Source organism: Podarcis muralis, chromosome 3 (assembly GCF_964188315.1).
Source record: "Podarcis muralis chromosome 3, rPodMur119.hap1.1, whole genome shotgun sequence".
Lineage (NCBI taxonomy): Eukaryota > Metazoa > Chordata > Lepidosauria > Squamata > Lacertidae > Podarcis > Podarcis muralis.
Window position 1 is genome coordinate 59,324,097 of NC_135657.1, and position 137,772 is coordinate 59,461,868.

Consider the following 137,772-nt stretch of genomic DNA (forward strand, 5'->3'; position numbering starts at 1 on the left):
GGAAAATCTGTAGTTCCATCTTCAAATCTAAATGCTAATGAAACTGTGCATGCTCAGAGTATTACATTTTCCAGCTCTGATTTTTTTAAAAAGAAACAAATGCTTGTTTCATAGATCTTATGTCATTATGCATTGTGCTTTTCTCCATCTCACTGTTACACGAATGCTAATAAAGAAATAAACGTCCATTACTCAAGATTAATAGGTAAAATAGGTTATTCCCCAGAGTTTTATGGAACAATTTCTCTGCTCAGTTGCAAAGAAACAAAGCCACTCACAGCTTTAAAAATTTTTTAATTATTTGGAGTACTAACAAATGGAATGCTTTAAAAAGTATTTCTGCTTTTGGCCAGACTTTAAATCCACCTCACTAGTGCTTAATGACTAGTATTTGAAGTTACACCACTGCTTCCCTCAAACTGCTAGCAATATCATACACAATATACTTTTCATGTAGAAAATATAATACATATATATGCATATTTGAGATGATTTTTTTCCTCCCTCTCTTGTGAAAAGATGCATTTAACAGTTGCATATAATCACAGACAAAGCCAGTATGCAGCTAACACTATGCTGACATATTTTAAAACCTCAAAAATAAATAATTATATACAAGAGAGGTGGTGCTTTGTCAACAAGATAAACAAAGATTTACAATGGAAAAAAACAACAGTATTTGAAAATGTATAAGTGAAATAAGACAGTTTAAGATTACTACATGGTAGTAAAAGCAAAGGATATGCTTAATTTAGTGAAAATATAGGCAAACCATACATTAATCTGTTGGTCAGACAATACCTAGGACTCAGGAAAATTCTACTTTTTCATCTTATTGAACTAGGGTATTTTATTAATTTTAATTCACAAGCATTGCTATTCTCTTATTTTTCCCTTTAAAAACAATTATCTAAAAGAAATCTCACACTAAAGCTACTTTCTGGAAGCCATTAAGAAAGGGAGATAATCATATACAAATTTGGCCAATGCTCAGATACAAATTGTTCTTCTCTATGGAGAAGCCATTCAACACTATTAGATTATTGTCATCAGGAATTATTTCGTTCACATTTTGAGGTGAAACACTTGTCTTAGCTGTTTAATTCTAAATAGGACCTAAGCAGTTTCCAATTCAAGTGACTTCCGTGTAACAAAATTCTAATTCTTAAATATATGTGATGCAGTAGAAAAGTGTTGTAATTAACCATACAATATTTGAAATGATATTAAGGGTAAGCACTCAAATTGCTGTTGTACTCCATACCTAGGAATAATAGCAGCATATAATATGAGGGGAAATCTATGATTGGCCACTTGGAGGAACTGCGATCCTATACAAACTTACCTGAAGTGAGTCAAACTGTACTGGTGCTGAACAGTGATAACATTGGGGTTTGGGGGGTTTCCCTCTAATTTTTGTTGCATTTGGCTAGTTCCTTTTTTTAACCCCAAATTTTATCGAAATGATAAATGTAATGTATATATTTACAGTGAATATTACTAGATAATTTCCAAGAATTAAGCATACTGATTCCAGTGGATCTAAGCATGATTGTTACAGCCATGAGTTGTAATTCAAAGCACTTTATAAAAACGTGGGGAAGTAAAAATGTGAATGGTAGTGTTGATCAGGAAGATGGTTTGAGTGCTTTGGTGGAAGGAAATAATGAAATAAAAAACATGAATGAGATCACCTCAACTGTGTTGGTGGATTGATACACCTTAGTGCACACAAAGTATGCTCATGTGCAATCCATCTTTTACATTCCATGTGAATATGAGTAAAATGTGTAAATGTGAACAGATTAACAACTGTATGTTCCAATACTCTGCTGTGCACAGAGAGTTGCCCTATCTCTACAGCTCTATTACTTCAGTAGGCCATGGGATAGCGCTGAGGTTCTCTTAATGTTGGAATCATTTGGGAAAGTGTCCATTCATTTTCCAACCAGGAGTTCTCATGTATATAAGGAGCTCGTAGATTAAGGCAAACTATGTGAAAATGTTACATTTTCATCCACTGTAGTAACAATAAAAATTTACATTTAGTGTTCTGCATGGTATGCAAACCTTCTCATTTGATAATAGATTAGGAAAGGTCATCTATTGTTGGACCAAATTCCTTTTGGTCCAGGACTATGCAAACTTTCAAGTTAGCAAAATTCTTCATTAAGCACCTCTAAAGGCAAAGAAGCACTTCCCCACTTTTGCCATTCACAAAGCTATAAATATGGCCCAGACTTTGCAAGCAAGATTCAGGGTATCTTATCTGAATAGTTTGGCCTTGTGCCTTTAGGCACAAGCATTCATTAATTCACCAATAACAGGCTTTCTCGTAGGGAAAAGATCTCTAGAACACGATGCACTGAACACCCGAGAAGGAATTAAAAATATATATCTATATTCCGTTTAAATAAAGGCAAATTTTAAAAGTCACGAATTTGGGGGTTTTAGGGTGGTCTTAATTTTTGCAAAGATACAGATGGAGTAACATATAACTAATACGCCACTGGGGAAAGACAGAAGTTTGACAAATGTCCTGATGCAGAAGTGTCAGCGTGACTATTGTGTAAGTGAAGATATTATTCAGATGATGTCTTTCCTAAATGAGGACAACTGTTTTTTCCGCTGAAGTTGGTAGACAAACAATAACTGGTTAAAGACTTTGGTATTTTTTCCTCGTTCTGTAATCAAGTCCTTATTCATTCTTAAGCTTCATGCTTTTTGTTGAATTTTGTTGTTCCAGAAATTCAGAACTTTGTGCTGTGGCTCAAGGAGTCTGACATGATGATGTTTTTGTAGAAGTTGTCTGAGTGAGTACTGTAGTATCCCTTCACTTTGTCAATAACCTGATGAACCGGGATGATTGATGTCTGCTCTGTGTCCACTTGGACATATTTTGGCGAATGCTTGTCAAGAAAAACATTGTCTAACAAAAAGGAAGAGAATCCATTAGTCAGTAATGTTATTTTCTAACTGCATAGTTATCCACCCACAGGCAATCCCTTAGTATGAACAGTCATAGATACATTTAACTTCTATATTTTTATTTCCTAAGAAATGTTCTGAATAATATGCCTTTGTGTAATTTATATTGTAGTATGAATTCACTTCTGTTGTTCATTTTCCACAGCTGGAAAACTAGCTTGAATTTTCAGTTGAACCTAGTTCTTTATTATTTCTGTGCTGATTTATACATGATCTCAGCTTTAATATGAGTGTTGCACTAAATATCCTCCAGTGAACATTTAAGGTACAAAAATGAGGGTAAGGGGAGGATTCAGGGACCAATACGCTTTTCCTTCTTTTTCACACCTGCTAACTAGCATTTGCTTCTAGGTGCTTCCACACTCGACATTTAGTGTGGAATTACCATGCTTCAATCACTCACTTTTTACAGAGCATCTACACAAAGCAGCCATCCAGTCACTATCATCCTGCGATTTTTTGTCTTTTCTCAGACCTCAGAAAATCTCAACATTTTTCAAAATAATTGCAAAGTAGCTTCATCTCCATAGGAGCAGATGCACTTGGTGCTACTCTTTTTTCCGGTGTAGGGTTTTGACATGCACAGCGATGTATCAGATACTGTAGATGAACCTCTCACAATTCAACTCGTATTTACTATAACCTTTGCAGTGTGTGGCATTTTATCACTCTGTTTGCTATAACACTATCATGCATACTAATCATGGTGGTGACTGGAAGGTTTTGTTGTTGTTTTGAGTATTTTAACACTCTTGAAGTAATGTTTTCAAAATTATACCCAGGAAATTTTTTTTAGCAATAATTTAAAACTAGATTAAGCAAAATAAGAGCTAAAAAGGTACCTACTACAAAGGCTGCAGTGAATGTGCACTGAACTTCAAATGGCATCTGAGGTAATCTGCACCTCCTGTTTCTCCACCTACAGCAGCCATGTCATGCGCACTGGTGTGTTCGGAACAGTAGGATGTTCACATACAAGAAGTGCAACATTCCTGGGAGTGTGGCAAGTCAATTGCAATTCCAAGTGTAGCTTACTACAGAAGTGATTGGGTAGTGCCAGGAGTGACTCACATGGACACAGCTACCCTCTCAGCTTCTACTTCAGCCCAATTCCCCCCTCTTCTTGCTCCTGGAATTGTGATCCCAGCCAGCTGGGGCTTACGTTGTTAATGCAGTGATGCCACATAATTTAAATTGGAACGGAGGGATAATCCTTGTTTTCTGTTCCTTTGTGAATGCAGACTGCGCATCGCCACTGAAATGAATTCCAGCCTCTTCAGCTGCTCTGTGGACATGTACTGCCTGCAGGTTTACAGGTGAGGATGCATCTGCCACTGAAAATTGTAGCCCAGTGTGAAAGTTCACTGCTGCAATTTGCAGCATCGTATATCTTGTGTTGTTACATTGTGATTATGTGTGTTATTGTAATCTATGCATTAGTAGGTGTCAGTGAAAAGCACACATCATGACTCAGAGACACCAACATCTAAAAAAGAGGTGCTTATGTCATAACATCATCACTAGGGATTCTTACGGAATTTGATACAGGTACTTGCAGATTCTGACAGGAATCAAACTGATCCTGCACCATCCAGAATAAAGAGTGGATCAGAACTTAGTTTTCCACTGGCCTCTGTGCTTCCTGAATGTTCTGACACAGTCGTCAATTAAAAAATGCATCAAAATGCTTTTAACATGTTTGAGGGAATTTAAATGCACATTTTTACATCTATTTCATTTAAATTGAAGATTAAAGCGACAGAATAAAATTATGGGTGAAAAGATGCAGAACTGATTCAGACCAGGAACAGACTGATTTATCCACCCTAAGTCGTGACAATCATGATAAATGATATTGTGTGTTATTGAGAGGAAGGGAGAATATTGGATGCCATTTTTAGGCAGCAAGCACAGTGTCTCCCTTTCTATGGCTTTAACAGGCAAACTGCTTTGAGGATTTAATACAACCAAGCAGTATATAAATGCTGCAAATAAACTAAATAAACATTTTAAATAAATAAATAAATGGTTGTTAATCTTGTTATTCCATCATAATCAGTATCATCCTGAGTTTGTACTGAATAAATCACTTCCAACCACTTAAGCTTGTACATACTCTAGAACAATATTTTTATGATTCAGACATTAACAGCAGGCTAAAAATTATGCTGGTAAAGCTTTGCTGGGCTGAATTTGACCATTAGGTGGAGCTCAAGCAATGAGCAATCATTTCCATAGTTTGGAGCATATTATATTTATGAACAATTAGCAAATAAGACCAAACTGTAATTACTTTATATGACCTAGCATAAGGCTTTTGAAACAGTTGCTATTTTTTTTTTTTTACTATTAACAGCTCTTGAAACAATTTCTTCATGAAAAATGTTATCAGACCGTATATTGACAAGAAAACACTTTCAGTTATGCTTGCTATGACAAGCAATACTGTAGATGAGGCAAACCAGTCACTAGATATAAAACGAAAGGTAAAAGCAGTTCTCAAAAGAATGTATGATGATCCCGAATTATAATGAAGGGAGTTTAAGACAGGAATTACTTTGATCTGGAAGTGAAGAAAAATAGGTTGCAAAGATTTTTTTTTAATCTCATAGAAAGAAGAACAAGCATGCCACAGCATATCAGAGTGAATTTTTTTTTTAAAGCAGGCAAGTATGTTCAGTGATGCATAGCAGACAAACCTTTCCCCTCTGCAAACATTCAAATAGTGCTAGGTCTCCTAGCTTATGATTTGATCTGAGTTTCTCTCTATTGCTTTTGAAAAGGCTTGAGGATGACATTTCATTTCACATTATTTGTGTTTGTTATATACCACACATGTATGTTTAATAAACAAACATATTTAACTATGTGAGCATAAAGACACTCTATTTGTACCTAGAGCATCTCTTAATATTTAACTGCTGAACCATGATCCATATGGAACTTTTAAAATCATTTTATTATTATGTATCCTAATCAATACCTGTTGAACCTACTAAAACACAACAATTTAACCAAGTAAATTATAAACAAAAATTGGTTCAGTTAACTGAAAACTTGAAAATGGATAGAAAAAAACTCAGTACTAGATAATACAATAGAGTAATTTCTTTTTCAATTACATGTATGTGTTTAATAGTACCTTTTTCTCTTGGCTTCCATAACCTACTAAAATATGTATTTTGAGTTTTAAAAAACCTGTAGCAGAACTTTCTGAGAAAAGAATCTGTGTAGTGTGACGTACCATTTTGGCACAAATATAAAAGTCATCAGCTGTGTTGTTTCTTACAGAAAACATATGGAATATAAAACAGTATTGCACCTGATTTCAGCCACCTGGTAAGTATATTTACATTTACAAGCAGATTTACATTTGATAGCTAACCAGTATGTGAAGAGTTCTTGTGTTGTGAATCACTGGCAATCAGAATTAATGACAGAAGAAGGTGCATAATTTAAAATGAAGCAGTATGTATGATTAGCAAGTCTTTTGTGCCATGAGTTGGAACTTCATGCAAGTGTCCTCACACCAGCTTTTGAAAATCATGCATTCAGCCAAAGTGATGCACACTGTACCTTGAATATTCCACCTCTGATGGAGAAATGTTCTTAGAAGACATTATCTATACCATAAACATATGAGTTTCGGAGTCAATTCCAGGGAACAATAACCAATATAAATAACTGCTGTGGAAATATACATCTACTATAACATTCATCAGAAATCAAAGATGAGCTTAAAGCGCTAAACTGGACTGCTGCACAAAGAGGCAATAACTAGGTTCAGATGGGATGAATAAATATAAGAACAAACAGCAAATTACAAAAGCAACACATAAAATGAAACATAATACATTAAGCGTTAATGGGACCCCTGACTGTTAAGTCCAGTCGCGGATGACTCTGGGGTTGCGGCGCTCATCTCGCTTTACTGGCCGAGGGAGCTTCCGGGTACAGCTTCCGGGTCCTGTGGCCAGCATGACTAAGCCGCTTCTGGCGAACCAGAGCAGCGCACGGAAACGCCGTTTACCTTCCCGCCGGAGCGGTACCTACCGTATTTTTCGCACCATAGGACGCACTTTTTCCCTCCTAAAAAGAAAGGGAAAATGTGTGTGCGTCCTATGGAGTGAATGCAGGCTTTCGCTGAAGCCTGGAGAGTGAGAGGGGTCGGTGCGCACCGACCCCTCTCGCTCTCCAGGCTTCAGGAAGCTATCCGCTAGCCGTGGGAGACCCAGCTCTCCCACAGCTAGCGGAGCGCTGCATTAATCCCGAAGCTTGGGGCGTGCGGAGCACAGCGCGCCCCAAGCTTCTGGGTGCCGGCAAGGTCTCGCTAGCCCTGGGAGAGCCCCGCGACGTTGCGGGGCTCTCCCAGGGCTAGCGAAGCGCCGCGCTAATCCCGAAGCTTGGGGCGTGCGGAGCTCAGCGCGCCCCAAGCTTCTGGGTGCCGGCAAGGTCTCGCTAGCCCTGGGAGAGCCCCGCGACGTCGCGGGGCTCTCCCAGGGCTAGTGAAGCGCCGTGCTAATCCCGAAGCTTGGGGCGTGCGGAGCTCAGCGCGCCCCAAGCTTCTGGGCGCCAGCAAGGGCTAGCGGAGACCTTGCCGGCGCCCAGAAGCTTGGGGCGCGCTGAGCTCCGCACGCCCCAAGCTTCGGGATTAGCGCTCCGCTAGCCGTGTCTAGGCTGCGGATAGCAGCCTGCTTCCCGGAGCGCCGGGCGCCCTGAAAGCAGAGCTCCAGGCGCTTCGGGGACACATCCGCAGCGTGGGGAGCCTTGCAGGAGTTCCCCACAGGGCTCCCCACGCTGCGGATAGCAGCCTGCCGCCCGGCGGGTGGGGCGCCCTGAAGCAGAGCGCCCCGCGCGCCAGGCAGACATCAGCCAGCCCCACAAGCTCGGGGGACAGCAGGGAGGCGCAGCGCCACTATCCCGCTGTTCCTCGACCTGGTTCGGTTTCCCTGACCTGCTTTTGGGGGGGAAATAAAGGGGAAATTTTTTTCCTTTATTTCCCCCCAAAAAAACTAGGTGCGTCCTATGGTCCGGTGCGTCCAATCGTGCGAAAAATACGGTATTTATCTACTTGCACTTTGACATGCTTTCGAACTGCTAGGTTGGCAGGAGCAGGGACCGAGCAACTGGAGCTCACCCCGTCGTGGGGATTTGAACCACCAACCTTCTGATCGGCAAGCCCTAGGCTCTGTGGTTTAGACCACAGCGCCACTGCGTTGCCCACAGAAAGTGTGACTAACTTGTGTAGCTCCAACTCCCATCAGTCACAGTCAACATGGTTAATGGTCAGGAATGATGGGAGTTGGGAGTCCAGCAACATCAGGAAGGCCAAAGGTTAGACACTCTGGCCTACTGCCTAGTCAAAGAAAAATCCAACACATGATTTAGTATATTGTGCCTAGGAGCTTTAGATTCATGATAATCCATAGATAAGACAGATATGGTGATTCTTAAATGATAAACATGGTTTTAAACAAACCACCACTATGTGGTAATATGTCAATGATTGTGGCTTTTGCACTCTGGCAGAGAAAGCTCTAATGAGCTCTGTAACAAAATAACATCTCATATATTAAACACAAAGTGATAAGCAAGAAAGTAAAAGGAGCAATTAGTAATGCTCCACTGAAGAAACCATTGACACCACATCTTGTTTTGTTTTAGTTAAGCCTCAGTTCTTGGAAACCTTAAAGGTAAATAACATAATTAGTACCAAAAAGGCCTGGGTGGTCTCATCTTTGCACACTTCAATTGAGCTAGACTGCATCAGAGGTACTTTAGTTACAAAGGAAGAGACCAGCAGTGTGAAGAACACCGGCTAAAATTTAATGGAAGGCAAGAGGATACTCGTAGGTTTCCCACATTACTTTCAGAAATCAATTCCTCTTCAGCGGGGTGTCACTCCCAGCCCTGGCACTTAATTTTCTGCTTTAGGCAGAATTTAGCTGCAAAAAAACTATATTGCAATATGCTATCTTACAAATAATACCTAGAATATTTAACATACTTGTATCCAAGTACCCTGTAAATACTATCTAGCATTCTACTTCTATGCGGCTTACTATTCATGCTATTCAACTTGCCAGGAAAGTGCTTGTTACGGGGAGTCAGAGCTGATGCATATACAAATGCCAGACTGCCTTTATGCCATTACCCTGATGTGAAAATAGGTGGAAAGACCTTTGTGTGGAAAGCCTTGACATACTGGCACATTATGATTTTTTAAACCAACTTTTTGTATAGGGAGCATGAAATCAAATTGTTCCAGGAGAAAGGGACTTTTCTGCAATGGCTCCCTGCTTGTGGCTCCCAGGGAGGCTCACCTGGTGCCTTTGTTACACATCTTTAGGCAGCAGGCACAAAAACATTCCCCTTTTGGCTAATTACAAAAATCTATGGCCCATTAAACTGTAGGAGGGGTAATTTCTTTTGTCTGTTACCGTGTTGTGTTTTTTATGTTGTAAACTGGCCTGCGATCCTTGGATGAAGGAAGACACAGAAATGTAATAAAGAATAATAAAAAATGATAAAAAGAGGACTTTGCAGAGGCCCGTACAGCAAAAAGAGGCCTGTGCAGCATCTGTGGCCCCAGAGTTCTTGAAAGATATGGTCCATGGACTGCTTATACAGATAGTTCTCGGAAAGATTTAGGTGGATGCCTGCAATTTCTGACACATGTGAGTAAATGAACAATGTGGGCTGGCAAAGGCTACCACTGGGGTGGGAACTGTCCCAATCTGAGGCAATTTTTTCTTTCCTTTGCAGCCCCAGCCGACATCCTACATTGTTCAAGAGGGCTATCTTATCTAAGGCTCCATGCCAAATTAAATCAAATGATCATAGGATCTCAGGATGAATTGCTGCAGTTTAAAGACTTACATTTCTTTTTACATGACTCACCAGAATGGCTGCTCCTTTGAAGGTACGTATTGGATGTAGATTTTGATTTAGAAGTCAGGTAAGTTGAGTTAGAACCAATGGAACTGGAAGATAAGGACTTCCCCAGATTGTCGGAGCTCTTCTTAATTATATTAGTTGCTGTTTTACTCCAGTCTGAAATGAAATGAGGAAATGTAAGCTGTCTGTAACAGTATTTCAACTTAAAATAATTCAGGCCCTATAGATAAAGAAAGCACCAGTCACTTTCACTTCTTCCTTGTGTGCTTATTTTTAGCATGCAAAGTAGGAACTCATGCATCTCCCATGGGATGAGATGTAGAACTTCCACCTGTGTGGGGATATGCCCAAGACCTAGCCTTGCACATTACACTGGACGCATGAGTGGCCTCTACTTACCCTATCATCACTTGTATAATGCCACTAATACAACATACCATAATACAACACCCTGCGAAACTTACATACTGTTGCACATCACCCCAACCTCAGAGTGGTGCAAGACTCAAGGGGTTCCAAGCACTTGCTAGGGTTTGTGCTTCAGCACAGCACAGACTGTGGTGTCTTTATGATATTTGGTTTATGTGTATATATGTGTAAATAACATATATACAACCTCAGTCTATGATGTAGGGCTTCACAGCATCCCAAGAGGGTTTTACTTCTCCCATAGATGCAGCCTTGGATTTCAGCAGACATCCAACATTGTGCCCTGCCTGCTGTTTTACTGCTCCGGTCACATTACTCCTACCTCTAACCTCTCTAAACTCTGGCTTTATCTGTTGAGGGAGAAAGGCCTCACCTATTTGCCGTCTCACACCGAGCCCCTTTTGATCCTTTGTTTTCTTAATGACTCATCAACCACGCTATCATCTCAACACAGAATCTTGACCTAGCTTAATTAGCTTTCACACTCACTGATTCCAGGGGACTAGAAGTGTCTAGCACACAGCTTTATACACATGGGTCTGGCACCAAGAAACTAACACTAACTGTGTCCAGAAATTTAGGATGCCTGACTTCCAGAAACTCATAACATTACTAATATAATACACTGGCAAAGTTTACTCTACTGCAGGATAATAAAATCAGAGCTTTATGAAAAATAATGGAGGGAAAGGGAGCAATGCCAAAAGATCAAAGGAAGCAAAGAATAGTTATGGAACAACCTGTCCAGGCTATCTCCCCTGGCACCATCACTATGGTCTTTTTCAGCATCAGGTCAATGCCTTGTTATTTACCCAGACCTTTAAAAAAATTGTGCTTCAATCTGAGACTCTCAAACTTATGATTCATGGTTTATTGTATACCTGCCAGAGAAACCAATTTAAATGCTGCTTTTATTAATATAGTACTTTATTCTTTTAATTTTTGTGAGTGTGTGTTACTGGGCAGCTAAGTAAGTGAACAAGTAAAGAAATAAATGTGGCAAAGCCTCAAAAAGGTGCTGAAAGATAAATCTTGGTGAACAGTAATAATCTTAATGGGAGAAAAATGTCCAACAAGTTTTAGCTGATAGGAAAACCTTAAATGGGAAAAGGCTGTTGTTCTCAGTACAACATCTTTCTGCCTCTTCTATTCTTATTTTTATGAAAAAGAAGCCAAAGGCAAACACAAAGTCTCATAGTGAACTTAATAGTTGGGCGTATTTTACTGTTTATGATGAATATTTGTAGACTTCAACCAGATATGCGCATTCACTTTATAAGGACACTTTGTAGCCAATTTACATTTTCAACTCTTATTACACAAGGCCATACTAAAGGATATGGGGGATTTTTGTAAAAAAACAAAGAACTATTCCAAGATCCTTTATGTGTATCTGATTCATCAGCCACACTCTTTGTTTTGCCAGCATTCAAACATGCAAAAGAAGCTATTTAACTACACAAAAGCAAGTCCGAGAAAAATCTCCATCTGTCCCAAGATTCAATCAGGATATAAAGCATGAATGTTTCTCATTTTGGGCACAGTGGGCAGACTCAGGGTATTTAAACATTTCCAGTCTTGGGAACATAGCCACTGACTTCCCTGAATTGTATGAGGACACAAACAGCATATTCTAAGCCATGTGGTCAGTTTTTTGGAAGTCCAGGCCATATAGAAGAAGTGGCACAGATTCATGCAGAGCCTCCTGGTACTACTATTACAGTGGATCATTTTAACTTTTCTTATTCTTTAAAAAAATATAACCCATTCCAGGAATTATTTACGACGTAGTTCTAGTAGAACTGGGCTTAATTAAATCGCAAGCAGTGAAAGGATGACTACTGGACAAAAGGAGGAATTTCTGCATTTTCCATGCAATCACCCAATGAGAATATTGTTACAGGCTTAAAAGATAGACTCAGATTTAACCCAGTGACAATGAAGACAACATCAGCAAAGTGTCTGACCCTTTCAGCTTTCACTCTCTAACAATACCCAGAAAGATTACAATAAAAAAAAAAAAATCAGACTTATACGTTGTTTTAAGCTGTTTTCAGCATTGTGTTTTATGGTAGTAACCTGCCCTGGGATGTTATGGTGAAAGGCTGGTAATAAACAAACAAACAACCCATCATATACAGTGGTACCTCGGGTTACAGATGTAATGCTTCACGTTACAGACTCCGCTAACCCAGAAATAGTACCTCGGGTTAAGAACTTTGCTTCAGGATGAGAACAGAAATGGCGCGGTGGCAGCAGCAGGAGGCCCCATTAACTAAAGTGGTACTTCAGGTTAAGAACAGTTTCAGGTTAAGAATGGACCTCCAGAACGAATTAAGTTCTTAACCCAAGGTACCACTGTATACTGGGTAATTAGTCAATTGCCTCCACTCATGCTTCATGGAGTGAGGGTAACACAAATGCCTTGCTAGAGTTGAGTATCTCTATGTCTGGTCATTGCCAGCACGGGAGACCTCATGAAAAACCATTGTAAGCAGCTTATTTACCTGAGTTGTCTGCAAGCCTGAATCTACCGCAACAGAGATGCCGTCTCCACTGTTTCTGGACGTTTTCTTTCATGGCACAATGGAATATAAATATAAATAACCCTGAAATCAGAGTGAAAAGAATGAAATAATTTAATGCTCATAACAATTGTCAGATAGAGAAAGCAATTTACAGAGAATGATTTTCTGTTGTTGTTGTTTTGTTTTTTTGCTGTTGCAGGACACTACAAATAATTTCCCAATGCTTTACTGTATTTCTAAGAAATATGGCAGCATGAAGCTCTAGTTCTTATATATAGATGTTTGCTTCCTTTAGGTTCCTCCAACACATGGGCTAGGGTTTCAGAGTGAGCAGATTGGCTAATTAGGTCAAATGATGGGTACATTTCACAACAGCACATAATTAAAAAAATTAGCATCTTATTTTGTTCAGGATAACTTTATTCAGGATACCAACAGAGATAATGTCCTTTCTTATCTGAATTTCAAGTTTTAAACACTTGCATATTCTTTCTGTTATTTGTATATTATTGCTCGAGATAGTGGAAAATTTCAATAAATTATTGATTTTAAAAAATCTGCCACGTACTGCTGCAAAGGCATAGGTGGGCAACAACAAAGGTCCAAATGTAAGGTGTTTGCATACACAAGTCCTCATTTGGAGAAGCAGCAGAACTTGGAGACGTTGCAGACATCTTTGACGCCACTACAGATCTGAATTGAGAGCAACGGATCCAGTGGCTCTCACAGGGACTACAGCTTTTAACCTGTTGCATGAAGTGACTTTTTAAAGCTCTGGATGCTCACTTGGCTCACAAATGCCACCAGAGGAGAGATAATCTGTATACTCTTATGAAAAGCCTCTGCAAGAGACACATTTTGTAAAGAAATCCCTTCACCCTTATTAATTGCCAGGCTGTATCCCGCTGAGTCCTCTGGCTGGGAAGAAGCAGTATCTTGAGCTTCGCAGATTAGGTAGAAGCTGCTTGGCTGTAAATTATCAGCGGAGCCTGTTTCTGTCTCTTCTGCCATGGCAAATACCAGGCGTGGCTTAACCAGCTTTGTTTTGGTCAAAAGGAAAACTGCAATTTAGTGGCAAAAAGGCTCCTAATTTCTCTACGGGGCAGTGGAAGTAAAATTATCAGAATATATGTTTTATAAAGGGAAGATTAATATAATTTGATTTATCTTTGCATGCTAGCACTGAAAACAGAATATGGGAAGAAAAAACTGCATAATAAAAATAGGAAATGAAAAAGGATCGTATTGCTTACTTAATTTGAGGATGCCATGCCCCAACCTTACAAAACCCTAGAGTAAGATTTGTACAGTATTCAGACTGTTATGCAAGCATATTAATGAGTGTTTTCTAACAGGTATCTTACCTGTGCATTTATGAGAGAAACAGCCAAGATAACTCTTCTAAGCTAGTACCTAGTTAGGTTTGGACATACTAGCAAATACATTAGTACAATGTTAAAGACATACGGTGGTGTGCTAGCCTATTAGATATGCGTAGCAGCATAATTGTTTAAGAGTTGCATACCTATGATATAGTGGCATCTTTTAACAATATCACAGTATAAATGTCACTACTAAAAAAATATCAAGAATGAATAATTCCAGTTCTTGTTTACTTTAAGTCAGAGGTGTCCAAACTTTTTTCAAAGAGGGCCAGGTGTGATGAAGTGAAGGGACGTGAGGGCCGACCAAAGTTGTTAACATTTTTTAGGATTGAAGTTGTTGAGCTGTTTTCATGATTTTACCCTTACCCCAAAGTTGTTAAACTTTTTTTTTTAGGATTGAAGTTGTTGAGGTTTTTTTAGGATTGAAGTTGAAGGCTTTTTTTATAGGATTTTACCCCAGGATATAAACTGCTACAGGGGCTGGATTAAACTGACCGGTGGGCCGGATTAGGCCCCCGAAACGGACTTGGGGCATGCCTGCTTTAAGTCATTCTAACCAGCTGAATAACTAACTATTACACACTGCTAGGATGATCTGTTAAACTGGAAACATATTTCTCCCTAAGAGCATTGGATTCTTTGGGAAGGCTGTAAATGTTGAATTTGTTTTGGAGCTACCATTGGATTTCCAGTGTACATCCTCTAATAATTCTGTTGAGCTTTGGATTGGAACCCAGATTCCGTCACCCTTCTCCATAAACACTCCATGAGCACCTCCATTAAAGTCAAGCCTCTGGGTAGCTCTGATGAATAATTTTTGGCCTGTGGCTTTCTTTGAATGCAATATGTTTTGCAGATCAGTCTTTTTAGGAGGAAAAACTGCCTGATGCATAATAAAATGATGCATAATGTATGTAAACTCTTGTCTCAGATATCAGAATTGTTTCTGTGTGACAATAACGTTGATACTAAATATGGTACATATTCAAAACTGAATAAAAAGAAAAGAAACGACGTAGTGAAATCAGTTTCTTGGTTACACATGTTAGGGAACAAGCACAAGAAAGGCGAGCTCATACAATGGGGAGAGAACAGGAGAAAACAGTTGAAATATGGGATTTTGAAAATTATTTGCTTGAATAAATAACCTCCTCAGGAAGCTTAGTATTGGTTTCATGAGTAGACTAGAGATTGTGGTACCCCCTCAATCTCTCCCCTCCATCTAGGCAAGCAAGAGGAATTATCATATATACACATTCCAACTGGGCAAAGGCATTCAATAAGGGGATGTAGCAAGGCCAGTGGGGGACAGGGTCAGGGGAGCAGTGGTATGTGACCTAAGCAGTCAAACAGAGAGGGCTTTTTATATTTACCATCTCTAGGTTGCTCTTAATTTCATTTTGTTTTTGCCAAATAGAGCTCCACTTACCTTGCAAGGAGTTGAAAATACAGAAGAGGTACACGAAGGGCAGATATAATGGCCCCCAGGCAAAGAAAGCGAAGCCCCAGGTCATGCCTAGTAGGAAAGTCAAGCTAACCACACTACGGAGGTTCCTCAGAATCTCTTCCCGCATAGTCCGATTGCTTCGCTTTCCATTTCTCCCGCAGATTTGCATCATCACCACAACAAACATGGCAATGTTCATGAGAAACATGATTCCAAAGTAGCCAACGCAGGTCACATAAAACACACTAGTGTTCTTTATCCAGCAGCTGTAAAGAAATAAACTGTTGTTACGATACTGCTGTTACAAAACCAGTTGTCTATTTTACTTTTGTCACTATGGGCTGATCCATGCATTACTCATGTGGTGTGGTCACTGCTTCCTCATGGCTGGGTCCTCAGGTTGGTGGAGCTTTCAGAAGTAATCTCTTTATTCTGTATAAAGAATAAAGTGGTTTCTGTATGCAGATATGACTGCTACAGCATGAGACCCAACCACCTAGAAGCAGTGAGCACACTGCAGTGGCAACATGAATTGGACATGAGATGAAAAACAGCCTGTTCTGGACAGTTACACTGGAATGGTCAATCAAATTGTAAATAAAGGATCACACATTTTCTGATGGCTTGAAATTAGCCCAGTGAAATTCAGCATTACAGCTAAAATCACCTCCAGCTTCATTACAACATACATGGGAAATGTTAAGTGCTTCTCATGTGTTCAGTCTGTGCACATGAGAGCAAAAAGGTGCTGGGGGGAGTGTGTGTGTGTGCGTGCGCAACATTCCCATCCCCTCCACCTCTGACATTCACCAGAGTAGTACAGAAGCCTGAAGGGAACTTCTAAGCATCTGTTGATCTATAGGAGTTGTGTGTGTGTGTGTGTGCACGCACACTAAATTCAAGGTGGTCATATTAGTGTCTAAAGCCCTAAATGACTTAGGCCCCAAACATCATCTCTTGGGTGTTAAAATTGGCAGAGGAAGCCCTACTGGCAGTTCCACTGTCCTCAGAATTCAGGTTGGGGGCAAGTGGTGGCCTGAGAGAGGAAAACCTTTGTGGTAGCCACTAAGCTGCAGAGTTCCCTCCCCACAAAGGTATGTCTGGCACCTTCATTTTCGTTTTCTGCTGAAGACATAACCTTTTACCCTGGTCTTTATCACCTGCTATATAGAATATCTAAATATAGATATATTGTTCCACACTACTCTCTTGACTGTTATTTGTTTTAACTGATTTGAATATTGTATTTTTAAACTGTAAAGCACCATGGGACTCATGGTAAAGGGCAGATAAGAAATCTAATTAAATGCTGCTGCTGCATTGTTCTTTCATACTCCTAGAAGACAGCAGGGTAGTACATACATGGAGGTCTAAGCATGTATTGGATTCCTACATTGTACCAACTTTATGTAAAATGCTTACAAGTCATATACAAAATACTTACAAGTCATCTCCACCTTGCCCCTTACTATTTTTGCCATACAGATCTTTGTTGTAAATACTATTTGCATTTGTGTTTGTGACTGCTAGAACAATTATTATAACCACCGCAGGTAAGCCTGTAACAAAAGGAAACATAACAGTATAACTTTAAAGAATACAAGAACTGCCATACTAGGCCATAATACCAATTAAATTATATTTGTAATGATGTTTTATATCTCTGTTTATGCCCATTTAGAGCACTGTCAGCATTCAATGACGTATCTCAAAATTCAGGCAATCATCCAATTTCATACATTTATCATAACAGCAATGTTTTACTATAACAGCTTAATATGAACTCTAATTCACTAGCGGTAAGCAAAAGTCTACTAAAAGGTAATGCATCACTTAGCGATCATTGTAGTGTAGTACAAATCAATCTTAGTTAATTGTTTCTGTCCAACTTAGTACAATTGAATATGAGAGAATGAGCTAAATGAAATAATACTAAGGACCTAATTTTTATGCCATGCAGGTCCAATAGGTAGCTTCAGTGTGTTACTCTAATTACATGAGATACGGTGACTACTGTATGCAATTCACTAGAGAAAGACAAGTGCCTACCTAGGCAAATCTTTAAAATGTAGTACATTGGGAAACAGCCTTTACCCAAAGATGTCATGGACTTTGAAGAAGCACGAACTCAGGAAACGAGCTAAGAGGAAAGCACGTTTGGCAAATCCTCACCATGATCAACTTCCACCTGGAAACCTATGTCCCCACTGTGGAAGGACGTGTGGCTCAAGAATTGGCCTCCACAGTCACTTACAGACACACCATTAAGTCCGTGTTTATGGAAGACAATCTTATTCGGCTACGAGCGATCACCAAAGAAAGACAAGTGTTAACCAAAAGGTAACTGTAGTAAAGTCGGGAAAGTTGTCAGCTGTATGTAAAATATTCAGGATATTAATATCAAAGGAATACTGAATATGCAGAAATCACTCACTACTTTGTCTGTGGGTGGCCCTGGACCCATTTCTATGGTACGCTGACAGATACCAGACCACCCAGGTTCAATATTAGAAGGAATTATAAGACCTCAGGGCTGGTTTAACCACTACATGTTATAGAAAATTATATTCAAGTGAACCTTGAGTCTCAAGTATGCAGAGTCAATGAACTGATCGCAAATGTTCCAGATGATAGCTGGATCTTTTTGGAAAGCATCTTAGTAATGGGGACAAATGACGGGGCCAATTTCAATTATGTGAAATTTGCTTTCAAATTACTGCTGTACTCATTGGCTTTATGGCCTTGTGTTGTTTTGCATTATTTTGCCCACAATGGTTGCATTCAGGCCTTTGCCACTTTTTTCAGAACCCAAAAGTTCTAGATGCAGAAAAAAGTGAACAGGCACCTTGTGTTATGAACTCCAGAGTAAGTTATCAGAATTGTCCTTTGCTAGATGGTTTAATACCCCTTCGTGGATCACTGCCTTGTCGTGGCAAAGGGGCTTGAATAACTCCAAGAAGCTGTGAGCTATGCCGTGCAGGGCCACCCAAGACGGACAGGTCATAGCCGAGAGTTTAGACTAAATGTGATCTACCTGGAGAAGGAACTGGCAAGCCACTCCAGTATTTTGCCAAGAAAACTCCATGGACATAAAAAAGGGAGAAGCTTTGAGAAGAAAGTGAGTTTCCAAGGCATGCTCTGGTTCATGGGGTCACAGAGAGTCGAAAACGACTAAGACTACTAAACAACAACAGATGGTTTAATAATGAAAATTGTATCCCCCTTGCAGTGTTTTCACAAACCTTTTTGAAATTCAGGAACAGTTTTTAAGAAGAGGCATACAAAAGCTATGTAAAATAGTTCAAATAATATGGTGTTTTTTAACATGCATAGCTAATATTTTTCAGATCTAAAGAATGTTGTCATATTTGTAGTTTATTCCTTCATGATATTGAAAGAATTTATTTTTATGGCTGCATGGGTAATTTTTCTTTATCTTCAATGATGAAAGAATTAGCACTGACCATGTTACAGATATATGGATCTTAGGTTTTGTGCTCCTTATGCCCCTAGGTTGTCAATTACAGGATACAAAAATTACTGCTTTGCACTTGGTTCATGCATAGCCCTTGCTCTCTGGGGACGACAGTCAGCTCAGAATGCCTACCTCCTTCTCCGAGTTACCGTATCAGCTTTAGATAATTCCTTCTTTTAAAGTGTTATGTTTTAATTCATTTGTTAAATACAAGAAAATGGTGGTTCACATACACACAACATTAAATACATATTAAAACAAAAGCCTATGGCGTGAATCCAAAAATCCTGCTGCGGGGGGCGGGAGCTTGGTAGCCTCCATTTCAAACCTTCCATGTCAGGCTTCTGAGACCTGTGGACTCTTTGTGGGGAACTTCAGATGTCTATGTATGTATGAATGAATGCATGTGTGTGAAATCGGTGACCTCCTTTCCATGCCTGGAAGTGGCTTCTACCTATGTAGCAGGATATTTGGATCTGGGCTTATAAGCTTTCCCCCAATAATTGCTTATATCTATTTGTGAGTACATTACTTTCTCTTTAAGCCTGAAAGAACAAGCTATTCCAACAAGCATTAAATATCCGGAACTAAGTGAAACTTCCAATGCCTTAGAATTGTATGTTGTGCAAATTAGAAAACTTCTGTGCAACCACCCCTGCTGGCCCTTAGTCAAATTCCATGTATTGGGAAAATAAATCGGAATTACATGAATAAATGTAAAAAGAACAAACGTCATCTAAAGTCAAACTGTTGTGTTTATCTGTCCTGCCCAAAGGAATTGGAGCAAACCCAAAAGTTGTGAATAATTGCATTCCCTGGAGAATGACAGGACCAATATGTATTTTATGCAATCATATTTATTCTAGCTGAACCAACAAGAATCCAATATGATCTTTAATTTTTTTGTTGTTGGTTTAATCTCAGCTGTATATCAAATGTAACTTGCCTTGAAAAGGATGAATAGAGATTCCCACTTTTATCAATGTAAAAATGTCCTACAGAATTCATCTATGGAGCTTGGAATAGGATTCCAATAAATTGAAAAAATCAGGAACTATATACATTTTTGATGTGTCAAATAGTTATATACAATCTTGATGTGCCAAAATGTACAATTCCTAGTACAGCGACAATTCATAAAGCTCTTATGCTTATTGAAATCCTAGAAATCCTACTAATTTTCACTCTAGGCTCAAAATGAGTCAGGTGAACTAGTCAGTTTTGATGTGTATCCCCCTATGATTTGACACATCACCATTCATACAATTTAGGTAGATTCTTGACATTGTGCAAATTAAAATGGTAATGGGTGACAAACTGCACATGATTAATTCACCAGCTTTTAAGCCTGGACTGAAAACAAGCAGTTTCACCGCAAAACACAAGAACTTGTGTGAATCTGCCATCAGTCACTATGTGGCATGAATGAAATATATGGTTGCTCCTGCTAAATGAAGATAAGAAGGGAGAGGCCTCATGCTTTTACTTTTACGCAAAGGTGTCACTTGGTGGCAGTGGAGACGATGGTTGAATGGAGCAGTACTGTGCAGGAGTTGCCTGCACTATTGTAGAGGAGTTCATTCATTCATTTATAACTTATCTTTCTATGTGACTACAGGACTCCAAGGCATCTGACAATAAATGAAAAGTGAATGTGTAATAATAATAAAAATACTCTTTTAAAAAGGAGGTATGGTGACTTAAAGATCTGAAGGGGAAATGAAGGGAAATGTTCCGTCCCCCCCCCCCGACCTTAGACATGCTAGCCCCTAAAGAATGCAGCATCACCTCACACAGGCAGCTGTAGGGAATCTTGATCAAAGGCCTGGGAGGAAGATGGAACGTGGTCGCCTTCCAGGCCTTAACCATTGCTGCTGCTAGTGTGGCTTGTATCCACACTAGATACTGATGGTATTGAACAGCTGCATTTTCACTGCTTCTTCCACCAAGCAACACCTCCAGCAAAGGAATGGTTACCCCATCGCTTCTGTCACTGCTCAGCATAAGCAAGCCATATTTCCACAAGAGCTGCCACTACATGGGACACGGATGGCGCTGTGGGTTAAACCACAGAGCCTAGGACTTGCCGATCAGAAGGTCGGCAGTTTGAATCCCTGTGATGGGGTGAGCTCCCATTGCTCGGTCCCTGCTCCTGCCAACCTAGCAGTTCGAAATAGGTACCGCTCCAGCGGGAAGGTAAACGGTGTTTCCGTGCGCTGCTCTGGTTCGCCAGAAGCGTCTTAGTCATGCTGGCCACCATGACCCGGAAGCTGTACGCTGGCTCCCTCGGCCAATAAAGCAAGATGAGCACCGCAACCCCAGAGTCGGCCACGACTGGACCTAATGGTCAGGCGTCCCTTCACCTTTTTACCAATAGTGGGTAAATGGAAGCAGATTCAGAGGACACCTAGAAGCAATGGATATGCCATCCTTTCACGAGAAAAACTTCTGCTTGGGATTTGGGGATTGAGGGAATAATGTACAGAGTGACAGTTACACAAAAGGAGAGAGAGGGGAATTAAGAATCTTTTAAATGCCATAACATTGTAAGCTGCATGTTGCAGCAAAAAGAAAGGAAAGAAAAAGAAAAGTGTGCATGTGTGTGTGAGAGGGGAAGGGTGGAAAGAAAAGGAAAGAAAAAACATAAGATTAGTTTTTCTGTAGACTCCTAGTAGTTCCAGTCTTGACTTGAATAGGAGCTGTAGGCAATAGAGAAATGTAATCAAACCAGATTACTTTTAAAAAAGGATGTAAAAGTATTACTTACCCCACCCAATGATGCAAAATTTGAGTATGTATCGGCGAATGTAGGTATTGAATACTTTTACTAGAGCTATATACATATGAACAGCTTCCAAGCCCATCCACGTAAAGGTCGCCAGAAGGAAATAATGCAACAGGGCAGCAATAGCGATGCAAAGGGCTTCTACATCAAATGATGCAATCCAGCCATCGAGGAGGAAGACCAGGTTGAGACAAAGCAAGGCTGTGCTTAAATTCATTAAGATTTTGGAGGGATAATCTCTTCGCAATTTTCTGGTGGTAAATAGACAGCAAATAGTAATAGAACAAAGTGTAGGTTCCAATTTATTAAGGTTAACTTTTGGTCTTCTTTGGACTTCTGAACTGCTGAGTCCATGAATGAACACACAGGTAGGTGCTCACCTGCTCATTGAATAGGCTTAAGTCAATGTTGGACTGGGTGTGGCATTGTATCATGGGGTTTGTGTTTGAGGAACCAAAAAACCTTCTGGCATAACAGAATCACAGAAGGGCACCCACAAGAGTGGTCAGTAATAAAAAATACTTTTATTTTTATTTAATATTGACTTATTTGGGCCTTGGGGAGCTGCAAAAAACCTTATGACACCACAGCAGGGAGCCCATAGCATCCAGTCAAAAACAGAATTAAACAAATTTAAATGACAAATGCTGGGACAAAAAAAATATCTCTAAGGGTCATATGTGGTCTGTGGACTGGCCACCCCTGCTAAAGCTGTTCATTACATCTACCATTTATTCTGCTGTTTTAAAGTTATTAGTGAACTGCAACTGCCATATGAAAACAACATCTCTAATTATTTATTTGTAATTAATCATGCTGGTTTCTTAGCGGCTAGCTTTTTCTTTTGTTGTTTGACTTGGATCTTATTTATCCGGGGGCGGGGGGGCGGAAACAAGATTTATGTCTGAGTGCCAAAAGTGCCTATTGTGTTACAGAAACCTGTGTTTTCATATGGTGTATACATACATTTAAGTGTTCTTAAATTCCTAACTGATTTAAAGTCTTTTCACCATCCTGCTTCTAGGCATTTATTCTGCTTTGTTTCCCTACACTGGCATAATGCCACATATATGTCTGTGTCCTGTCGTAACTTCTAATTGCTAGCACAGCAGATTTTAAGATAAGGTTAGACACCTTTTAAATTTATGGTGCATAAAGCGGCTCCAATTTATCATGTTCGCTGATCACAATCTGAATTTTAAAACTGCTCCTGACACTGAGACTACCAATTGAATTAAAAACAATTATTTGACCTGTTATGACAAAATACTTACTCAAAAGCAATGTACGTCAGAAGAGTTGCAGCTGAAAATATGGCAGAAATTCCACAACCAATGTACGTTATAAAAGTGAGGACTTTGGTGTTTTCAGTATCTATTTGTAGAGCAGTTCCTGGCAGGTCCTACACATAAGGCAAAAAGAGATATAAACTGTTGGAAATAAGTTTTTTTTTTGAGAAGCACAACTATTTTTCTCTTGCGACAAAAATGTAGGTAAATTCCAGAGAATGTTGGCTACACTGCACTTGATATATTTAGTGCATAACTGTCACACCTCTGCTTCCTTCCTACAACTCCTGAGAAGAAGAAAAAATTCAGGGGGTAAGTAGTGTAACAGCTGGAAACAACATCAATATACAAACCTCTATTGTTCATATTATGTCATTATGCAGATCTCAAGAACTATATTGTGGGAAATCCTTCCACATGCAATAACCCATTTCCTTAGAACTCCTTACATTTAGGAGCCAGGGTTTCCTCCCTTGTGAATAGTGTGAGCAGGATCACGTTTGTTTCAATGTTCAGAAAATCTGTCAAATGGCCCCTTCACACATGACAATTTCCTACATGAAGATTATCTCCACATTAATAGAGCAGGTGAGAATTATGTCACATCTATACAGATTGAGAAACCAATGTTTCCTACATATAAATAATCCTTGTACAGGAAAAATGTCATGTGTGTAAGACTGGGAATGATGCAGGTTTGCAGAAACACAGGTGAAAGATGGGGTGGAATTCATACAAAGGGAGGCTGGCTAAATGGTATGAATTGTTGTGATGTGTTCTTTTAGACTATAGCAGTTATGTGGTTGGGTCATTTGTTTGAGCATCTGTGACCATCTTGGAACAATAACTATTTCTAGATCAGGAGAGCTTGGCCATAGCAGTTCATGCACTGGCTACTTCAGGATTGGATTAGCACAATTTGCTCTATCCAGAACTTCATCCAGAAGCTGCAGTTAGCGCAGAATGCTGCAGCAAGACTGACAGTAGGAGCGAGACCGTCAGCAACACCTCTGCTTAGAGACATGCACTGGTTGCAGAGCTGCTACCAGGCCAAGTTCAAGGTGTTACTATTAGCATATAAAACCCTTAACAGCTTGGGACCAGTTTACTTGCAAGATCACCTTCCCCCATGTAAGTTCACTCTAGTGCTTTGATATGTGGATCAGGCAGTTACAGGTGCCACATAATACTTGTTCCCCATTTTTAAGAAATCATTCTTCCAGTGAGGTAACATCCATACTTTGGAACTTCCTGCCTACTGACATCAGTTCTGTGAAGGAATCTTCTTTGACTCTGATCATTAATCACACTGGTGTCCTCTGGGCCTTTCTGGCATCTTTTCTAATCTGCGGTATACACTCAAGTTTTTTAACACCTCCCAACCAATTTGGAGATATTTGGCCCTCTTGGCTTTGCCTTTCAACTTCCCTTTTACTAGTCTTCTTCTTTTGGGGAAGATTCCTCTTTTGAAATCAAATGTGACAAGTTCTACCAGGATGAAGCCAACAAAGACCAAGCATTTCATCTTCTCCCCTTAAGATTTCAGAGACATTGTGGCTTCCTGCCAGAGTTCCTTCAAGATTCTATTATCTAACTGTGTGATCCTCACCATTCTCACCTTCTGCCACAGAGGAAATGTTCCCCTTTGGCAACAGTCCTGTTTTCCTTTATTGTCTGTTTATGTTCTCAGAACGTAAATATGCCTTGTAACTTTACAATTTACCTTAACCCACAATCTAGTAACTACAATGTCACAAAGTGTTAAAACTGAAAAAGGGGCCATCTCTCTGCTTTCCTTTTCAGCAGTCCCTACTTCTCATTTCAGTAACTGTATATTAGCTCTAAAAAGCAAGAGAATAGCAGAGATTCACAGAATGTTGGAGGGGATCTTAAAAACCATGTAGTTGAACCCATTGTTTAATTGTTTTAGAGTAAGTGTTGATGACCTCTGACATTTCATGCTCCCTGCACATCCAACAAGCAGATGCAAGTGAATGTGCATCATCACTTACTGATGAAGTGTTATTTTAATCCAGAGCCTAACCAAAGGCAGTGGACTTTGTGCACAGTAATGAATGACACATATACTTGTATGTCAAAAGGTCTTTCCCATTGCCTGCCATTCTAACATCCTGTTGAAGGAGAGAGAAGGTGAATGGATTCATGTGGTGCGATGGTATATATCATTGCATCATAACTTCCATAACTTAATCATATGTGGGTGTAGACAGAGAAGCTGCATATGTTTCTGCACACAATGATCCTTGCTAAGCTGGTGCTATTATATGTAAATCCAAACGAGATCTCTGGGAGAAAAAGAACTGGCAATTTAAAATGCCAGAAAAATATTATAATTCTCCAACTGGAATACTGCCAGGATTATGACGACTTTCTCCTCACTTCGGACTCTCCCACAAAAGCACTCACAGCCGGAGAAAGGACACATTGAAATTAAGAATGCCCCCTTTCCCCACAAATATGCAAAAGTAGAACAGAAGAAGCCTGAAAAGGGAACAGAAAGGCTTGTGATATTTTTCATATTTAAATTCATGAAAGATGTGAAAAGAGCTAATATATTACTAGGCCTGCGGAAGCCCAATATTGAACCTTGTGGCTCTAATGCACCATAAATCATGTGCAGGGAAGAAAAAGACAATTCTTACACTTTGTCTCTTGGTGTTTCAAATATTTATAGCTCTTTAAAAAACCTATTTAAATCAGCTAAATCAAATCAGATGTACCTTCCTAATTTTCTTCCTAGGTAGAAGAATAACTGCGGGAAGCATGGAATATTAATATCAGCTAAAGTGAAATAATTATTGAGAAGAGGGTTTAAGAACCCTAAGAAATCTTGTTCAGTTTATGAAAATAGCCAGACTTTTTTTTAAAAAAAGAAAAGTTTAATATTTAACATGATCCCCACCCCGTTTATTTACCTCAGTTAAAGGTAGTTTGATGGGGCAAGATTTTAAAAAAAAAAAAAGTCATGAAGGGAAGCTGGACAACTTTGGCAGTAATTTAAACTTGTGACAGTCCTTGCCACAGACACCTTGATTACTTCATCCTCTATCCTTCAACACTATGTGCAACTCCCAGGATTGGCTGCTCACAACCATCTGTGAATCAGATCCTACCTGGGTCAAGAGCCCTTAAAAACTGGCTGTTGCAAGCATTCCTTTCTCTCTCAAAATTCCTCCTTATCCATTTGATCTAGATGCTATGTTACTTGTGAGGAGAACATATGTCCAAATGTAAGCAGCCACACAGGGCAGATTAGGAGTAGTCAACTTTGTTGGGCCAACGGCCAGGCGTGACAGGTGTCGTAGTTGAAAACAATGGGCTATCTCTGGATCTGTTGAACCTGAAACGTTGCTTTGTTTTTTCAACACACAGCTTTGTCTTTTCCCTTTTATTTCTCTTAAACCTTGTTCTTAATAAACTGTCTGAAAATTGCAAGATGAGTCTGTTGCATCAAGCCAATGTCCCATCTAGTCCTGCATCCTGTTCTCACAGTGGCCAAGACCTCTTTGATCCATGTTCCTCATTCAAGTCTAGGGAGAATTTGAAGAAAACAACCTTCCCTGCTTTGTGGAGGGGAAGAGGTAATGTGCTGGATGCTCTCTCATCTTCATAACTTATACTAATCACTCATAGCTTTGAGAATTTGCTCCTATCTCCAGGTCAGAGGAGGCGGCAGCAGTGGAACATGAGATACTCCTTTCCCCAGGCATTCAGTATCAACCAACCAATCCCTTGATTACAGTCAATGACCAATAAGACATTCAGAATTTCGAGTACTGCGTTCCGTATTTTGGGGAGTGAAGGTGGGGAATGTTACATAAAAATGCTCACAGGATTCAGTCTTTTTTCAAAAGCAGCTCAGTCCCCTTTCAGGACCATTATTTTTCCTCACTTTCTTAATCTCCAGTGGATATCCTGGGGAAGCATATTTCATAATTGTGGTGCCACTACGGGGAAAGAAAACACTTTGCCTCAAGTGCCTGCCTGTCTCTCAAGACCATGAGCCCAGTCTCTGGTGCTGACCTTAAAAGTCAGGGGTGGGGCAAGATCATGTTCAGGCTGGCAGCAACTGCTTCCCCCTGCAGCAGTGAACAAGCAGGAGTGGTAAACAATCACTTACCATCAGCACCCCGAAGTGTGTGAGATGATTGCATAAGCAGACAGTCTCGTTTTCATTTGATTCTGCTTGCGCAAGGCAGCCTGTAGGATTCCACCCACCTTGGCCCTCTAGATAAATCGGGAAAGACAAACAATTATATTATTTGTTATTACCAGAATAATTCCAGTTTCAATCACAACATGCACAGCATCTTACAAGGGTTGTTAAAAATACAAATAATATAAAATCGACAATAAAAGCAGATTTTTTTAAAAAAACTCACACAACAATAGTGTGTAGAACAGCAAATTAGTGCTACCACAGCAGCAAGAATTCTTCTGGCAAAGTATTGGAAGATGCAAGAACTACCTACTCTGGAAGAATGGCAGACAAAGGTGACTGACTTTATGGGACTGGCAGAGATGACTGGCAGAATCCGCGACCAGGGGAAAGAGACAGTGGAAGAGGATTGGAAGAAATTTAAAATGTATCTTAAAAACTGTTGTAAAATTGAGGAGTGTTAAGATGTCAAGGGGTAAGAAGCAGAGAAATACAGCTGTAACTAACAAATTAAAGGAAACTTAATGAAAGGGAATTAAACAGATAAATTGACTAAAGGGTTGCTAAAAAATTGTAAAATAAGGATGCAGCGAAAGGGAGGTATGGGGAAGTCGGGCGAAAGAAGGTGCATGAAATTAAGAGTATGAAATTATACATGTTTAAATGTTTTGTATGTTTTTGTTTTGTGTTGTGTTTGTTTTTTTATTATGTGTTTGGAAAATGAATAAAAATTATTATTAAAAAAAATAGAACAGCAAATTAGGAGACTCAACTTGAATAAGAAATTAATAATTAATTTACTATATAAAACCTACTAAAAGAAAAAAAGGGATTAGCAACTGCTTGACTAAAAGAGAGGTGGGCTCAGTGGATTTCCAGTGGAAGGAAACTTCATAATCGTGATACCAACGCTGAAAAATCAGTGGGATCTGCTCAAATCTGCTTATGATTGGTCCAAAAAGAAGGGCGTGATGAGTAGTTTGGCTTATCCTCTCTTCCACAAATGGCACAATTATGTGTCTATTAACTCTGTTAAAGCATAGTTTTCATTTTCTATTTTTCAACACAAAGCTTGTCATGTTTTATTTATTGATTTTTTTAGGGTCGTATAAGGACACAGATAACAACAGTATATAGTGAGCACCTGAATTTAAGGTTTTGAAAGTTTCCTCTAGGTATTATTATACCGTGGTTTTGAAGAAAAGAATGTTGCTGGAACATTGCTAATTGTATTAGAGAAATTGCAAACAGCAGGAAAAAAAATTAATTGCATTATTCTTCCAATATAATAAATGAACATTTTCCAAAATAAAAAACTTACTGTTTCTGTTCATATCCCAAAAGACACAGGTGGGTTTAGGAGCCTTCTAGATATTTACACATGTAAAATAAAAATAAAAATAGCATTAACAAACAGATGAGAACCGCAGGTTCTCCTTGAGAGTTTTTGAAATATTTGTGCAAAATGTGCAAAGCTCTTCCCCCTTTAGGGGCAAACTTAGGGATGCTTGTGCATCCATAACACAGTTGCTTAAGGACATGTACTCATTTGCTCAAACTTTACAAGTTTCCTGAAATAAATGCTAGTGTTGCCACAGCAAACACAATAGCTGTACAGAGTTGCTCTTAAAAAAGTTAAGAGAATGTTAACAGATTTAATAGACTTTATTATGGCTACCACAGCTTTGCCAGAAGAACATGTGTTTGTGAAATCCACATTTCTACTGTCCTCTAATTTCATTTGGCTATGGGTGATATTACTGATTTTTAAAAGCAAACAAATGATACAGTTCTCTCACCTGGATTTTATCCTGCTTAACTGTGTGCTTAATTGTAATCTTCACAGAATCCTGAAGATCACGGATGGTACTATTGCCAATACTGCATGCCACCACATAACTAGTTAAGTTGGTGTGAGCTTCTGCATCCTTTGGAAAATCAATTTAAATGTTTACAGCAAAAATAAAAATAAAAATTATTAGCTTGGTAATTGAGTTTGCTTTACTTTGCCAAAATACTTAAATTACCAGCATGTTAACACTTAATGTAGCTCATTATAAGAACATCCTGTTTGCAATATTAAATTTTTGCTTTTCCTCACAAAATTGTTGCTATTTCCCTTATTATTGCAACATATAGTGTAATAAGGACAGCTTGTACCATAATTTCCATAAAAAATTCTCTCTCAGTCACTTTGTTCTGAGGCTAAGCAGAGTTAATCCTCAAACAATGCTGATTATATCCAATTCTGACATAGTTAGATCACTTCCCAAACCAAGAACGCAATCGTTTTCTTATCTTATTAAAACAGTCTCCAGGGGAAAGAGGTAATCTTTATTTTTTGGCAGTAAAGATGCTTGTAACATAAAGCATTTATTCCTTCTATTAGTACATGCTACTATGCAATGAATGTCCTAGATAACAGAGATATGATTTCCCAGAAGCCCAAACCAGGTCGGGGAACAGCGGGAAGGCGCGCTGCGCCTCCCCGCTGTCCCCTGACATGGTTTGAAGGCTGGTGGCGGGGAGAAGCGCGCTATCTCATCTACATAGATGAGAGATGATGTCTAGCATAATAAAGAGAAAAGTTGCACCGTTGCCACACACAAGAACACTTTTTAAACTCAAATGTCAACTTTGGAAGTATTTTTCTCAAATGTTTGAAATCCCTCTAGAAATTTTGAGACTTCTATACAAATATTTGAAAAGCACTGTTCACATTTTCCTGTTGTTGTTCTCCTTCTTCCCTGAAGGTCCTCCTACCTTCACCAAGTAAAATAATAGCAAATATTTACCTTGCACAAATAGAATGATGACCTACTGTCCTATTCCACATGCATTACTAAGTCATAATTTAGCACCATCCAGCAGAAAGCTGGATCCCCTTTCTTGACTTCTGATGTAGCCAAAGGGAGTTAGCAACTATCCACTTCTACTATTAAACTAACTTGGGTCTCCCATTATGTCCATTAGTTTAAACTATGGTTTGTTAACAGGTCATAAACCAAGGATCAGTCCGCAATAGTTTGGGCAATCCATATGCAAAATTAGCCAGAGTTCTTTCAAGTGAGGACTAAACAGGGAACACTAGGTGGATTAAAAGTGGAAGGGGATGCATGGATCTGCTTCAGGAAGAAAGGAAAGTGTATATGATCTTGAGGCTGCTGCTGCTCATGCATGTAGTGCTAAACTATAGTTAGAGAAGGAATACCCAACCGTTTTTTGGTCTTAGGGACACATTTGAAAATCAAAGAAACTGTTGTGAGCACCAGGGGGGAAAAACCTCCAGAAAAACTGGTAATGGTCAGAACCAGCCCCAAACACACAAACCCCTCATAAAACACAAAGAAAGCAGGCTACCATACAAAACACTTCCAACCCACCACAATATGGGAAAATTAGGAGGGCAAGGAACCGTAATATGCTCAAAGGGCTGTGTCTGAGCCCAAAGACCCTAGGTATAGAGTTACTATGGTCCCTAGGAGGGCATCCAAGGGGCCATAGAAAGCATCAGATATCACTCTCTGAGGGTGAGGAGAGAAATCAGAGATTTTCTGTCAAATGTTTCCTCCCCCCCCCCCCACAACCCTGAGAGTGTGCTGGCAGAAAGCATAGATACAAAGGATACATAGCTTTCTCAGTCTCCCGACATGCCCCCAAATCAAAGAGAAAAATATACTATCCCTGAAGCGGTCATAGTTTATTTCCCTATTGTAAAATAAAGAAGAATGTAAAAGGGAGGAGGGAAGATTGCACCTGAAATTAATTATATGTTACCATGACATAACAACATTTCCCTCAACAGTTATAGGACCCTGATTTTCCTGTTCACCATAACTTTCTTTGTTGTCATTACATTATTTTTAAAATGCAGAGACTCTATAGATATTGTTGGGAATATTTAGGAAGGCATAGTGGGTCATAGTGATTTGCCAGGCTAGATTATGCTTAATATCTAGCCTCAGTGCCAATAAAAAGCACAATAAAATATTCCAACACAATGCTGCAGAGTTCTGCTGCGGATGCACTGGAGGCAAAGGTCATTTGAAATGATTTATAGGAAACAAGCTGCTCATTGAAAAACAAAGCTTCTTTCTTGAGCAGAGCTTCATTGCAATGTAAAAGACGTTTTTGCTGAGACTTTACTAAAACTCAGCAATTCTTATCTGCATTTTTAAGGCAAGAGAACCTTCCAAATAACTTATTTTAAGAACACTCTATCCCTCAAATTGCCATAGTTAAACTGAATTTAGTGGCATCAGAGGTATATTGAAAACCATATCATTATAATCCAGGACCAGTTATTATTATTTTTATTCCCAGTGGATACGTAGGGCTGGATGCAACCATATCATACTCTGAACAGACTCACTAGAATCAATAGGCATGGCCAACTTAACTCCATTCATTTCAGTGGGTCTATGTTGGATGCTCTATTTAGACATTATATCACTATATGGCATAAAGCAGATCATATCTGCTCAACTTCACATTCATTATATGGTCTCAGGCACAAAATACATGTGATCCTAATTGCATAGATAAATGCAATTTAAACATACGTGTTTTTTTTAAAGCATTTCATTTTTAGAAGTCATGCTTACAGTAGGGTTCCTGTATCTCAAAAGGTTGTTGAGCATTTTTGACAAAATTTCCAAAACAAACAAACAAAAAGCCACACAAAAAACCCTTCAAGTTTTTGAGCTTTTTTAAAGGAATCTTGCCAAAATCTAAGCTTCCGACATTGGTTACTATACGTCCGGATTTTCCTGGACATTTCAGCCATTTCCTCCAAGACACTGCAGTATTCTGGCTATGTCTGGGAAATTTCAGACGTTTGGCAACCCTAACTTTCAGTAGACATATATAAACCAATGGGATTTAAGTTACTAAACAGAGGCTGCAGGGCATTTTTTGTTTGGACCTCTGCTGGAGGGAGAGAGAAGGGGGAGGGGGACCTCCTGCAGTTGCCCAGAACCAGCTGCAGATGCAATTTACATTATTGAGAACTTACATATAACTGCAGTCACACAATTAAGATGACATTTAGTTTGTCCCGGAAAGAATCCTTGTGCTTAACAACTGTAAGCTTGGAGGGCTCTGTTCACACAACTGTGATCCCTGTTTTGTGTTTTTCAAAGTTCCCAGTCTCATAGAGTCTCCATGAATGTCAAATGAAAGCCATCCCACTTTCCATGTGTTCATATTATGCCTGATATCATCAATAATATCTCACTGGCATCACACAAAATAAACGGCAACGTGTTTCATGGTATTCTTAAATGGCTCTTTTGATTTTATGTAAATGAAGTCATTATTGTTCATGATTACCTGGAAGAGTCCATTTTTATTGAAAAAAGTAAACTGAGCTCTGGATACAGCTTCAAGTTCTTCTGGACTTAACTGGGTTAGTAAGCTTGGAGGTAAAGCAACCGAAGCCAGGGAATTATCTTGACTTTTGTCAAAACCAATCTGGAAAACAAAATTAGAGCATCTTTTCAACACTGAACAAGGTCAAGCCTGACAAGGAGACTTATCCATAACAGACCCCAAATTATAGATATATGCACGTGCTTGAATATGTGTCCTGTACCTGAAAGTCTGAAGCATTGTTTTGGGGGCCAACACTGAAAGAGGAGCCATTGAATGAAGTTGAATTCAAAGACGAAACACCAAGTGCCAAGTTCCGTGTTGAGATGCTCATGGAAGGCCCTGCAAACTGAATCTTCAGTGCTAAGGCATCAATTGTCTTTATAGCTCTAAAATCAAGCAGAACATCATCATCATTTTTAATCATTACAACAATTAGAATAAAAACACCATGACTGCCTCAAGGAAAGATTTTTGTCTTTGCAGTTCAAGCAGTTCCACTAGGAAGTAAATATTGTCCTGCCATTCATTTTTCAAAATGCCAATAAAACCCTGAAACATAGGCTATCCCAATAGCCACAACCCAGGTTCACCCTAGGGAAGTCACCTTGGGCCAGTCTCTCAACACCTGCATTTCAGATGTGGAGTGAAGAGGGTTCAAAGCTACACAGCTCCAGATTTGTACTGTTCCTTCAATGTCAGGCAAAGAAGCAATGCTGTCTCCTTATCAGCAACTTCCCTCCTTTTTAAAAACCTGGGGTGAAAGGTTTATGTGCATTCTTTAGTTTCTTGTCTTTAATTTGAGTACAATTTTATTACAAATGTTTTAATCATTTGTAATGATGCTGGAATTTATTAATAATCTAACTAGTTACACAATAAAGACTGATCAACCCCTGTGAGACATTTGGGCCCCTATGTACTACTGTTGCCCAAGTAACCTGATCATGACTGCTCTTGAAAGCAATCACCTCTCTACCTGCATTATGATTCCCATTGGGCTCCTAATTATTATTATTTATTACTTATACCCCAGCCACTCTGGGTGGCTTCCAACAGGAGATTAAAAATACATTAAGACATCAGTCATTAAAAACTTCCCTAAACAGGGATTTAGCTTTAGCTAATGAGTTATAGCAATTTAAATCAGTTTAAATGGAGCACCTTTGTGTTTGTATCTATGATCTGAGAATTTATCAATGTTAGTACAATGTCACATCACATTGTCTTTGTTATTACTTCTGTTTCTTTTAACTGCTACATTTCCAGCAAATGCTTTTTTAACATCGGAATAATGGATTTACTGTCAAGCCCATGAATTCCAATACTAGTATGTCTGAAATTTGGTTTTAGTTCTTTATTCACTTCACTTGGGAAAGTCATTTTTAAAAATCGAAATAAATGAGTACACTGAATACAGTATGTGTCCCTTGTGCACTATGAATTTATGAAAGACAAATATCCTTTGGTGGGGGGTATCTTGCAAATAAATGTTCTTATAAGCCACTCTTTTTCTGTTGTCTTTCAAGGAACACTTACTCAGAAGACGATGCTGCCAAAACACTATCAGAACTGGTCAGGATATTAGAAAATATTGTGACCACAGTAGAACCCAGGGATTCATTGATTTCTTCATCATTCACAATTTTTTTTAGCTTCTGGATGACATCATTGACTTTGTCTGAAGTCAGCTGCTGCCCTTCTCCTGTCAGATTCAGAAGCTGATTGGCTATATCAGCTGCATTATCTGAAAAGCACACACAAAACAAAATCTTAATAAAAAACAGTCCCGGGGGGGGGGGGGGGGCTCAACTGAAATGTAAAGCATTCTGTACCAGACTACAAGAGAATATAACATAAAGAAAGTGATTTGCATTGTGTATTGATCCAGATCTAGGTTGTGAATCTGGAGCTGTAGGTGATTATGTTGAAATTAAGTGTGACTAAAACCACGGGAAACATTTAACTTAAGCCACATAACTCTGTGCTGAATTATGGACCAGGCATGGGCAAACTTGGCCCTCCAGCTGTTTTGGGACTACAGTTCCCATCATCCCTGACCACTGGTCCTGTAAGCTAGAGATGTTGGGAATTGTAGTCCCAAAACAGCTGGAGGGCCAAGTTTGCCCATGCCTGACTTAGACCATGGGTGGGGAATTGGTGGCTCATGGACTGATTCAGGCCTGCAGTACCCCCATCCTCATCTCCCCTCCATGCAGGTTTTAGGGCTTGAAAATTTGTCTCAAGCCTTCTCCCACGCTTAATTGCAACATGGGGGTGGTATTGTTTTTTTGGGAGGTGGGAATTAGAGCACCTTCTGCATGAACTGTGATCACCCACTGAAAACACCTCCCCCTCACACACATAACTGATCTTGAAAGCAGACTTCCATTTATGGGGGGGAACCCACAAAACCCCCCCACAAAAAAGCCTATTTCCTGGCACAGGGGAGTATCTGTATATGTGCTAAATGTGTGTATGCATGCGTATGTCAGTGCTGTACATCTAGGTGTGCGTGTGAGTTTGTTTATGCTGTATGTGTGTGAGACAATGTGGAGTGGCCCCACCCACCACTGGCAAGCACCTCCCAGAGGTTGATCAAGAGGGAATTTGACCCTTGTTCAAGAAAGGTTCTCCCACCCCTGCCTTAGACTTTAGGAAAGCACTCATACTTCTTCAGCAAAGTACTTCAAAAAGCCAGAGAGTCTAGTAACCAAGGTCTATAATAATGCTTCAAAATTAAATTCATTATATAACGAAAACCAAAAAACTTGCCTGTGCAGTTTCTAAGGTCAGGAGCACCCCAATATGATGTGTAATTGCCTAGATTTAGAAAGCTAAAAATAAAAATAAAACAAGCATGATCATAGTAACAACATTGTTTGGAACAACAGGGTACAGAAGTTGTATTTTCTAAACTTCCAAACTTTTCATGTTGGTGACACACTTTTTAGACTTGCATCATTTTGTGACACAGTAATTCAGTTTTACTAGCGAACCGGAGGTTAAACTAACCCCTTTCCAGCCCTGGGAGGAGCGTGGGGAGCGTTTGCGTGACACACCTACACACTGCAGCCGATACACTAACGTGTCGCGACACACAGTTTGGAAAGCTCTATTCTAGCATCTTATAGTTCTGCTATTCAAAAACTGGATGTGCCCAGATCCTGTGCATCCTCACTTCGTTGCTCCTGTTTTGTATCACTTCACATACTACTTTGTGCTTCAAGGAAACGGCAATCAAGGAACATTAGCTCAATCCTTTATCTTCTGTGATTCTTTTCAGCACTTTGGGAAAACTTCAAGCAAATGATGTTCAATATGTTGCTGTTCAAAATGTTGGGCCCAGTATGGGGAATAAACCTGATGCTGATGATATTATTATTATTATTACTAAGGATTACTCTGAAACATTAGATTGGTATGAACTCAGCTCATGAAAATTAAAGGCATATTTCTGGAGCTGGGAATTGTTATATTAGCCAAGAATATAAGCTCTAATGAAATGGGTTTGTTATGCATTAATTTTAACTCCAACAGAATGGCTTTATTTATTCTACCATAGGGTAGGGAATGGTTTTCAAGATGAAGGACATACTCCCTGGTGGCAAGACTTTCAGGGGCTGCATGCCAATGGGGGTGGCGGCAAAATGGATGGGTCAGAGCTGGTACGCATACAAGCGCAGTCCAAACATATTTGCAGAACTAGGTACATGCATAAAGCACACACAAAGTTCACACGTGGACAGTACATACATATTTAAATCCATCCATACATGCTCATATATAGACGCCTCCTCACAACTGGGCTTGATATAAACAGTTCAACTTTTTTAAGCCTAAATGCTGGGGGTGGGAATATTCATGTAGACTACTGTTGGGAAGGGAACAAGTAACCCTCCCTACCCCCAGTCACACTCTTCACAAAGACCAACCCCTCTTTCCTTCCCTCCCCCCAACAGCCTTAGATTAGACCCAACAGGAGCTGTTTTAAAGTCCAATTGCCATGCAGGGAGATTATCAAAGTGTGTGTGTGTGTGTGTGTGTGTGTGTGTGTGTGTGTTAGCACATGGAAAGGAGAAATTTAACTCTTCTCTCCCCACCTGTAGTCTACATGAGTATGAATTAAGCTTGAAAATAGTCTATTATTGACTTCAAAGTATGTATTTTCAAACCTCAAACATGCATGGGGGATTTCCATTGTGGGTGGCAGGTTACAGCGCATGGGGAAGATTAATCTTCCCTCTCTGAAAATGCCTACCCGTGCTGTTTAGCCTAATTATGGAGGAGGTGAGACTGTGGGCCAGATTGGGATGCCTAGAGGCTGCATCCAGCCCAGGGAACAGCAATTCTCGACCAGTGTACAATCTAATAAACTGTAAGTCATGTATTTTAGAAACTCTGTTCATAAGCATTACATAAAATCAATGGTGCAGAAATGTACAGTACTGGATCATATACAGGATGCAGGTAAAATATATATCTATGATAGACCTTAAAAGTACTACCTATGTTTTGTCCCTGCTTTCTTCCATGGTAATGTTTATGCAGTCCATCATTTATAGCTAACTGTATTCTAAATCACTACAGCTTTCTTTCACCACTACTCATTGTGCAATTTTTGAGCTCTTACCATGTTCTTGATGCATTCTGAGTAGAGCTGCCTTGGCAGGGTGTGAAGTCAGTCACTGTTGGTCTGGTTTCTGTCCACAAATAATTTAGTGGGTATTCTTCCCTCTCGCATTTTTCTACAAAATAGAATGAAAACAATGATGCAGAACAACAAAATCGCTCACTCTCTCTGTCTTAAATTAGGCTCATTCTGATTCTTTTATACTGCCATTTTTTAACCTATAAAAAGCTACCTGAATCAGCAATTGTGACAGACACCTGTGTTTACAGATATTGCAGAATATAAGCTCCACACTTTTCCCATTGGTGAGTGATATAAAACAAAGAGCTTGAAAAATAAGTAACTGTACAACAGAATTCTCCCATTTAAAGCTAATTTATAATCTGATAAATCATTCATCTGGATTTTCTAAATCAATATTGAAGTTCTTCAAATAATTTTCAGTTTCCTTATTCCTGAATTGGTACTTTGCAATATTCAAAATGTAATGCTTGGACTGCATGAATTTAGAGGTAAATAACTGGTGACTGACAGACTGTATAACTCAGTTGTGCACAGCTATTCATGAATTAACAAAGGCCCTATTCAGAAGGATGGCAAACTGTATCAACTGAATATACAGTGAAGTCCTGAGATTGCTCATTCTAATCCTTCTCAAGTTCACTGTTACCATCCCATGATGTATGCCCATGATGTACACATGCACATGCTTATCTGTGATACACATAAGCCTAAAATCCTGCAATATTTACCCTTCAAAATCAAGGGAGAAATGCCTAGACACACATATGTGACCAACTTTGGAACTGGATTCACCCATAATCCAAAATTCATAAATATCTACATCAAGGTTACACAAATTGTGGTCTGTAGGCTTCTAATGGTCATGAACTTCATTCAGGTGGCCTGTGGCATGTCCACATTAAATATTCACATTGATCTTTACTTTTATTTTTATTGCTGCATTTATTTCTTATATTGTATTACAATCTGAATTATATGGAATGCCAACTGTAATACAATAAAACACAACATGTTAAAGTCTGAAGTATTTGTTCATTTTCTCTCTCTTAAGAAAGTATATATGGTTAAAAACATCTTAGCAATGCAAAACAATTTTTTTTTGGTCTTTCCTCAGACTAAAGAAGAGTTTTTTTAATGAATCAGCAGTTTTGGTTCAATGGTGCTATTAATACTATGACCTAATTTGTTTGATCACAGTTCACTACTTTAAACACATTTTTTATAAGAGCATAATCTGAAACAGCACTTTCAATAGGTTTTTCATGTTTTAAAAAGCAAACTTTTCTTACACAGTGAATAGAAACATGTTGGAAGAATAGTAATTTTTATTAGGCAACCAAAACACAGAGAACCGCAAAGGTGAAGCTTTTTTACTTACCAATTGGATTAACATCCACTTTATCAAGTTTCAAGCCATTTCCCATAGTCTCATTGCTGCTTTTGAGTTTCTTCTCTATCATATGCTTTTCTAAACTTACATTGCTGGAAGAATTGTAAACCAGAAGAGCCCGGACATCAAAACTGTAAAGAAAATTGTCCAGTTGCTGAATCAGAATAAAACTGGCAACAGGTCATCTTAAATATGGAAGAAGAGCTTAATCATAGTATCTGCATTCTATCATTCACCGAAAATAATGAAGAAACTCCTCCATGGACTTAACAACATTACAGTTTGTCATGTTAGAAATGCTGCCGTTTTTGCAATTCCTACCTTCATTCCTAGGATTTTACCTACTTTCCTGGAAAACAGGGATTAAGTGTCTTGCCAAAAAAACAAAACAAAAAAACCCCAACAACAACAACTTACCTCAGGGAAGAAAATGAAATGCCGAAAAGTTATATAGGATTATTTGTAGGAAGGGGATAAATGGTAGGAGTCAAATTTCTAGCCAACATTTCTAAAAAAGTGTACATAAGGTGGCATTCAAAATAACACAAACTTCAAAAACCAGCATATCCCAAATTAACTGTATGCAATCAAACTAAAAACACAGTAAGATTCACAACAAACATAACAGTCAACATCCAAAGAACAGCATTAAAAAAAAACCTTAAACAGACTGCTGAAAGCAGCAAATTTCCATTGTGTGCCAAAAAGAAAACAGCAGTGGAACCAGTAAACTTCCTTGGGAATTTTGTTCAGTTGAGCTGCTCAGACATAATACTAAAGCACAGTTTAGCCTTTGGAGAATGATCCTAGGCAGGAATTGGGACAGCACATTCCCCCTGGTGTGGTTGCAAGGAAGAGTATGGAAGCATTTATTTCTGTTTTAGGTTTAACCACATCTTACCAAGTCATTTGAAGTGGACAAACTGATGAAACTTAACTATGGTTAGCACAAACAAGTCAACTTCACACCTCAGCTTTATATGTTTTGCATTGTACTGAGTTCTTTTTTAATTGAAGCAAAGATAGGGAATGCCTGGTACTCAGACTGATACTTTCTCACCTAAAAAAGAAATGCTCAACTGCAGGTCACACAAAATACCAAGGCTTGAATCCTACATTTCTGTATACAGATATCTGCTGATCATTTGTCCCTGATGAGAGAAGAGTAGAGGGGCAATTTTTCTATTTAGTTTCATTGTGCTTCCATTGAAATCAACGTGATAAATTAGTCATGACTTAATAGAAGTAGCACTGATTGCACAGTGGGAATGAGGGGCTCATCCAGACTTTTTTTGAGCCATGTCCGAGAGGGTTCTGTTTTGTCCTTTTCCCAATAAAACTTGTGTTTTACCTCTGAACCGGAGCAAATGGCAATCCGCAGAAAACCCGCTTGGACATGGAGCTTTAAAGCCTGGACCTGTGCCTTGAAACACAGCACAAAAGGAAGCCTGGATGAGTTGTAAGTGAAACTAAGGAAGAACTTCAATGTAGCACTAAATATATTGTTCTGTTAGCACAAGCATTTCTGGTTGCTTGATTGAAGGCTATCACCTCTGCTTCCCCTGGGCAATATTTCATGTGTTCTCCCAAGTGCCCCCCCCCCCAGTCAATCTGAGGGGGTGGTGGAGGAGGAGGGAAAGCCCATCTGCACTAGCAGAATCCCTTGTATGGGCTTCCACTGGCAGATCTTATCAGGAGGTTCACAGGAGGTTCACAGATTCCTAATCTCTTCCAATACTCTTAGTTGAATACTTTGACATTCATTGTTGTTATCAACATCATATCTATGATTCAAGGATACCTACTCCTAGGCATGAAGTTTATTTATTTATGAATGTATTTCCTTATTACAGATATTTATACCCCACTCTATTAATCCAGACTTTTAGAGCAGCTCACAGTTAAAACAATTCTTAAAAGTATTTTCTTGTAAAATATGCAGTTTTAGGAAATTGTTCTTCAACAGTTTGTTAAATATGATTGGTGCTTTTAGATGAGTGGCTTGCTGGTTAATCAGTAGTAAGAACATCTATTCACTGTAGTAAGATTAAACATAGACCATGGGCCTAAAATATTATAATCAAGTAGGGTAATTGAAGCAAGCACATGTTTATTGAGCTGATAAGTAACAACCAAGTCGAAAGACTGCAAAGCTGTTTGCAAAATAAAATGGGGAATCTACACAGGGAAACAGAGGAGCCCTTAGGAAGATGTATTTCTTACCCATGTGACCCAATCTTGGTCATATGGCTACACCTAGGATCTGTAGGATCTTTCAGGGAAAAGCAGCAGCAGCAGGAACAGAAATGTGTGGCATTACTGCGATGTCAAAAAGGGCATGGCATCAATGAATTAAACCAATACACATGCAAATGATACTTGTGTGTGAAAGTGTGGAGTCAAAGGAACTACAGTGGTACTTCGGGTTACAAACACCTCAGGTTACAAACACTTTGGGTTACAGACTCCACTAACCCAGAAGTAGTACCTCGGGTTAAGAACTTTACCTCAGGATGAGAACAGAAATCGCGCTCCGGTGGCACAGCGGCAGTTTAGGAGGCCCCATTAGCTAAAGAACGGACCTCCAGAACGAATTAAGTTTGTAACCAAAGGTACCACTGTACCAGAAACAAATGCCCTCATCATCATATTAATCTTCATCTCAACTCTGCTCTCTAGCTGGACCCTCGAATTGGGAAACAGATAAATACTGAAACAGGAAAATTAAACATTACACATTACAATAAAAACCAGCTAAATGTCACCATCTTGTTCAGTTAATAATTAACTAAAATTTGTGTTGTCACACTCCTGCTGTCCAGATATATTTTTAGGCTGCACCAGGTGCTGATAAAGACATGCACTTTGGGCAAACATGCATCTGTCATTGGCTCATACACAGTGAGCAGTATGTACTTTGGATCACTTTGATGCAGATTACTAAGTGATGTAAGATGACCAAGTATTTCTATATTGCATTTTCCTTTACTCTTCCTGAGGATGTAATTTTGCATGTCACTTCTTTCACTATCCCTGGGTTTGAAGAGTTCAGTTTCTAATTATATAGGTTTTCTTACTGAGAAGATGAATGAATAGGGCTTTTTTTTTTTTGAAGGTAGCTGTGAAGTGCAAGGGAACAGAGCAGCAGCAACAAAAAGTAGAAAGGTTGAAGGCACTTTAATTTTACAAATTAAGCAAAGGTATAGATTCAGTTTGCATTATTCTGTCAGCAGTGTGGGAATTGCTTCACAAATGGCCTCTTCTCATCTTGGTCTAGGACCAACTTGCCCCTTCAGATGAAATGCCACCCATTGAACTTCTCTCATTGTGTAATCCCATGGTGCTGGGAGCAGCTCATATGAATATCACTACTCCGTGAGACACATGGGTCTTTCCTATCCAACTGTCGCCCTTCCTGCAGTGTCAATTGAAATCAATATGGTTCTACATAATTTGTCCCATCCATTTTGATTACATACATTCTTCAGTGGTGTGGGAGTATATAATGGAGAATAAATTTCCATGCTGCTGCTACTGCTGCTTTGTGGGTGGGTGGGTGTGTAGGCCACTGAATACAGGAACCACAATGATGGGACCAAATGTATGCTTTTATAGCATCTTAATGCTGCTTTCTAACCTTCTCAAATAGGAACCATGCAACTCACTGAATTTCCTTGTATCAAACACAGAGCAGCTTGAAAAAAATAACAGCTTTGCTGGACCAGGCCAGTGGCCCCTCTAGCCCAGCATCCTGCCCTCAGAATGGCCAACCAGATGCCCATGGGAAGCTTGCAACCAGGACCTGGGGGGGGGGGGGATGGGACACAACACTCACCCCTCCTGTAGCTTCCAGCAACTTGTACGCAGAAGCATAATGCCTCTGATCAAGGGCAGCATGGGAAATATCTCTCACACTGCTACCAGGTTAAGTGTAAATTGTCCGTCACATTCTAAACAATTATTTCAGCACCTGATGAAATTAACAAGATTATCTGAATTATTTTGGAGCCCATCAACATAATTTTACCTTTGATCATTTGTGCTTCTCTTTTCCCTTACTCCTTCTTTCACAGTACTCAGCTGAACGCTACAAAACAAGAGACACAAATGTTAAAGTTTGAGGGGAAATAACCTTACCCAAGAGAATGGTAACTTGTCTTTTGTTTCACTCGTAGCAAGCATTTACCTTATATTGACCACATATACAGTGTAATTCCAATTCTGAAAGGTGCGATTTAGCTGGAAAACAAAAGGACAACATCATAAAGGTTGAAAGACATGTACTATATGGCAGAAATGTACATCTTGCTTTGCCTTCACTTTAACATTACAGTGTTGTATGAGAAAAGCAATTTTGTGCCAATTTTGTATGTGTGACCTTGTGTGAACATTCAGAGTGAACACCACATTTTTGTCTTGAGCGATGGGTCAGTAATAGCAAAAATACCATCTTTAAAAATGCTGGAAAAATAAGGCAGAGATCCATTCTTGACAAATACAGCAAGACAACAATGAAGAAATCACAGGCATATAAAGGACTCTGCACGTAGGGACTAGTGTACAAAACTTTATCCTGTCTGTACCCTCACTATAGCCATAAAATACTGAATCCAGGTTAGAGAAAAGGAGAGATCTCAGATTTTACAGCATAGTGATAGTCACAGAAGGATGTTGTCATCCCCACTTTTGGACAAACTTTATGGAAGCTGTTATCCTACAAATGCAGTTGCTTTGGTCAAGTTAACCAAGGATGCAGACAGAGTGCCCATGAACAGAGCAACTGTGAAGGCATTGTAGTGATTCTCCAAATATAATTCTTTAATGGAACTTGCATTTGATGGTTTTAATCCTTCCATTCTGCTTCAATATGAGGCAGTCAAGTAGGTTCTATATTCATTCTCAGTCCAACAATACAAAATAAGCAGATACAAAATATGAAAACAACTGTTTACATCACAGCTTTGCAACAGAGAACTGTTTGCACCCCAGCCATTACAGTGGGAGGCTAACCTGTTGCCCTCTAAATGCTGTCAGACTGCAACTCCCATATTTTCTGAGCACTGACCACTTTTGGCTGGGGCCTATGGGTACTGGATTCCGGAAACATCCCTACATTACAGCATGCTTTGCAGAATAAGTTTCTAAGTTCTAACATGTGCATTGTTTAGAATTGTGTATTTGTTAAATTGAATTTGAATAATAATGAGCAGAGGAAGAGGTTTATAGAAAAGCCTAACTTACCCATTCTGCAACTGCATTCTGAACACTTGACTCTGATTCAAGGTTGGAAGTATAGACAGTAATGGCAATTCTGTAGAACAGTCCCCCTATATATTACAAAAACATTGTAAAAGTTAGAACCATGATACATGTTTTATAGCAGCCTGCAAAAACCTGTTTGAAAATGTATTGAAATATATAAGGTGGTATCCAATGAACTTGTCCAGTTTGTCAAAGGATTTCCACTCATACAACAGAATTCTCCCCACCCCTGATCTGTTCTAAGTGTTTTCCCCATATCCTCTAGGGCATATTGGGGAGATGGAAAGTGAGCACAGGAAGAGATGGGGGAAATTCTATCACACAAATGCAAGTCCTTGCACGAACAAGACATCTTCACTGGAGGCAACCCATAGCTTAGTCAGACTATATCCAAGTTTCAATTATTTTCATCGTGAGCAGATGAAGCTTAGATGTGCAAAGACTGCAACCCAGTATCACCAGATAGAATTGGAACAATGATAAAATAACCAATCAAAACACATTGTCAACTATGCCATTAAATCTTGATGCCGGTAATGCTTGAAATAGTAGACTGCTGCCACGTAGCCCAACCAACTTTTAAACCTAAATTTTGTTTTCTAATAGGTCAAATTTGCCTGCAACTATAGATTTACTCTGGCTTTTCATAATAAAAGCCAAGGAGAAAAACTTTGCATCATTCAGGTTAACAGAAAGCTTATATAACATTGCTATAATTAACAGTTCTATTAACTACTATTTTTATGTTTTGTGGTAACAGTTAACTAGTATTTAGCAATTACCTTAAGTATTAAATATGTTGATGATTAAATTATCTTTTAATTATACTAATAAAGATAATGTTTTACAAATATTGGGCCATTGCATCAATAGTAAAACATAAATAAATCAGAATTTAAAATATGATCACTCAAATTGCAAACTCCTCCTTTGGCTGTTTTTATGATCTATTACAAATATTCACGTCCCTGAAGCAAAAATTTGTCTTGTTTTGTATAATAGGGCCTATTGCTCTATGCCAGATAAGGTGAGTCAGTGACTCAAAACATGATATAGTTGAAGATACCAATCTAGTAACATAAAAGACACAGTGCAGCTGTGGCAGTCTGTTTACTTTCAAGACAGAGATAAATTTGATCCTTCATGGCAAAAGTGACAACAATCAATGTGGAATTGTGGTTAGTGCCGGCCCAGTACCTGGGAGAGACTAGGGTTCAAATCCTGACTAAGCCATGAAGCTCATTAGGCAATTTTGGGCCAATCACTATCTCTCTGCCTAAGCTAAATTGAGATGGGAAATCTGTGGCCCACAATTGCCATCAAACCTGACTATTGTGCGATGGAGGCCTAAAACATCTGAGGGATTACGTCCCCATTTCCACTAAAGCAATAATATGAAAGGGTCTAATAACCAACTGAAAAAGCCTAAACTTATCTATTAGAATGGGAGTGTATAATGTTCCATAATAGTGATTGAACAGTCTAGAACCTGTGAGTGAAGCTACAAGTGAAGGAAAACCCATGGGATGTACAGGTTCCCCACAATGAATATGACAGTGCTTATGATCCCCCCCCCAACCCCCAATGTATGGATCACTATCACACTGGACTGGATTAATAGCATTTGCTGAACCAAACACTACTGGCGGTCTTCTGTCACATCATATATTTGGACACTTATATGAGCCCTCAGTGATGTATGAACCAATTTCTATGAAAATCACACTTCTGCTTCAGTGAAAAATACTTCTGCAATTAGGTTAGGTGGAGATACAGAAATACATGATAAATTATATCATACTTAATAGAAAAGCTATAATAAACCATCTATAAAGTAGAACTAAATTGTTTAAGATGTATCACATGGTGAGTGAAAACATGTTTCATTGAGGTTAGTATAGAAGACTCTAGCATCTCTCAGGAGACTATAAAATGACAAAATCAAAAGGATTCTTAAGATACAATTTTATTATTTGAAATTATGTTTATTTTCTTTTGTTTTGATGATATTCTAACTGTTGTAAAATATCAAGGGGCAATCTAAGCAATTTAATATAACTGTATTGATGTATAATTGCTAGGGTTTGATTTACCTTGTTGAATACATTCAACAATGTTCTGGTGGTAAACAAAAATCAAACCAGAAATGTTTTCAGGAGCTCAGACCAGAGCTGTGTTTGTGTAGCAACATCCATAGATTCTCCACTCTCTCTCTCCTCTCCCCGAATCAAGCAGAGAGGGAGAAAGATACATAAATTAGCTCTGTGTATCCCTGGATGTGGCAACCCTAATGAAGAAAGGCTGGGTGGGTGGAACTTAAAAGCCTCACAAGCAGCCCCACATTTGATCAAACTGTATTTTCTTTATAAAATATATGCCTGTATGCACAAGTATACACAGAGAAACAAACCAAAATGTGCATGGGCAGAATAGGTGAATTAAATATATAAGATTGTCATAATAGTCTCCTCAAAGTTTTTGTAGTTAGTAGATGGGATGATAGTGATTAGAGTTACATACTAAAGATCTATATTATCATTACTAATCTTTTTTAAAATGGTGTAAATGCACTCCTAATCAAGTTCACTTAGCCTCCATTCCTATACACATTTACCTGGAAGTATTCCCCACCGAACTCAATGGGAGTTACTTCTGAGTAGACATGTATAGGATCACACTGTTAAAGGCTTACAATACTATGTGTGGAGTCTAGTCTAGTCCTAGTTATTCTAAATCAATTTCTACACGATCTAACAGATGGGTGATTGTTTTCTACGTCTACTTTCACACTTTGACATACTGTGCTTGACCTCAGGTCCACACGGGCAGTCCCGGTCAATGAAGATGTTGCATAAAAAACAAGACAACAAAGATTTGGGAGAGCTGGTGCTAGGACTCAGTGTTGTGTGGGCTACAATACTTTGGTTTGCTTTAGATGTCACATTGGACAAAAAAAATTCATGAGTCACCTTTTCCACTGAGCCTTGGGTTTGCAAATTATGAAGAAGTGTCATTCCAATTGTGACATTTGTGTTGTTTAAGGTACTTTCATTAAAATGAATAATGGATTCAAGAAATGGAGGTGACTCTGCTATCACATCTGTTACCAGTGAAATTGTTGGTTCCAAAAAGGAATGGTGGGTTGTTGTTTTATCATAATCTAGGAAGTCTTCAAAAGATGGGGAAATTGTCCAAATGTACAAATCAGTAGCATAATTGTTACTAGGATTGAAGGAGGGCAATACTTTGTTTGCAGAACTATAGGTATGCTTGCTAAAGAGATGCATCTTCCAAACTGATTCCTCTCCTGAAATGGTAGCTTCTATATTAGGCTTAATACTTTCATGATCCACATCGCCAACAACTGTATCAACATTTTCTAGCTGAAGAGAAGGGGTACGTTTGTTTTCTGAATCTTCCAAAGGTTGTTTTACATTGACAGTTATATGGCTTTCATTCAGTGGGCTTGTTTGTACATTTAGGACTGCGTTCCATGAATAGCCCAAATCAGGAGAATTTTGACCAAGGTCACTTAGAAGACTTCGTGAGATTAAAGGTGTTGACACCATCAGTGCTGCTGAGTGGCTACCAAACTGCACATTTATTAGACTCAGTGCTGAAACTGTACAGGCACTTTCTGTACATGGAGGCTTAAAAGTTTGTGTTAATAGATCAGTATGATAAGGGAATGTATTTATTATATAGCCAGCTTGTGTTTTATCCAAAATTTGCTGTGTGGCTAACACAGCAGTACTTTTCAACTTGACATACAACCTATCAGAAGTACTTATTTGCAAATGCATGGAAGGCTGAATCACAGGTATTTCTAATGAAGTCAAAGGAAAATAAAGTGGAGATTCATCGTTCATGGACACACTTATGTTAAGAGGAAGGTCTCTTTTTGTTTCCAGTGGAAATGTTCTTTCCATACTTTCTGAAATCCTTGACGAGAGTATCGGAACAACTGAATTATGCTTCTCTCTATTCTTTTCTGACACAGAAGTAGAAGTGTTTATTTGTTCAGTTCCATGGTCCACTGTGCTATTATTAGGGGTAGTTTGCATGGTGATGTCATCTGTTTCTGTGGCAGGCAGTAACACTCCTTCTGTTAGGGAAGAAACTGACTGGCTGAAGAAGAGCTGCCACCTTTCTGTAGAGTCCTCAGAAGGCACTAGAGGATCTTTTCCCAAGATCCAATTATCTACATATTGTGTTGGATGACTTGAGTCACCAGGCTTCCAGGACTTACTGATTTTATCCATCCGTTTAGAATCAATTGTGGGAAGAGTCATGTCATTATGTGGTTTATCAGGTTCACTGTTTTCTACATGTCCAGATCCTGGAACCTTATTTTCCAAGGAAATTAAGGAAAGAGACATGGAGTTGGTATAAGCAAGAAATGTATCTGGGAGTTCAAATTCATCTTCTGGAGAAGAGGCCTCTACCACCTCTTCTTCAGTTAGAGGTCTAAATGTAAATAAGCCACCTTTTAAAGGGGCAGTGTTGAAAGTTCCATGATACAACGGTGAAACAAAAACAGTCTGTAGAATTTCTGAGTGTGTGTCTCTTTTTGGTAAAACAGCTGATAAACTTTGCAATTCTGTACTGTATTCTGCTGGCAGGAAAACTTCTGTTGGCTGAATTATGGGCACAACATCTGGAAACCAGGCTTTCATGTTTTGTAAGGAGCCAGAGGGATTTGCACTCTGTTTAAAAACTTGTTTTTTAAAATGTACTGAATTATAGTCTTTGATGTAATTAAATTTTGTAGGCTGCAGTTCACCAAAAATATAAAACCCATTTCTAATAGAATCCTCTTGTAGAATTCTCTTTGTGGGCTCCAGGTAGACATTTCCAAGTGATTTTTCTAGTAAGTCTACCTTTGTTTCTTGAAATAATTGCATACGGTGGGTATAAGAAGACTGGACAGAAAGAGATGGAAGCATTTCTTCTGAAATATCAGAAAAAGCTTGATTGTATGTTGCAACTTCACTCAAAGACTGTAAGAAATTGTAAGCATATTTATAAGCAGAAGAGAATGTGTAACTATTTGTTGATAACAACCACTGAGTATTCTCTGTGGGTTGATGAAAGATACTCTTGCTCAGAGAAGGAAAGAAAGAATCTGATTTAGGATCTTCTAACTGAGGTGCCCAAGTCCATATTGGCTCTCTGTCAACACTTTCACTCTGTTGAAGAGGGAGTACCATGTTTCTGATATGATCAAGAGGGATAGTTGGTATTTCTCTTTGGTTACTACTCTCAATTAGCAAACTTTTAGAATGCCCTGAAACATTATTAAAGATGGAGTACTTCAAGGAAGAATTCTCGTCTATGTTTACTTGTTCTGTAAAAGGACCCAAGATATTCACTTGAGATATCGACTGCTCCTCAGGAGCAGATGATGTGACCTCTGGTGTTGTTGGGATAAAATAATTGGGTGCATTTTTTCTCTCTGGACTTTGTTCAATTGATGCAGATTTACTGCCATGAAGAGGCCTCTGCTTCACAGGCCATACTATTGGAGTTGAAATAATTCCTATGTTTTTGACGCCTCTGATCTTAGAATCTTCCTGCCCTTGTAGTATTGGCTGAGAGGAATCAGCTGAACTTCTCTTGACTCTGAAGACCACTGTAGCAGGAGCTTTCATTGCCTGCAGGTCTGTATATAGTAAGCCATAAGGTTAAAAGATCAAAAGGGTTACTTATGAAAATGAATTACCTCTCCCTCAGATCAGGCTTAGAGACTGAATAAACAGAGGAACTCTCTCTTAATTTAGTGGGAACTTCACTGATGTATACCAACTTTGAGTCTCCTCTGATATTCAGAGACATCAAAAACATAAAAGGGGTATTGAGTAGTTACTCTGCTCACTGTAAATATCAGCAATTCTCACCAACCTAAATCATTCAATAACATTCATAACTTGGCCCCATGGTTTTTTAAGGATGAGTTATAAACAACCATCATCTGCACAAGAATAGCTGTATTCTAACAAATATACATTCGTTAAAAACATAAAATAAAATTAAAACAGATTTTTTGCATAGGTTTATGAGGTTTCATGAGGGGGGAAGTACAGGACAGTTTATTATCGTAGTCTACTTGATAGAAACGTTAGAATTAAAAAGCAACAAGCATTTATTATCAAGAGAACCTACGTCAATCTGCTATCTCCTGATAATTTTTGTCCCCTCAGAACTGTTCAAGAAGTAGCATTTTAAAGGCAGCCCTTACTAGTCTTTCATCATGAAATGACCATGGCTGATTTGATATCCTTGACCTTTATTAAGTTTGAACACCCATTTTAGTTGATTTTTATCTAGTATTACTTTGCATTAATACATTGGCATGTTTTTGTCATGCAACCTTTTTTACTGTCTCACCCATAGTTTTCTATGCTACGTTTTGGTCCTTATTGCATATTTCAGATGTAAAGCCCACTGGTGGTCTCCAGTTCATGTTCTATCCTGGTTCTTCTAGGTCTCAGCCTTCCACTTATTTCAACCCCTTGTCTTTCTCTAAATTTAGATTCTATCCCATCTTTTCTGAGAGCTGAGAAATCTCTTCTAGCATATAACAATGATAAAGAGGCAACCCTTGATTGTAGTAATCTTTAAAAGGTGTGGCCTCTTGTAAAATGGCCTTTGCTTTTATGCTGATTTATATTGTTTTTACATATTTATTCCTAAGTTGTTTTGTATTTTGTTACTGCTGATAATTTATTTATTTTTACTTACAAAGCAGTATGAAATGGTATAAAAGTATTAGTTGCTCTTTCTTTATCTTAGAATGCTGCATACTCTGGATTTAGGACCTTGTTCACCAATGCCACTTGACTCTTGGCCACAGTTCACATTTAGAATCCTAAGATATGCGACATTTTCCATGTCTTTTGTACAAGTGAAATGATTCAAAAGAAAAGCAATGATTGGTTCCGAGGGGATTTGCTTTGCTCCTAGTGCTTCTGCTTGAGTTAATGAACCTCACAAGCAGATCTGAACTGTTCTGACCCTTCAGCAACCATAAATGAAGCCCCTATGAGCAGAGTATGAAAGTGGCAGAATCTAATGTTGTAGGAGAGGACTCCAACTCACACGATGGGACTTCACCTTCCTCTTCGCTCTGCTAGAGCTCTATTTGTGCCCCTCAGAATCTGGTCTGGAGGATTTCCTAACCACCCAAAGCAGATTTTGAGGGTGCACAGAGGGCTGCAGGGGAGAAGAGAGGAATGCGAAGTCCTCTTGTTTGAGCATAAGTCCATTTCACTCTTGCACTGACAGCACTAGATGCAAGTCACTGATCTTGACATGTAGCATTTGAAAATCAAGGGAAAAACAACTCCAGTCATGTTATAAATAGGAAATATATATACAGGAAATATGTTCAATTTCCCTTCTCCCACATTTTCACTAATTTGACACAAAGCAACTTCAGCAGTGCTTGATATAGCAGAATCAATCAGGATACTTTATATAAGATCTGACATATACAAGTATATTTAAAAGGCAATAAAATGTCTTACAGTGGAATCCTATACAAAAGTAAGTCCCACTGAGTTCAGTGGAGCTCACTCCAGACAAGTGGGTATAGGATTGCAGCTTCAGTCACATAACAAATGAAACATAACATTGAATTTCTTACCATAGTTTTGGTTATCAGTTCTATTAGTATCAGGCATGTTAGTGGTAACAGTGGGTGATGGAGTGGTGGAATTTACAGTAGCTGGTAACAAAGATGAGAAAGAAGTGAACTTGTATGGAACATGAATGTTAATGAGGTCATGGAATAATGCATGAAAACACAAACAGGGAATGGAGGGAATTGCTTCTTTAACTATTGAATAAGTTACACAATTCTCTCTTGCATACACACACACACTTTGTTTAAAGTATAAATGAATTAAAGAGTCAGTATGGTTTCCTGATTAATGTGCCAGACTTGGGTTTATATACCAACTCAACCATGTATTTTCCAGATAATCTTGAACAACTTTCATTTGCTCACCCGCAAAATGGAAGTAACATAGATCTACCCCAAAGAGTTTTGTAAGGATGAATGAGATGAAGCCATTAAGGTAAGTAGGTGGCTATAAATTCCACACCCCAGTCTTAAACAGATTTACATTAGAAGTGTGTTAAGGCTCAGGATGTAAACAGACACAATAACCAAGTGAACACCAGATCTGTCTTTTGCAAAATGTCATTTGCTGAAATAACAGCTGCAATATCAGCCCTTCTGTGGGTACACAAATTCTGAATCATCCTCTCTTAAGGCCTTTAAACAAGAACACTTGTTTACAAACAGCATAAAAATAGCCTCTACAGGGCATCCATGTAAGGATCTAATTAAATCTTCTAAGGTCTGGATAAAGAACAGAATTAAAATCGTAAATGGATATATTTGAAAAGGATACATTTTCAAAGTGTTGCTTGGGATTTCAGCTGTCTAATTCCCAATGGCATTCAGAAAAGCACCACACATAAAGACTCAAAGGTTACCACAAAGGAAACATTCAAAAAGTGATGCATTTTTGAGCCAACAGAAAGAAGAATATTCATAATAGCTTGTCATTTTGAAACACTGGAACACAGAAACATTTTCATCAAAGCAACTAAAGACAGTACTACTTAAAAGATTTTTTTTTTGGGGGGGGGGTGGAATATTCTTAAAAATCAACTCAATCCAGTACCTGAAAGTAATTCAAACCCAGTAACTTCAAATGAAAAAGGTGGAGATGGGGCAAAGATAAAGGAAGTAATGAAGGTAGCCCTCCTTTCTATAGAATCTGTTAGGTTTTAGAATAAAAAGATTTTATAGAAAGGGTGTTATCAAGTGAGTTGTTACATTCCTTTCACATATCCTATGTCCCTTATAGTCATTTTTCTGTTATGACTGTTTCTTCTCTCTGGTTACATTCCTTTTTGGCCTTAGTCTTTTAATCTATAAATGTTTAATTAAAAACAAACGAACAAAATATGGAGATATATTCCAAGTATACAAAATACTGTTGGGTTCTTACCTTGGCACAGGCTTCCCAGGTTTGCACAGCTAGTAGGTTCAATTGTAGGTAGGGGAATGAGATATGAACCTTTTTCAAAAGGGAAAAAAGAGGGACTATAAGCAATAATTGTCTGTTATTGTGGCACTTTCCCTATGAAGAAAGGTAGAGGGTGTTTGCACATTTAATTAAGAAAAAAAGTGAGTAGGTAGATTTATTTTATTTTGTGAAATTATATACTCCCCTATACCCACGTCTCAAGGTGTTCACAGAATAAAATCAGAACATAAAACCACAAATTAAACTACAATGTAAACTATGAAGAATACGGGAAACATTGGACTGAAATATTTCCCTTCCTGTCCCATAATACTCACTTAATGAAAAGGATCGCCAGAAATTTTAGATCACACAAAAGGAAAACAGTATTTCTGGAAAGTGAGTGTAGCTTAAAATGTCCTAGTGGTTAGCCTAGCTTCATCATAACTCAGACATGAAGCTCAGTAGGTGACCTTAGACCAGACACAAATTTACTCAACAGTGTTGTTGTGAATATATAATGGCGGAGGCAATAGTCACATACAGCCTGGATAGGGTGATCCTAACAAAGAAAAGAAAAATAGAAAATCATTTTTCCATAGCCTCACCCTTCTAGAACATCCTCAGTGCTATATAGTAGAAAAGGGCCTAGGTGTGTGGATGACTGCCTTTAATATTAGTGCTTCATTGAGAAATAGCAGAAGTAGTTTCTGGATAGTGGAAAAGGACATCCCCATTTCTCCACCCTGAAACTTCCCTGTATAGCATGAGTTATTTTACGTCATGGCAAACATGACACTCCACTCCTAATGCTACACCTACAGGATGGAAAACCATTTTCTCTGCTCTGTTCAGAATGGGGTTGGGGGAAAATATGTATTTTTCCAATCCCAACCCACCAAAACCCATTCCAATGTGTCTCCCAAATCTGCTTCTTATTAAAAAAACATGGGAACCATGAGCACTATTATCCTCGTGGCTCTTAATGCTACAACACTGCTGCTGCTGCATCAGCAGCATCTCAGGCTAGTGGAGGTCTCAATGCCACACCTCCCAATGATTGTTACTACTGCTATCAAGTAAGTCTGTATAGTGCAGGAAATTGAATGGTACTAGAGAGAGTTTGCAAAAGGTCCTGAATTTCAGTTAAATTTGGGCTCATTTTAGAATAGATTTGGGAAGTGAGCCCTTGAGTCCTATTCATATTTCTGAATCCCCTACTCTGAGCCTAATCACTAACTACAACCTGCTAATGACAACTCCTCTGAAATTCTTTTGAGGGGGAGTCTAACCACCACCTGAATGCAGCCTGAATGGCCCTACTATTAGGTAGAGTGACTGCCTCAGGCAGAATATGACAAGGGGCACAGAGTAACTGCAAGGTGTGGGAGGAGATTGCTGTTTGCATCACATGGCCCACTCCTGCACCATCTATACAAGGCTGCTGTACTCAACTGTGATAGAGGACACTGTCCATCACCATGGTCAAAATAATATTGAACTGCCATCCCAGAGAGCTTCTATCTCATGGATCCCCCTCTTGCCCTTTGCCTTAAGCAGCAAAATGTCTTGGGCAACACAGTCTTGGAGAATTCATGTCTAGTTTTCTCACTTGTAGGGTACTAATAAGTTATTTTTAGGTCAGTGAATAAGTCCACAAAAGCTAAATTAAAGCTACGTAAATGACTAGGAATCAATTTCAAACAGCATACTAAACCAGGAGGAGACATTGTTCTCCCAGGAGGATTATATTTGTCAATATGTTAATACGCTTATGCGCATTAAGTCCATTAACCAGGAAAATCAGCAACTGTATGAGGAAATAAAAGCTGTTTGCTGATGAGTGAGATAATAGCAGTGACATTTATATGCAAATAGGAAGGTCCCTTTATTGTATGTCATATCATTGCAATGAATGGCACGGGATGGCTGTCTTTCTATAACCTTCTCAACAAAATGAATAATCAACACAGATGATCACTGTTAATATTTAATTTCTGATCTATTACATATGTTATCACCAGGGCTTTTTTCAGCCAAAATTCAATGGAACTCAGTTCCAGCATTTCTCAAATGGGCACCATTGCCGTTCTAAGAGAACAAGGGAGGTGTTCATGGTGAGTTCCAGCACCTCTTTTTCTAGAAAAGTAGCCATGGTTATCACTTTTGTTCCAAAGGGCACTTTTAAAATACATTATTAAATTTCCCCAACAAGATAAAGGGGGCATCCCTTGTGCATCTTCTCTAGTTAAGGCTCAGCCTTTCATTAGTACCTGCGCACAGGAAATTCATTTTGAAATGCAATAATGGCATCATGGCCATTTCTGTATTAATGAGGGTATTTTCTTAGAGAAATTGTGTCAGGTTGAAATGGAATGGGATGTCCCATCGCCACCAGCTTCCCATGGCTCACTCTGATCACAATCTGCTAGACGGAGAGTAGAAGACACCTAACTGATGCAATCAATTCTAAATCATTTGCAAAAGAACTGTGTGCAGGTATATGGAGCCGATTCATACCTCAGCTTATCATGTCACAATTTGATCATCTATTCAAACCCAGTGCGGATACAAAGCATATCTGAAATGTATATTCACCAAAAATGTTATGTGAGAAATATATTTCACATACAATTGGGTTGCTGGCTTTTCTATTCCTATGATATCCTTCTACAACTTCTATTAAGTCAATTTTAGACATCTTAAATAATTTTATATTGGCTGCTATCTTCATCTCTCCATTCTTCATAATCATCTTTCTACTTCTTAGTAAAGGTACTAAAATAATGTGTTATCAGTTCAGATTCTTACATGGGTGCTTTGTCGCTCATTCTTCTTTATTATGAAAACTATTTTAATATGCTACCATCACCCGTCTTCTATTAAAACCCACTGCTAAGTCATTTAATGGCAAATGTTAGCTTTTGAAATGAATAAATAAGACTCTGTTATGAGCCAGAAATAGGGTTGCAATTAAACATTAGAAATATTTGAATTAAGGGTTATAGCCAATACTAGTCCTATGCAGAATAAATCCACTGAAATTAATGGCCATGATTATCTTCAAGTATAGAAGTAATAATAAATAATAATAATAATAATAATAATAATAATAATAATAATAATAATAAAAAATAATTGTACTATTCCTGCATAGCACGGAAGTTGGACTAGATTACCCTTGGAGTATCTTCCAACTCTACTATTCTATTATTCTATATAATTCCATGCCCTGTTCTGATCAACTCTCCAGCATTTTAGCACTAATGTTAGGTTTTCATACAGATACTATACTTTACCCCACATTCATCTGTCTAGAGCTAGATATCTTTTTAACCCCTTCCCTTTGTACACACATCTGTCTTGTAATCTCACAGCTAAATATCAAAAAAGGAATCCCTTTTCCTGCAGATTCCAACACAGTTGGCAGTGTTTATAGGGAACACAAGTTTATCAGCTCAAGCATACTGCTATTTTATTGTAAATAAAAATGACAGTGAAATTTATCATCTGACTGACAGAGAAAAGATTTGAGACTGGGCTGGGCAGGGGTGGGAGCGAACAAGCTTCATGCCCCTTCTGTGTTTGATGGTGCAATTATGGAAAAGAAAGTTCCCTCAATTGTAACTAAAACTGAAATAAAACTGCACTTTAGGGTTGAACAAAGCATGTGGTGTAACTGTATGTACTTCAAACATGCTCATTCACATAGCAGTATTACACAAAAAGGAATAAACCAGGGAGGAGAGTGAAACATTTCCTTGTCTGCAGTCCACATGACTGCAGTCCATTCCCCCCTTCCCAATATCAAAGTCAGGTTGAGAAAAATCGATTAAAGGCTACAGCAAAACCGATTAAAGGCTACCTTTGCTCCCCTCCTCTATGCAGTCATTTGGGTGTAAAAAATAGACCCCCATTCATGCTTTTTATGTGAATGGGGAAAGTACATGTTAAAGATGCACACAACTGCTCTGTTGGGTAAAGTCACAATGCTTTGGTTATGACTCCCCTCCATGCTTGCTAAGATTTTTGTTATTACAGTAAGATCCCACCTTTCCTCCAAGGAGTTCAGTGAGCTGTACATGGTACTCCCTCTCCCCACGTTATTCTCAGAACAACCTTGTGAGATCAATTAGGCTGAGAGGTGGTGACTGGCCCAATATCATCTAGTGAGTTTTATAGCTGAGTGGGATTTGAATCCTGGTCTCCCAGGTCCTAGTCTGACACTCTAGCCCAGGGGTCTGCAACCTTTAAGACAAAAAGAGCCACTTGGACCTGTTTCCGAAGGGAAAAAAACCTGGGAGCCGCAAAACCATTGTGACATTTAAAGCATGTGCGCCGCTGCCCTCCGATCTGACAGCGGGTGGGAAGGTGACATCGGGACGGTGCGTGACTAACGCACGCACTGCCCCCATGCGACGTCACAGCCAGTACAGCGCCCGCCACAGTGGGGAGTGTCGGGGCGCACAATGTGCCTCCTCCCCTCGCTAGTATCTGCCCCGGAGCCGCGGCAAAGGTGTAAAAGAGCCACATGCGGCTCCAGAGCCGCGGGTTGCAGACCCCTGCTCTAGCCACTATACCTCACTTTCAGACCTTCGTTTTTCTTTATTATATCTTGTTCAGTTTAAGGACATGCGTCTAGGGAGAGAGATTAGAGAATAACCATTCTCTGTCTCGAGACAATGGAGTGTGCCTCTGAGGGGTGACGTCAAACTGCTGTGTTAGCAGCACTGAAGTGACCTCCCCGGGGTGCAAGCCCGGGCAATTTGTATGGACATCCAGGGCTGCCCAGATGACGAGACTGCCCCATTTCTTTTCCTAAAGATATCTCATAAGGCAGTGGAGGTTTAGGATCAGACTTTTCCTTCTACTGGATAGGCTACCTTCCGAGGTTAATGAAACCCACCTGCCCCTCACTTCCACCTACAGCACATGCAGAAACTGCCTTCTTGGACCAATGGACCACCTATTGGTCTTATCTGCTCAATCCACTGGACCCTGCCTTTGCGTGCATCCCTAACTCACCAAGGGTTTAAGACCCATTGGCTACCCTCACCTGGTTTAGCCAGCCAATTGAAGCTGTTCCTGTGGTGCGGCTGCTGTCATATGCTGACAGCTTCTAGGAGCCACAAGTGAGAAATGAGTGCAGGATAGGGGCCAAAGGTGGACAAACTACATGACATGTCCCACACCAAAGGTAATACATTTATTCAGTCTGGCTTGTATAATACAGTCAAATGAACACTATCATTTAGCAAATCTTGCTAGCCATCTTTTAAAATGCCTGAGCTCAATCTAGACATCACAATGTGACTCTGAATGCACCAAAAGAACAAACATACCCAGAAGCAAAATACATATTTTATGAGATGAGTTGACAAGCCTAGGAAAGGTGAGGTTTCCCTCTGGGAAACCAAGCTCACTTTCATCACAAACACAGCTTCTTTCTGACATGTGACACCTTCACAGCTATGCCAGAGGAAAAATGAAATAAAAGATGCTTACCACAACTCAGGTTGTTCTCTGCTTTTAATGATGATGTTGGGATGCTCCAAAAGTCATTTTCCCAGTCTACAATGTTGCCCTTGACATCGCAGCTGAGGTTAAAGAGTATCTGGGAGCTCATTGTAAAATTCCAAAGCCGGAAGTTGTAAATATCCCCATTGAGAGGATTTATATCATTTCTATTAGAGCCCAGAACCAACTTCCCATTACCAGGAATGACCTTCCCATTAGTATTTGAACAGGATACTGTTCTGTACGTGTGTTTGACACTGATACCTACAGTGCCTGAGAAGCTATCCCATATAATGCAAAGCTGCTCAAACGTTTCTGTGAAGAAGTATCTATCAGGATTGGTGTCAAGTGGATCATCTAAAATACATTCGATGCCTGAGATAGATATGAAGTGGCCGTTTTTTGTCCTCCCAAAACCAAGGAATTCTGTAGAAGAGTCACCATAGGAGAAAACCTTCCATTCACTGCTTTCACTGCTGTTCTCTTTTGCTTCAAAGCACAGTGTGAACTGATTCAGTTCTGGTACTTGGATGGAATTTGCCACAGACACAGAATCAACACCCAGGGATTGTGGAATGATAACTTTTTGATTCCTCAAAGACACAGCAACTAGAAAATGAAAAGAAAATTTGCTTCATTTAATATTATTGAAGCTCATGTTGACATTTTCTCTTATTATAAATAACCACCAAAAGCATCAGATTAGAAGCATATTCAAAGTAATTTCAACAGCTACTATAATCAGCAACTAGGATATCTTAAATTGTGAATATAACATGGTAATTGGCTCCTATTCCTACAAAATTGCAAATCAATCATTTGCAAAACTACGTAGTATTTTTACCTGTTTATATTAGACCCGTGGTTCTCACAGAGGGGCAATTTGAGAATGTTTAGACCAAGTTAATGGCCTTTTAGGCTTCCTCCATGTGAACAGGAGTACACTTTTTGAATAATAATAATTATATGTCATGGGGGGCATCAAGATTTTAGAGATGCTTAGGTGGGGCATTGCCAAAAAAAGGTTGGGAACCACTATATTAGACAATGAAGTAGACCAGTAACATGAAACAAGTTTTTGTTTTCCCTGAGTACTATTCTTGAAGGTTTGTTTTGAGTAACTGCTTTACACTGAATAAATGAATGGCATAGGTCTTTTTCAGCAAGTTAATTTGGTAATAAAAGGCCTTTGTTTCCAAACTTTAGAATTTAAGTTGAATAAATCTGTTCACATTTCCTTAAAAACAAACATGCCATGTATTCTACATTCACAGGTCTTTGCATCCTTACTTAGAGGAGTAGCAGCACCCTTTCAATCCCTCACCATGTGGTCTGCAGGCTGCTACTCTGGGCAGAATGAGGGCAAGGGAAAGTCCAGTTTTCCAGGACTGGTTTGAGCTCTACTGCCTATAGCTGTATGATGTCTTTCCAGCACAGAACAATGACCTCAGCGCTGTGAACAAGGATGGCAGTTTAAATTATGAGCTGTAGAACTAGAAGGGAAATGGTGAAGGAATCTCCTCTCACTCATCTAGCATGTTGAAGGGCATTTTGTTAGTATAGTTGCCCACTGGGTTAAACACTCAAGGTCTGTATGTCTGTTGCAGGAGTCCGGAAAAAACAACACTACACTTAGTAGATTTGTAACAAATCTGAACAACTCTGTTCTATAACAGTGGCAACCTGGTGCTAACAGTGAGTTGCAACAATAGCTCACCAAGAGAGAAAGGGCAAAAACTGCATCACCAAGCAGGAAAAGGCAAGCATACCAGTGCCAGTATTAAGAGCAGGGTTTCCTCTTGTTTGCCTAATATGTCAGTATCTTAATCTGTTGGTACTTCTTCTATTGGCTACCATGCACAGACAGAATATATAAATTGCTATACAGATATAAAAATATATATTTAAAAGTAGTTAATTCTGTTAATCACTAGCATTTCTGCCCATATTTCAATATAGTATTTTTATTTCAAATGTTCTGAGAAAGGACCGTATTCCAACTTACCTTGAAAAACTGCAAAGGACAATGAAATGGAAGCTAACAGGTACAAGTTTAGGAGGTTTACAGTGTAAACATGCATGTCTATACAGAAGCAAGTTCCACTGAGCTCAATGGGCTTGCTTCCAAGTAAGGAACACAATTACTTTAATAGTCTCACAATTGCCTTTCACCCTTAGCTCTCAACAGTTTGCAATCCTCCTGTTCCCAAATGCTAACTTCCCACTACTTCTAACGGACTCTGTAATGGGGAACTCTGTAATGGGCTTAGTGCTAGAACACATGTTCTGCATGGAAATGGCCCCAGGTGTAATCCCTGCCATCTGCAGGCAGGGCTGGGAAACCATGCCTGAAACCTATCTAGCATAGCCAATACTGACCTAGATGTAGCAAGGTGTAACTTGCATAATGAAGCATCGTGGGAATGTCCAGAGTTCATTATGCCTTCCTATGGGGTTTAAGGAAAACATTTCAGTTTTTACTGTTTTGCATTAGGTCAAGACTGGGAGGGGGGGCTTCTTAAAAAGACAAATACATTAGTTTCCCACAGCTACTTTTAACATAAAAACAGGACAATCTTTTTAGTAGAGAATGCTTGCAAAATCACTAACACTGCAACCCTATGCACACTTATATGGCAGTAAACTCCGCAGGAGGAGGGGGTTAGGATAAGGTGCAGGCAGCTCTCTGCTCCACAACGTGTCAAAATTGTACTTCTAGGTTTCAGCACAGATGTGCATCTTCAAGTCCAAACCTCAAAGGCACACTTCCAACATAAATTCTGAGGGTTTACAGGCAGAGACAAGAAAGAAATTTTAAAATGTCTTACATACACCTACCTCGGGTATAGCTGGCATTGAAACCTTTTTTTTGGATACTGAAGTCACTTGTAAAAGTTACAATCATTTCATTTCCAGTTGAGTTAAATGATAAACCTTTGGCAGTGACACCGCAAACTTTTTTGTCTCCTATTGTTAAAAAGTCATAAATGCAGTTGGGAGCTTCTTCAATCTCAAAATCAACAAATGTTATCTGAATGATGAATCCAGAAGGAGCCCTGATGGTCCACTTGCATGCTTGACTGTTAGGGTAGACACTAGGGAAGCAGGGGGAGGTAAAAATTCCTGTAGGGCTGGACAGCACCATACGACACTCAGAACACCCGAGAGCTATGGAGGAAACAAAAGAGAAAGATGTAAGATGTAAGATACAACTTAAGGACAGGAGAATTTAAGGTGCGTACCTTTGAATGACTACTAGGCAGCATGTTCCACTACATTTTGCTAACATAAATTGGTCCGCTTTACATAAAAACCTTCATACATAGAAGCTGCTTCTTGGATGTATGCAGTTCCACACACTACTAGGCTGCACATGAATGGCACAAACCAGAGTAGACAATTTTAAAGTAAGGGGATTTGAATCATCAATAGAAAACTTGATTTAAATCATTTTCAATAAAATATTTTTTTTTTGTACCTCAATCATTTTAAGAAAAAGCATGCTTGTCAACTGGTTTATTTCCATTTTTATAACCAGTTCCCATTTCTTTTCTTATACCCTGTTTTTGTATTTCAAAAGCCCCATCAAAGTGCCAACAACAAAAAAAGAGAGCATCATGTTAAAGGAAAGCTTGTTTAAGATTTCAAAATTTTGGCAATAACAAAATCAATATATATTAAAAATGCAGGTAACAGCCACCATGTAATATATTCAGCCTCACAATAATCTCAAAACAACTCATCCTGGCTTGTTGAAACAAATGCATTAGCGAAGTAAACCAAACTAAGTGCCCTGAGGAGGGCTTTGCACAGTCTTGGTGTCACGGTGGAGAAGGGCCTGTCCGCCATATGCACATATCCAACAGCAGAATGAACAGAGCAGGGAATCTGACGTGTGATGTGTTTATGAAACATATATTCCGTCCTTCCTCCAAAGAAGCCCAGGGCAGAATGTTGATCTTAACATTCTTCTCTGGTTTGAGAAGAAGGTTGCTGTTGAGGTATTCTAGTTCTAGGCTATTTAGAGCTTTAAAGGGAGGTGGGGCAGGGAAACACAGCACTTTGAACTGAGATTTCAAAGATTGGCAAGATAATGTATGTGTTTATATGCTCTAACCTGCAGGTGCAAGCTAATAACCTGGCAACTGAATTTCAAACCAATTGTAGTTTGCAAATGGTTTTCTAAGTCAGCTCCACACAGTGTGTTATAGCACTGTAACATGGAGTGCATCATAGTACTGTAACTAAATAGAGCCATCGTAATCCAAAGCCTTTAGTCATGCAAGCCACATATCTTTTGGCCTACATAATTATTTCTGTTTAGAGACAAGAGAGTAATTGTGAAATTAATCAATTCTGTTTGGGTCTCTAGACCAGTGTTTCCCAACCTTGTGCCTCCAGCTGTTTTTGAACTACAACTCCCATCATCCCTGACTAGCAAGACCAGTGGCAAGGGATGATGGGAATTGTAGGCCAAAAACAGCTGGAGGCACAAGGTTGGGAAACACTGCTCTAGACACATGCAAGTTCCTCAAGCAGACAATGGAACTAGTTTCATAAGCCCAAGAGACTTCTGTTTTTTTTTTCTTCTCTAAGAGAAGACCCTCACCAAATGCCCCATGGCAAGCTGGTTTTGAAAGCAAGGGGCATTCCAAAAGTGGTTTGACTTGTGGCATGTTGATTAACTGCTCAAAGACAAAATGAAAAAAATGACAGTGCTCTAAAGGAGTCCCTTCTGTGAACTGAAGCAACCCTTGAGATCTTAAGTGCTTAAACCTCTCCAGAGTTAAAGCTGACATTAACAAGACAGAAAACAAAGGGGCTCATTCACTAAAACTTTGGTGCAGCTCAGCAGCTGAGCCATATCTCCTTGTTGGAAGAACGTCCAGCAAGTTGGATGCAGATAGTTAAATTACGGCATTAGAAGTAGTGGTGGCTTTGGGTGGCTTTAAAATGGATTTAGACAAATTCATGGAGAAAAAGGCTTTTTGACGGCTGCTAACAAAGATGACCATGTTGTACCTCCACTATCAGAAGCAGTATGCCTCTGAATACCATTTCCTGGAGATCACAAGTGCACTTGTGCTCAGGCCCTGCTTCCCACAGGCATCTGGCTGGTCACTGTGAACATTCTGGACTAAATGGGCCTTGGCCTGATCTAGCACGTTGTCCCTTATGTTCTTAATGTCTTATGGCTCCCTTTGCAATAGTATTGGAAAACTCCACGTGTCTAATTTTACATTCTGCATAGCATGTAGCAAAGAAAACATGATTCGCCTCTATGTGGTATTTCCAAGGAAATGCATTTAAAGTAGAGTGCCAAGCAACTAAACAACATAGTATTTCACCAATAGATAAAGTTGAGTGAAAGTGTTTAATTTTGTGGAAATGTTTAACTCTCTCTCTCTCTCCACACACACACACACACACACACACACTCCAGAGGGATAGAATATGCTGCAGTTCAATGTTAAATAGTTACAACATACACACACACCCATGTACCAATCTCATGGAATAAGTGTTTAGCTCAAATTTTTTGACAAGGAACTTTCTATTTTTTACATACTAACTTTTTGGCATAGTCTCCACCTTAAGTAGCAAACATTCTGTTTTCAGACATTTGACCACAGTGAAGAATAAATATGTAAACGTGTGTAAACAACACAGCAGAGAAATAGATTGTAATCTTATTTGATTGAGCAAGCTTGGAGCTGTGCATACTGAAGAAACAAGTGAAATTTTGCAAGGGTTTCTGAGATGGAAACACATTCTGAACAAATTCATTACATTCATGGTCAAAAAACCATATGAGAACAGACTTCAGAGTGTGACTTTCAACTCCCACACCCCTTTTTTCCATCACTACTGGTTAGTATTAAGCCAGATTTTCCAGAGATGGAAAACCTTAAAAGTTAGGCCCTAATTACACACACACACACACACACACACACACACACACAGAGCATTCTACTGATTTTGGTGGAATTGTGCATGAATGTATTGTTCTAAGTATACATCTCTACTAAACTGAATGCTTGCAGAAGGGTAACACGTCGTCCTGCTTCTGCAAGATTTTACATTTGCCTTAAAGTTGGTTTAACAAGCAAATTACAACACTATGATTTCTCACTTTCTTAAGATCCTTTTCCAAAGTCAACAGGGAAAATGTTGGGGGGGGGATCTGCTTCTGCTTTGGGATCACAAACAGTGGACCCTGAAGAGAGGCAGGAGAGGAGCAGCAGCTGGGACAAGTGCAGAGCAGGTAAAAATTGCTCTGCTTTTGCTGCTGTCCTCCTTAAAAGGAGTGAATATAGAGTTCAGGAAGTTAGAAATCCTACAAAGGGCAGACTCCTCCAGTACTCAGGACGTACTATCATCCCTCTGACCAAAAATGCCCAATCAATCTTGAGTTGGAGGAAGAAATCAAAGAGTCACCTTAAGGAGGAAGTGCTATAATAACGAGTGGTTTCAATTACCATCATACAGACTAGGTGCATGTGTACACCACGCCCTAAATAATGGTTCATTTGAACAGCTGCTCATGGAACCAACCAGAATGGCACCCCAGACCTGGTGCACGATGTTAAGTGTTGTTGAACTGATTAAGAACAGCGAACATTGAGCTACAAAATGCAACATATGTCTTATGGACAATTCCCGAGAAAGTTTGACAGTGTCACATTTGACTTCAATAGAAGAAACTTCCAAAAATGAGAGGCTGGTTAAAAAAAAAAGTTGAAAGGAAAACGAAGAGGGTAAATTCTTTCCATAATCCTGGAAATTGTTCAAAACCACAATAATAGGAGCTCAGCTACAATGTAGGCTGCAATGCCCCCTGCAATGCAGGAATCTCAAAACACCAATTTGAAACCATACAGGACCCTGTGTATCTTTGCAAATGTGCTAGCAGTTTTATTAATGCAAGCACAAAATATGAATCATGAAAAAATAATCTAAATTACACACCACTAAAAACATAAAGAACAAAAAAAAATGTAAATGCATTAGAAGCAGGAAACCAACTAGGGAGGTGGTTATACCTTTGGACAACAAATGACTCAAAAGTGTGCTGAAGATGGAAAAGCGATTGCAGAGAAATTGAAGGAATTGTTTGCACCTGTCTTTCCAGCATAAGGATTCAGTATGAGAAACTAAGGCAAATTCTGGTGCCAAGAGACATTAGGTTGAGCTATTAAAAGTAAATTTCATGTCACTTTAACTTTTTAGATTTAGGTGGTGATATATGCTCTGCAGTGTAAATGCTGAAACCACAGGTCAGATGCATTTCTAAATTTAGGACTCCCAACAAGTGGATGAATAAGGGCAGCGGAAGACACACCTGCAGACAAACAAGAGAAGGAGCCAAACCACTATGATGTATGTGGCCTGGACTGACTACAGGACAAACACAACACTTCTTTTTCTATATAAGACACAAATAGAGATCACGAAAAGAAGTTACAGTGTGTCAGGCACACAGTCCAGGGCAAACCTCATCACTGCCTCATTTTTAGAACTGTGGGTGGGAGAGAAAATGCAAGACTGCAATGTGCTAATCTCCTCCTGATTTCAGAAAATGCAATGGCCATTTGGCCCAATTAAAAAAAGATGTATCCCAATTTTATTCTAGGGCAGTAATCCTATGTGTGCCAGTCAGTAATTATGGTGCAATGCCTTGTCTCCCCAGAATAATAATAATAATAAATTTTATTTATACCCCACCCTCCCCAGCCAAGACCGGGCTCAGGGCGGCTAACAACCAATATAAAACAAATTGACTGAAATACAACTTAAAAACAAGATTAAGATACAGCATTAAAACATTAAAATGCAGCCTCATTTCAATGGAAATGACAAAGGCAACCTCACCAAAGTTCACCTTTTATTAGGCAGGTGAATAGCCATTTGAGCACAGGCGAGTGCTTAGCCTTCCAAAACTTAACGGTAAAAAAAATCTGAAGGCACATGAATAAGATGAGTTGGGCAGGGGGAAGCTCTTGAAAAAACAAAACAAAACTCTTCCTAACACTTTTTGGGGGAAGGTAGTTTAAATTAGGCTAAATGGGGAGATGTAAATAGCCACTGAGAATATTACTTTTTTTTAAAAAAAAAAAGATTTGTGAAGCAGTAAGCAGTGTGTTTATGTTGCTACTTCTTTTACATATTTACATAAGAACAAAGTGTGAAGAGGTTAGGAGATTAGTGGAAACCTTTGCTGTTCAGGAAACTAAACAGATGAGTTTGTTTTTAAGTGTGCCTACAACCACCAAGTACATTCACATTTTATTATTCAGAAAACTGCAAAGAAGTCACAAACTACATGACAGAAAATATTCAGTTGACACCCATGGTATTCACAAAACAATCGTAACATATAACCCATTTTGTCAGGGACACAAATATCACTTCAGTACAAGGGAAATAAGACTGAGCTTCCTGCATTGCAAGGGGTTGAACTAAATGGCCCTCGTGGTTCCTTCCAACTCTACAATTCTATTATTCTAAGATATCCCCTCAACGGAAGTGGGATCTCAGGGAGCATGCACAACATCTGAGACATGGACAATAAATAGGTAAAAACAGTCCTTATTTTGGTAAGAATACATAGGTTGGTTACTTCCACAAAACAGCCCCCAAAGGCACTGCTTTTCTGAAAACAGCTGGAAGATGGAGATTCCACAGAGCACTTAAAGATGATAACTATGTTATCAAGGCACATGGTAGTTTCTCTTTTCTCCAACCCCTCCTCAAATTCTGCACAATTTTTTTCTTAAAACAGGGCAACCTTTCCTTTAATTGTGCCATGCTTAAATAATCCAGTGGCAAAGTAAGAATGAAATCATTCCATGCCATTAAAACCGTATTTCCCATAAACCTACCAATACATAAATGAATAAGCACAAATTACAAACAAGATTCCACTGATACCATGAGCGGTAAGAAAATAATTTTCTACCTCTCTGTACTATTCCAACTCCAAACGCTGCCACTTTTCTATTTATTTATCTTGGGCAAATTTCAATTTGTCCTACCAGCGCTGTTGTGCTAGTTGAGGCACCCACTAACTAACGAGAAGGGGAGGCAATTTTTGCTGAATTTCCTTGCCCACCTTGTAGCCCCTTCTCCCCTTCCGTTAGCAGATGCCTCACACTGAATCAAAAGGCCTTCCGCTTGTACTGGACACACAGCCCCCTAGATGCACTTTTATAAGCTTTTAAATCTTAGTTTAAGCTTCATTTGCATTATGAGTTGCTACCCTTCACCTTATCTGCAAAATAATACTCCCATAACCAGGGAGCATATGAAGCCTTCCTATCTTAGACCAGAAATAGTGCACAAGCCTACCAAAATCTTTTATAATTCGATGAAAGACAGGATTGTGCTCTCATACAAATTACGCAACCACTGGGTTTTGGCCACTAATGCCAGATAACAAAGAAAGCATTATATCTCCAGCCCTATCAGCTTGCTTTACGTCTTCATTTGTTGATACTCTGTCTCTTAGAGAGAATTCGTCCTATGGTTGAACTGTTTGGTGCACATAAAAGTGAGTGAATCAGTCAAAAGACCTCCTGAGAGATTGATAGTTACGTTCTCTTATGTTTAGCATCATTGTAGATGCCACAATGAATCTTAATTTTGATTTGTATAGTGCTAACCCAAAATAAATGCTTTGCTGACAAAAAAAAATTCTACTATTGTTAGCAATGCAATTATGACTGGGAGAAGAAACCAAATTACAGTGTTAAAAGAATTGTCGGCTAAAATCTCCAGGCTCGGTTTTCAGTGAAAAACAGAGCTTAATTGTCCCAATACCATGTCATTTTTAAAGACTTAGAAGTGAGAAATGAATACATAGATTAAATTTTACATGAAAGTAACTTGAGGCAAAAATGGGACACAGTTCAACAATTCCTCCCCCCCCCCCCAATAATACTAGGAAGAAACTGTGCTTAGCAGACCAAAACTTGACACAGTGTCATAAAGCCACACTTCCAGGCTCTCCAGCAGAAGGTGTGGCTCTCAAAGTGGATATGCACACAGTTATACGTGCCATTTACAAAGAATACAGTGGTACCTCGGGTTAAGTACTTAATTCGTTCCGGAGGTCCGTACTTAACCTAAAACTGTTCTTAACCTGAAGCACCACTTTCACTAATGGGGCCTTCTGTTGCTGCCGCACTGCCGGAGCAAGATTTCTGTTCTCATCCTGAAGCAAAGTTCTTAACCTGAAGCACTATTTCTGGGTTAGCGGAGTCTGTAACCTGAAGCGTATGTAACCCAAGGTACCACTGTACTAATGCTGTGTGTACACATTATAACTTTAAAGCACATTAGAAGCATATTATTTTACTCAGAAAGAATTCTGGGCACTGCTGGGAACTGTAACTCTGTGAGGGGTGAACTACAGCTCCCATAATTATTTGTGGGAAAGAATGTGCTCTAAAGATACAGTGTGTACACAGCTATAGTTTTTAATCAGATCTATTTGGGAAGTTTTGTTTTCAGAGTTACTCATAACAATTTTCAAGATAATTAACACACAAATCAAATCAAATCAAATCATTTTGTCCATTTTGCCAAGTTTAATTCAAACTAGATATCACCAGTCAGCACAGCCATCTGCTTCCAGTTGTCCACCCACAGAATATAAAAAAGGACAGAGGGCTTGGCTCCCAGGCAGGCTGGACCCACTGAACCCCTCATTTTTCAAATTAAGCCCAGGTTCTTTGATCCATAGAAGAAAGAAATGTTGTTACTTGCAATAGGGCAACAGACTTTTTTTGCCTTATTAGAAAAAACTAAACACAAAAATGTCTTACCTTAAAAACAAGTGACTTGAAATTTATATACACCCTAGGTGGCCAAGGTTGGTCATACCCACTGAATTCAATGAGCTTAAATAACTACTATGAGTATGACTTGGGTGGCTATAATTCAGCAAGTATAATAAGAACTGAAATGGTAGCAAGAGTCAAACTGTGGTGGAAATTATTGATATGACCATTAGAAGTTTTGTTTCTTACCTGTCTTGGCCCTTTCCCTCTCTTCACTACTTTTTCACACCTTCTTCATTTCACATGCCATGTTTTGTTATTGCAGCCCAGCTGGAATTTATGCAGGGTTTCAGCCTGCTCTTAATGCATTATGGAGTTGCATAATTCACAGAAGAGCCTATACTTGGTGTCAATACTATTTCTAAACCTGAGAACAAATCATCAGAGTATATCTATATATATTTCTAGTGATTCAGACCATTTTTCTGCCAATAAATAATCACTGTGAGGAAAGTGGGTAGGCCTTTGGTTCATTTGGAATCCTGTCTCTAACCAGGAAGAACCACAGAGCTCAGCACTGGCTTTCACCTTTGTGCTCTCCAGCCAAGGCTGCTCGCTGCCTCCCTTGCCTTACTTGTAAGTAGACTTCTGCACAGGAGCAGATCCTTATTCACACGCAGACTATTATTCATGAGGAGATCTCTGGCTGACGGGAAGAGCCAGCTGCTCCCTGCTTTCACAGCAGGGCTGCTGTTTCCCCCAGTGGCTCCACAGAGTCCTCTACCTCTTTTACCTGCCCTTGCACCCTTGTAATGCACACTGCTTCTACCACTGGGATATTGGGAAAGATGTGAGGGAGCCACCAGTTCAGCATCCGCCAAAGACATCCCTACAAAGTTTCTTGAAAAATACATATACCCTATGTAGGGTACCGTGGTACCTCGGGTTACAGACGCTTCAGGTTACAGACTCAGCTAACCTGGAAATAGTACCTCGGGTTAAGAACGTTGCTTCAGGATGAGAACAGAAATCGCGTGGCGGCCATGCGGCGGCAGCAGGAGGCCCCACTAGCTAAAGTGGTACCTCAGGTTAAGAACAGTTTCAGGTTAAGAACAGACCTCTGGAATGAATTAAGTTCTTAACCCGAGGTACCACTGTATATTTGCAAAGGATTGCAAATGCTTGCCATGATTATAGAAGATCTATACTTGTTCAAAATCCTAACAATTAACCAGTTATACCTTTAGTAAGTTCAGGAAACAGATATAAAAGGAGAAAATATTTTCAGAGCCAGGGTTGGGGCCCTGCCCTGCCTGTTTCCCCTTGGTACTTTGGTTTCATGCCAGTGAAAATTCAAGTAGAAGCTAAACACATTGACTGGCTCAATACACAATTTGTGAAGAGGTCACACTGAAAGCAAAGTTGTGGATTTCCCCCAGAGGAAGGGGTAGTGTGAAAATCCTGTGCTACGCCCAATGTAACTTTAGAATATTTTCATTGGCAATTTTGCAAGAAGCTTATACAAGTAACAAGACTGACTTGCTAGCACTGACTTTAGTTTCATTTTTATAAAATAACTAAAAGTCAGTAGACTGAAATACATTATAAAAAGCTGCAACCTAGCAGTGTTTTGCTGAATAGGGGCCAGTGAACATTATGGTAAGTTCTGGCTCATAGCTCCTCTTTATCCACAAATTCAGTCCACTGCAAAGTAGCGCAGTTACTTCTTCCAAAGTATGCACGTACGTACATACGTACTTACTAAATAAACAAACAAACAAATAAATATTCTGTTCTTCACACCCAACTCCTCTGGCAAAATACATAGATCAGTCTTCTTGTTGTTTAGTCGTGTCCGACTCTTCGTGACCCCATGGACCAGAGCACGCCAGGCACTCCTGTCTTCCATTGCCTCCTGCAGTTTGATCAGACTCATGTTTGTGGCTTCGAGAACACTGTCCAACCATCTCGTCCTCTGTCGTCCCCTTCTCCTTGTGCCCTCAATCTTTCCCAACATCAGGGTCTTCTCTTCTCATGAGGTGGCCAAAGTATTGGAGCCTCAGCTTCATCTGTCCTTCCAGTGACCACTCAGGTCTGATTTCCTTAAGAATGGATGCGTTTGATCTTCTTGCAGTCCATAGGACTCTCAAGAGTCTCCTCCAGCACCATAATTCAAAAGCATCAATTCTTCGGTGATCAGCCTTCTTTATGGTCCAGCTCTCACTTCCATACATCACTACTGGGAAAACCATGGCTTTAACTATACGGACCTTTGTTGGCAAGGTGATGTCTCTGCTTTTTAAGATGCTGTCTAGGTTTGCCATCGCCTTTCTCCCAAGGAGCAGGCGTCTTTTAATTTCGTGACTGCTGTCACCATCTGCAGTGATCATGGAGCCCAAGAAAGTAAAATCTCTCACTGCCTCCATTTCTTCCCCTTCTACTTGCCAGGAGGTGATGGGCCCAGTGGCCATGACCTTAGTTTTTTTGATGTTGAGCTTCAGACCATATTTTGCGCTCTCCTCTTTCACCCTCATTAAAAGGTTCTTTAATTCCGCCTCACTTTCTGCCATCAAGGTTGTGTCATCTGCGTATCTGAGGTTGTTGATATTTCTTCCGGCAATCCTAATTCTGGCTTGGGATTCATCCAGCCCAGCCTTTCTCATGATGAATTCTGCATATAAGTTAAATAAGCAGGGAGACAATATACAGCCTTGTCGTTCTCCTTTCCCAATTTTGAACCAATCAGTTGTTCCATATCCAGTTCTAACTGTAGCTTCTTGTCCCACATAGAGATTATTCAGGAGACAGATGAGGTGATCAGGCACTCCCATTTCTTTAAGAACTTGCCATAGTTTGCTGTGGTCGACACAGTCAAAGGCTTTTGCATAGTCAATGAAGCAGAAGTAGATGTCTTTCTGGAACTCTCTAGCTTTCTCCATAATCCAGCGCATGTTTGCAATTTGGTCTCTGGTTCCTCTGCCCCTTCGAAATCCAGCTTGCACTTCTGGGAGTTCTCAGTCCACATACTGCTTAAGCCTGCCTTGTAGAATTTTAAGCATAACCTTGCTATCGTGTGAAATGAGTGCAATTGTGCGGTAGTTAGAGCATTCTTTGACACTGCCCTTCTTGGGGATTGGGATGTAGACTGATCTTCTCCAATCCTCTGGCCACTGCTGAGTTTTCCAAATTTGCTGGCATATTGAGTGTAGCACCTTAACAGCATCATCTTTTAAAATTTTAAATAGATCAGTCTTAGATTACCTGTTGAATAGTGTGGTCTCTTGTGGATAGCTCAATGAGTATGTTGAGATGGTCTTGCAGCATAATTTAACTGTAAGACCAGCAGCACACAAGAAAAGCGACTACAGCAATTTGTTGGCATTCCTCTGTTTCAAAGGACAGGGATGAAGTCAAACACTTGGAGAATCACAGCACCTGCTTTGGCTGCAGACTGGTAACTCGCAACTGCTGCCTCCAACATAGTTTTTGCAGCGTTAGGAGTACCCCAAGGTGCAAGCCTGGGTATTGTGTATGGAGGTCCTGGGCTGCAATAAATTTGACACCAGCTTTGCTGCAGGAGTTGCCAGAAGGTGGCATACAAGACGCCATTCAACCAACCGTCTTAGAGGTTTTTACTCTAGATTTGTGTAAGGTTTACTCCTTAGCCTTTTCTTCTCCCAAAGGTGTCCCATCAGGCAACGGGTATGGGTTTTTCCTCGGGGTTTACTCCCGAAGCCTCTCTCATGAATGAGTATAGCCACAAGGCAGAAGAGATTAAGGATAAGAATTTTCCTTCTTCTATGTAGGTAACCTTCCCAGGTTAACAAGCCCCATCTGCCCCACCAATCATGATAAAACATATGTCAGCTCTACAGCACCATGAGGTGTATGAAGATATCCAATAAACCCATTCTACATATGTGCCTATAGATGCAGAATCCACTACACTTTTCCCTACAGGAGTAAAGAGAGAGATATTATTAAAGGAAAGGCATCAGTCATGATGAGTTGTCATAGAACCTCGATTATCAAATTCAGAACCCACACAGGTACAGTGGTACCTCGGGTTAAGAACTTAATTCGTTCTGGAGGTCCCTTCTTAATATGAAACTGTTCTTAACCCGAGGTACCACTTTAGCTAATGGGGCCTCTTGCTGCCGCCGCGCGATTTCTGTTCTCATCCTGAAGCAAAGTTCTTAACCCAAGGTACTATTTCTGGGTTAGCAGAGTCTGTAACCCTGAAGCAACTGTAACCCGAGGTACCACTGTATTCACATATTAATAGATTAATTTACAAGGACATGCAACTGTCTCATAGAATTCATAACCAGACTGAGTCTAAGGAATGAGAGGGAAGGGAGGAATCTGAAGGCCAGAATACTGCACTGTGTTTTGACTTCCTTTAAAAAAAGTTTATTTTGGATATCTATGCATTTTAGGAACATAAGAACATAGGAAACTGCCTTATATTGAGTCAGACCATTGGTCCATCAAGTTCAATATTGTCTACACTGAGCAGCAGTGGGTCTCCAGGGTTTCAGGCAGGTGTTTCTCACATATTTACCTGGCTATGCAGAGGATTGAACTGTATGCAAAGCAAACACACTCCCACTAAACTACAGTCCTTCCCCTTAGCTGCTTCAAAATACACAGAAAGTATCTGAAATCTCTACACTGGCTTTAGCAACCTTTTGGATGTAGACTTTTTTATTTTTTTAATACATTTATTTAAAAAAAGAAGGGTGAAAGTTATTAAAATTGCTTCATCCATCCCATCGTAGAATTTTCCCTAGCAGAACTTTTTCCAATCTATTTCTGAACAATTTTACCAAAAGGGGATTCCATCACTTCTCTTGGAAAAAATATTCCATACAATAATAGATTGCACAGTAAGGTCAAACTTTATCCAAGTTGTCAATGGAGGTTCCAGACATCCAGATTTGGCATGGACGGTGCGGGAATTGGCCCTCTAGCCTAGTTTCCAGGTCAACCCTCATCCTACGCCTATAAATTCCAGGATTATAATAGTATTCAGTGAATCTATCTCTTGGCTCTCAGCCTCTCCACTTTCTCCTTTTGGCCAGTGGAGCTAGACCATTATAACAGAGACAAGGGTGAGAAGAAAGCTCTGCACACTTCCTTGATATGCCCTGTCTTTTCTCCAGGTGTTTCTTACCCACATCTCCAAACCTGATGGGTTCAACAAAAGGATGACAAGTGATAAGAATAATGTAATGAAATATGAGACTATGCAATAATGTTTTACGTAGTCATCATGTATGTTATCACCTTCCATGCCAGTGTGTAGGATATTTACTTCCAAGCAGATAGATAGATATCTCCCTTGCGTATATTTAGGAAGTGAGGCACCCACTGTAAAAGTGACTTCCTTAACGTTGGTTTTGACAAGTAGGGTTTCTTTTTTCCCCTGTCAATAAGTATTCCAGGAAAGATGGTTCCACTTCCACGTCAGCCACCCCATTCATTATTATCATATGTGATATGAAAATGTAGGAAATTTGTAAAGCCTTACAAAAGAAATAGGAAATGCTACAAAAGTTTCCCTGAACACATGCAATATTTTAAGTCAGAAATAAAAAGTGGACTTCATGTTGGATTTAGTATTCCTAAAAAAAAGAGAGAAAAAGGAAAAAGCAACTTCCTATTGCCAAAAATCCCAAACAATTAAGTTACATAAGGTGCAGAGGAAAAAACATGCTATTACAAATGGGCTTGTTTAAATGTCTGACCTGCTGCTGCACTTTAAATTACCCTCTGTAACTGCCCGGGCTTTATGACTGACTCGCTTTACAATTTCTGAAACCAAACCAAGCACATTAGCCAAAAGGAAATCTCTTTCATGATTATGTATTTAAAAGTAATACAGACAGGAAAATGGCATTTTGTTATCTCTGGAGACATACTTTAAAGAGGCTTGAAAAGATTTATGAAGCCGGATGACAAGTGCAACAGAGATTCTTGAAGAGAGTTGGGAAGTGACTTAAAACGTTTTTAATGCCGTTTTTGTTAATGAAGCCAACTGAACAAATTGTTTTAAAACGGACTGTTTTTAATTTAGTGCAATGCTCCTTATCTTGAACTTTAACACAATGTGCAGGATCAGAATTTACTACTGGTGCCACTGCCCCAGCATTATTTCTACAATCCCCCAATCATGAAAGGCCTTATCTGTTTGAAAAACTGGGCAGTTGATTAGTGTGTTTGTCAGTTTATTTAGGAATGTTTGAGAAATATTACATTTCTTAAATTTCTGGCTGATCTGCATTTATAGTGAGACACATACATATGGAATGTATCATATTTTTCGCCCCATAGGGCGCACCTAGTTTTTTTGGGGGGAAATAAAGAAAAAAAAAATCCCCTCCAGGCGCGGGGCTGGGGCAGGGGAAGCCCGAGCTTCCTCCAACCCCAGCCCCCAGAACAGGCTGCTATCCGCAAGCCATGGGAGAGCTGCGCGAAGCCCGAAGCCTGGGGGGCACTGAGCTCAGGCAGGCAGCTCTCCGCAAGCCGTGGGAGAGCTGCGCAAAGTCGCGCAGCTCTCCCACGGCTTGCGGATAGCTTCCTGAAGCCTGGAGAGCGAGAGGGGTCGGTGTGCACTGACCCCTCTCGCTCTCCAGGCTTCAGCGAAAGCCTGCATTCGCCCCATAGGACGCACACACATTTCCCCTTCATTTTTGGAGGGGGAAAAGTGCATCCTATAGGGCGAAAAATACGGTATGTACATAAATTATAAGTGAGTGATGAATGCCATTTAAACTCTGTTGAATTCCCCTGGAATTCAGAGTCAGTTTCCGTATGGCCCCTGAGACCACAGGTATAGCTCATTCATTCACACATGTAACAGAGCCTATAAATCCAATCAGCAGCACTAGCTGGCAGCCCACTCAGGGAATATTGGGTATCTCTCTGTATACCCTCCAACATTTCTCTGATGAAAATAGGGACATCCTATTCCATGATAATAATAGTAATCATATTATGATTTATACCCTGCCCATTTGACTGGGTTGCCCCAGCCACTCTGGGCGGTTTCCAACATATATAAAAACATAATAAAGCATTAAACATTAAAAAACAACACTTCCCTATACAGTGGTACCTCTGGTTACAAACGGAATCTGTTCCGGAGGTCCATTCGTAACCAGAAACCGCTTGTAACCTGAGGCTTGTAACCCATTAGTGAAAGCATGCCTCTGGCATTCGATTTCCGCTCATATCCCGGGGCAAAGTTCGCAACCCGGAGCGGCTACTGCCGGGTTACCGGACCTCGTAACCAGCAGCATGCACAACCAGAGGCGTTCGCAAACAGAAGTACCACTGTACAGGGCTGCCTTCAGATGTCTTCTAAAGGTTGTATCGCGTTAGCTCAGGGGTAGCCTAACTTCATACTCTCCAACATTTCTCCAAAGAAAATAGGGACATCCTAAGGAAAAGCGGGACATTCCAGGATCAAATCAGAATCTGGGGCTGTCCCTGGAAAATAGGAACACTTGAAGGGTTTGTCCTGTTCTACAAGTTGCTCTTCCAGACATAATATAGTAGACAAAAGGTTTACCGTTTTGATGCAATAGATAAATAACTGTTTATACTCAAGTTGGTTTGGGCTTGGGTGTAACATCATACATCTTACAGACCAGTTTCAATGGAAGCCCCATATAGAGGACTTGTGTAATCCAACTGTGAGGCTATGAGTGCATGGATACAGCAGCAAAGCTCTCCCTGTCCAGGGAAGGGTGTAGTTGGCATATCAAAACTAGTTAATAGGTTCTCCACACCACAGCGTCTCCACTGACAAAGATGGATGTATGAGCACCTCAAAACTGCATAGCTGCTGCTTTAGAAAGAGCACAACCCTGTCCAGAAGTGGTAAACTCCCAAACCCATGGGCCCTGAAACCCCTCACTCAGTTTCCACCTTTGGCATCAGTTTATTGGTCCCCATCCAACCCCCCACTAAATCCATGCCCTGGTTCAAAACAGTCATAGCCTCTCCTTATTCAGATATTAGCATACTGTTAATGCTGCGCATCCCCAAACAGGAGGCAATGTTATAGCTTATAAAGTAGTAACATTAAGAGGGTAACTTGTATTTTCAAGATACAGTATTCTTAATATCTCAGTTCTCCTCATATTTGAGAACCACATCCTATGTATGTGTTAAATCGTATAATTGCTTAGAGGGAATCCTTAGATCTAAAGGAAATTATTGCCTCAAATATGAAGTGGAATTACAAACCTCACTCTTTTGGAAGATGTTGGAATGAAAGGTGTTGAGGAAGCAGAAAAGCTTGGCATTACATCCTAGCTTTGTAACTAGGCTCTTTCATCTGGATGAATACCTTCACATCAAAAGTACCATATTGTGCAAAGTATTTATTTATTTTGGAGCTTACTAGAACACACAAATATCTGTACATAAGCTCCAGGCACTCTGCCATTCACTTAAGTCTGCATAAACTCTTTATGCAGTTCACAATCTTCTGAGGTCAATTTTCTATCAAAATGTAGTGTAAAAAGCCATCCTATCATTACTTCATTTCTGGTGCTACTTCCCAATATCCCCTTTAGGAATTATCTAGTAGCATCCAAAAAGATGAATGGGGGGGGGAGAATAATTAAAAATAGAATAGATAATTTTAAAAAAAGAAAATGACTACACATTTAATATGACAGATCAAGTTTTCATGGATCTCATGGTTAAAGAACAGTTTTTATCCGTGGGCTGTTGGGCTGCTGAATGGAAAAAAATAGTGGTGCAATTGACTTCCGACAAGCACACAGAGCATGAACAAGACTGAGTGTATTGGGGGGGGGGGGGCTTGTTTAATTTCACTGCACACAGGTGGTGTAGTGACAATAAAGGTTTATTATTTTATTATTTCATCAGTTATATATATATACTCTCGTCTAGGGAAACATGCCATAACAATTTATTTAGGGTGCCACAAGACACTGTTTTTGCTACAGCTCAAAACAGCTAACATCTTTGGAAATTGGTACAATGAAATGTAATTTAAAATTATAACATTTACTATCCCCAATAAGTGTAAATTGTGGCAGGCAGATAACAAAAGCAGGCAGGCAGATAACAAAAGTAATCCAAACTAATCATTCTCCTAAAGCAGAGGACACAGCAATGGTGAATGAGCAACAAATGAGAGAAAGAGTGACTTAATTTTTACGAGACAAACTAAATGTCAACATGCTACAATGGATCAATTACTGTGAGCCCATTTGTCATGCAATGCATTAGGCCCATATGAAAGTGATTCTTGTGATTAATACAAAATAATATCTACTTGAACAAGATTTTACTTTCTCTTTTGACAGAATTAGTGATAAACACAATCAGTCTCATGCTATCCTTTAAAGCAAATTCCTTGAAACCGATACCATAAACAAGGCTAATGAAAAAAGAAGTTAAATTGATGAATCATTAAGACTTTTATTTTATTTGGTAATGTGGTTTGCTTCCTGCTGGGTACAAGATGTCCATGGAGCATTTCATGCATCTGGAGTGAACAAAAGCAGTAGCTGATTATTTAAGATAAGAAGCATTCCACGCTATGTATCCAAGATTAGAATTTGGCCTAGACAGCAGAACTACTATCACTGGGAGCCAGCACACCACAGTAAATTGATTGTAAAGCGACAATAAATCTTTCGCCACAATGTGAACAAAAATAATTGATGTCCAGGAAAACATTTCTCTCTCCCTCTCTCATTGAGCTTGGATTAAAAACATCCAGATTATACATGGATGGGTAAGTAACAACATGGATGGTTAACCAGACTCAATTTATTGCTTTATTGGCTGTGAGAATTACTGAATGGGGGACAGTAGAACCTTTTAAAGTTTACTTTGAAGGAAGTAAAGATTAGAGGAACTAGAAAGTTAATTTGTACATCCCCAGATTCAGCTGGAGAAACACAAAGCAAATACGGAAAGAAAACAAATCCCCATTCTTATTTTTGGCCTCATTAACAGAGCTTCTAAGCCAATATCAGCCCCACTAAAACCACTGGACGATGCAGATCTCAGCAGAAAACATGGCCAATACAATATTGGAATTTATTTAGGACGGCTGTTATTTAGCCTTAACAGAACTGAATAAAAACATTTGATACGAAAGTCCCCAATGGGACTTGTCCTTTTACGTCTTTTGCAAAAAGGGAGTTAAATCATTGCCTAAACCCAACTCCACTGTCATCCTATGACATGATGATTACACAGATGAAAAGCAGACTTTGAAAATCCCTTCTCTTTTCAAGCAATGTGACTAAAGAGATCACAATAACTTGCAGAACAGAAGAGGCAGCACATTTCACTGCCAAGTATGCTCAAGTTTTTCTTCTCAAATCCTCTAAGCCCTTCACAGTAAGAAAACTGAATAGCAACACAACAGTAAAACAAAAACAAAAAACCAAGCCCTTTAAAGGTTTGGAAGGGAGTCCCCCAACGTTATAATAATAATAATAAATTTTTATTTATACCCCGCCCTTCCCAGTTTAAAAACTGGGCTCAGGGCGGCTAACAGCAAATATAAAACATTTCTGACCCAGTAGTGTCGTGTTACTTCGACATAAACTACAAATGTCCTCTGGCTGGATCAGCATTTATTTATATCTTGCCCTTTATATCAATCCCAGCGTGGGTAACAACAGTATTTAAACAACCAAAAATAAAGCACTGTACAACAAAATGAACAAACAACTAGTAAAACCAATAAAACTATCAAGAACAAAAACAGGTAATCAGCAGTAGACTCTATCATTAGCACCGCAGCAGTGACCAACCATTTAAAAGAGCTCAGGAACTTACAAGGGTCTCTCACTGGCCTTAGCCCAACCTCACTGTTTGGCCCCAGGGCCTGGTGTGGACAGCTACAGTCAGCTGGGTGACTACTGCTGCCTGGGAGTGAGCCATGAAAAAAATATGGACACACCTAGACACACAAATTACACCTGGTCTGAGGGAACTGCACTGGCTACCAGTCAGCTACTGGGCCATGTTCAAGACCTTGTTGTTAACATATAAAGCCCTAAGCAACTCAGGACCAGGTTACCTGAAAAACAGCCTGTGGGAAAATTCTTGTGGCACCACACCTTACAGAATATCATAGGGGGTGACCCCAGTGCTTTTTTCAGGGGGTACTCAAGGGAACACCGTACCGACACCTCTTTTTTGATGTTGTAAAAAAGTGTGGCACTTACTGTAACAACTTCATGGTGTGTACCAGCACCTATTTTTCAGGGGGGGCCACTGGTTTACTGGTTTAAGGCGGTTATTTTGTTTTAATGATAAATGGTGGGTTTTTTTTAGACTGTACACTGCTTAGAGAGTTGAAAGATATTAAGCAGTACAGTGGTAACTCAGGTTACAGACACTTCAGGTTACAGACTCCGCTAACCCAGAAATAGTACCTCGGGTTAAGAACTTTGCTTCAGGATGAGAACAGAAATCGTGCAGCAGCAGCGGCACGGTGTCAGCAGGAGGCCCCATTAGCTAAAGCGGTGCTTCAGATTAAGAACAGTTTCAGGTTAAGAACGGACCTCCGGAACGAATTAAGTACTTAACCCGAGGTACCACTGTATATAAATGCTTTCAAACTAACAGATGCAATAGAATGGCTGTCCGGCATGTGCACCATAGGACCCAATACAGAAGCCTGCTTGTGCTGGACTGGCCAGTAAAGCAAAAATGAAGGAGGGGTCAAACTGGCTGAGTGAAAGCAGGAGAAGATGCCAAGCAGGCAATACTGAAGAAAGGCAGTGAAAGAGCCTCACAGAGCAAGCCTACTGAGAAGTCCTACTGAATTCAGTGGAGCTTACTCCCAAGTAAATGGGGTACGGACTGAAGATTAAGAGAGGAAGAGCAGAGATTTAGAGGGAAGGTATGAAGGATTTCACCACTTTTCTAAGTTCACTGGCTAGCTGCAGTTAAGCAATCAATTTCTGCAAAACAGCTGCACTGGAGATGCCAGAATGAAAAGAAACAAACTTTCAATTGTATTAACTAACTTTATTTTGCAATATAACCTGGCTTTGGCCCAACATTATTTATTTGTTTATACTATGCCCTAACCATGTCCTGTTCAAAAATATTGGGAACTGGGAAAAATAATAATAATCAAGATTACAAATTCAGGGCATACTACATTTTCTTTCATCCCCAAGGTTTATAGTGTTTGTGTCAGGCAGCATAAAAAGGCACATCAGCAATGTATATATTTTATATCAATATAGACACTATAAGGATTGCATCATACCTTATTTTTCTTGCTTAGGCTCCAATCCTAATCCCATTTATCTAGGTGTAAACCCCCAATGAATTTAACAAGACTTGCTTCTGAAAATGCATGTTTAGGATTGCACTGTTGCTTATCTTCATGGAAAAACAAAACTGTGTTGCATATGCCCCAATGCAGTGGTTCCCAACCTGCGGGCAGCAGCGTTATTCCAAGGATTCTGTGAACGAATTATCCCAGAGCCCCAACCCCAGCTGCCTGATATGAATCTGTACTTCCAGTTGTTGCTGTTTTTATATACACCGCAGATCAGTCTCTTAACTATATTCTTTTATACAAAGTGAACATATACATAGACTAAAATCCTATGTCCAATTACCTAATACCCAGGTATTTTTTTAAAAAAAAATCACATCTATTATGTTATAAAATTGAACCGATTTTTATTTTCACAACAACCCTGTGAGCTTAAGAGAGTCCTGGTCACTAAGTGAGCTCAGTTCAGCAAGAACAAGTCTCACGGATACAAACATCAACACTAATACAGGCGAATTCAGAAACAGACATTATTACATATTCATCTATTCAAGTATTACTGCATAAAACTGACTTCCCGTTGCCCAAGTTATTTGTGGCTTTAACTGCATTGCAGCATTTGTGGTAATGAAGCAACAGTCTGCAAGTTCTGGAGCCATTTCTGGAACATCAATTCTAAAATCTGCCTCAAACTATTTAGCTCCATGAGGGTTCCTAGAAATCTTCCCTCCATGTACACCAGAAGTGCATTGCTGGATCAAACAAAAGACCCATCTAATCCAGCATCCTTTTCTCGCAATGGCCAACCGGATACCTGTAGGAAGCCTGCAGGAAGGATCTGAGTGTAGCAGTGCGCTTTCTGCTTATGATTCCAAGGAAGTGGCATTCAGAGGCATACTGCCTCCAACAGTAGAACACAGCCATGATGGCAACTAGTCATTGATTCCCCACCCACCCATGAATTTGTCCAACCATCTTTTGAAAGCCACCCAAGTTGGTGGCCATCACTTTCTCTTATGGAACTGAATTCTATAGTTACATGCCCTGTGAAGAACTACTTTATTTTGTCTGTGCTGAACCCTCCAACATTCAGCTCCATTGGATGTCCACAAGTTCTGGTGTTAAGAGAAAACTTTTCTCCATTTACTTTCTCTACACTCTGAATTATTGGACATCCCTCCTTCTTTCCCCCTCTTACTCAATCTTTTATTTAATCTACCAAGTCCCAAATGTTGTAACCTTTCCTCACAGGGGAGCTTGGCCATTTTGGTTGCCCTTTTCTGAACTGTAAATTGGGAATGTCTATCAAAACACAAGGGACGTAGGTGGCGCTGTGGGTAAAAGCCTCAGCGCCTAGGGCTTGCTGATCGAAAGGTCGGCGGTTTGAATCCCCGCGGCGGGGTGCGCTCCTGTTGCTCAGTCCCAGCGCCTGCCAACCTAGCAATTCGAAAGCACCCCCGGGTGCAAGTAGATAAATAGGGACCGCTTACCAGCGGGAAGGTAAATGGCGTTCTGTGTGCTGCGCTGGCTCGCCAGATGCAGCTTTGTCACGCTGGCCACGTGACCCGGAAGTGTCTGCGGACAGCGCTGGCCCCCGGCCTCTTGAGTGAGATGGGCGCACAACCCCAGAGTCTGTCAAGACTGGCCCGTACGGGCAGGGGTAATTTTACCTTTACCTTTATCAAAGCACAGCTGTACTAACTCAAACTATGCTTTGGTTGACAGAACCATTTCCACCTCAGCACTTTCATTTTTGAGTAAAGGTGACACAAACAATACACTGTCTTCCAACTGTGGTATACAGGCATTAAGATATTGACAGTTTTATTTTCTGATGATCCCCAACATGGAACTCATCTTTTTCACAGCTGCCCCCCCCCCCATAGTTCATTGAACTATCCACTATGACCCTATGGTCTTCCTCCTGGTCAGTCACTGTCAGCCAAGACTCTATTAGTTTACACCTGAAATTAGGTTGTGGGGGGGGGGGTTGCCCCATTTGTGTCACTTTACAGCTTACATTGAAGATCATTTGCCATTTTACTGCCAAATCATCCTATTTGGAGATATCTCCTCACAAATCCCTTTGTGTTTTAATGACCCTAAGCAATTTGGTTTCATCAGCAAACTTGGTACCTTGCTGCTCACCCCTAAATCTAGGTAGTTTATGTACAAGTTAAAAAGCACACATCTCAATACTGGTCACTGGAGGACTCCACTTTTTACATCCCTCCATAGGGAGAACTATCCATTTATTCCTAATTTCTGCTTCAAATGTCTTAACCAGTTCTCAATCCATAAGAAGACACCTCTTATTTCATGACTACTGACCTTATTCAGGTACTTTGTAATAAGGTTTCCACAGACACACACACACACACACACACACCCCAGCATCTTCTTGGTGGAGATACATACCATGTTTGTGAATAGCAGTTTCAGGTATGTATATCACAGTGCTCTTCCCACTATGTTCCTGGAAATCTCGCTTGGAGTCTTGAAGGATGTATGTGCTGAGGCAGCCAAGCTTATGTTAAACCCACTTTCAAGACTGGGATATTTCCATAAAAATTGCTATACAGTGGGGGAAATGGTTACCTAAATTAATTCTAACACAAAGCAGTTTCTGTTCTTTGCCTTTTGAATAAGAGCCAGTGATGTGGCAACATCACGCATAGGGGGAGGGGTATACACTGGAGAGAGTGAACCTTGATTTGGAATCCACAGTCTTTAGGATGATAGCCAGGATATCTTTACAAGCAAATCAACTCGCATTTTACAGATGAAATTTTATATCTGAACATTAAAAGAAAGAAAGAAATTCAGTAACTAACTTTCCCACATCTGGAACAGGCTCCCCTTCCATCTTCTATAACCTTATACAAAGGAAGCACTAAGGATCTTGCCATTTGCCACACATTCCTTTGTGATAACTTAAGCCATGAGCTCTTTTTCTGCACCTAATAATCACTTTATGATAAAAGATGACTTCAGTCTGATAGCATGAGCCTGTCACTGCACCATTAATTAGGGGAATAGGAACACTGAACGGTCAGGGCTAGCATTTGAACAAAACCAACTCTGTTCAAGGAGTACTGCAGCAGCCAGCCTGAACACTCATCTCAAGCTGAGTTAATAAACAAAGGGGGAAAACATCCCAGGAACACTATGACCATATTCCATTGTTCATTACTAAATTAACTGAATTCCTATCTTTCTACAGACCTGTAGTTTCCAGTCTGTAAAAATTATTTGTCAGAGCACTTTATATGACAAATATACGGAGAAGAAAGAAAGCAACTGAAATGTGGGTTCCATTTGCTTCTCATCACAGCACTGATTCTCTGAAAAACCCTACCTTTGTCTTTCGGAAAGCATGGCGGCGGGGAACAGCAGCAAGAAAACATATACCTAAAAAATCTGCACTTTTAATGAATTGTTGTTTTAAAATCTATTCGTATGTTACAGTGACCAAGATGGTGGACTAGCCAAAATGGAAGGATCTAAAGGAAGTGTAGTCTAGGTATAATCTGGCTATTACACTCCAAGAGGTTTGCTGACATATGAATGGAATATCCTATTAGCCCTCCATTCGCCTACATTTCAGCATACATGCCTTCATTTGGTTCTATGAGCAGAAGTGAAACAGTGAAAGCATGTGGCCTTGCTGGCACATTTGCTGATCTGTACTATACATTCTAGCTGAGTCCCAATTACAGTGGTACCTTGCAAGACGAGTGCCTCGGAAGACGAAAAACTCGCAAGACGAAAGAGTTTTTCGTTTTTTGAGTTGCTTCGCAAGACGAATTTCCCTATGGGCTTGCTTCGCAAGACGAAAACGTCTTGCAAGTTTGTTTCCTTTTTCTTAAAACCACTTGAAGAGGTGCAGTTGCGACTTGACCGTGCTTCGCAAGACGAAAAATTTGCAAGACGAAAAAACTCGCAGAACGAATTAATTTCGTCTTGCAAGGCACCACTGTATTGTGAATTTGAATAACCCCCAATCATTCAGTAAGAGATTTGACTTCCTTGGATTTCCCTTTCAACTTCATTTTTACCCATCCTCTCCTATTTGAGATGCTTCCTTTTTTAAGGTCAAATGTGACTGCACTGAACTTTCTTGACAACTGTTTGCTTACACATATGTTTAATTTTATAGAATTATGATCACTGCTCCCAAAACCTTCAACAACACATACATCTTTCACCATGTCCCATGTGCCACTTAATTTTAAGTTGAGGAATGCCAACCCCTCATCAGTTCCATGATAAACTGGAGCACAGTTACTTTGGATATCTAGAAATTTTATCTCTTTGTCATGATCAGAACATGAAAATGAAGGCAACTCAATTCACCCAATCCTAGACGTTTTCTTTATAACCGCTTTGCCTGTTCCAAAGCTGTGGAATGTTATTGAAAGCAGGCTCCAGACCACAACTAAGCCTTGATGGGCTCAGGCTCAAGTTAAACTCTGCTCCCACTTTGTTTTATGCATAATTATTTTTTTTTTTTTAAAAAACCTGTCCTGTTGCATCTGACCTATAAACATACAACCCCCCTTTCTCAAATAAGCCAACACTGATGTCATAAATATATAGAATCAAAGGATTGTAGAGCTGGAAAGAAATCAAAGTGTCATCTAGTCCAACACCCTGCAATGCACGAATCAAAACTAAAGCATCCCTGTGTGCAGGGTTTTAAACACAATACAGTCTTACCTTGGGTCAAACGCCTTGGTACTCAGACGTTTGGCTCCCAAACACCACAAACCCGGAAGTGAGTGTCCCGGCTTGCAAAAGTTTTTTGGAAGCCAAATGTCCAATGTGGCTTCTGCGGCTTCTGATTGAGTGCAGGAAGCTCCTGCAGCCAATCGGAAGCCATGCCTTGCTTTTCAAACTGTTCCAGGAGTCGAAGAGACTCCCAGAACGGATTAAGTTCGACAACCAAGGTACCACTGTAATGGAACTTAAGAGAAAATGTTAAGACAATGTACCATGGTTTTTTAAAACTGCTTTGAAGGTTTATTTTACAATCAAGCAGTGAATAAATTTTATGAAATAAATTAATATTTCTTTCCATTTCATGAGAAAGGAGCACACAGGGTGAAAACACACTATTTTGTGTTGAGAAACGTTACTCACTTTTCTTAGTATTTAGGACCAATAATACCCCACAGACTTAGAAAACCACGTTACAACCCAAATTTTAATAAGTTTTTCCGTTAGACACAGTTAGACATTATACGTGTTTGCAGAGTCCATGTTGAACAGTACTTATTAATTCTGGTTTTGGAATAATTTTGACCCTAAATGCGAAACTCTCCCAGAACGTTTTGACTCATTAAAAACTGACAAATCACTGGGTCCAATGGTACAAACCCAAGAGTTTGTAAAGTACTCAAATGAGAAATTACCGATCTTCTAACAAAAAAAATGTAACTTGTCTCTAAAATCTGCCTCTGTACCTAAGGACTGTAAAGCAGGCAATGTTAACATACGTTTTTAAAAAGAGATACTGATGATATTCTGGAATTTACAGGCCAGTTAGCTTGGTGTCTATTTCAAGAAAACTGGCAGTCAGCATTATTAAAGATAGAAATACCAGGCATATGGAGGAACAAGTCTTGCTGAATCAGAACCATACCCATACACACCCTGATGATATGATGAGATAATTTTCACAAAGCATTGGTAACAATGCTATATAAACATTCCGTTCTTCTTGGCACCGTATTTGGAATTGCAGTGATTTTGTTCTGCCTTTGTAACCCAAGGATGAAAAACGAGCGCTTACTTATTTGCCACTCACTTACAGCTAGGATCTTTGGCTTTTACTTAAGGTACATGATTTAAGAATGCCAGAAAGCACACACCTGTTGAGATTTGTGTGCCACACAACAGCTTGATAAAGATAAAAGTAAATTAACTGTAGTAACATGCAGTCCTTGAAATCCTGTGTTAAATTATTCTATTGAAGCTTTGGGATTCCCTGTACAGGGAGGTCCACCACCCTCTGATGCAGCTGTGGGAAGACCTCGCTTTTCATGCAGGTATTTGGCATGACTTGTTGTTAATTTTAGCTCTCCTGGCACACTAACTTTTATGCTATCTATGGCTTGATTGGTATCAGTTATAACTTATTACTGATCTGTCTTTTATTGCTTTTAATGTATTGCAAGTCAAGCACGGATATTTTGTTGTTAGTGAGATAGTAAATTTTAAAATAATTAAATAAACCCTCACAGTCCTAGTAGTTTTTTCTTCTTTCTTGCATTTTTCTTGTATTTAACGGACAGTGTTTCAATAATGACCTAATGCAGTACAGTGGTACCTCTGGTTGCGAATGGGATCCGTTCCAGAGGCCCGTTCGCAACATGAAAGGAATGCAACCTACAGCGGCGCATCTGCGCACACACAGGTTGCGATTCGCTGCTTCTGCGCATGCGTGTGACGTCATTTTGCGCATCTGCGCATGCGGTGAAACCCGGAAGTAACCCTTTCCAGTACTTCCGGGTCGCTGTGGGACGTAACCTGAAAGAACGCAACATGAAGCGGACATAACATGAGGTATGACTGTAGTAGTAAATCAGCAGAACCTAACTGTTGTACTGAACCAGCAGTCTAACTGATCCAGCATCCTGTCCCCAGCACAGACATGCAGCAATTTGTATAAGCAGAGACTATATAGAATAATGAATGCCTTTTTCTTGCTTCCATGAATTCACCTCTTGGAAATACAGTAGCTTAAAGAAGATCCCCTTCATGGATCACTGCCTTGCCGTGGCGAAGGGGCTTGAATAACTCAGAGAAGCTATGAGCTATGCCGTGCAGGAGCCACCCAAGATGGACAGGTCATAGTGGAGAGTTTTGACCAAACATGATCCACCTGGAGCAGGAACTGGCAAGCCACTCCAGTATCCCTGCCAAGAAAACTCCATGGACGAAGACAACAGGCATATGAAAGTTATGACACTGAAAGATGAGCCCCTCAGGTCGGAAGGCGTCCAACATGCTACTGAGGAAGAGCGGAGGACAAGTACAAGTAGATTCAGAGCTGATGAAGCAGCTGGGCCAAAGCCGAAAGGACGCTCAGTTGCGGATATGCCTGGAAGCGAGCGGAAGCGAAAGGAAAGTCCAATGCTGTAAAGAAAAATATTGCATAGGAACCTGGAATGTAAGAACCATGAACCTGGGTAAGTTGGATGTGGTCAAAAATGAGATGGCAAGAATAAATATTGACATCCTGGGCATCAGTGAACTAAAATGAACGGGAATGGGCGAATTCAGTTCGGATGACCATCATATCTACTACTGTGGGCAAGAATCCCGTAAAAGAAATGGAGTGGCCCTCATAGTCAACAAGCGAGTGGCGAAAGCTGCACTGGGATGCAATATCAAAAATATAGAATGATCTCGATACGAATCCAAGGCAGACCTTTTAACATCACAGTAATCCAAGTTTATGCACCAACCACTGGTGCTGAAGAAACTGAAATTGAGCAATTCTATGAAGACTTACAACACCTTATAGAAATGACACCAAAGAAGGATGTTCTTCTCATTATAGGGGATTGGAATGCTAAAGTAGGGAGTCAAGAGATAAAAGGAACAACTGGCAAGTTTGGCCTTGGAGTTCAAAACGAAGCAGGGCAAAGGCTAATAGAGTTCTGCCAAGAGAACAAGCTGGTCATCACAAACACTCTTTTCCAACAACACAAGAGACGACTCTACACATGGACATCACCAGATGGGCAGCATCGAAATCAGATTGATTATATTCTCTGCAGCCAAAGATGGAGAAGCTCTATACAGTCAGCAAAAACAAGACCTGGAGCTGACTGTGGCTCAGATCATCAGCTTCTTATAGCAAAATTCAAGCTTAAACTGAAGAAAGTAGGAAAAACCACTGGGCTGGTAAGATACAATCTAAGTCAAATCCCTTATGATTACACAGTGGAAGTGAGGAACAGGCTTAAGGATTTAGATTTGGTGGACAGAGTGCCTGAAGAACTATGGATGGAGGCTCGTAACATTATACAGGAGGCAGCAACTAAAACCATCCCAATGAAAAGGAAATGCAAGAAAGCAAAGTGGCTGTCCAACGAGGCCTTACAAATAGCGGGGGAGAGAAGGCAAGCAAAATACGAGGGAGATAGTGAAAGATACAGGAAATTGAATGCAGATTTCCAAAAAATAGCAAGGAGAGACAAGAAGGCCTTCTTAAACGAGCAATGCAAAGAAATAGAGGAAAACAATAGAATGGGGAAAACCAGAGATCTGTTCAAGAAAATTGGAGATATGAAAGGAACATTTCGTACAAAGATTACCATAATAAAAGACAAAAGTGGAAAGGACCTAACAGAAGCAGAAGACATCAAGAAGAGGTGGCAAGAATACACAGAGGAACTATACCAGAAAGAAATGGATGCCTCGTATACCCCAGGTAGTGTGGTTGCTGACCTTGAGCCAGACATCCTGGCGAGTGAAGTCAAATGGGCCTTAGAAAGCACTGCTAATAACAAGGCCAGTGGAAGTGATGATATTCCAGCTGAACTATTTAAAATTTTAAAAGATGATGCTGTTAAGGTGCTACACTCAATATGCCAGCAAATTTGGAAAACTCAGCAGTGGCCAGAGGATTGGAGAAGATCAGTCTACATCCCAATCCCCAAGAAGGGCAGTGTCAAAGAATGCTCTAACTACCGCACAATTACACTCATTTCACACGATAGCAAGGTTATGCTTAAAATTCTACAAGGCAGGCTTAAGCAGTATGTGGACCGAGAACTCCCAGAAGTGCAAGCTGGATTTCGAAGGGGCAGAGGAACCAGAGACCAAATTGCAAACATGCGCTGGATTATGGAGAAAGCTAGAGAGTTCCAGAAAAACATCTACTTCTACTTCATTGACTATGCAAAAGCCTTTGACTGTGTCGACCACAGCAAACTATGGCAAGTTCTTAAAGAAATGGGAGTGCCTGATCACATCATCTGTCTCCTGAGAAATCTCTATGTGGGACAAGAAGCTACAGTTAGAACTGGATATGGAACAACTGATTGGTTCCAAATTGGGAAAGGAGTAAGGCAAGGCTGTATATTGTCTCCCTGATTATTTAACTTATATGCAGAATTCATCATGCGAAAGGCTGGGCTGGATGAATCCCAAGCCGGAATTAAGATCGCCGGAAGAAATATCAACAATCTCAGATACGCAGATGATACAACCTTGATGGCAGAAAGTGAAGAGGAATTAAAGAACCTTTTAATGAGGGTGAAAGAGGAGAGCGCAAAATATGGTCTGAAGCTCAACATCAAAAAAACTAAGGTCATGGCCACTGGGCCCATCACCTCCTGGCAAATAGAAGGGGAAGAAATGGAGGCAGTGAGAGATTTTACTTTCTTGGGCTCCATGATCACTGCAGATGGTGACAGCAGTCACGAAATTAAAAGACGCCTGCTCCTTGGGAGAAAGGTGATGGCAAACCTAGACAGCATCTTAAAAAGCAGAGACATCACCTTGCCAACAAAGGTCCGTATAGTTAAAGCCATGGTTTTCCCAGTAGTGATGTATGGAAGTGAGAGCTGGACCATAAAGAAGGCTGATCGCCGAAGAATTGATGCTTTTGAATTATGGTGCTGGAGGAGACTCTTGAGAGTCCCATGGACTGCAAGAAGATCAAACGCATCCATTCTTAAGGAAATCAGCCCTGAGTGGTCACTGGAAGGACAGATCATGAAGCTGAGGCTCCAATACTTTGGCCACCTCATGAGAAAAGAAGACTCCCTGGAAAAGACCCTGATGTTGGGAAAGATGGAGGGCACAAGGAGAAGGGGACGACAGAGGACGAGATGGTTGGACAGTGTTCTCGAAGCCACAAACATGAGTCTGACCAAACTGCGGGAGGCAGTGGAAGATAGGAGTGCCTGGCGTGCTCTGGTCCATGGGGTCACGAAGAGTCGGACACGACTAAATGACTAAACAACAACAAAGAACTGAGTAATGAAAAGAAAGTTGTGAATTCCATAGAAACACCAAGACTTCTAAGCTGCATATAAGACAAGGTGTACACAACAATATGCAGGGTGCACAAATTATGAACTCAGTAACATTCCATATCAATGCTGATACAATCAACTCTAAATGTTCTGCACAACCCAAGTATAATAAGCATGATAGTGTTATTCTACAACTCTCACCCATTTTAGCAGATTGGGAGAAGAAAAACGTCTTTCTTACCTGAATACTGTACACATATAAGATACAGAGTAAATAGGAACAGCAAATGGAGCTTCCATTTCCACTGGTAGCACCACACTTGGCTCTCATAAGACATCCTATGAAAATAAAAAATAACACATTTTAAAATATGTTTTTCCTTTTTAGTGCAAGCAATCTGCTATTACTAATACAAATGTAATCACTAACAAATGCAACATTCCTTTAAGCAAGGATGGAGAACATCCAGATATGGGCCAATCTTGGACCTCCAGGGGATTCAAGCAATTTCCCCAAACCATACCCACCTGTCCATCAGCTAACCTCACCGTGTAACATCAGCTAGTGGGCAGGAGAGCAGGGTTCTATCCTACTAGAGTCTGCTTTGCCATCATGTTCCCTGTGGGGGATGTTCTGGTGAAGTACACCACTGTAGTCAGCAGGATTGAACCCTCCACTCATAAACTGGTGAGCAGAGAGTTCCACCAGGCTCAGGGTGGTTGCAAACGTCTATTCCCCTGCGGCAATCAGGCATGTAGTCAAGGTGTAGTGTGAGCTGTTTAAAATCCCTTTTGAAAACAGATCTATGCTGCAATCTGAAGTCCCCATATTTGGAGCTTTAAAGCACAGTGTCACCTGACATCAGGTGTCTGAAAAGTGGGTGGCCTTGGCCGCCTGTCAAATTTCGCCCTCTGAGGAGGCGAAATAAGGATCTGGCTCACCATCTAGAAAAGGTTCTCCACCCCTGCTTTAAAGAGTTGATAGGATTTTTGCTTCACTGAACAAGAGGTATGTTAGAGGCATGAACTCTGAACTAGAACTTCGGTGGAGCTGAGTTGTATCTAAGTCAATCAGGCTCAATTTAAGCATGCTGACCAATAAAACATGTTTAGCTTTGTTCCTAGGTTCAGTCACTGCATGACTCTGAAGCTGACAGACCATTCTAAAATGTGTTAGTTGTTATTTAAAAAAACACACACCAAAAAAAGAAACTGATTCCAGTTTGCTAAACCACTTCCATAACCTCTTTCTGAAAAGCACAATGGTCATGGTCATGAAAGCTACTTCTGGACTGCCCACACGCTGCTGCACACTCCGCAGCAGGGCTTCCTTCCCCTAATCCTCCCTTTTTCTTCTTCTTGTGCAATATATAAATTTCACTCTCATTTTTTCACAAATAAAACAAACATTACATTGTCAAACCACATGACCATGAGATAAGCGCCAGATCTGTCAGCACAATGGATGAAGTTCAGGTAAAACTGTATTATCCAGATCTATCAATGTATACCCACCAGAACATTTTAATGTTTTGCCACTTTCTTGGAACAACAGACTCTGCAAAGCCATTTCACAATATGGTTTTGAAAAGGCATCAAGTTTCAAAAGTATTTTGCCACATAGTGAGGTAAGCTGCTGTTCGTGAAAGAGAAGTCTAAAACTGTAGCTAGTTGTGCAAAGCTTGCTTCATGGTTTCTTGGGTTGTAATCAGTCACAGAAGGGTAATTAAATGCACTTCAGTTGGCGAGACTTGGATATTTTTATTCCACCCACAACACAAGAATCTCTGTGGAGAGGTTACTTGAACTGATAATGCATAAATAAACTTATTGCTTGTGTACTGTGTACTACATATGAAACTTAGTAAGAATGTACCACTGGATAAGTTTCTGTAGTTATATGTTGTTCTTTTATTTACATGAAAAACAGTAACAATTATTTGCAAAGGAAGAAAACAAACAAACAAACAAACAAACAAACAAACAGAATGTCATTTTAATGCAGCAATTCTAAAGGAAATTATATTACACACCTTGAAATGCTTATCTCAGGAATTATTCCATTTATTCTGATAAGGTTACCACAAGATTAGTGTTAAAACTGCAGCTTAATTGTGCAATCTTATATTTGAGTTCCACTGGCTGACTGCTACAGGACTTGGCATGATGGACATGGTAAAGAGGCCATAGCATTCTGCACCAGCTGCAACCTCCAGGCCAGCCATAAAGGAAGCTCCACAAAGAGTGCAACACAGCAGTCTAAATGTGAGATTACCAGTGTGTGGATCACAGTGGCCAAGCTATCCTTGTGCAGGAAAGGGCACAGCTGACACACAAGCTGCCACTGATAGCAAACACTCTTTGCCAGTGAGGCTACTGGGGCATCCATGGAGAAAGGTGATTCTAAGAGCATCCCTAAACAATAAAATCCTTCAGAGGAAGTGCAGCCTCATCTACAACAGCTAAAAAGCCCAACTCACAGACCAGGGAATGACTCACCCACAGTTTATCTATCTTAGCAGGATTCATCTTCAGTTTATTGGCCTTCATCCAGCCCACCAGGCACTGGTTCATCTTGTGTACAGCCTCTCCTGACTCAGACTTAACAGAGAAATATAGCTAAGTATCACCAGGTTATTTGTGACACTGTACCCGAAAACAACTGCAAACTGCTCACAATGGCATCATAGAGATGTTAAATAGCACTGGATATAAAATAGTGCCTTGTGGCACCCTCCATCTGAGCTGCCAGAATGTAGACACATAGTTCCCCAATGCTATCCTCTGTGACTGACCACACAAGCAGGAGTGAAACCACTGAAGAACAGGGCCTCCAACCCACAACACACAGAAATGGTCCAGGAGAATACCATGATCTGTGGTATCAAAAGCTGCTGAGAAATCCAGCAGGAATAACAGAGCAGCATCTCTCCTGTGAAGAAGATAATCCATCACAGTAACCAAAGTCAATTCAGTGCCAAAACCAGGCCTGAGCCCGGACTGAATATGGGGGTCATTTCACCAGCGCAGCAGCAACATGTCTTCCTCCACCCCCAACATAGAGTATAGGAACACTCCATAATTCTCTCTATATCACAACCACAAAGTATCTTTCAAAAATGAACCAGCTTGCATTTCAAATGAAAACTGAATTTCATGTAGGAGGCTAAAAGTGCAACCCTATTCATGTCTACTGAGAAGTAAGCCTTATTGAATTAAATGGGACTTACTCTAAGATAAGTGTATACAGGATTGCAACCTAATTCTTGTTAAATTTTCTGATTCTTATTTTCTTTAAATAAATAAGCAGATGATTATGAAACATGGTTTTTCTTTATTGAAGGTTGTTCTAAATTATGAACTTAAAAGAACTGAGTTTTCTGACATGCAGTAAAAATAAACTTAATAGCACTTGAAGATGATCATACACTACTTGGGACTTTGAGACATAAAAAGATCTTTGATGAAGCCAGACACTCTAAAACTAGATTCGCACACAACAAAATGATTGTCCTGCAACTCAGTGCAACTGCAACTAAATCCTCAATAAAAACCCTGAAATTGGAATGCCAGAAATCTGTAATGAATAGTTAATAAATGTACCAATATGCTGGGTTCTTTATTAGACCTAGAAGTTTGCCTTCAAGTCTCTTATCTTAGTTGCCTCTCTGTGATAATAGTGAAATACTCCACATGAATTCTGTAGGAGCAGAATTAAGGAGCATTAATGCTTTGAACATAATTTTGACACAAAACTACCTTATCTGTTCAAATGAACACAAGTAGCTACTCCAGTGTTTCAACAAATACAACTATGAACTAAGCTGAACTGGGTAAATATAGACCGCACCATGAATATCACAGAGTGAAATCTAAGCTTCCATATTTAGTCAAGTTTGCCTTAAAAAAGATTATGCTTTCACCTTTGGGGGGGGGGTGAGAAAGAGACAAGTTATTCAGATTCCTAAATATCCTAATATGTCTATAACACACGACTTACCAAACATGGAACAATGCATGTGCAAAAAGATCTAATAAAATAATGAAACTCTAGTTTACAGCTATTGGGTTAGTTAATGCATCCTGCTATTGGAATCCCACATAAGAACTTCCAGTAGCACAATGGGGCTTCCCCACATCTTCCCCCATGTAACCTCCCCCTTTCCCTGTGTTCAAAATTCCCTGGGCGCATTTTGCTATTGGCGCAGGTCCAACTGTGATTTCTGGGTGCCAGGTTGGTGGCCACAGTTTAAAAACCTCTGCCTTAGTCCATAGTTAATTCCATTTCCACTCTGTGGGTTTCTCCTTATTGCATACCGGGACAAGTGAATTGTTTTAAGAGCAAGCTACAGTCAAGCAATGTAACTGAGATCACAGAATCATAGAACTCTAGTGCTGGAAGGGACCCCAAGGGTGATCTAGTCCAATGCCCTGGAAAATAGACATTCCGTTGCAGTGACCGTAACCTAGGTTTAAGGTGCCATATCTGAGTTTCTAACACTGTCCCCACCCTATTGGCACAGGAGGAGATGGGGGATAGTTCTGTCTGGCAAGCTGAAATGCTTGTGCTACACCAAATTCCTCCCACTGAAGGTAAGAAAGACTGGGTCGTCCTAAATTAATTATTCTACTCAATCCAGGGTCTATGTCTCAAGTTACATCTACTTTATTTTGTTTTTATATAGATATTTAAATCTCAACATGTGTACTCCAAACACTGAGGCATACCAAAAGCTAATATTAATAATACTTCTTTCCCACTTATTTTTCTTTCCTCTCACCTACCCACATAATAACCTTCTGTGTTAGTATAAGTGGGAGTGAGTGAGGATGGCTAGTATGCACTCTGAGCAAAAATATCTGTTGGAATAACATATGACATGTGCTGTAAAAATGGATTGAAAAAATCATTATAATTTGAACAGACTACAGCAGGCCTGAGACATTACATCGCTCAAACAGACCTGCCAAATTTACTTTGTGAAGGTGAGAACCTACTGATATTCCTAACATCCTCCCTTGCTCCTTCCTACTGACTGCTGCACATAATTCTCTTCCTTTGGCTTCCAACAATGGACACTATTTTGTAATGTGACCTCACATGTACACACATATAGGTTTTTAAAACACTCACCTAAGGTCAACAAACACAGTGGCATCTAGAAAAGAATCATTATTTGATTCCCTGATTTAGTTTGCATAGTCAGAGACTAAAAGTGACTATGCAGCATACAGTCTAAACTCTGCCCAAAGCAGACCATTCTTCTACCAACTCTCCACAGATCAGCTAAGGCACTCAAGTTCCAAATGTGTCACAGAACTTGTCCAAAGGTGCCAAGTAAAACTTAATGCAGATTCAGATGCAAACCACATCTGAATGGGCAGGCAACCTCTTCCAGAATCACCATTCAATTTGACCTAAGCTATGGAAACTTCCACAATCGGATCCTAACTGTAAGCCAACCCATCTATCAAATAATCCAGAATAAAACTGTGCTGAGTTAAATTGCATGCCACTCAATTTGAAGTTACTTCAATTGCAAATAACTGTTCTTGTTGCCTGCTTGGGTATGGAAAAACAATGTTTGTGTGAATGTATAGCCACAATACACGTGTATTCTGGCCTCACACCTTTCCCTAATTTTGAAATTAGTATTTCAGCAAAAACAGACGTTTCAGTGAGACCCTACTGAATTGCAATATATGACTAGCATGCTGAATTTGGCTTATTAAGTTTCAAGAAAAGAAAATGAAAGATGAATCTATATGTGGGAACTCTTCTTTTCTTTTTAAAAGAACTTTCCTGAGCTCAGTGACTCACATTTAAAGCACTGAAACTGAAAACACATCCTTTATGAAAGGTATGTAGAGTATATTTCAAACTGTAATTTTTGACATTCTTTCCAAGACATTACAAGCATGGAGGCCTCAGGGACCCCAAAGCAATGATGAATAATGAGCATTAAGAGTTTTGATAGCTCCGCAATGGTGGATGCAAACCACTGGGCTTCAGAGAGACCTTTCTACTTTAATGTAAGTGATTGGAAAATGCAACAGAAATATTCTATTTTTATTCATTTTTACTGTAAAGATGATGATATTAAAAAAAAAACCAGTACATTTCCATATAAGATATTTAGACAAATAGCTGTATATCCTCATTCTGTTTCCTTCCTGGACCATATTTAGGTTTACATTATCTATCATAGCTTTCAGGAAAGTGCCATAATTTTGTCTTTACTCAAAATGCTGACCTCCCTGTTGTCTGATGCACTGCCCAATTAAAATGAAGTAGTCTTGAGATTGAAAAATGATGACAGTTGAACAGAATGAATCATCTTTAATCCAACTGCTTTTTAAAAAGTACATATGTACATGAATTGTGGATTAGGTAGTTGGTCTTGAGTAGGCACATTATAACAAGAAAAGCCATTCACAGAGAAGAGGATTGCCAAAGACTGCATTGCACTGTTGTGATATGTACATGATGTATTGAACAAAGAACTCAGTACGACCCTCTAAAGCTGAATGTTACAAAGTCTGACTTTGGTGAGAGTAATGAATAGGGTGAGCACAGAGTTTCCTTGGTTTCATTCAGCTAACTGTGACCCTGCATGATTAGCTACCAGAACTAGCATTTGTGAAGTTCTGACCTCAGATAAAGTTACATGTACACTTACAGAAGAGAGCATGCAAATATAAGTTTCCTCTTGAAGACTAACTTTTGCTGATGTTGTGCAATAGATTTAGAAGAAACTGCTGTCTCAGGTGCTTTTTCAAAAGGGTAGTTTGGAGTGAAGGCAAACAAAACCAAATATTAAGGCTATAATGTGATCATAAAAGAGATTTTAACTGCTAAACAATAATGCATATACAGTGGTACCTCGGGTTAAGAACTTAATTCGTTCTGGGGGTCTGTTCTTAACATGAAACTGTTCTTAACCTGAAGCACCACTTTAGCGAATGGGGCCTCCTGCTGCCGCTGTGCCGCTGGAGCACGATTTCTGTTCTCATCCTGAGGTAAAGTTCTTAACCCGAGGTACTATTTCTGGGTTAGCGGAGTCTGTAACCTGAAACGTATGTAACCTTAAGGGTATGTAACCCGAGGTACCACTGTATAAACTATAAAAAGAATAATTTAATCCAACCCATGTATTATTAGTTTTATAACATTAACATTCAAGAATGTAATTAACTATAATGCAAATATCTGCAACACTTCCAAAAAGCTTCCAAACTTTTTTCAAGGGCTCAGTGTCCATTACAACGCATTGCAACAATAATACTTCTCTGTTCAATTAGGCATATTTCCCAGCACATAGGACTGCAGCTTTTATCTCATTTTATTGCTGAAACCAATGGAAGCTCACAATTTCAAAATAAACCCTGAAAGGGGGGGAAAGACCAGAATACATGATAGAAACTTTTTGTTTAACCTTTTATTTATTTATTATTCAATCTCTATCCCACCCTTCCTGCATAAGGAGCCCAGGGTGGGATTCCCTCCCAGTGCCTCACCACTTCCCCCTTTTCTTGTAAATCTCTTCTGTTTAGGAGTCCCCAATTCAGTTATATCGCAGCCACCTCTATTCCACTTCATTTTGAAGTGTAATATTACTTATGAGTATCATTATGGTGCCCTAGTTTGCGTCATTACACCTGTCTACAGTGGAAACTGAACGTTGCCAAAACTGGTAGGATAGTAACAAATGATCTAAGAGATTTTTTAAACCAACCAACCACCATAGAATTGTCTTTATTTGTAAAAGAATCTGTAATGTTAAAGAGAAAGTGGGATGTAATCTCCAAATGGACCCTGTTCAATGTTCCCAAGTCATGTGAAACAGCAGGTTCAGAGATATAGGATTGTGTTGGCATCCAAATGTTAACAGCTGTGCAGATTATGACTGCAAAAACTTGGAGAAGCACTAAGGCTCCAACAATTGATCATTGGCAGAGGAAGACTCAGGACATTATATTTATAGTATTGACCAAAATTACCAGTTTCAAGCAAGTATGGGAGGGAAGAACCCAGACGACAGGGATTTTCAAAAGAACTGGACCTTGTTTATTTTGTACTGGAACCAAAAGAAATGTTGATGAAATTGTCATTATAGCTGTATTAAGCATCGCATTGTTGCTCTGATATAAATCTGATACCTTTTGAAAATGTATTAATTTCAGCATCTGAAATCTGGTATGATGAAAGGTGGTATGTAAGTGTTCTCTCTTAATTAACTTATAGCAGGTAGTGAATTAATCACAGGAAAAGATGCTTAAGTTGGTAGCAAAATATTATCTATTGTTTACCATTTCCAAGACACCCAAGTATTACAACCAAAATGGGAGAATTAATGTAGGAACATGTTGAAAATGACAGCTTTTATTCTTCACCTTCTTTGATAAATTGAGTCTGCAAAAATCCCTGTTTTCTCTGATTATATAGGCAGACTACCCGAGTGCCAAGCAAAGGAGGTGAGAGGATTTTGGTTACTGTGCTTGAATGCAGTAATAAGTAGTAGCCAAATGGGCAAGTCCAGCCAGCCACTAGGAGACTTAACAAATGCATAAACTCCCAAATCTAACGCTATGACATTCTCTCTCCAAGAAAAAGAAAAAGTCTAACAGCCTAGCAGGCAGGAAGAAAGGCTGGAAGTCCAAAGGAGCTCAATACCTTCGGTTCTCTGAACCTCCCCCCTTGTTTTTTGGCAGAGCAATTTTTCAGCTAGAAATAGCTCCTTTATGAACCAAGATCTCGCTCCCACTTTGACTCAGGGAAAGTTTGGGGTTTAAAACTCTACAGAATCTCTACAGAGGTATGTCACCATAACTTTATGAAGTTCTAACAAAAACCCACAAGTGCGCAACTGCCCTCCTACCTCATCCATGAGAGCAGGAAACCCTAAAGCAGAAGTAAATTAAGTTACTAACAAGCGTCAAATGTGAGTTTGCGGTATCTTTAAAACTAACTCTTTCACCGCTGCTATTCGGAATGTCATCAATTGTTCTCTCTTTTTTTAACAAAGGGAAAGGGAGAGAGATCCTGGTAAATCACGAGCTTTGGGGCTGGTGCGAAGCCTCTTACCTGCTCTTCAGGGGGGAAAAAGGCTCCCTCCGTCCCTCCTTTCCGGCCCTGCCTACCTTTCTGCCCCGAAAAGAGTCACCATCTCAGTCTCGGGGGAGGCCGTGGGGAGATATGATCTTGTCGTGTCTGGCCTAAATATGCCGCGGAAGAAAAGTGCAGACGAACGCGAAACCGGTTTATTTGGTTCCCGAGGGCTGGCAAGGCATCAGAGAACCATTCGCGAGGCTGCGGCAAGTAGAAGAAGAAGAAACGCAGAGCGCGTTCCCTTCCCAGGGCCGAGAAGGAAGGCGAAACTTACATGTTCACATTACTCGGTGCGCGCAACCATCCTCTCCTGCCCAGGGCTGGCTGGCACTCTTCCTCCTCCTCGGGCTTTTCTACCTCTCCGTGGACAAGTTCACGAGCGCAGCTGCTCCATCCCCCTCAGGGCTTCCCTCCACGCGCAAAGTTGGCGGTATACCGGCTCGCGCCTCTTCCCCGCCTGAGGGGCAGGCTAAAAAAATAAAAGAAAAAACCAAAAAGAAAGCGGCACAAAACACCGCAGGGGAAACTTTGAGCGGCGGCAGCAGCTGCAGCTGCGTCTCTTCTGAGGGCGAAGGAGCCCCACACAACGAGGCGGAAAGGGCTCCTTTGCGCCACGTTCCCGCCCAGTGGGGCGACTCCCGCGCAGGGCCAAGACCTAGAGGCCGGCCGCTCAGGTGGCTGCCGCGCCTCAAGATTCGCCTGTGGGGCTCCGGCTGGCCCCCTCTCGCCTCAGGAGGCCGGCCTACGACGCTCAGCCCCACCCTAAAGCGGCGGGGGCGGCGGGCGGGAGGGAAGGGACCCAAAAGTTTCTCAAGCAACGCCGCCGCCGCCGCGCAGCTTCACATACGAGCCGACACGCTGGAATCTCCTTTTCAATGAGAAGCACGTGCTGGAAACTGTGGGGGTGGGGGAGTTCTGCAGTTTCTGCCCCAGGTTCACCAGCCTGACTTCCAAAGGCCCTGAGACATGTGCGTTAGGAAAATCACGCGAAGGCGTCTTTTACGCTTCCGAGGAAAGCTGCACCTGTTGACATTTTGCATTTGGCCTGGGCAAAAATCGGACCTGGAATGGTTTCGACGGGGACCTTAGGTGTCAGCTCCTAGGGGCCGAGATCCGTTTGCAAACCCGCCCCCCCCCCCTAATATATTTGAGGGATCCGCCCCCCGCTAGTTAAAAGGTACAGTACTGTATTGCCATTCAAATGGTGTGGGTGTGCCACGTCAAGAGATCAATAGTGTGAGCCCCTCCCTATTTTATTCAAGTCGGCACCCTTGACGGAGACCCCCAAATCGTCATCAAATGACAGAGCCATGCTCATGGGTTGCATCATGAAAAGCATTAACCTGATACTTTTCCGTGGCTCCATAGCACAAAAACAGAGAGCCAAGGGGAGGATCCCCACGCATCCTTGAGATTTTTACTCAGGATCATTTTTTGGACTATGGTGGCACCCCAGAATACTGGGGCTGTGCTTTTTTGCCTGAGCATGGAAATGAGTTTTCATTTGATGGTAAGTTTGCGCAGCTTCCATGTAAATCTCTCGAAGGACCGTGTAGATTCAGCTTTTCCTCTTTCCTTCTGTTTCTCATAAGTTATTCAAGGAGGCACAGCGTTACTGGCAGAAAAACAAGTGGCAATTCTATTCATATGTGGTACGTGCCATACACTTCCATTGGACAGTTTAACTGAAACATACATGTTCATCCCCTTGCAACTGCTGTGTTAAGTGAACATTGCCATGTGTGACACGATAATCAGAAATTTAGCATCACTGAGTTTTCATATTGCATCTAACCTTACTGTACACTGCTTAGGAGCTACAGTGTTAAGTGGTATATACGTAGATATATGGTTGAAGAAAATAATTTAAGATACGCGCACACACCCCTGCAAGTCACCGAGTGATGAACTCTCAAGCAACGAACATGCATTTGTGAATCAGCATGATGAATTTGTTTCACAATCACTGGCTATGTGCCAGCTGCACTAACTCAGGATCTATCAACATTCTGCTAGGATAAAAGGGAAATACATTTCCTCCCCCATGCATGCACACTTCCTGGGAACAGAAGGTTGACTTCAGGTTGAGTCACTGAGGGACACCCTATTCAAGAAGCAATGCATAGGATATGATAATGAGCCTGAAGAATTTCATGACCAATGTTCCAGACTGAAAAACTTGAGAAGAAAAATCCATAACCTGCTAACAGTATGTCCAGCCTGCCCCCTGCCTCCAAATTAACTGTAAATCCAAAATCTGTTTGCTCTATCTACACACAAACACTATCTATAGTGTATATTGGGCTGGCTATTGCTAGTGATTAGTGTTATTGCTAATTATGGTTATTTATAAATTTTATTATTATACTGTTTGTGGTTTTTGATATATTATTGCTTTGTAAATTATTTGCTGGAAGCAGCCTTGAGAAGCTCCAACCCTAAAAGGAGGCCTATAAATATACAGTCCTGTGCATATTTCAGTGAACACCACAGGCATTTCAGTAGTATGACTTTTTTATTTGTTTGTTGCATTTATATGCCACCTTTTTCTCAATGGAGCGCTAGGTGGCTTACTTACATAGTTCTCCCGTTCCTCATTTAATCCCCACAACAACCCTGTGAGGTGGGTTAGGCTGAGAGGCAGTGACTGGCCTGAGGTCATCCAGTGAGCTTCATGGCCTAGTGAGAAATAGAACCCTGGTCTCCCAGATCCTAGTCCAACACTCTAAAACCACTGGACCACCATTGGCTCCAAGTTCACTAGCTGTCATTTTGGATTGGTTTAGCCCATCTAAAAAACAAAACAAAAACATGACCCTGGCTTCAGAGGTTTTCCCTTCAGCTTAAAATAATACATAAGTGTTTATATACTCTAATCAAGCACCAGTACCATTATAATTAACTATTGCATGACAATTGCAGAGGTGACATCCTAGTTCAAAGCACTAGATGAGTACCCTATCACTCCTTACCATTGTGTGTGTACTGTACTGGTCTTAAAGTGGAGACCCATGGTTGGGTCACAGCCTCACCTAAAGTGGGTTGCAGCAGCAACACTACCAATACAGAAATTGATGGTGTAAAATTAAAAAGTGGGTTCGCCAAATGTATGTTTGAGCTTCAGGTGGGTCCTGAAAAGACTAAAGACTACTAATGTACTAGCTGCCACAGAGTTTTCAAAAAAGAGAAATACTTTGTCCCCGTGCTCCTGAAGAAGTGCTCCAGAAGCAAAACTTTCCTTTTTTTATTGCGCTTCTTTGCCCTCCTAGATATTTTGGCTACTATTCTTGTGTACTCTTTTTACTGCACACTGCTCTGAGGAAGGAATAGAAGGATATTATTTTATGTAGATAAATAAAAAGCTGTGGACCGCTACACTAGTCATGCTTGTCTGGCAGAAAGCAAGTCACACTCTCAGTTATCTGTCTCAGATGCCATGAGAGAAAGCTGACTGTAGATGTAGATTTAGAAACCTAAAGTTCGTCTAGCATTGAATGCTAGGCATAACAGTATGTGGGACATAGTGGTTAAAGATCTCATGCATTTGTGAAGGTGTGCGTTGTGTCCGTTCCCCCCCCCCCCCCGGAGCATTAGATGATGCTGTGTTTGTTCCTGGAAACTGGAACACTGAGTCAAGAGGTGGCAACCATCCATCATCATAGGATGGGTTTGCAGCATCCCTCTGGATCTTTTCTTGATCTGCTGCAAGAATAAGAGCAGTGATATGAAGATCCAAACTTTCTAAGCACCTGAGACCAGTCCCCAATTCCCTGTTCATACGAGTGGTTTGCTTATGTCAACAGAGTAACATGTGGGCAACAAATTCACATGAGATTGTGTTCACCTGGCAGGAACTCGAAGTGTCACAATGTACACTTTTGAAGTTCACCGTTCTGTGATCTGTGACTCCGAAGTTATACTATTCACACCATACACCGAAGGTACCTTGAAGCCCTGCCTCCTCTTAATTGCTTAGAGCCCTCTACACACAAATAAACAAATGCAGTCTAATAACATGTCTTTAACATAACAATTACCCATATTCAAACATACACTTAAATTCATGTGATTGTGTCATCATGGGGTTATGTGGATGCTTTGTGAAATATATAACTGCCACCCAATCTTAGAGTGCTTTCTGGGACTGCTTCTGTTGAATCAAGACTCTCTTGCTTGTTCCCTACTTGGCTTCTACTGGAGGACATTCCACTCTCTACTCCAAATGGATTAATTGCACTAGTGGAATTGCAATTCTCCCCATACAGCTGCCCACATAAAACCTGGTGCTCTTTCCTCATCCACCTTTGGTCTTCTCATCTGCTTTTCACATCCTCTGTTTTCACATGAGCCAAAAGTGAAACACCGGAGGTTTGGACCTCATCCTGCATGAAGTGAGGGTGTGCTCTAGAATATGCTTCAGAATCCTTTGCAATACAAGCGTTCTGCAATAGATAGATTTGGGTAAAAATGTTCCTTGACAATGGAATAGATAATAGACAATATTGCTGTAAATAAAATATCACTCACTGCCCTCGAGTACCACTTAAGGAACAAACTAGTACAGCACATGCAGTTAAGAAATGTGACCCGCTTGCACTCTACATTAATTTGATTCTTACCAAATTGGTTATACCAGGTTTAACAAAAATCCAGTATATGCATTCAACTAACAGCATCAAATACAATTTGCACAAGCGCCTTCTCTCAATCATGCATAATAGCCTTCAATGGGAACTGTGCCCGCCACCTGGTTACTCAGCAGATTGCTTAGCAGAGGCCCTGTGGACATGATTCTTCTTTAAAAATAAATAAATAAGTGGATTGTGTGAAGTGTGAACATGTAAACGTTGCCTCTACATGTTTTGAGCACTCACAGAGCAGGCACAGTACATGCTGCTATCTGCAAAGTCCAGGGTAGGGGCTCGTGCCTCTCGTCCTCCAAGCTTTTGCTCTCCCCAGCTGAACATATGAAATAGCACTTAAGTGTGACACTGTCGTTCCTGTACGTTCATTGGATTCTGTAAGAATTCTGAAATAAATTATGTTTGCATTGTTTTTGTTTCTAAGCTCTACAAGTAATCTGTGCAAAATAGCCTGAAAAAGAGGTAAAAAGCCAGTCAATCTTTACACGTTTTAAAAACCAAGCATTAGATGAATTACTGAAAGGTTCATGCAGTTCATTTTCTGCATTGACTTTTCTTATTTTCCATTTTCTGAACAGATGTGGAAGTCTAGAAATATGCAAGGAAGGCTGACCTCAAAATATTTCCATCAGGGGTACATTAGCCGAAGCACTGGAAACCTCACGAGGAAAAGTCTTCTCAGTTCTGTGTTTTCAGCCCAGTTTAGCAGGACTGAGCAGCTTGGAAAGTCTGGATAAGTTTTAAACGAGCATCTCCAAATTTGGAAGACTATCCAAACCAAAACTAAACTCTAAAACCTTTGAAGTTCATTGCTATATTTTTGTGTGTGTATTTTTGCTTTTACACTGGTAACAGTCTAGAAGCCCCAAAGGGACAAAGGAAGTCATATTACAGGTCATTTGCAGCCAATTGATTCAAAGGCTTGGGATGATGATAGTAATAGTAATAATCTACATTTCTGTATTAAAGATGGAAACTAAATGCCACATGTTAACATAGGGGAAAAAATCAACGTGTAGCAAAGCCTTCTGACTCACAGTGTTTCATCCTGAAGGCAAAAGAAGTAGTTTTGGTTCCCGAGTAAATCCTTGTTGGCAGTGTATGCCACTGGAATGAATAACTCTTATGAAGCAGTTCCAATCCATTGAAACGGATGGTAGTTTCCCCTATTGATTTCAGAAAAATTATGATTGCAGCTCATACTCTCCAGTTCTTCACTGGATGCACTTTATTACTTTTGCGTTTTTGTGGCTTAGGAAAATCCTGCCTCGGTGTAGGAGAGTGGATCAGTTGACAGCTCCTGGTCCCTCCAGACCCACACCTCCGTGATATATTGATCCAAAATCTGCTGATCTCAGCACCTGTGGCTATGGGATCACATTATAAGTATGTAGCCATTTCCCGCATTTTGCAAACTTACAAGATGTATGGAAACAAAGCTCAGCAAGGGAAAGAAAACCATAGAAATAGTCAAGAGGTGCGCCTTGTGAATAATAATATTTGTGTTGGCTTTCACCAAGAGCAGTTGAATGTGGTGAATGGATGAAAGCCCTTTTTTCCCTTTAACAAGAGAACTTGTTCTCTATTTTTACAGACAGACCATAAAAATAATAAAATAATAGTGGGGAAACTTAAGCAAACTGATCATATCTCCATGTGTGAAACTTTGCTTATTATTAATAGACGCAGCAGCTAAACAGTCAGGAACTGCCAACTCTGCTCACAGCTGCTCTCTCCTCAGATGGGCTGGACCCCTCCTGCCCCTCACAGGGACATTGGTTCCACCTGCCCTGTGAGGAAGAACAGCAGACCTTCTGGTCTAGAGGCAACTGGCCCTGTGATTCCACCTGAGAAGCTGGCAGATTCCAAGTAGGTTCCAGAAGGCCAAGGCCCCACCCTGTAAGGTCAACAAATTCAGGCTGCCTTGTTGCCTCTATTTCTCAAGGACCCAGCAGTGCCTGTGAGCACTGTGAGCAACACTGCGTCAGATCCTCCCTCTCCAAGGGAACCTCAACAGGACCTACACATCAGCAACTCCATACCCTCCAACATCTCTCCTATGAAAATAGGGACGTCCTACCATACCCTCTGATGAAAATACAGTGGTACCTTGGGTTACAGACGCTTCAGGTTACAGACTCCGCTAACCCGGAAGCAGTACCTTGCGTTGACTGTGCGGCAGCAGCAGGAGGCCCCATTAGCTAAAGTGGTACCTCAGGTTAAGAACATTTTCAGGTTAAGAATGGACCTCCAAAATGAATTAAATTCTTAACCCGAGGTACCACTATAGAGACATCCTAAGCAAAAGTAGGACATTCCAGGATCAAATCAGAAACTAGGATGGCTTCTGTAAATCTGTGTCTGTCCCTGGAAAATAGGGACACTTGGAGCCTCTGCAAATGTGCCAATTGCTTGAAGCTCCTGTGCACAAGCACCTGCTCCTTTGTGTTCCTTTGTGCACAGACCATGCTCAAAGCACCAACCAAAGAGAGCTGAGCTAGCTCAAGAATATGACATAGGAAGGGCTTCAGTCCTACTTTATACTTCTTCTTTGGCGATCACTCATAGCTGAGTAAGATTGTCTTCCATGAACATGGTCTTAACAGTGCGTCCATAAGTGGAGGCCAATTCTGGATCCACTATGAATGCTCTAAATATGAATTAACACAAAAACAAGGCTAATTTTGGCTTTTTTACTGGTCCCAGACAGCTAGGCACAACACCAATTGTGATGTTCCATCTCTGATTCATAAGATGGCTCCTTTGCTAAGGCTTGTACTCATGCAAACAGAAATTGGGTAATAGAGTCTCTCTCCAGAATTTCAAAGTGTTTTTTATTTTTATTTTTTAAGGATTACGGGTTTGGAGGCAAACTTCTGTGTTTGGAAGTTTGCATTTTGGTGCCAAGATTTAAGGAAGCCACTTTCTGAAAACTAAATCTTTCAAATATTTGTCCTCTTTTGAACAGAAGAGGTTGGATACAGACTTGCCCTCCCACAAATAGAAAGGCCTCACCTACCGTACTTAAGGAATGGGGTTTGTGATCAGGAGGGAAGGAAAATGTATGTGATCATATATTTTCGCTAATTTCCCATTCCACATCATGTTGCCTCTTATGTTTGTTATGAACCCAGAATCTAGCAGAAATCCAGACCTAGTGTCAGAGGCTGCAAGGGCACCAGATGGACAGCTAGGCCAGGCTCAGGGCTTAGAGCTGACCATTGAAGCTAAAGAGACCATGGCACTAATTTGTCAAGGTTTCATACTCTTGCATATTGGTTTCAGAGAGAGAATCCATTCCACATCACATCTAAATTAATAGCAAAACTCTGATTGCATTTTGTTGTTCTGGACTGCATAAATTCTAGCATTCCTTTTTTTAGACCTTTTCGTTAATTTTTGTCAGTGATCAACTGTCAACACTTCAGATTTCATACAGACCATCCTTTATCCTCATTCTGTTGGTCTTTGGAGCATTTGCAAAAAATTGCTCTCAAATGGCTTTCTACTGCCTGTGCATATTTACTGCTGAAGAGAAATATGTTCTAAAATGTATATATTCTGCTATATAGAATCTAAGACAGCACTAAAATACTTCTTTGATTAGAGGAGAGCAGAATATAAGCAATTTTTGAAATTGGAAGCGAAAGGGTTAAATGATAGGCATTTGTTTAATAAATATATCCCACCTTTCTTGGTTGCAATCTAGGACTTCGTTTGTAGGAAGATTTAGGGTGGTTCCACGTTTTACATGGCAAGAAATTCAGATTTGCTATGCATCAAGTGTGTACACAATAGCACTATTGCCAATTAATAATTTGTCAGTGTGGTATGAATATAACTGCTCTGCTAGATACAGAAATATGCCTGATTTCTATTATTGCGTATTTCATCTTGGCTGTAGTCTAAACTTCCACAGAGCCTAATACATTTGTTTAGAGTACAATGTGGATAAATGCCAGACTGAACTATTTGTTTTCCATATACATGGCAATTGTTTTGATATCATGTCCTTGGCTGAGAGGCCAGATATTACTGACCTATCCCTCTCAATCTTCTGTTCTTGGGTAAAATGTTTTTTTGTGTGTGTTTGATTGAAATGTAACAAGAAGACTTTTTGATTGGTTTTAAATCACATGACATGTGTGGAATCCCATTCTTTAAATGAATGATTATCCTATTATGTCACTTCTTCCTTGCATGCATAGAGGAATATTGTTGGATAGTTAAAGCAATTGTTCATTAGGCGCTTTCCAGTCCCCAGAAAGCTGACATTTTGTGTGATTTCTTTGCAAGACATTAGATTCTGAGAACACAGGTATAAATTGAGTTCTACCCCACTTCATCTTACCAAAGAAATTTCCGTCTTATAAGGGCAAACAAGGAGACAGATATATGAACGCACATAATTGTGTTCTGTTATTATATTTTCCTCCAATCCTTATCAAAATGAGGACACTCTGTGGAGCTTCGGTGCATTTTACATTATCACAGATGGTCCCATAAAATGCACACATAAACACAATCTTTCTCTGTTTTAGAATATAAAAAACAAATAAACAAAGAGTCTTGTGGCACCTTAAATATTTTATCAAATTTATAATCACACAAGGTCCCCAGTTGTTGTTGGACTACAACTCCCATCATCCCTGAGCTCTGTCCTTGCTAGCTAGGGATGATGGGAGTTGTAGTTCAACAAATCTGGGTACCCAAGGTTGAGAAAGGCTGACTTAGATGCATGTAGAGCTATCCTGGTTTCTCTCTGTGTGGTTTTTTTTTTAGGTGGGGGGAATTGTAAACAGTGATGTCAAAGGGAGCTGAAAGACATTTTCTCCATCTTAGGGTGAAGATTTCCTTACATTGTGTGGTTTCTTGGATGCTTTCCATGTCTACACCTCAAACAGTGTTGGAAGAAGCTTCCACAAGAACATCATTACTACAGTGGTACCTCGGATTAAGAACTTAATTCGTTCTGGAGGTCCGTTCTTAACCTGAAACTGTTCTTAACCTGAGGTACCACTCTAGCTAATGGGGCCTCCCGCTGCCCCCACACAGCCGCCTCACGATTTCTGTTCTCATCCTGAAGCAAAGTTCTTAACCCGAGGTACTATTTCTGGGTTAGTGGAGTCTGTAACCTGAAGCGTCTGTAACCCGAGCTACCACTGTACTTCCTTCAGAAATTCAATGAAACAAATATAAACTTTTTTTAAAAAAAAAACATTCCCAGTAGTCTGCACTGTTATTTTACATTTTATTTTTACATTAACCCAGCAACATCCTCAACTTTAACTTTTTAATCTCCCTGCCCATCCCCCTCAATTGCTGGCTCACTGCCCCCCTCCCAAATAGCTGGGTGATCTTCACTGAGATTGCAGCTGGGGAAGGAAAGGTTAACCCTCCCCGCCCCAGTGTGCTGTCTACAATGTCCCCCCACCCCTGGTAACTTTAAACAGCCCTTATAAAATCATCCTTGAAATATTAGTATGGAAAATTGGAGAAGACAGATAGACAAGAATAATAATTAAAGATGGCTGCATGATTATCAATGAGATGAACTCTCATGGAAGCGTGCAATTTATTATCCTACCCAGTTTTTCCAGAACTCATTCTGTTGTGTCCCAGACAGTTGTTTCCATTTATTAAATTAAGGCAGAGATTGAATAATTGTAACATCCTGAACTCAGCTTTTGTGCTGGAACAGAAAGGCACACTTAAAAAGCTTAACTTTGTCTGGCTTTGGTGCATTTTTGTTTAAGTATAGAAGAGATGCATATGATAATCAGGACCTTGGGATCTTGTTCAGTTTTTGTTTTGCATAATGTCGCTAATGATAGACTACTGATTTTTTAAAAAAACCAAAACTCTATGAATGATTTAAATATCCCTTTGAGGTAAATATTTTACGATATCTTCAAAAGAAAACTGCAGAGAAGAAGAAAAATGTTTACAGATGTAAACTACTCTGATTTTGTTTACAGAACATGGTGATCAGGATTCATTTTATCCAGTGGATGAGGTCAAGTAGCCTTAGGGTGGTCTTGCATGTAATTTCACCACAAAGAAATCTGCGGTAGTTTGTATGCATGGTGTTTTCCACAGCTGAAGATGAATATCAAAGGCTTTTGTTTCCAGCAAAGTCTCACCACATCATAAGTGAAAACAAGTCATGGTATATCAGTTAGTGTGTTACTGGAAAATGATCCTTTCAGACATATATATATCATATGGGTTGATTGTGTTGGAAGCTGTTGACAGCTCCAGGAGAAACAACAGGGTCTCATTCCCACTGTCTACTTCCTGGCAAAAGTCACCCACCAACGTGACCAAAGGATCCGGCTATCAGTTTCATGCAAGGAAGCTTGGAGTTGAGCTGCTACCACAAACACCGTGCTCAGAAATGAGAAATTACCGGTAATTCTCAGTTGATACAGATGCTTACCTAAAAGCACAGAGTTCAGTGAATGTGCTTTTTCTCCAGCAGAGGCACCACTGTGCTTCCTTTAAATGTGATGGTGCGATGATGGGCGTGGCGACATTTTTTCCTCTCACAACGTTGGGCCTGCTCTCACTTAGATAAATTGCCCCCACCTCCCTGAACAACCCTTTACCCGAAGATTTCTTTATCTTTCCTCTTGAAATTCTAGCCCAGAGTATCCTGCAGGGGACCTTTGTGATGGGGTATTTAGTAAGCTGGAGTCTCAGACAGGTTTTCTTTAAATAAACAATAAAGATTTATTTAAGGCAAGATAGTATACAACACAAATGGATTAAACTGAGGTAACTTCAGGTATACAGTACAATTACACTTTAATTTGTCCTCAGTTGTTTTGCGTTATAGGTTTGGTTCCTTTAAACAGAGATATTTTCTTTCAGTTATCCACCCCCTTTAACAATCCAGCTCCTGAGGTACCTTAAGCAATAGACCCAAGGGCTCTCTCTTCTTCTTTTCCTTAGAAGAATTTCTCCCCTCCAGACTAGATTTGAGTCCCAAGTAGGCTGTTCCTTTCCAGCTCCTACCTCTGCCTCCCAGTAAAATTCTGGTCTATTCCTCCTACAGGACACCACACTCTGTCCTTCACAATACACTCAGAGTGGAAGTTGTTTATTTTCCCATAAGCAATTCTTTCTCACATTCACTCTTTCTACCTCAACCTGTCTCCTAACCTGTCTCCCTACCTATCTCCCAACCTCTATTTCAACCCACTTCAACCAACCCTCTCAACCAACTCACAACTGTCTCTCAAATCCCCTCCTTTTAAACTCTCCCTCCTGGAACCACGACCAATCAGAGGCTGCCGTTCATTAACCATTTGCTCGCAGGGAAAGAAAGAAAAGAAAGAAACAAACACTTTTTGATCCAACCGGTCCAGCAAAACCCAACTTTTTCGTCACAGATGGGACCACATGTTTAACAAGAAACATGTTAATTATTCCTGCCAGGGCCGGCCTACCCATGAGGCAGGGTGAAGCAGCTGTCTCAGGCAGCAGAAGTCCTCAAAAGCACTGCTCTGCTCCCCCCACCACTTGCCCTGCTGCTTCTGCCACTGGCCAGAACTTGCCATCACTCAACCTAGGTATGGGATGCTTGGGCAAGGGCAGCAGGGTGGCAGCGGCAGCAGCAGTGGCAGACAGAGTGGCTATTTACAAAGAGGATTTCTGAAAATTCTTGTCTGCTGAATTTTAAAACATATCTGCAATGAACACATGGCTCACAGCTCAATTTCTTGTCTGAAGGGGACCACAGAAATGTAGGTCCAGAGATTTCCATGATTCCCAGGAATATGGGCCAAAGGCTCATTTTGTTTCAAAAACAAGCTTATCAACTTTAAATAATTTTGATTGAATTTGGGAAAGGAAGAAAAAATAAAACCATCTGGAGAAACACTGCAGGAAAGAAGAATGTGTAAACTCCCTAATTTATGTAAACACAGTCTGATTTAAACTTATTAAAGTTTTAAAAAGTGATAGAATATATTGGGCATCTCATAAGGGTAATGAATTTGACAGCTTGCTGCTCTGAACAGCCAAGAACAATATTTGCCCTGTTTTACAAGCCTATCCCTTTCTAGGTGATGAGAACTGGCACAGTAACCATCAAGTCTTGTCCTGGATCTCCAAATTCTGTGACTTGTTTGTTTGTGAGAATATAATTTTTGTTGCTGCTGCTGTAAGACACTTAGTTTCCTTTCTTTCCTTTCTTTCCTCCAGAAGAGCAACTCTTTTGGCAAAAACAGGGGAAAGAGCATGACTTTTCTTTTTTCTTTTTCCTGCACAAGGAAGAAGAACAGTACAGGGTGGGTGGTCAGCACAAAGGGCCCCCTCTCCATGGAAACGACATCAAGAGTGAAACATCCTTATAGAAAATGTCACTATCCACAACGCAAGATTTTGACCACCAGTTAACTGCCAGCCTTTTGTCTGTGTTGGGATGACAGGAGATTTTGCAGATGTGCAATTCCAGGACTAGAAAAGAAATAGTGAGGAAACCACTTTAAAATGTCAGTAAAAAGCATTAACGGTGATTAACAAGGTTAATGATTATCACCATTATATTTGGTGCCTATTGATGCCTCTTTTCTGGACTGACCAATGAAAAATAAAATTACTAGTATTAAGTATGTTTGATCCACATTTGTAATAGTTCTAGCAAATTTTATATCAGCTACTATGCACAGACCTCAATGATCTGTGGCCCTTCTGGGCAGGAACAGGAAACTCTGTGTGCCTAGTAGTTATGGCATAGTCAGCCCTGCACTCCTAGCTATGCTGCCTCACCCAATGTTGCTGTCATCTCCCCCAATCAACAAGACGAGCAGAAAAACCAAGTCAGAGGACTAGAATCAAGGCCAACTCTGCCATTAGGCAGCATGAGGCAGCTGCCTCAGGCAACGGATTTTCAAGGCTATGACAAGTTGGCAATTAATTATTTATTTGATTAGTATTTTTTGATTCTTAGGGCCAAGAAGAGCCCTGCACCTGATGAGGTTAGCATAAGCACTGCCATTTGGGTTTTCACCTACCTCATAGCAATCATGACAACTTTGTAAGGTGGGTAAGCATTGGGTAAGCCTAGTTGGAGGGAGAGGTTGTAGCCTCTGGCTGCCCCTTCATGAGTAAGGGTATTCTGTTAAAAGGATCCAGGAGGAGTGATCCCTGTCCTATGCCCAGACAGGGGATAGGGCCATACCACTCCTCCAACAGGAATTGCTTGGGGGACACACAGATTTGACATAGGTCACAGGACGTGTGTCATCCCCCACCCCATCCCGGCTTCACCCATAGAAACACTCCCAGCCGATGGGCAGGAGTGATATGTGCAGTTGCTTATCCCAATACTTATGGCCAAACCCATCTGTAACCAATAAAGTTGTGGCCTTATTTGATCCTAAACCAATATCCTGTGTGGTGTCTGGTTATTTACAGGGTGGTCACGGGGCCTCTATACACAAGTTAGCAATTATTTATTTGATTAGTATTATTCGATTCTTAGGGCCAAGAAGAGCCCTGTACCTGATGAGGTTAGTATAAGCAGAGAGTGGGGCACACCTCAAATGAGAAATGCTGGCCCTGATAAGAGTGGAACTTTCTAGCATTTGTGACATTTGCCCATAGGTGTTTTGGTCACTAAATAGATGCACGTGTTACTTTGTCCCTCTTTGCCCAGGCTGTTGTGGAGATGCTGTAAAACAACATATCAGGTTAGAATCAGAGGTAGAAACTGTGACCCTCCAGATTATGAACATAGGAAGATGCCTTAGTATATATTGAGTCAAATTATTAGTCCATCTAACTGAGTTTTGTCTGTCTAACTGGCAGTGCCTGTCTAGGATTTCCAACTGGTCCATCAGTGTTACCTAGCATGGCCAATGGCCAGGAATGAAGGGAGTTGCAGTCCAGCAACATCTGGAGGTCCTCAGGTTAGCCAGCCCCCCCCCCCCCCGTGTTAAATACTCCTGTCATTTGCAAAACAAACCCATCTTGAATATTATTATTTCATTTGATTGTTTTTATAGCTATGGTTGTGTTTTTATTTCCATCTACATTCAGCATGAGTAATAAAGTCAACTAATGTTTGGCTTCTAGACTATAAAGAAATGATGTGATTGACAAATAATAATAATGCTATTGACTCTCCTCTCTCGGAGCTGTTTGATTTGGATCACTTGGGTGGTGGTGGTTCAATTCTTGCATGTGCCAGGCAGGAAACAGTTTCATTGCAGACTGGGTCAGGTCAGGCTTGGGTGTTGACTTCCCAAAACTTGCAGCATGGAGAAGGGCTGATAAACTTTGCTTCCGAAAAGCATTCTTTCTGATTGTGCGACATACAGAATCCGCTGACAGTGGGGTGGGTGTTTTTTCCTTCCAGCCTTTTTTTTTTTCTTTTTCAGAGCCAGGTGAGAACGAGAAGAAGATGTGAAACGCTACCTGATGTGGCATTGCTCTAAGTCGAAATGGCAAAAGGCTATCTAGTTAGCATCCAACACTCTGTAGCACACCCTGAAGCTATTTAGGGAGCTCTATAGGCACCTTTCGAACCCATGACCCCGAGATTAAGATTCTAATGCTCTACCAACTCATTAACATATTTTCTCTTACAATTATTTCTTTTTCTTCTTGCAGCAAGCGCAATAACAAAAAATATAGAGACATAACCTCATCAAAGTTAAGTAGCTGGAAATACTCATACCCCTCCAAATTTCTCTGAAGAAAATAGGGATGTCCCATTCCATAATGGTAATTTTACTATTTCTACCCCACATATCTTACTGGGTTGCCCCAGCCACTCTGGGCAGCTTCCAACATACAATGGTACCTCAGGTTACATACGCTTCAGGTTACATACGCTTCAGGTTACAGACTCCACTAACCCAGAAATAGTACCTCTGGTTAAGAACTTTACCTCAGGATGAGAACAGAAATTGTGCGGTGGCAGCGGGAGGCCCCATTAGCTAAAGTGGTGCTTCAGGTTAAGAACAGTTTCAGATTAATAACGGACCTCCGGAACGAAGTAAGTACGTAACCAGAGGTACCACCGTATATTAAAACATAATAAATTATTAAACTTTTTTTTAAAAAAACTTCCCTATTCAGGATTGCTTTCAGATGGCTCGGGGGTTGAATAATTCCATACCCTACAACATTTCTCCAATGAAAATAGGGACATCCTAAGGAAAATTGGGACATTCAGAAACTGGGATGGCTTCTCCAGATCAGGAATGTCCTTGGAAAATAGGGACACTTAGAGGGTCTGAATACTTTGTTTAAATGGAAGAGGTTGAAATGGAAATCTTATGTACATTACTTGGAAGTAAGTTCCCCCAGGGAACTTAATGTGATGTACTCCCAAGTAAATGGGCCTGGATTGCACTGTTTAACATATCTTTTAGCTCTCCTACTGATAGAAGTTATTTTCAAAGTGCTTGACTTTGACTGGACGATGCCCTAGGGTTGCAAATTGACCCCAGCTAGGGAAAGGAAAACAGGAAAGGAAACATAATTAGTATATTTAAAAAAAAAAAGAACTTAGGAACTTCCCACGTAGTATAATGGATCAGCTTTATTTGTATCAGGTCTAGCAGGAATTTAATACATGTTTGTGCATAAAGACATACTGTAAGTTGTCAGCTTGCAATGGTGCTGGAATCCTGGGGGTACAATCCTAACAAACTTAAGCATTTTAAATCTCCATTGATTTAAGGGGACATTGGAATTAACAAGACTTTGAAATTTTGCTGGTTTCTTTCCTGGGGTTTCCCTCCAATTAGTGGTACTGTATCTAAAGTTTTCCTTCCTTTGGCAGACAAGAGCTTCTTCCATCTTTGGAACTAATTCACAATGCCCATTCCTTTTAAAAAAAAAAAAACCTCCCTCAGTAATAGTGGTTTGTATGATTGGGCTGCAGCTGGTGGCTTTGTGACCCTTGTGATTTTTTTCTCTTCCAAACCTGCACAATGTATGAAATATGGAAAACTGTTGAAGCTGAAGCAGAGCATACGCCCACCACCCCTGCTTCTGTTTTACTATGGTTGATCTTATGAGGGGTTGATTTAACTAATTTCATGAGGTTCGGCTAACAAATAAAATGGTTTTGTTCATTCAGATTCTCAGGAAGGGTCAAAGGCCTGCCTTCAAGTGTAAGTTGCCAGGAGCTGTGAGGAGACAGTGTGTGTTATGGTGTGTGTGTGTGTGTGTGTGTGTGTGTGTGTGTGTGTGTTTTAAAGAAACCAATGCTTTGAGGTGCCAAATGTATCATGCATATGATCTTACAGCAAAGAATCATGAGCTTGTGGGGGGTGGGGAATCAATTTTTTATTATTATTATTGAATGGCACTGTATGGTAGCAGCCAAAATTAATGTATATTTTTGAATTTTACAATATATAGTCCTCCTTTGCTAGCCTTTTCCAGCAACTATCTGAGACACAGTACAGTGATTGTAAAGAGAGCCTCCCTAGTATTATCTTTTCCATGTTTCTTACCCTCCCTTTTGTTTTGGTTTGAATGAAGGCTTTGCTCGTGCCCCAATGCCACCCTGTTCCAACAGATGCTCTGTGTGTCTTTCTATTCCTCCAACTCTTCTCTTTTCAAAGAAGAATCATAGTTCTTCAAAGGTCCAGTCATCTTGCCACCGTCAGACAAAGCTTCTTATATAATTTGTACTTTCCCAAGGAGTCGGCAATGTCTTATTTCCGCCCCCAGGACATACATTCCATGGCGGGACAGGAGGCAAATGCGAGCCTTTGTATGTTACATTTAATTGGAACCTTGAAAAATCAGCAGGCTGGGAACCTCAAGATCCTGGTGTGAAACATATTTGGGGATGTGTGGCAAAGACTGAGAGTTTGAATCCTTCCTCTTTGTTCCTTGAACATCTCTTTAAAATTATAGGCTTCTATACCGATGTCAATCCTGCACCAGAGAGGTTTGAGACATAAGGCCTCTTTTACCATGCAATGCTGTCAGTCACTGCTGCCAATTAGGAGCTAGTTCCCAACCTTTAGGAATGGTTCCTCAAGCTACTGTCCGAGGCAGCTTCTGGGGAAGTGATGGTTTGGCTCTCCTCTGCTCTGCTCAAGGGCATGTGTGCCCTTCCTGCTTGGATCTCTCCTCCATGTCTGTCTACAGCAGGGGTAGCTAAGCTCAGGGCCAGGGATCAAACACTGCCCACTTCAGGCTTCTCTGTGTGTCCCTTGGATTTTTCCCCAGGCCCCCTGCCTCAGCCATCTTGCTTCACACCCTCCTTGTGTGTTTTCAGCTGGCTGAAATGTGTCCTTCAACTCTGATAAAGCCCCTTGCTTACTTGGATGAAGGATAGAGAGGGGCAGGTGGGCAGGTGTGGAAAGTAGCTTATTGTACAAGGTAAAATTTATACCAGCTGGCCTGCCCACTTTTCCCTCTGGCCCCACCAACCATTGGCGTGTGGCCCTCAAAAAGTAGCCTGGAAGAGCAGCTGCCCCTTTGCCCTATAACCATGTTCCTGGCTCAACTCCGCTTCTGCACTACTTTGTTTACTCAGTTTATCTATCCAGATCTACTCACAGTTAATGCTCAAATTACAGGGGCAGCAGAGGGAGCCAGTCATGGAACTTTGAAGTGTCAGGCATAGCCCTATTGGCTTTAGCCCAAACGTAGCAGAGTTTTCCTGCACAGCGAGGAAGCTAGTTGCGGCAGTAATGACAAGTCAGCTAGACTCAGAATAACTATTTACAGGATTTATTAAAAAGGAGAAAAATAAAACCAGCAGAGTTTCTGCATACAGAATCAAAGCAAAATAAATCCTCTCTTTCTCTCTCTCAAAACCATACACAGCACTTCTACTCCTAACAACACCTCACTTCAAACTGAGCTAGCAAACCCTTGATAACAGAGTTGAGTGCTGGTCGTTAACCAATCAGAGTAGTTTCTAGGTCAAGCAGACCTGGGCTTTCTGCCAAGAGTAAATTGACACCAGCCTGAGTTAATTGTGCGAAGCTAGAATCTGCAAGTTTCCCACGAGAACCAATTAACAGAAACTGAACACCCCCTCACAGATTCTGCTGAACAATTAACATCAAATACACCTATGTAGGAGATCATTTTTCCAGCAAACCTAAACCCTTGCACATTCGCTTGTTCTTTATCTTTGCCAATGGTTTAGTTAACACATCTGCTACATTTTCTTCACTTGATACATAAGTACAGGTGATTATATTGTCTTGTACACAGCAACGTACATTTTGGTATTTTACAGAGATATGTTTGGAACGCGATTTGAAACCCTCTGTTTTACTTAAGGTTATACAAGCTTGATTATCAATGTAAACTTGTACTGGTTCTCCACAATTTACATTTAAATCTGCTAACAAATGCTTGAAATAAATCACCTCGTTGCACAATTCACTCAATGCGGCGTACTCTGATTCCGTTGATGACACACTTACAATGTCTTGCTTGCGAGACCGCCAGCTGATTAAAGCTCCACCGACCATTATGACAAGTCCTGTGACAGATTTTCTATCCGGCAAATTTCCCCAGTCACTATCACAGTAGCAACTCAACATTTCATCCTCTGAAGAATTTAATTGTAACATATAGCCAATTGTCTGTTTCAGGTACCTCAGAACTTGTTTTACCCCTTTCCAGGCATTTAGTGTGGGTTTTGAGACCAATCTACTTAATATGCCTACTGCGTAGCTAATATCAGGTCTGGACCACTGTGCTAGATACAATAAACTTCCAATTACAGAGTGATATACATCAGGATGTTCAAATTCAGGACCCTCATCTATATGAAGTGTTTTTATGAAACCTGGATCCATAGGCACCACTGCCCCTTTGCAATCCTGCATTCTGTATGTAGTCAGTAGTTGTTTAACTTTGTTCTGCTGACTAATTAGGCAGCTGCCATCTTGGGCCCAGCACACTTCCAACCCTAGATATGTCCTAACCGGGCCTAAGTCTTTCACTTTGAACTTACTGGACAATTGTTTGGCAAACCTTTTAGTTTGTTTATCTGTTTTGCAGGCATACAAAACATCATCTACATAAATCAGACAAAACTCTTGATCACAACCTGTACCACGTACATAAACACAATTGTCAGCTGTACTCTGCTTGAAACCAAATGACACTAAGGCCTCATGGAAACATTTGTTCCAAGATCTTGCAGCCTGTTTGAGACCATATAGAGCTTTGTTTAATTTCAACACTCTATTGGAACCTGTCTCATAACCAGGCGGTTCGGCTAGATACAGGTCTTCTGATATTGATGCATGTAAATATGCAGTCTGAATGTCAAAATGGTTTAACAGGAGTTTTCTCTTTGCTCCAAGCGTTAAAATCAGCCTTACACTGTCTCCCTTAGCAGTAGGGGAAAAAGTCTCGTCATAATCTTTTCCAGGCCTCTGAGAGTATCCTTGAGCCACTAAACGAGCTTTGTATTTGTACTCTCCTGTCACCAGAGGTTTAAGTTTGTACACCCACCTGCAGCCTACAATCTTTGCCCCCTCAGGCGCTGCTACTGGTGTAAAAACCTTGTGCTCATTCAGAGAGGACATCTCTTCCTCCATTGCCTGTTTCCAGAGCTCTGCCTCCTCTTTTGGTAACTTTAACACTTCCTGAAAACTCTTGGGTTCTGCAATTACACTAAACACATTTGCAGAATCTGGAGAAAAACGCACCGGAGGCACTCCTTTGTTTTGTCTTTTAGATCTTCTGGGAGAAAATTTTTCTTCTGACCCACTTTCCTCCTCAGAACTACGACCTCTCTTTTGTTGCTTAGCAACTGGTCTTTGGCTAACTCCACTTTCTTGAGAGCTCTTATCTGAACTTTCCTCCCCCTCAGACTCTGATTCTCTGTGTCTACTTTCAGAGTCATGAAGCTCCTGGGAAGGTTCAAACCAAACCTCAGTATTGGCATGTAGTCTCTCCCAGCCACTATGTTCACAAAAACTGGCATTCCTGGAGATCACAATGCCATTTGTCCCTTCAGCAAAACGGAAACCTTTTCCCAGCTCCTGGTAACCCACAAACACTAACTGTTTGGTCTTAGGATCTCCCTTCTTCCTCATTTGTTTTGGAATTAATACCCAGGCTTTTGATCCAAACACATGCAAATGGTCAATTTTGGGTTTTTTCTGAAACAATTTAAAGTACGGGGTTGTACCTATTGTTTGATGAAAGAGCCTGTTTTGGAGATAACACGCGGTGAGCATGCTCTCCCCCCAATAAGACATGGGCAAATCAGCATCATCAAGCATGGCAAACATCATATCTTGTAAAGATCTGTTTTTTCGCTCTGCAACGCCATTCTCCTCTGGGGAAAAAACGTTCGTTTTTCTATGCCCAATGCCACGCTTTTGTAACCAATCTTTAAAGGCATTTGACATAAATTCGCCACCTCTGTCCGTCTGAATCCTTTTAAGTTTAATGGACAGAAATCTTTCCACAGATGCCACCCAGCCTTTAAACTTAGTGAACACATCACCCTTATTTTTCATGGGAAAAACCCAGGAGTAACGCGTGGCGTCATCCACAATTGTTAGTGAAAAGCGCGATCCACCCCTGCTTACAGCAAATGGACCAATTACGTCCATGTGAACCAGCTGTAGCGGTGCCTCACTAACTCTGTCGCTTCTGGGGTAAGAGACTCTGTGGGTTTTAACCTTTTTACAAACATTACAATCAAGGTACTTGTTACAACTCTTTAAATTACCCCCATCAGCCAATTCAGACATTTTTAGTACACTTTTCCAGCAAGCATGCCCCATTTTCCTATGCAATAAGTGCACACAGTTGTCATGTATAGCTTTGTTATTCACTGCAGGCTGAGATTTACTGACTACTGCTGCAACTTGAGATCCTGCTTTAAGCCAAAACAAGCCTCCCTCTGACTTAGCAGTGCCTAAAATCTCACCAGCCTTCTTAATAATGCAACTGTCTCCTTCAAAATACACTTTAAACCCAGCTTTTAGCAAACAATCTACAGACATCAGATTGCTCCTTAATGACGGCACACAAAGTACATTTTGCAGGCATTCACGAAGACAAGGAACAAAAACTGCACCCCCCGAAATCACTTCGGAAGTACTTCCGTCTGCTAGAGCCACCTGGCTGCGCTGTGCTGAGTTCTTGGAAACAAACAATTCATCTGAATTTACGATGTGGCGAGATGCTCCCGAATCGACCACCCAGACCACTTGTTTCTCATCAGCAATCTTGACCTCGCCGGTCACCAGCTGAGCCGACTGTTTTCGTTTGAAGAATTTCTTTTTACGCTGCTGCTGCTGATCTCGTTTCTGCTCCTGCACCGGCAACTGAGACTTGACCAACTCCGGACATTGTCGTTTTAGATGCGCTGAAGACCCACATCGGAAACAACGTCTAACAGCAAACGCTGACTCCTCACCGGTACGCTGCTTTTGCTTCACCTCTGGCACGGCATGAGAACTCCTTCCAAACCGCCCACCTGTAGAAGCCTCTGCAGCCAACGACCTTTCTTGCCGCTTCTGCCATTCTTCAATCAAACGCCCAGTAACGTAACTGACTGATAAATCACGCTCCTGTATGCCTTCTAGAGACAAAACTAAATTATCCCAGCTTTCCGGGAGAGAACTCAAAATAATAGCCACCTTCTCCTGCTGGTCTAATGCACAGTCTCTTTCCTGTAGCGCAGCAAACTTTAACTGTAAACTGTGTAGGTGTTCCTGCATTGTAACCCCAGGCTGTAACATTGCCTTGTACAATGCCTTGCGAATGAACAGCTTGGAAACCGCTGTCTCACGCACATGGAGTTCTTTAAGTGCTTGCCACACGCCTCTAGCTGTCTTGATTCCCCTCACATACGGCAACTGGGAATCTTCCAGCCCCAAGACAATTGTGGCCCTTGCTCTTTGGTCTTTATCGAGGTCTTCATCATCAGGCTTCGCAGGAAACTTACTCACCACTTGCCAGAGACGATCCCTCTGCAGCACTGCCTGCATGCGTTCCGACCACAGCAAGTAATTGGAGTCATTCAGACGCTCAAAAGCCATCTGAACTGGTTGTGAGGTCATCTTGAGAGTGATGTCCCTGGAACCCGGGACCAGCTACTCACGACCACCGAGAGAGAAAACAGGAACCACAGCACCCAGCACTCACACACTGCAGCTGTTGTCCTTGTGTCCACTGCGTCACCAGCTCACCACGGTCAGGAACCAGCCAGGAACAACAACCTCTGGAACTACTGGAACCAACGCCGTTGATGCTGACACCACCGCAACTCAGGCTGGCAGCACAATGCCCATAACCTCATGGAACTTTGAAGTGTCAGGCATAGCCCTATTGGCTTTAGCCCAAACGTAGCAGAGTTTTCCTGCACAGCGAGGAAGCTAGTTGCGGCAGTAATGACAAGTCAGCTAGACTCAGAATAACTATTTACAGGATTTATTAAAAAGGAGAAAAATAAAACCAGCAGAGTTTCTGCATACAGAATCAAAGCAAAATAAATCCTCTCTTTCTCTCTCTCAAAACCATACACAGCACTTCTACTCCTAACAACACCTCACTTCAAACTGAGCTAGCAAACCCTTGATAACAGAGTTGAGTGCTGGTCGTTAACCAATCAGAGTAGTTTCTAGGTCAAGCAGACCTGGGCTTTCTGCCAAGAGTAAATTGACACCAGCTTGAGTTAATTGTGAGAAGCCAGAATCTGCAAGTTTCCCACGAGAACCAATTAACAGAAACTGAACAGCCAGATCCTGACACCTTGTGATGCCGCCCCCAAGTGCTGTGCCTACAAGGCTGTAGGAGTGGGGTGTGGGGAGAGACATGCTTTTGCTAAAATTTAGAAATTTTAATATTGAGGGTGGAGCCTGTGAATTTAATTTCTCCTGTTATCTGAATCCTTCACATCTGGATGCCATTAGTAATGGCATTAATGAAGGTGATTATTTTGTAGGCAGCCCAAGAAAAGGTGGGCTTCAGGTGGTGCATGTGCTTCAACAACCTGTTAGAGAATAAATATTGAGACAATTGAACTGCAGCATGGATTCTTATTCTTATATGGCTGAACTAGACAAAATGATGTGGCTTGCTAGATTTAAGGTTTGAGTGGTTTTCCTCACTCCACTTCCCAAAAAACCAAGATTCCCACAGCTGTCCCACAAGACATCTTAGATTTAATTTTCATCTCTGAGAGGATATCACCGTTTTCTCGGATGTTTCTCTTTCTCTGCAGTATGCTGAAGGGGGATCTTCAAGTCTGTGGAAAAATATGTTGTTGTTAAATTGGTTTAAAACCTGTGAAGGCTATTTAAGGTCATGGGAAAGTGATATTTTCAACCAAAAAACAAAACAAAAACATAATGTGAAGATGTCCACATTTCTGAGAATAAGTGGTTACGTGTGCGTGTTTGTGTCTCTCTCTCTCTCTCTGTGTGTGTGTGTGTGTGTGTGTCAAAGAAACAAGGAAGCAGAATGTTCACAGCAATTCCTCCCCCCCCCCCCCGCCTCCAGTTCATCTTTATGCATACCAGCTGACCCTTCTGGCACAACATTTAATAACTGCAGTTTCCTTTGGAAATACGGTGTTTATTATAGGTCATTGCTGCAGTACATGCCACACTATTCTTAGAACTCATGCGGTTCACGGCTGGCCCTTGCCAATTCCCAAGAAACCTGTATACCCACCCAGCCCCCTTCAATAATCAAGAATGCCTAGTTGCTGTTTATTTCATCCCCATGATCTTTTTCTTTTTTAAAAAGATGTCAGGTGCTTTGCCCGAGCAGAAGTCATTGCATGATGGATCTTTTAACAACTTCTTTATTTGGGGAGCAATCAAGCCACAGTTAAGTTCCTGCGGCAACCCTCAGCATACTGATTTGGGAGGTGGAAACTATTAACATCAGTGGGACAAACTATAAGCATGGTTCAGATCAGGTGGCAGGCCCTAGCGATTTCAATTGGTTAAGTAGCTGCATAAATATTTCCAGGAGAAGTGACGGGAACTTTAAAGTCCTCAACTTTGCCTGGATGCATCCCTTTGATGATTTAATTAAGGTATTTTGGAAGCAAGTGCAGAATATGCATCTTTCCTTTAGTTTCCACATTCCTCTATTGAACTCTACAATGCCCCACTGATAGGTTTATATATTGAGACCACAACCCTGTGCACACTTTTCTGGGAGTAATTGTGGAACTGAATTTGGTTTCTGAATAGACACGCATGACCTTGCACTTTAAGGCTACAATGCTGTGCACACTTACCTTTATTTTTTAAAATTCATTTCCACCCTACTTTTAAGACAAAAGAGGCTCTCAAGGCAGTTTCATAAGATGGACTTTGCTTTCATATTCACAATCTAAAAGGAGTACAGGACAAAAGGAAAACATATTGGGACGAAGGAGGGAGAAAGTGAACTCAGCCATTGTTACTTGTGACAAGGTTCTTATAAATGAGAAGCTGGAATAGAAAACAGTCCATTGTGATGTGGAGTCAAAAGTTGCTGGCCTCTCCCATTTCACCCTCTTTCTCCCTGGTTATCCTTTCTACCACCATCCCTCATAACTGGCACTGAGTTGTGTCATTTTTGGTTCCTCCTCTTCAGTCCCTGCCCCACAGGCAATATTTTTTTGTACTTCCACACCCCAGCCTCCTATTCCTTTCTCCCTCTTTCTGTTCACTGCTTTTGGCTGAATAAGCAATAGCACTCACAATCTGAACATCAGAAATAGACAGAACGATCAACTTGTATCTAATTAACAGGCTAACCTATAAATCTAAAGCTGAAGCAAGGAAGAGCATGGCTCACTTAAGTCAGCGGGGTATTACCTTTGAATAAAATATGCATAAGAACCATAGAGCATATGGTCAAGTTGGTTCCAGAGGTGCCAACTTGAATAAAATATTGGGAGGGCCCAGGTAAGTTCCACCTCACATGACATGGCACGTGCACACCATTTGAATGGCAATGCCCATCAACGTTGAAGGGAGCAATCCCCTCAAATATTTTAGGGGGGCAAAGAGAGTTGGCTCCTATGCTGGGTTCAAAATCTGGATTTTTCAGATTTGGAAATATTGACAGATTTAATCCTCCCCCTCCCCCCCCAAAAATAATAAAAATTCAGCTAGGTAAAGATAAAGGTAAAGGACCCCTGACAGTCCAGTCCAGTCGCAAATTACTCTGGGGTTGCAGGTACCAAATGTCACTAGCCGTAACTGCATAATGTGGAGGGCAAGGGATAAAAGCTTTGATATGCAATCTCATAAAAGGTTATGGCCAAAGACCTGGGTGCCACAGTTTGTCAATATACAGCTGAGTGTCGCCAAAATGCTGTGGAGGTCAGATTCTCTCAGTTTTACCTTGAATCTGCCCAAATCTTTGGTAAGCAACAGATGGGTCACAGCTTCCACAAGGCATAGAGGTATTGTGGCAATGTAGCAGTAACAGCAGCACCCCAAACAGTTCAGTTCTGTCCACTAGGTAGCCTAGAGTGTTTCTCAGACTTGGGTCTCCAGTAGTTGTTGGACTACAACTTCCACAATCCTCAGGGATTGTTTCCGCTTCTGCTAGCTAGGGATGATGAGAGTTGTAGTCCTACATTTGGAGGGCCACAGGTTTCTCAGCCCTGCTCTAGATTAACACACCATGCTACAATTGCACTGGGGTGGCAATTGTGACACTTTGTCAAAACAGCAACATTTGTCCATGTGATGTTTCAACTTCCTCTGGTTCCCCGACTTTAAAAGCAGGGAAAGCTACTTTTGCAACACAGAGACAATTCATCATACTGATTTTTGTTCGGGCCCACCAAAAGCAGCAGAATTTATTAAGAAGGGGAAACAATTCCACTAGAAGGCTACTACTATATTATAACGTTATAAGAGTCTTTTGATTGTGTGGGCATATAAGTAATGCTGCTGACTGCCATCCTAACTCTTTCCCCCAAATCCACAAACCATAAGCGCAACATTTAAACCATCTCCTCAAGGAAAGAGTAAAATAAAAACTCTTATCGAGTAAAACAAAATATGCAAGCAAGTAAAACAAATTGTTTTCCTCAAGCGGTTTCTCAGAAAGGGCATGAAAAAGATTTAGGAGTGAAAGGAAATTGGTAATTAGGGCTTTGGGTCTATTATACAAAGGCAACTGGGAGAAAGAATATAGCCTCTGAAATACAATGAAGGGAAGCTAAACAGCTAACTAGACTGTACAGACAAATGTGTGTAAACTGAGGCCTGTCTGCCTCCCTCCCTCTGTGTGTGTGTGTGTGTGTGTGTGTGTGTGTCTGTGTCTGTGTGTGTCTGTGTTTGTGTCTGTCCAAGAGTAAGGAACCTGTATGTGGGCAATGAAAATCATGGTGATGCATTCAGATAGAGTGCACTCCAAGACAAGGTACTGTGACTTACCTAGGGGAAAGTGGGACAGAAATGTTCCAAAACAAATGTCCCAAGAGACCTCTAGTCATGTTCCACCTTGGAACAAGACAAAATTGCTTCAAGGTGGGACTAGAGTGGAGGTCTCTCAGAGCCATTGTTCCTCAGCGTTTCTGCCCTACTTTCCCCCATATGGTACCAAGGCAGCTAACAGCATTGAGCAACACTATGAAATAAGGATTACAGCTTGACCAAATGGAAAGTAGGATTCTTGTGGGAGGCTAATGCAAAAGATGGGTTCGGGTAACACCCCCCCTGCTGTGATCTTGCATGGACTCAAAGAAATAGATTCCCCCTTCCCACCACCATAAAAGACAGACTTAATTATAGCAGCATATGGATATGGGCTTGATTTTTTTTATGTTGAATTCATAAAACATAAATTAGTTCCAGCTACTACTGTTACAGCGGGCAACATTTTTACTCCAGACATATTCAACAGTGGAGAAAACAGTTTGGTCAAAGCTATATGTATATGAGACATCGTGCAGACTTTCAAGCTTCCAGAAGACATTAAAAACAATTAATTGATTTATTTATATTGGAAGATTTGTACCCCCCCCCGCCAAACTTTGCTTCTGAATCCCAGTTGCTGTAAACCACAGGAGGGGAAATGGCTCTTGTGTTCAGGTCCTGCTTGTGGGGTTCCTATAGGCATGGTCTGTGGGTTGGTCACTGTGAGAACAGGATGCTAGACTAGATGGGCCACTGGCTTGACCTAGTAGGTTTCTCTTATATTCTCAGGGTGACTTGTGATATATTCAATATATAATAAAACAGACAGTAGTACAATGGTTTCTGGTAAATCTGTGCTTCCCCCTTGGTTCTCTAACATTCCAGCTGCCACTCTGCAACTGAATGTCTTGGCCTAGAATGGACTGTGGAAGCAGCAGATGTTAAGACCAGGGCTTCCTCAGTGAGCTACTTCTGCTAACAAAGTTTCTAGCTGTCTGGCAGATTGAACTGAACCCTGATGTACTCTGAGGCAAGTCCCAACAGTGCATACAGTCCCAAGGGCAACACTAGAGAGGAGTCGGACAGTCCAAGGGTCAAATACAGATTCAGGTCCGATGCAATGAGAAAGGTTCGAAGTCAAGTCATGAGGCCAGATTCCCATCTCTGAAGATGATCCAGAGTTGAATCCTAGGGTCAGTCCCAAAATCGCAGTCATTTGCTCAGCTGGACTCAGAATCCTCTGCCTTTATTCTCTTTTATTCCTCCCAATATTACTGGGGAACCCCCAAGGGAAGAAGGCTCAGAGCCAGGGGTGGTGGGATGATGATGAGTGGTCAGAGGGAGAAGACTGGGAGGAGGTATTGGAAGCTGAAGAGGTAACAGGACTTAGTGAGGAGGTGGAGTCTGTGGAGAGAGCAGTCCAGATTCGGAGGCAGAAACTGAAGCAGGAGAGGAGTGAGGCCAAGAGGCAGAGATGAGTCTGGCTGGAACAAGCTCTCCTCTCCTCTGGTCTCCTAGAACCAGGAGAGGCATGAAGAGGGCACAGGAGAAGCTAGCTCCACACAGGCACAGTCTCAAATTGCTTGGGAGAAACCCTGGGGAGGAGGGGACTTGGGCAACTGTGGGAAGGCAGGGACCTTCAATCTCAGCACCTGCTTCATGGGGGCAAGTCCTGCTGGAAATTACTTGCTGTGCTCATTAGGCATGACCTTCTTTTGCAGATCCTGTTTGTGCTAATAGTTAACTCCAACTTGCTTGTGTGATTTACTGTTGTCTCTCTTGTGTCACTAGTTGGTTGACTTGTTTCATGCTGATGCTGCCATATCTTCTCATTTTGACCAGCCCATTTGCATTGTACACTTTCTCTCATTCAAGGCACCATGAGATCAGGTGTGCAATACATGGAATCAGCACTGTTTTCAATACTGGGTGAGTAGCCTTTCTTCTTGGCTATCTGACCGTCTATGGGATTAATTTCCAAGATCAGCAGCCATTGCTTTCCCAGATATTTGTACATCTGCTTGACGTGCAATTCCTTAGTCCCCATTTTCCACATCAGCCAAATATTTTTGTTGTTGTTGTTGTCAACTCTACCTCCTTTGGCTTCTACTATGGTACTTTATGCCAAGTCTAATTACCACATGAATGGATTGTGCAAAATTTTGTGGCTTTTTCCATTCTGCTTTCCAACAGATTCTCCATGAAAACTTGAAGCCATCTATTTTACAAAAGATGGGCAGCACGAACCAATCCATTCCATTCCAGGACAAATTCATGTGAAGGTTTTTTGTTTGTTCGTTTGTTTGCAAAAGCCTGGACCTGGAAGGTTTCAGCAACTAACATTATCTTCCTGGACAAGATATTTTAAGTGGGTCATTTATGACCAAATCCAACACTCTTGGATGAAACTAATTTTTTGGATCCATTTCAATCAGGTTCAGGGCTGGTTTTCGTGCAGAAACTGCACTGGTCACCCTATCAGATGACCCTTGCCAGGAAAGAGACAGGGGTGTTGTATGATCCTGTTAATCCTGCTGGGTCTCTCAGCAACTTTTGACACCACCTACCATGGTATCCTTCTAGACAGGTCTAAGCTAGAGGTTGGGTAACAGTTTCTGGGCGATTCTACTGCTTTCTGGGTGGCCGATTCTATAAGGTGGCAACATTTCTACTCATCTCCTAAGAACATGTTGAGCCTGCTGGATCAGACCAATGGCCCATCTAGTCCAGCGTCCTGTTCTCACAGTAGCCAGTCAAATTGCTGGAAGCCTGCAAGCAGGACATGTGTGCAACAGAACTCTCCCCACTTGTGGTCCCCAGATACCGGTATTCAGTGGCATACTGGCTCCAAAAATGGCGGCAGAACATAGCTATCATGGCTTATAGCTGTTGATAGTTTTGTCCTCCACTGATTTGTCTAATTCTCCTTGGTGTTATGCTTTGGTGTCCCAGGGTGATATATTTTTATTTTCCATGCTTTTTATTGTCTACATCAGCAGTGGGAACGTTTGGCCCATGGACACAATTTGGCCCACCAAGTCTCCCCATTTGGCCTTCAAGGCCGTTTTGGTGAAGCCATGCCCATCTACCCACTATATAAACAAAATAACAGGTAAGGATGTGGCAAGGCTGAAAGGGAGTTTCTAGGCAATGCCTAGCTGATCTTCAGTTCTTAAAATACACAGTGAAAGGAAGTCCTGACAATCAGCTGATAAACTTGCTTATTTTCTTTTTATTTAACAAAATGCATATACCGCTTGGCAGTAAAAAGTAAAAAGGTAAAGGTGAAGGACCCCTAGACAGTTAAGTCCAGTCAAAGGTGACTATGGGGTTGCAGCGCTCATCTCGCTTTCAGGCCAAGGGAGCCGGTATTTGTCCACAGACAGCTTTCCAGGTCATGTGGCCAGCAGGACTAAACCGCTTCTGGCACAATGGGATACTGTGACAGAAACCTTCCTGCCACAGTGGTACCTATTTATCTACTTGCATTGGCATGCTTTTGAATGGCTTGGTAGTAATAAAATGTCTAAGTGGCGAATGGCAAGTTGGTGGCCCCACTCATTTGTCATACTTGGTGTGTGGGTAGGTGGGGTAGAGGTAGAGATAAGGATCTGTTATACTGGCTGGATCCATTTTTGTACCCCTGATCTACATGAAACTGTTGAATGAGATCATTCAGAGATTTGGAAAGGAGTGCTGTTAATATGTAGATAACACCTATGCATTTCATACATCTATAGACTGGGACATGGCCTGTTTGGCAAATTAAGATGGTGGGCATCCAACATGGATGGGAGCTGATCTTTGTTCCCATTCAGAAGAAGCACTGCTGTCTGTTGCCCAAGGGCTTGCCAGGGAAGGGCCGTAAGACATGGCACGGCCCATTCAGGCCATTGAGAGGCTCTTCTAAGCCCCTGGGACCCTCAACCAACCATTGGCACTGACATGATCACCAAGTTAAATAAGCCATGTAGCTTGATAAAAATCTTCAATCTTGATTCAAGCCATACACAGACAGGGCTGAATTCCCTGAGAAACTGTAAATCAGTAGCGTCATGCTGGAGTTTCCATTTGAAGTTCTTTGGTTGAAAGAGGACCACTGTAAGGTCAGCTGCAGGGTGTCCTGGTAAGTTGAAATGGTCTCCTACTGACTTCTGGATATTGTCATTTCTGATGCCAGGGTTGTGTCTATATTCTATTCTGCATAGACACTGTCCTGTCTGTTGTACATAGGCTGCAGAAGGACATTGATGGCAGGTGATGGCATATATTGCACTGGAAGGGAAGCAATCCATGAAAAGCAGAACCACGAATTAGGGAGTAAATTGTGTTCAGGAGTTATTCACCAAGCACACTTCTATGAGTGGATTCAGTTAATTCTGTGTCTTGAAAACATTCTACAGGAGTTGCTGCTGGAATGACAACTAATTTGCAGCTGTCATAAAGGAAAAAACACGCTATGATTAGATACCACCCCTCTGCCCCCAAATATAAGGCCTTCTGACCTAGGTCATTTTACCTGGTACAGTAAGTTTGAAAAACAGAAATGTCAAAAGTGTGATTTGACAGAGTCCACATAGAGACAATATATAAGTAGCCTGTATACTCAAATCTATTGCCCATGTTTAAAACATGGAGTTCTCTCAGAAGTACCAAAACATTTCCTGCAATAGTTCAGTTTTTTTTGGAGAGTGATCTTAAAGCATTATTTATGGATGTAATTATTCAAATTATTATTAACAGACTCTGAGTGGAATGTGGTATAAACTCAGTTCCACTTCCAGATTGAGAAAGCTGTTAATATTCCGGGCCAGTCTTGGAAGCAAAAAAAGGAATGCTTTGCAGCTTGCTCAAAGTGTAATCAAATTATGATACCCAAAAGGCTTCCCTCTCTTTCCCGTTACTCACTTCTGTCAAATGTTAACACTTCAAAACACAAGAGCTACTTTGTTGTATCAGATGAAAGATCCATCTAGTCCAACACTCTACAGTAGTCACTGCCCCAGGGAAGCGGATGAGCAGGGCATGATGGGGGCTGCAATCTGCTCTGATTGTGGGGTGTTAAGGGAGGGGTAGTACATCATGCTCCTTCTGGAGTAGTCTGTCCACTGTTGGTCCCCACGTGCTCTCAGCTCTCATCTTATTTTATTGTTGTTAGCCGCCCTGAGCCTGGCTTCGGCTGGGGAGGGCGGGATATAAATAAAATTTATTATTATTATAATTATCTGTGGCTCTTGGAAGCTGCCAGTATGTGACTGTGGCCACACCCTGGAAAATGGCTTTGACTGGCCAGCTAAGGCAGGTGCGAGTGTCCAATGGGTCTCAAACCCTCAGTGAGCTGAGGACTTCCCCTGCATGCAAAGATAGGGTCCAGTGCATCGAGTGGACAAGACCAAGAGTGGGTCCAACAGTCAATCAAGTGGTTTTTGCATGTGCTGTAGAGGGCAGTGAGGGGCACACATTGGCAATCCTATTAATTAATTTAAGCCATTTATATCCCACCCTTCATCTAAAGTGCTCAGGGAAATAGCAAGGCTTAAGAAAAGAGAAATCAAAGCACAACGTCGCAATAAAGCAATCTGTCTAAACACTTTTGGCAAAATAACTCCCCTGTTCAACAGAAGTCAAAGATCTTATTACTGACAGAAGAGGAAGGTCTTCAGCTGACACTGAAATACAGCCAATGTTTGTGCCAGCTCAACATCTGATAATAGTGGGGGGGGGGGATGCTGGGGTGCCATTGCTGAGAAGGCCCTGTAAGCCTCCTTTTTGCTAAGCTCAATTTTACTACTTGTAAATTTAATGAAATATTCGGAGTATTTGCATCTTTCTTCCTGCCCAAACTCCTCTTGATAGCTGTCTGCGTAAAAGTATTTGGATGCAACATGTCTATGATGCATAGCTGTCAACTTACAGATTTGAAAATAAGGGACCAGCAGCCTTGAAAATAAGAGACCAGCAGCCAAAATAAGGGACCTGCAGCCTCACCTGTTCTAGGCACTCCAGTCTTCCTGTCCTCCTGCAGTCTGGTCAAACTCATGCTGGTAGCTTCGAGAACACTGTCCAACCAACTTTGTAACCAGAGGTTCAACTGTCAACTGAATAGAATCTGAATCACATGCACCACAAGGCCTATGCAGCCTCAACTTAAGATGGCTCCCTGGCCTGGCTTTGCACTGCAAAGTTTGAAGCAGCACGTGCAACAAAATGGCGTCCAGCATTCAAAAAAACCCTCAGCTTGCATTAACTAGCCACACACAAGGCATGCAAGCTCCACCCCCCCAGTCGTTCTTAGTCTTATTGGGTGAGCAACACAGCCAAGCAACACAGTTGGAGCCTTCCTCCTCCCTGGCCGGCAGGGAGGGAGGGAGAGGAGCTGCTTCCTTTGAAATTTAAGGGACATCATTTAAGGGACATTTAAGGGACATCTATCAATAAGGGACAGCAGCGGGACATGGCGCTGGAATAAGGGACTATCCCTTCAAATAAGGGACACTTGACAGCTATGCTATGATGTTCTGCATCTCTATCCCCAAAAAGCCAATTTTATTTTTCTATAGGATTTAGTAAAGTTACACCATGGACGAGTGAGGCTCTGGGATGTGTGCCATGCTTCTTTTGTCCTTATGTGTCATTTATCATGCTGAAGTTTCAAAGGATATAGCCTCTGTTTTCTATTATTCCCGACGAGACACAAACATAGCCACTATACTGAACAGAACTGCATTTCAGTTGACACTTTGAACAATTTACAGGACATCTTCATCTTATTATAGAGTCCACATGGCATAAAATAAGTGGAGCATCTCATTAAAAAAACCAAAGGAGAAAAAAGCAACCAGTGAGCAGGAAGGAAGAGGATCCTGGTTTCTTGATGAAACAAATGAGCGCTAGGCAGCGAGAGAACTTTGATTGCAGTGCTAGGCACCCCTTTTAACAACCATCTTTGCTTTGAAAGTTTTCAGGAGAGACAAGAGTTATAGGCTTGCAAAGTATGCATACAGTTAAGGCTCCTCGGGTCTTAGGGGGCCCCTGTTATTGGTACACATGGTTAACTAAGAGGATACCTTCAAAATGTGACTACAAGCAAGAAATTGCCATTGCTGAATTCCAATATTTCAGTTTGTTGCATCGTTTTCACTCTTCATTTCTGCAGCTTCCCGATTAAAGATCCATTTGAGCCATGAAGGTCTTCCTTCTTTTGCATGGACCGTGCTGATCCACACTCAGGAGTGAATTTGCTATTAGTAGATGAGATGGAATTTTAAAAGGTAAAACTTCAGCATTTTGTCTTTGCTGAGATCCACAGCAATAAACATAAAATCTAATCGTTTAATTTATTCCAGTCTTCCCTTTTCCGGCCAATGAATTTGGGATTATAAGTCCTGGCAAGCATGAAGAATGACACAACACCCAGGGCAGCAAAGCCACTTGTGCATTTTTCATAACTTTCTGCTGAATCATTTCAGATTGGTTGTATGCAATGCAAGGAGGAACCTCTCCACCACCCAAATCCAAACTGGCTTGCCTAAGGGAGGGCTGCTTCATGTTTGATATTTTAGGACGATGTGATTGTACAGAGGGAAAGTTTTCTACTGGGAAACTCTTCAGGCTGGCTCAAGGCATTTTGCTGCCTGAGGCGGAGCAAATTTACAGTGCATATGATCATTGCATACTATGTTTTAAGGAATTTTGTACAACACCATAGGAGGGGAATTGTGCCTTGAAATATGGTTTATAAAGCGTTTAATAAATAAAATATAAATTGTGCAGGTGCCTGCCTCCCTGAAGTACAATAATGATATATTAAATCGCTAGCAACCTGCTGCCCTTTTTTGTGACACCTTAAAAATCAGTTGCCCGAGGCAGCCGCTTTCATCTGTCCAGAGCATTCCGCTTTGTGAGAATAAAACCTTTTCTTTCTGCTTCCTGTCATGCACTCTCTTGCAGATTCCAAGATCATTCCTCAGGATTGAGCACCTGTATGTAAGAAGCTGCAGCAAATTGCTTTGACATGCAATTTTTTATTGTTGCACTCTAATTAAATACATCCATGTGCAGGCCCCATGTGCAGGGTGGGGGGAGAATTAGTGGACTAAGGGAAAGTCCTGGAGCTTGAGCATCTTAAAGTCATAGAACTGTAAAGGGAAGGGACCCCAAGGGTCATCTAGTCCAACCCCCTACAATGCAGGAATCTTAGCACATGGTAATCCATCAAATTTGCAGCACTGTCTACCTGGGACACACAAGAGAGATGTAATTTGGTACAGCTTCAGAATTAATGTCCATAGGTGCAAGCCTATTAACATTATTGGAGACTGCATCCTGTTAATTTAACAGCAAGCTAGCTGGGCAGAATGCACTGCAAGATCTGGTGCTGGGTTTTCATGCACCAGAGAGAGTAAGTGAGAGCACTAACAGGAATCCTCAAACCACCGCAAATTTTGGAGCAAAAGTCTTCAACCTCCTTGCTATTGAGATTTTCTTTATAGCCTTTATACAGACTTTAATTCACAGCTCCACTTTGCTATGGCTCTTTGGAATGCAGAAAGCCAAGGCTATGGGTTTAAGTATCAGGAAGTAAAACCAAAATGTTTTGACATTTGATGTGAAAATAAATCGCTCCAAATTCTTTCTCCTGTTTGTTGTGTGCAAACAGAATAGCTCGCAGATAATGGGCAAGTGAAATTGGTTCACAAGATATTCTGTTCCATGCTGAAACAGGTGTGCATTTTGTGTCATCCAACAAACGGCATCCTTTTAGACAAGTCCCCCAGCAATAAGCAGCACCTGTGCACTTGGTAGGAAATCAAATGACGCAACCACCTGGTGCCCATTCCTTGTTAAAGACATTAATGGGGCCAGACAAGGAAGCAGGTGGCTACCATCTGATAGCATCATCCAGGCACATCCACTGCCTTCTGCCTGGTGACTTAATCCCCTAACTTCAGCCTGCCCACTTCCATGAGTTTCTTCTATTCATGAGTACAAAGGTAACAGCACTGGAGGTCAGCTAGATGAATCTGTAGAGGGTACCACTCCGGGTTAAACCAAGTGAGTGCCAGGGGGGAGTGTGGAACTTTCAAGGAAAAGGTGCTAAATAAAAAAAAGAAGCCTGTTCTACTTAAAAGGTCAGAGTTCAAGGTCTTAAATGACAATCCCTGGAAGATTCCATGGGCAGAAGCAGCTTTTTGGTAAGCACAGCTCTGCTTCTGTGACTGGAAGCTTCTGTGAACGGAGCAAAAGAGATAGGAGCCAAGCCCTAACCTCCAGCACTCCCACAGAGCTTTCAACTGGCTACTGCACTTAAGTGCTCAAGAAGCAGTTGTATATCACTGGCAAAAACATTTCATTTTAGAGAGTTTTCCATGTTCAACTAACGCCAGAGAAAGTTGGAGGATGTAGTCTTCTCTATTTTTGGAATCTGCAAGTGTTCCAGGTTTTATTTGGATGAAAAATACTACAGACGTTTCTCCTGGCTTTGCTAAGCTGAGTAAAACTTGAACCTCCACACACAAAGAGAACAGAAGATTCCCAAGTGAGTTCTTTGAAAGATGCCTACAGTTCAGGAAAGCTGAACCCAAGAAACGTATTATCTGTGCATACGTGTGTACGTGCAGCAACAATTAAAACACAGGTCTTTATCAATGCAGCAATGCATATATATAACAAAATCAAGGTCATTCCTTGATGGGAAACATAATTCCTTAATTATGCATTAGGCCAGGAACAGCCAAAATGGTGTTTTTTCAGTGTTGAGGGGCTATAACTCCCATAATTCTTGGCCACTGAGCATGATGACTAGGGTAATGAATAATACCCCAGCACGAGCGAAGGGAAGTGCTCTCTGAGGTTGAATTCAATTTACTGCATAATGCAACATAGTGCCCTCCAGGTATTATTGGACTACATACAACTCCCATTTTCTTTTCAACAGCCATCCTCAGTCCA

At 40.6% G+C, this 137,772-nt stretch overlaps 2 protein-coding genes across 4 annotated transcripts; both read right to left on the reverse strand.

The window, feature by feature from the left end:
- Positions 1-277: 277 nt before the first annotated feature.
- Positions 278-101,661, reverse strand: ADGRG6 (adhesion G protein-coupled receptor G6). Of its 3 annotated transcripts, XM_077925938.1 has the most exons (26): positions 101,104-101,660; positions 91,962-92,059; positions 61,479-61,808; positions 58,629-59,249; positions 53,106-53,174; positions 51,728-51,808; positions 44,062-44,147; positions 43,007-43,059; positions 42,848-42,907; positions 38,809-38,951; positions 37,407-37,521; positions 35,549-35,610; positions 34,313-34,520; positions 32,997-33,162; positions 32,735-32,875; positions 29,203-29,331; positions 28,725-28,770; positions 27,365-27,471; positions 23,209-23,336; positions 21,917-22,185; positions 17,119-17,233; positions 15,657-15,940; positions 12,822-12,923; positions 9,889-10,041; positions 6,565-6,611; positions 2,792-2,929 (listed from the first exon to the last, which is right to left on the reverse strand). In XM_077925938.1, coding segments are annotated over exons 1-25 (3,582 nt in total). In that variant the 5' UTR covers positions 101,106-101,660; the 3' UTR covers positions 2,792-2,929; positions 6,565-6,597. The 3 variants fall into 3 exon arrangements, with proteins under 3 accessions (XP_028579400.1, XP_028579401.1, XP_077782064.1); XM_028723567.2 differs by lacking the exon at positions 6,565-6,611 and having other exon boundaries at positions 278-2,929; positions 101,104-101,661; XM_028723568.2 differs by lacking the exons at positions 6,565-6,611; positions 51,728-51,808 and having other exon boundaries at positions 278-2,929; positions 101,104-101,659.
- LOC144327258 (uncharacterized) lies at positions 46,109-50,715 on the reverse strand. Its single transcript, XM_077925939.1, has one exon. The coding sequence runs from the start codon at positions 49,731-49,733 to the stop codon at positions 46,833-46,835; it is 2,901 nt and encodes a 966-aa protein (XP_077782065.1). The 5' UTR covers positions 49,734-50,715; the 3' UTR covers positions 46,109-46,832.
- Positions 101,662-137,772: the final 36,111 nt, after the last annotated feature.

Excerpts from the sequence above, each read along its gene's own strand:
- ADGRG6 (XM_028723567.2), bottom strand. Across the intron at positions 61,809-91,961 it reads TATATGTGTACAGTATTCAG|CTCTCGGGTGTTCTGAGTGT; the intron begins GTAAGAAAGACG and ends TTTCCTCCATAG. Across the intron at positions 29,332-32,734 it reads ATAAAAATGGACTCTTCCAG|GATGCAGAAGCTCACACCAA; the intron begins GTAATCATGAAC and ends GATTTTCCAAAG.
- LOC144327258 (XM_077925939.1), bottom strand. The coding sequence starts at position 49,733 with ATGAAAGCTCCTGCTACAGTGGTCTTCAGAGTCAAGAGAAGTTCAGCT.